The sequence below is a fragment of the Dysidea avara genome, chromosome 3 (assembly GCF_963678975.1).
Source record: "Dysidea avara chromosome 3, odDysAvar1.4, whole genome shotgun sequence".
NCBI lineage: Eukaryota > Metazoa > Porifera > Demospongiae > Dictyoceratida > Dysideidae > Dysidea > Dysidea avara.
Genome location: NC_089274.1, coordinates 48,130,043 through 48,266,364, shown reverse-complemented (window position 1 = coordinate 48,266,364; position 136,322 = coordinate 48,130,043). Strand labels below are relative to the sequence as shown.

Below are 136,322 nucleotides of genomic sequence, written 5' to 3'. Positions count from 1 at the left end.
AAGCTAGAAGCTGTTCAAAGGCGCGCAGCAAGATTTGTAATTGGAGATTTTTGCTCCACCAGCAGTGTAACACAAATGCTCACTACCTTGAAATGGGACAGTTTAAATTATCGTCAAAATATGTTAAGACTCCAAATGATGTACAAAATTATTCATCATATTGTGGACCTTACTCTGCCAGAATGTATCACTTTAAATAGAGGAATTACCCGGGGTCATGAGTACAAACTTACCTTGCCATTCACTAGAATTGACTCGTATAAATTCAGCTTCTTTCCTTCCACTGCTATACTATGGAACAACTTGCAACCAGAGACTGTTGAAGCTTCATCTATCACCGTGTTTAACAACCTTCTTATAAATGAACTGTAAAATTGTAATTAGTTAGCTGTAGCTATATATTTGATTTGTATATTGCATTTATACTCGCTGTGCGCGGTCTTGCAATTATAATAATAATAATAATAATAATCCTTCTTTACCATGGCCATCAGCTAAGGTTCTACCGCTGAGTATTAATAGACTACAATATGGCTTCCATCTCCCTATACATATCATTAGTGAGATCTAAATTGCTATATACTGCTCCACATTGTGGAGACCTTATTTGTTGAAAGACATAGAATTAATTGAGAAGGTACAAAGGCGTGCTGCTAAATTCATACTCTCTGATTACACTTCAGACTACAGGACTAGATTGACCCAACTTGGTATGTTGCCATTGATGAAATATCTGACATCCTCTTTTTCATCAAATCACTTAAAACTCCTACAGATAAGTTCAATATCCTGAACTATGTCAGCTTCAATACTGGTTCTACTAGATCTTCTGGAATCAAACTACACCACAAGACAGCCCATACCAATGCAGCTATGAACTCCTATTTTTTTCGCCTACCTAGACTATGGAACTCTTTGCCAATAATTGATCATACACAATCACTAACTGTAATAAAACAGAAATTGAAGCCTGTTCCTGTTGTTCCAAGAATCCTGCATCTAACAATTTTGACCACTTGTAACTAAGTATGTAGATGTTAGTGTATAGTTATTTTTTAATATATGTTAGGCTATCAGTGTAGGTCACTGGTAGACCCTCAGAATTATTATTCTGTAAAGCATTATTATTATTATTATTATTACCAGTGTATATTGCATCAAACTAGCTATTCAAATACACGTGGTTGTCGGTTGCACTAACCTATTTGAATACACGCATATGTGAGTTGCTGTTGATATTGATCAGTGAGAACAACTCGTGGCGAACTATATAGTAATGTGTAAGTTAATGTAGTTTATTTAGTGGGGTCATCCAGGTCCAGCTTTGCAGACTATTCGGGTCTGACCCCACGTGAATTTAAATGTGGACGTGTTACTACATGTCATAGCGTAGCCCTCCTTCTTTCGTGAGCCACACCCACTTACGTAATTACTGTCTGTAGACATATGGTAGCCACGCCCATTCTGTAGGTATGCACGAATCCACGTCCATTATTGTCTGCAGGCTTATGTAGAGCCACGCCCATCGATCAGTTGCTATTGTATGAGTCACTTACAAAATAACTTCACAAACAAGCACAAGGAATCTGAGGGACAGTTTATAGTGCTGCAATAAAAAGTACTGGAGCAAGCTGGATTGGAGCAGTATGTAATGTCCAAATACTTTAAAACAATAAAAAGTGAATATCGCTACTGTGCTATGGCTACACTCAATGCACAGTAGGGATATTCACTTCTTATTGTCTTACAGTACGTATTTGGACATTACGTACTACTCTGATCCAGCTTGTTTCAGTACTTTCTATTGCAGCACTATACACTGTCCCTACTCTAATTTAAAATTCCTAATTTTTTTTATACTTGTATAGTAAGTCAGTGCACAAAGATATGTGAAAGTGACCGCCTATTTGTTCATCAGTCTGAATCTTTTGAAGGCAGGGGCAGATCCATGGTTTGGCAAGAAGGGGTGAACCACAGTGAACCAGGGTAGTAGGTACATGGAGCAGAGAGGGTCTGGGGGGCACAGGCCCCCCAAAACTAAAGCTATTTCATGTGTTTTAGGACTGAAATTTTTAATGTAGGGTGCATGGTTTTATGTACGAATATTTAAATCATACTTCTAAGTGGACTACATTGATCAAGAGTTTCATAAGGTACATAAGTGATAGTCATGATTAGTTCAGTTAGCTATATAGCTTCAATTGCTACAATTATTATGGACCTACAGAATGGCATTTCATTTCCAATTGTAGAATATACTTAGCAGACTAAGTGTGCTCATGCATAGGATAGTGCTACTGATGCTAGTTTTTTTATACTCAGCAACTGTTATAATTATAATTGTGGTGACCTTTCTACTAGAGTATTTTACTGACTGCTCTATTAGAGTATTTCGATTTTGTATAGCTATTGCTTTGTGTGTGTGTTGTGTGTGCATTGTGTGTGTGTGTTGTGTGTGTAGGGGGATGGGGGGGGACGTGCCCCCTTGGATCCACCACTGGAAGGGTTGTAGACAAGCTGCAAACAAGATGTTTTCTGTGTCCTTGCACCTGCTGCAGCTACCGAGTGATTTAGGTAAAAAATGGTCTGGGCACAAGACCAATACATCTTTAACATCTGTAGCTAATGGCAAAATCTTCCTATCACATGGTGTCTCGCATGGTGTATAGTGCTTTTGGGATCAGTCATAAATCAGTCTTGCTTATTTCACAGGAATTTAACTAGACTTAATCCATTTAAGCTGTTCAATGTAAATGCTATGTCATGATGAGGCTCAGAAGGTAATATGTATGGGCGCATATATCATGCTAGTTTTTATTCTAAGATTTCTCCTTTGGGGTTGAATCAGGTGTGACCAGGTGAAAATAGTTGTCCAAGTTCACAACTATGTAAAACAGTTGAAATAGTTGCCAAACTATTTAGTCATTTGAGGCTGTGTCATGAGTGTTGATTTTAATTTTGTGATCGGATTCTAGAGCTTGATACACATGAATATTGTAATGATGACAGTAATATTTGGAACAACCATACATGTGTACCTCACTATCATGTGCAATATTAGTAGTACATTTTTGTAGCTATATATCTGTTGGATAAATAATTTCTGTTAAAACTTAGGCTTTTCGAAATTGAATAGCTATTAGGGTATTTTCATGATTATAGCAAGACAAGGAAACTAAAAGCATCATTTCTGAGATTAAATCTGGGGGTATTTTTGCTGGCTACATGTGCATGCCATTTTGAAAGCAAACTAGCTTAAAAATTATTTAAATTGCACTTTCTGAGATTGAATTTAAGGACAATTTTGAGAGTTTAACTATTTTGACAACAACTAAGAAACTGGGCTCTTGATGATCACTATAATATTATGTGAGAACTTTTGTCAGTTGCATATCATGTATAGGAAATTAAACACTCTGAGATTGGCACTTCATTTATAGTTTTGTGTACTGTTTATAAAACAAGCTTAACCTAAGTACAGTGCAGTAGTTACTCGCAATTTTAGGGAGAATATACATAGTAACATAGTATCACAAAAGATAGCTGGTGCTGATGGAAAGCATCATGCACTTTACACAATTTAATGGATCATACACTACATTGTAGCATATAAGTTGCCTCCTACAATCATAAAAGTTGTTGATTGTTTTAAAACTAAAATTACCTTGCTATATTGTAGTAACACATATAGCTAATTATTCACTATGTACTATCTGCCAGTGTGTATAAAGGTATATAGCTAAAAGTGTTTTACTATAAAGATACTATCATCACAAGGTTTAATGCTAAAAAGTTACTACTGCGACGTTGTCAAGCAGGATGTAGCTAACTTAAACTATCACGGAATTTAATAATAAGAGCTCTTTTAAAATTAGTGAAACCATGTGCACTGTATTATACTTGTTCTGTGAAAAAAATCATGTAGGTAAGCTGCTGTATTCATTATTGCATAAACCAAACATGGCGGATTGAAAGAACGTAACTGTACATCAAATTATTGAAGGGTGGCATGCACTGACTGCTAAATTGGTCCTCATATTTACTACAATTGTTTTGGAACTTGATGCAGTGAGTCATTTTGATTTTGGTACCTTGGTACATTCCGTTGATCTTAAGTTTGTGTTTACCATGTCTATCTTGGCACCTTAATTGTCACATTGCGCATGTTGCATTTTCAGAAACATTTAACATACGTTTTACCACAACAAACAAGCAAACTTATTATGCTTTTAAATCTGCAGGTGTGTAATTTCTAGCACTCAATACGATAACACAAACACTGCTTGCCATGTGGCACTTGTCCACGGCTGTCTAGTGATGCATGGTGGTTGTTTTGGTAAGTTGTGCAGGGTTCCATGGTTCTGAAGCCACAGGAATTTCTAACGTCATGCTACCAATCGTAATGAACCCTGCACTATCACGCCTCTGAGTTGGAGGCTACTCATGGAATGGGGGAAATTGGAGCAAAAGTCTACCACATGTGGGTGTATATCCTCCCCCAACCTGATATGTATGGTTTTTAAAAAAAATTAAAAAATTTACTTTTATTTATTATTAATTTAGCTTATGATTTATTTATTATTTTTATTATTTGCACTGCATATATATTCACAATATATACACATATTTTCTCCTAGATCTAGGGGTGGGCTTTGGGTGATGACAAACTTTTTCCAACTTTCCATGTGACCTCCCTACCCCATCTGTGTGCTCTTTTCTGACACATGCATTTGAGAGTTATCCTGATTATAATGTTCACCGTTTCCTGCCTACTTTACATTGTGGAACCCATTTACCCTATTGCATCTACCTGGTCATCAACTACAAGCTGTCAGTAAGTAACGTCATTGCATGCACACATGCAATTACCTCCCAACATTAACCTTGTTTAAACTCCATTTAAATCCATCATTGCAACTAACATATGAATTTACATAAAATATTTACATCTACATGTAAATCCCAAAGCCATATGGGTATACGTGCAGCAGTGATATTTTTGGCCAGAAAACACCAACTGATTATATTTAGTACTATATGGTATTTGTTTTGGGTGTATATTTCTGTATGTACATTGGTCTGGGACCCCTATACACAAAAGGACATCTTAGCTACTGAATCAGTTCAAAGACGGTGTGTGTACAATAATTATTCTTCATATGCAAGTGTCACAAATATGTTGCAAATTTGAATTGGCCACCTTTGGCTCACTGCAGAAACCAGCTGAAAGCGATCACAATGTTTAAGATCATGTACCAATTAATAGATGTACCAACTGATACCATACTCATACTAGCTCCATCTAATTACTCTCTATGAGGTCATCCAATGAGGCTGTTACAGCCAAACACAAGAGTAAACTCATACCTTAACTCATTCTTTCCTTCAAGTATAAAGATCTGGAATAATTTACCCAACGACCTCATCACCTATTCAAATTTAGGACAATTTAAAGCAAGGCTAGCTGAACATCAATTAATAGCATAATTAATTTTGTTGATTCATTATCTGTGCTTGTATATACTCTTTGTAAGAGGTTTTGCACAGTAAACAATAATAATAATAATAATAATAATTGTTTTCAGGGCTCCACTGAAAATCAGCATATTCCCTGCTTAAATATTACAATTACAATGGTACCATATGGATAGCTGAAACTAAAGCTCTTTAAATCTTAAGATCTAAACTACAACTAAAATGCATTGAAGATGGCAACTAAAACTAAAACTTTAACTAAAACTATAAAAGTCTGGCATCTAAAACTATAACTAAAATATATTAACGATGGTAACTAAAACTAAAACTTTAACAAAATTTTTTCTGTTTACAGCTATAATTAAAACTAAAAGTCAAATGCATTACTAAAACAACACTAATGACTAGCTATATACTGCACAGTAAAACTGAACTAGTGAACGTCACTACTAAATGTGATGAAAGTCACTACTAATCTCTGCCACAATACTCACTATTTTTGTGTAGTGACGTTCACTACTAATGCTGTAGTGAATGTCACTACCATGTAGTGATGTTCACAACTATGTAGTAAGGGTCAATACAAAAGAGTAGTGAAAGTAGTGAACATCACTACTTAAATATAGTGAGTACTGGGGCAGAAATTAGTAGTGAAATTCACTATATTCTAATTTTTACAGTGTGAGATATAACTGGCGTATACTACATGCTCACTGTAAAAAATTTGTAGTGAATTTCACTACTAATTTCTGCCACAATACTAACTATTTTTGTGTAGTGACCCTCACTACATGGTAGAACACTGCAAAGTTATTAGTGAACATCACTACACAAAAATAGTGAGTATTGTGGCAGACATTAGTACTGACCTTCTTCACTAGTTTGTTTTTACTGTGCTGGCTTCTTATATACTTACTATACAGTTGTTTGGCACTTTGCATGGCATAGTTGGATCTGAGGGGGGCCCTTTTTTTGCACCCCTTGGACCTACAGGACTATATTGACACCAGAAACTGGAATCATGTATTCACACTGTACGGAAAGCCTTGCAATGGGCAAATAGAAGACAACAGTTATAAATGCACGTTACAGTTATAAACTCTACACTGTGAAGAAAGTGAGGCAGCGAATTTTTGTTCCAAGATCGAGATACTCTAATAGAGCAGTCACTACTCTAATAGAACAGTCGCAATTCTACAATTTATAAATCTTGCAAATTATAACAATACTACTTCATTTTCATTTAGTACACTTTACCATCAAACAGGTTTTATCTTTGCAGAGTATACACTTTATTAGCTCAGTATCAAAAATGTTCCCAAATTCAAACCCAGGAGGTATGTTTTAATTTTTTTTTCAGAAGATATCCAACTAGTGTCTTACAAAGTGTATGTCTTTCATTTATCCAAACAAAATTATGCAAATGAATATAACTTGTGTACTAGAGTTCCATTCTTCTCTTAGTGGAATAAATACTCTTTTACCTTAAAACTTCTCCCCCCCCCCCGACAGTGTCTCCCAGATCTGCCTATGTAAAAATGCATGGCACCAGAAATTTGATACAATACATGATCTGATTTCGAACTTATTAGAACATGTGCATGTAGGATATACAATATATGCATGTATTATGTACAAGCAAGGTCTTTCTTATGAAGTGAAAGAATTGTGAAATCATGCATATAATTATAATGAGAAGAGAAGTCATAAATATCTCCTATAGCATATTAATTTCCTTTGATGAAGTTCAATAGGAGGAGGTAGCTATGGTGCCTCCAGAAGCTTGTGATGTTACTGACATGCATGCAGCTTTTACACTTAGCTAAATTTAATAAAATAGGAAACCGCTAATGTCATACTTATACATACAGTACAAAATTTCTAATACCATTTTTGCATATTAGTATAAGTGGTTCTCTATCCTGGCACTGCTTTGTACATATACCTGAGAACTATAAGTAGCAGAGAGATATGCTGTGTGACTTATGCAGATCAGAATTCTACCAATTTATAGTCCTGAAAAGTCAGAATGCTGCATTTGTTGCAAGCACACAATTAATTGGTTCAATTGCTGAGCTATGTCTTTATTATCCAAAGAACATTCCTACAATGTCACCAAACTTATCTAGATAACTGGCAGGGCCGCCCACAGGGGGGGGCAACTGGGGAATTTTTCCCCGGGCCCCAGCTTGAAAGGGGTCCCAGGAGGCCCCATAAAGGGCCCCTTGAATACCTGTTTAAAAGATTGATATACTCTAGAGATATGTGGTTGGTGAGGGGTAGCTATTGTCATTGTCAGCAGGTCATGACCATTTTTTTTTTTGGTCTTCAACTTACAGCTTGGGTGAAGTTGTCATTCAGAATGGAAACTTCCTTACCTCTGGGGCCCCACTTTAACTCTTTGCCCTGGGCCCCTTAATTTCTCTGGGCGGCCCTGATAACTGATGATGAATTCAGCAGTTCAACTGCTTGCTCATCACTTTGATTGCATGTCTGCATGTATGCAAGACAGATTGATAGTCTGTTCATTCTATTATCGGGGTGCTGATTGCTCTAATAGAGTGTTTACTTTGCATACATGCATGATCTTTAATATTTAAAGCCCAAAGCACTTGATCACTTTCTGGAAGTATTAGAAACCCCTTTAATTTATCACTGTATCCATATTATGGTTGTATCACAACAGTGAGCTTCAGGCTCAAGGTATACGTGGCACAGATTGAAATGGTTTAATGGTCTATATACTACAAATGTCACAAAACAGTGACCAAACGTTGTGCGTACTGAAGGAGTGCCTGCTATATTGTGGTAAAGCTCTATGCAAAGGCTTATCTAAATTCCCATCAACAGTATTGAGGTTTCCTGATTTGGGAACACAGCTAATAAGAGACCTTAAATGTCACATTCTAACAGATTGGCATATTTCATGTATGAATCAGTACATTAACATGATAGTAAAACAGGGGCGGATCCAGGGGGATTTAAAGGGTTCCATGGAACCCCCCTTTTGAAAGAGCCTCTCTTACACGAGATACTCTAATAGAGCAGTCAAATCGAGATACTCTAATGGAGCAGTCACAGTAGTCTTTTGAGGAGTAGTGTAGCAAGCTATGTATACAGTTATAAATAAGGAAATGTAGTTGGTGAGGGCATCTATGGTAAGGGGCAGCTATTGTCAGCAGGTGATGACCTTTTTTTTTTTTTTTTTTTTTTGGTCTTCAACTTACGGTTAGGCTGAAGTTGCAATTCCAAAGTGGTACCCCCCTTTTAAAAATCTGGATCCGCCCCTGTAAAAATAAGTGATATTCCCACATGCAGGAAACAGCAATAGTGAGGTTACATATACTAAGATGATGGACTGACAAAATGGAATGAATTAACTACAGTTAATAAGGGAGGTATATCAATCTATAACTATGGCTATAATAGTTTAAATTCACACTATTTTTTACATGCTATACATTATAATGTTTCAATGTCTGGTCTGAGTATTCAGAAAGCTGAAATTCAAACTTCACATTATTTTCCAACAATTCTTAACTAATACCATGTTTATATGAATGTTTAAGTGACTACTCCACTGAAGTGTCTCAATCTTTTATAAAACTTTCTTCTAAGAAACCTCATGTCCCCTCTAAATCATCCTCTGAGTTATGAATGCCTTATGTTACCACAACAAGTTGATGTGCTGTACAGCATGCCATTAGTAACCACTGTACTTGCTAAATGGTAGATCAAGATACACGGTAGTGTGTCGTGCGGCCCAAGAAGCCGGCGCGCCACACCGTGATCAAGACACACGGTAGCGTGTCGTGCGGCCCAAGAAGCCGGCGCGCCACACCGTGAGTATATTAACAGGAAGAAAGAAAACGCAATTTTCACACCTATGTAGCTCTGTGATCCCTTATCCGATTGGAAACAAATTTGCTGCAGACGTGCCGCCCAGTTATGGGAGTCTACTTACCAAAGTGGAAGAAAATCGCTTCAGCCATTTCCGAGATACGAGCGAACAAAATTTCGTTTTAATTTCTTCGTTTTTTTTCTTCATCTTCATTTCGCACACTTCGCAAAATCCGTCTTAAAACACGAATGCGTACTCCAATAGGGATAAAATTTGGCACACTTGAAGGACTCATTAAGACGGATCTCAGTACCAACTTTGGTAGGAATCCGATGAACATTCACGGAGTTATGACCGAATATGTGTGTAAAATAAGGTCGAAGGTCTGTCACGCCTACAGGGTAAACCCCTTGGAGGAATGAGTTGAAAATTGATATGTAGATGGAGTAACCATCGTAGGAGTGCTTTTTTGTGGTTTGAAAGGAATCGAGATAAAGATCATGGAGATATGACACAAAACCCAACCTGTATCAAAATTATGCAATCGATTTTTATGAATAAAAAAACTATTAGTTTTCACGTCTACCAGGCAAACCGCTTAGAGCAATGAGCTGAAAATCAGTATATAGCTGGAATAAGCATCATAGAAAGTCCTTGCAGTAGTACAGAAGAATCGGATTGCAAACCACTGAGTTATGATTCGAAAGGCAACTACGTGTAGAAAATGCGAGATCAAGATACACTCTAATAGAACAGTCACCCTAATAGAGCATTCAGCTACATTATAGAATTATATTACATTGCAAGATATTCTGTACGGAATTCAGCTACAAACAGTTAATCTGATAGACAATTCAGCTACATGCAAGTCACCCTGTACAGGGGGGGGGGCTATGGGGGCTGAAACCCCCCCCCCCCCCCCCCCCCTTCATATTTAGGCTTTACTTGATCAATATGCTGAGTATTATAATGAAATTTTGTCTTAGCATAATTATATGATCACTAATAATATAAAACCACCTTATAAATATCTTTCCAAGGTATTATCAGTGGATTTATGCTAAAATTTATTCAACAAGGACCCGGATCAGCATTGGAGGTGTACAAGATCGAGATACTCTAATAGAGCAGTCAGCTAACTACTCTAATAAAACATTCACTGGAAGCATATAGTTGGTTCTGTTATGGAATTTTTCCAAATCTGCCTGCACCTATACATACAATGAAATGCACTGGTCTGTTTAAAGGGCTTCATTCATCTACTTGTGTAGTTAATATGTATGGCAATAATTAATTCAGGTACACAATTTCCATTGAAAATGCTCTCAGATTCAATCTTGTATTGTTCAAATTTCAAAATTTTCCACTTTCAACATTATTATTCTAACATGCACCCGGCTATTCAGTGTTGTGCAATTGTGAGAGGGTGCATCATGTACTTGGTTGTCTGTACTGACTCAAACTTTTCTATTAACAAAATGCTTCAGAGAGCCATACCTATAATCTAAAGGCAGTATATATAATATCTACAGGCAGAAAATATTATGAATTTTATGTGGAAATGTCTCCAAATTGCAGTATTTTAGCATCTATTTTTCAAAAACTTCCTGGGGGGGGGGGGGGGGGGGGGGGGGGGGGGGGCATGCCCCCAACCCCCCCTAGTTTTTGCACACTTCTATCCAAGAGATTAATACCTTGAGTTAGCCCCCCCCCCTTTCATAAATCCTAGATCCACCCCTGCTGTAGATAGTTCATCTAGAAACAAGTCACCCTGTAGAGAGATCAGCTAGAAGAAGTCACCTTGTAGAGAGTTCAGCTACAAAGAAACCATCATGTAGAGAGTTCAGCTGCAAACAAATCACCTTGTAGAGAGTTCAGCTATGAACAGATCACCCTGTAGAGAGTTCAGCTACAAACAAATCACCCTGTAGAGAGTTCAGTTACAAACAAATCAGAGTTCAGCTGCAAACAAATCATCCTGTAGAGAGATCAGCTAGAAGAAACCACCTTGTAGAGAGTTCAGCTACAAAGAAACCATCATGTAGAAAGTTCAGCTGCAAAAAAATCACCTGTAGAGAGTTCAGCTAGAAACAAGTCACCCTGTAGAGACATCAGCTAGAAACAAATAATCTGTAGCAAGTTCAGCTAGAAGAAGTCACATTGTAGAGAGTTTCAGGTACAAAGAAACTACCATGTAGAGAGTTCAGCTGCAAACGAATCACCCTGTAGAGAGCTCAGCTACAAACAAATATGCCCCGTAAAAAGATCAGCTAGAAGAAGTTACCTTGTAGAGAGTTCAGCTACAAAGAAACCACCATGTAGATAGTTCAGCTGCAAACAAATCACCCAGTAGAAAGTTCAGCTATGAACAGATCACCCTGTAGAGAGTTCAGTTAGAAACAAGTTATCCTGTAGAGAGATCAGCTAGAAGTATCACCTTGTAGAGAGTTCGGCTACAAACAAATCACCTGTAGAGAGTTCAGCTACAAACAAATCACCTGTAGAGAGTTCAGCTAGAAACAAGTCACCCTGTAGAGAGTTCAGCTAGAAGAAGTCACATTGTAGAGAGCTCAGCTACAAAGAAACTACCATGTAGAGAGTTCAGCTGCAAACAAACTACCATGTAGAGAGTTCAGCTGCAAACAAATCACCCTGTAGAGAACTCAGCTACAAACAAATCACCATGTAGAAAGATCAGCTAGAAGAAGTTACCTTGTAGGGAGTTCAGCTACAAACAAATCACCTGTAGAGAGTTGCAAACAAGTTATATCTGTAGGGAAAAATTAACATGTAATAAATGTATCATTATATATATAATTTGTACATTTACTGATAAAATCAGAATTAGTTAAAGTATTTAAAAACTTCATCTTTCTCTTCTTCCTGTGGTAAAGAAAAAAGATAGGTTAAAAAGGTATGGCCAGCTTTGGGGTAAACAAATACAAAAAGAAGTGAAATCTAATCCAAAACAGCCAAGCTGTAAAAAGAGTGTGGCCCTCAAAAAGGCTTTGGTGAAAAAAGATGTGAAATCCAAGGTGGCGGCCAAGAAATGGCTGTGATGGTAGGTTAATGGTAAAATTTTAATAACGACAATTCAGGTGAATTTTGTGCCAATTGACCAGGTGGCACCAAAATTCACCTGAATTGTCGTTATTAAATTTTTTACCATTAACGTACCATTACAGCCATTTCTTGGCCGCCACCTTGGATTTCACATCTTTTCCACCATAGCCTTTTTGAGGGCCGCACTCTTTTTTACAGCTTGGCTGTTTTGGATTAGATAAAGTTATCAGTTAGGCACTTAATGCTATTATTTTCAGTCGTGTATATATTGACAACAGCTAAGTGATATCTATGCACGTAGAGTGGGGGAATACCTTAGTACCCCCTGGGGGAATACCTTAGTGTAGACAGTGTTCCAATCTAAGGGCATACTCTCCCAGAAAAAAATTAAATTAGACCCTCTGTAATGGATTTCACCGGTTTAACAGAATACTATTGTTTGGTTGACTTCAAATAAGAGTGGCTGCTCTATTAGGGTATCTCAATCTTGCTGTAACATTTCCCCAAGAGGTCATAATTCCTCACTATTTCTATTTTGAACTCTTATTTTCACTAATTATAATTGTGACCGGATTTGTGAAAAGGGGTCTTCCACACACATCCAATTCTATGAACTCGGAAGACTATAACTTAGTGATACTCAAGAAACACATTAACCTCCATCCATTAAGCTATGTTAGTGCTCACTACTGACTAAATTTAAAGTCAATACCCTTTTCCAATCTAAAGTTATGAGTCATAAACGTTGGTAAATTGGATGTGTGTGGAAGACCCCTTTTCGCAAATCCAGTCACAATTGATGCTGTGTCTTGGGCAATTGGGTTCTTTCTACGCCATGTACTAATTGTTTTGAGGAATGATGGTGAATGATATATCATCAGCATGTATGTCATGAAATAATTAGAATAATGCCTCTTCTAGCATTACTGGTTGGCAATTTCACTGTATACATAAGATAACAGCAATTGGTACTTTTTAAAATTGCAATTGGTGATTATTAATTGCTCCTCAGTATTAGTGCAGTGAACAATAGTACCTTTTGTTGCAATTTCTGGTGAGCATATACAGTGGAACCTAACCCCTTGGGACCAGGGGTGGTCCATAAGTCCCTTAAAGAATATTTTGAAAAATTCAATATAATCACTACTCTAATAGAGCAGTCATTTCTGTAGTTCGGTTAACTGAGAATCTGGATAAGTGGGGTCCAGATAACTGAAGTTCCTGTACATCTAATGTCCTATTGAAACACAAGAAGTCATACTGTTGATTGCAGAGGAAGCTCTGCATGGATCCCAGGCTGTGTGACTCCTCAGCTGGCACTTTCCTAGATTACAATCTGTCTGTGGATCAAGTCACTACCTGGCCTAATAGCGCATTCAACTTGTGACATATTTTACTATCATATTTCAGCCTATCATAATTCAGAACAAAAATTATGCCATCTTGTGTACCCATGCATTAGAACAATGCACTGTGAAACAATAAGGCCACCTTCCTAAACTGCAGTGGTTATTGTAATCCCCAAATGTGCCATTTGTGTACAAAGTGCATGTAGCTTACTGACCCAACTTAAATTAAATGGCAGGAAATTTTGACCCAAAGAGACTAGAATAGGTTTTACTACACTGTGGTGATCACACCATTATCATTACTGTTCAGAGGCTAAGTGGCATATCATGTTGTAGTGCATGACTGAATGCATGTACAGGAATTTGTTTCACAATTGTATATTATGCAGTGAATATGCAGCTTAAATATCACCAATGGAAAGAGATAAATTCCCCATAATATAACTCATGAATAATAACCATTGCCCTATATAGTGTCTATATATATATTTCACCTTATTTGTAGATGTGAACATGGATATACAACTCTTAATAGGGATTGGAAACGGCGTCATGCGCCCAGTATACTACCTGTACAATTGACATCACTGGTTAGATACAAGGTGCGCTTCGTTTGTTACCGCTTTGAAGAGCACTACATTTCTCTTTACTGTAGACTATCAGTGTAGGTTTGGTATAACATGAAAGTTCTCTAACGTTGAGTGATACAAGTTACCTTGGTGGAAGCGAGTTGTACTCTAACTGAATTTGAATGCATTTTCTGACTATATTTTATGGACATAGTGATATTGTATTTATACTCAAAATTTTGTGAGTTTTACAATTATAAATTTAATATATATATAAAGCTGTCACGGTCACTTAGTGCTGACATTTCCTGTATCTGATCAATCTTCAGGGTTCCCTGTCTTAAGTGCTCTACGGTGCAACTGATTTCTCTTATGTCTTGCAATAGTGATATCTTAGAGCACATAAATGATTACTGCAGAACATGTACAGTTGTCAACCATTCCTGTACACGGTGACTTCAAGTTGCAGACGTACATGGCCAGACCATACTCTCTGTAGTCTGGCAGTGTCTGCCCTTTACAAAAGTACTTTTGCGAAGGGACACACGCCACCAGACTATACTCCCTAATTGATAAGCGTCACGGAGAGTAGGGTCTGGCCACTCGAGACTATTACACTCAGTGTAGCAGACCTTTAAATTGAACAAGGAATAATAGATTATTAGCACATACGCATGAGAACAAGTTTACAATACAGCATTTCAAATCAATAATAGAAAAGTCTTAACGCTCAAATTGTGGGCACTAATAAATGTGCACATGGTCCCCAAGAACCCAGGGTCTCAACACATAGAGGGGAGAAGTAAAAAGATGGAATTAAAGAAAAATACATCCTGATTTGCTGACTGCAGAGTTTGACACTACTTGCGGAAGTAGAGGCTAGGACTAAGGGTGTCTGAACAGGTAAAGTCCCAGAGCAAGGGTAAGCCCCGCGACCAAGGAATCAATGACACGCCATCCGGCCTTTTACCATCATCACGACACACACAGGCAGGCTCCAAAACAACAGGTACACCTCCAGACACCAGAGGTAGTGATGATGTGGTAAAAGGTAGTCTGGCGCGGCCCGCCACTTCGCAAAAAGTAAGTTACTTTTTGTGAAGGGGCGGGCGGCGCCTGTCATTGATTCCTTGGTCGCGGGGCTTCAGTGTAGGACTTTAAATAGTGTAGCTGTCTACACTATGCCCTACACTGATCTAGCTTATAGCTACACTTTGCTGCATTATCACGTGATGATCATGCACTAAACTAGGTAAGTAGCTTCATTTCCGTTTTCGGTATGCACACTTTATTGCTCGAACGAAAAATGATCAATTAAGCGTAGACGGCAAGAAGTGTATGGCAAGCGAGATGGCCTCTCCTTAGCTCGAGTGGTGAGTTATTGCTCGAGCCGCATTTGCTTCCCATGCTTTTGTATGGGACTTCCGCTTTTAAGTTACCGTCGAGTTTTGCGCCGTCTACGCTTAATTGATCATTTTTCGTTCGAGTAATAAAGTGTGCATATCGTCTATTGGTGTACAGTATAGAAGCCATTGATTGAATTCACGTATCCGGTCATACCGGGCCTGTGTGCCAAAGTTCTAGCTCGAAACTACTGATATGTGTCGCACCTACCAAATTGGAGATTTTGTATGATTTGTAGACAAGCTAGCTAGCTACATGTCGCCAATATATTTATAAATAAGCAACTGCAGGTGATGCTGAAAACATCTGTTTTCAACCGCCATGATCGCCATTTATGTATCGATAATTTATACGTTGCTGTGGTCTGCAAGATCAGCTGAGTATAGCGAGACCAGACGAATGAAATTACGAGTACTTGGGTTGTTCTCTTATCGAGGATCAGACTGGGATGGAGAATATGTCATACCAGCTGCGAGGTTGGCTAGAGACGAGATAAACAGAAATGATAGTATTTTACCTGGATATGTGTTGGAGTTGATAGAAGCTAACTCAGGTTGTGATCGTGATCGTGGAGTCCACGAGTTCGTGAGGAATGCCCTGCACAGTGAATATCAACCAGTGGCCATTATAGGAGCTGGTTGTTCTAGCTCTACCATCCCCATCGCCTCCATTGCTGGGAGAGAGGAAGTCCTCATTCCACAAGTGTCCTTTGCATCAACCTCTCCTTTTTTGTCACTCACGGATTCGTTTCCTTACTTCTACCGGACAATACCAACTGATGAATTTATTGAAGGAGCTAGAATAAGTCTCATGAAGAAGTTCAACTGGAAACGTTATGGTATACACAACACTGAAATAGGTGGTGATAATGAAGTGTGGATAGACCACAGCATCACTGCATTACGAGCTGGTATTGAACAGCACATTATGGGAGCAGAAGAGGTGTACACTGGAGAGCCTTACCAACGAATCATCAGAAATAAAGGATTTGAGAAGGCACAGTTTGTAGATGAAATTCGTACAAGTGGCATGCGAGTTGGTATGATATATGGATTACAGGAGTCTCTGATAAGTGATTTGTTGTGTATTTTATACCATAACAACCTTGTTTATCCACAAATATTTTGGATGACTATTGACATAGGAACCTTCGATCAGCTATATAGTCATAACTGTACAACTGAGGAAATGAGACAAGCCACAGAAGGTATTATCTATTTGGGCCACCAATATAACTCTACTAGTGATGGTGTTTTTGATGTTACTAACAAAACATTTGAACAATATTACAAATCTTATGTTGAAGAATCCAAGAAGTACGCTGATGACAAGGGACATGAAGTTTATAGTGTGAACAATTATTGGTCTACATTTACCTATGATGCCATGTGGGCATTGGGTCTGGCTCTGCACAAAGCTGAGGAAAAGTTATCCAAGCTCAATTCTAGTTTAGCTAACTTCACATTAGGAAATTCTAATATTTCTGGAGCAATAATAAATGAATTAGCTGGAATCAACTTTGCTGGTGCGTCTGGGATTGTTTCATTTGATAAAACTCACAAACGAGAATTTCTTGCAATAGCAATTCAACAAGTACAAAATGGAGCACTCAAGAGAATTGGTCTCTACTCTCCCTCAAATGATAGTTCACAACTGGGTAATTTGTCTCTTAATGAAAGTGCCCTTCTTTGGTCAGTAGAAAATCCTCCATTAGATATCTTCCCAATAGAAATATTGTTGGCTGAAATGTGGGTTGTTGTATTGATGTATGTACTATTGGCAGTAGGGCTTCTTTGGAATAATTTTTCCTTGCTGGTAAACTTTCGTTATCAAAACTTTCACTCAATCAAGTCATCGAGTGCTCGACTAAATCACTTGATGTTTGCTGGAAATAACTTGTTACTGTTAGGTGGAATTACAGTGGTCATCAAGGTGACAGATGAATATGAAGCAGTTGTGTTTGGTACACTATGCCAGTCCACATGGTGGTTATTTGATATTGGACTGTTACTAGTTCTTATCATCACATTACTGAAAAGTTGGAGGATCTATAGAATATTCAACAGCTTTAAACCAGGAAAGTTTCTCAGTGACAACACATTTATTGTCATTACAACTGGTTGTATTATCATCAAAACAATTTATCACTCAGTATTTGTTATGGTTAACAATACAAACTTTGTAAGAGTAAAGATTTTACCGTCAGAAGGTTTTGTACGACAGAAGGTCATGTACTGTCAGCCATCCAACTGGTGGGGTATCTTTTATCTACCACATGTCGTCATGATCATAATACTGTGTGTGCTTGCATTTGCCATCCGCAAAGTGCGTAATAAACAATTCAATGATGCAAAGAATATTGCAACATTTTTCTACATCACAGCTCTAGTGGTCCCAATCTGTGCTGGTGTATCATATGCAGTGTCACCAGCAAATGATATATATGATAAGATATCTGTATCACTATTATTGAACTGTACTGCTATTTTATGTATTGTGTTTACATGTCAGTTGACTTTGTTTGTACCCAAAATGATACCACTTTTTAAACATAAAATTTTAATTTTGTACTGTCACAACTAATATTATTGTACCAAATTTTTACAGAATATTTTAACACATGATTTTTATATACAATAACTTCGTAGGATTGCTGCTTACTGTGAGGGTAGAGGTGGCATAGGTACACAAAATACATGGTAAGACACTCACAAAATATTTAAGGCACATGTCACACAACCATGCAATGTGTACATAGATGAAACTGTCAGGGTACGTAGGTGGTGCATGTGAATATAAATACAAGGTTTATTGCTTTTGTGGGTTGCTCATAATCTGTGCTTGTGTATCTTGTGGATATGGGTTGTTGTTTCATACACTTCAATATGGAATATGTTTGGCAGCTGAGTATGTAGAGTTAAGCCATGACCAGTCAATCAGTGATGAAAATTTTTTCAAAGATGTCTGATTACCCAAAACTACTGTAGGAAGCTGTAACAACCATAAAAAGTTATTGAAAGTATGTTTATAAATGTATAGTGGGACTTTACAGAATTGTTGAGGTTTCTTTCCTGATCATGAGTTCCTACATAACATTATGGCTTTATATAACTTCATGCTAATTTGATCTGTGCTAAAAGGTATTGTTGCTTTACATCATTATGAATTGTTGATTATCAATGATAATCAAATCACATAGCTACGCAGCAGCAATCATGCAACGTACAACTCAGGCCTATAGCAAAACTTACAATTGGTTTATATGTGTCTAAATCATGAACATGAGCCAGATATTATTTGTAGTCAGAATCTTTACCTTAAAATTCTGCTTTAAAAAACTCCAAGATCCAGTGCATGGTGACTTGTTTCTCTCAGGCTGGCAACATATCTATAGGCATGCAATTACAGGAGCCACAACACATTTATCCTTCTCACTGGTCCCTAGTGTATGCGATATATAACACTTGACATGAAACCCTTTCCATGTTGGTTTGTCACCACTAGATCGCCTATCATGTTTAGTAAAGGTTCCAGTACTGGTCTGTACTTTGTTGGTGGAAGTCATGTAATATGAGAAGTCATGTAATATTATGTTGTTTATAAGTTCAGGTTGAACACAGAGGAAATACAGACAGCATGTTTGTATGCATGAAAAGGATATTGTATTACCTTAGCCTTGTATTTTCTGAACTGTTACATGAGAAGGAAGAATGGTCATATGCGTGTTATTTTATATAGCCAGGTGTTTATATTTGATTTAAATGACAAAAGACATTGCTGGTAATATTATCCTGCCCCCCCCCCCCCCCAAGGGTGTTGTTAGTTTAAGTTACAATTTATTTCTCATCTATATGCATCATGTCTACCCTAATAAGAAATTCAGAGATGGTTTACTTCACTGTGAAACATTTTTGAGACTGATCTTAACACTCAAGTAAGCGTGATAGCTTTGTTGAGCTGAACAGACCATATAGTAGTTAGACTGCATGGTAGCTATAGTTATATTCAGTAAAGATGATAGCTACCATCCACACTACTTCTCACAGCACAGCAAGTAAACAATGTATTTTGTTGGTATATTAATGGTGTTGTATAGTTATAGAGAGGGGGTTTCAGTAAACCCTACTTTGTCTCTATAGTTTTCAGCAGGAACTTATAACTATCACACCAATAAGTTTGACGGCACAAAACTAAAGTGAGTGAGTCCTTCAGTGTAAAATCCTGACTACGTACGCCTCTGTGTATATCCTTCTCTGAGAGATGAATGCAAGTGATATGTTGGTATAAATTGTTGTACATGTTGTTACTTGGGGGGTAATGGTTTCAACAGCAACACTAGGTTACCAGCAGCAGGGTTCTCAGGATCGACTTTGATTTTTTTAATAGTCCAAAACAAAACCCAACAGATTACTATATTTCATGGATGAATTATTGTGACAGTTAATTATATTCCCCTGGGACAGAGCGTCTACACATACATATGTGAATCCATTGGCAAAAATGGAATGACTTAAAAATAATCAAATCTAACATATTTTGATTTACAACTACAATTTTATAAGTGTGTCTTAATTGTATATCTATTCCCATGACTGCAGACTACAGCAGTATAAGCTCATACTTAGTGTTGCATCACCCATATAATGCTCATAGACAATAATAATATTCTTTCATCAGTCTGAAATTTAACACTTCACATCATTTCCAACAATAAAGTTTCTTATCACATTAATAAATCTGTTAATGTATGGACACAATAATAATGGTTGCTCTGTTAGTCTAAGAATATCTTGGTCTTTTGAAAACAAAAGAGCTCACTTCCCATCTGTAGAATTGTTTCCTGAAAAATGAATATAAGTTTTATGTTGCTAAAAATTGAACATTAATTGTGCTGTACTGTACTGACTGACTTTTGTGCTGCCAAACTTAGGAACCTTTTGAATCTAAATTTCAATGGGGGTTTCTGGAAACCTTTAAAAACCCTTGACTGCTTCCTTGCTACAGAGGAGACATAAGCTTATTGAAATTTTGAGATTGATACTCTAATTGTGCAGTCAGAGTAACCAAATATGTCAACTACACTCTAATGGAGTATTTATCATACAGTACAACAGCACTATACAGCTATTAGGGTTTTGGACTTTTTCTTGCCCTTCAAAATCACCCGAAAAACAGCCTCAGTTTCCTTCAAAATAGCTTAGCATGCAGTATAATATTGGTTAGGCATAGCCGAACCAAAAAATCCCTTCAGAGTGACCCCAAATCTTTCCAACAAGTTTCTGTGGAATTAAAAAAAATCTTATTTAACTGAATATTATACATACTAACTGATTCCTTCAATTCTGCCAAGCATAACTTTACAATGCATAAGGTCATGGGCTTGATTTGTTCACTGTTTGATGTCGTTTCGTCCTGAGATGTGCCTTTTCACCAAATTTGTATCATGCACAAGACACATTCTTGTATGTTTAATGTAGTTAGAAATGTTTTGATTGGCTATAACTCATTCTGCTTTTGTCAGTGGGTTCGTATCCATGTGCAGCCCCATGTTCTAGCTAGCTGTTTCCAATGGAGTATACTTTTGTTATAACTGATTAACCATCCATTAATAATGTTTCATGCATGAAATATTGCAATCTGTAGAGATCTGAAGACCTGATAATAATATGATTGATGATTAACAGTAGTATAATTTGGTAAAAATAGTCTAATCTTCTGTTGTAGCCCCCAGCCTGGTCAGTAGTACTAAGTCCCTCAGTCAAAGCTATCCTTCACTATTCACTGAACTATTAGACTGACTGATTTCTCTCTAGGAGATCCTTTTATTTTACTTGTTGACCTGTCACATGACATCATTCTAGAATGTTCTGAAGTAATTTTGTAAGGTATCAAAAAGCTTGTTTATAATTTAATGCTTGATGTACGTAGCTAGAGTTTTTGAACCATTGGTGTTGCCATTGCAAACACCCGTTAAAATTTCTGGTTACACCCTGCATAAAACTATGTTTCTTTGCAAGTGGTCAGTACTCAAATGCCACTGCTAAAAACCACTACTAGCACATATACCATACACATATACCATGCCATACACATTATATGTAACCATTTGGTGAGTATATAAGCAAATGTGAGATTGTTTAATGCTTGCATGTGTACACCTTTTACTACAATGGACAAGCTTGAGTATCACAAACACCTCAGTTTAGTTATCAACACCAATTGCTAAATAGTGGATCAGTGATGAACAGTTTACACATTGTGTTTACATCAAGTTGTACATGGCAGCTGGCCATCAGTATAGTTATGATCACCTGATACTCAAGGAAATATTGAAAGAAAGTGATCATTATCATTGTCTAGTAATTAGGCACCAGCCTATTATGCTGGCATAATTTTGAGCATAATAGGTGCCTGAAAGCATCAAGCATAATGCTAGCATAACAGGCAAAATAATTATGTCATATTGTAAGCAAAAATGCACGCCACTGAAAAAGGTGGACAGAACAGTTGATGCCACAGTGGAGCATAGTTATTTGACATGACTATTGTTATAGTTTACAATGCAGCCAAATTCTTAATGCACAATGAGCATTAACTTTTACATTTAACCAGTTGTTCATAAACCAAAGTTTATCATTATTCATTGCAAAGTAACAAAACATGGGAACTGCAGAAAATTTTGAGCACAATTATGAGCATAATAGGCAAAAATTTTGAGCACTGCAGCATAGCATAACAGGCTGGTGCCTACTAGTAATGGTATAAAGCTGCCATACAGCAGGGACAGCATAAAATTAATGTTACATTGTGATTAGATGGCCAGCAATATCAATGTACGCCACAGGTAAAAAATTCCCAATTTGGTTAGAATTACGTATAGCAAAGAACTTCTCATTTTATTCTACAGCATCTTCTCAGCTTTGTTAGTTTAATCTGTTAGTTGTCTATGCTGACTTTGTAAATGTATGCAGTTGTACCCTCAGCTGATTATTTAATTAGAGTAGATGCTAAACTCTTTGCGGTCACATATCCAATATAGATGCCTGCAGAAGGGATATGCACAGGTGGTTACATGTTGTTTAAAATTTTTAAAAAGAGGCATACAGTGTGTGCGGAGATCTTACAAAAAACAGAATCAGGACTGTGCCTTCCTATGCTGTATAACTTAAAGAATTAAGGTTCTAGTTGCTAAAGCTGGGACATATTTTTAAGCTATACAAGCACCAAATTTGTATATAGCTAAATCTGAAAACACCCACTAGCTATATAAATATATATATTTAGTCAAAAGAATGACACCATTTTCGAAATCCTTTTAACATGGAGTTGTTGGTTTGGTTCATTAAAGCAACTAGTACATGACAGGATATTTGGGACAATAGTGAGGTATAACAGTGTGAGAGGTTCAATTTCAGCTCAAACACTGATCTTTTATCATATCAAGTGTTCTGTTGCAGTAGTTGACTGTTCTGTTAGAGTATATTTCAACATAGTAGCTTTACTTTTATCCTTACTTTTGAAATATGATTGATTTTTAGACCCTTTGACTCTATCTTTGTGTTTCACTCTTCGGCTGATATTAATAGTGAAACTGATTTCCGTAAATGTTGTGTTGGAACAATCATTAACAGCCTAACCTTTAACTATATCCTTTATTTGGTCTGACCAGTTCAATACTGTGACTGTAATTGGACAGATCACAGTATATGACAATTGAATTAACAACATCCATTCACTCGTGCATGACATACAGGTTTGACTGAATTAATTGTTCCATTGGCTGTTTCGTGTAATGCAATTTCAATGTCTATTGTCATCATATGAATGTGTTCTTTACCTGCTTTGATATGAAGTAACTTGTAAACAAATACATAGTAATTATTAAATATTGAGTACATAAGTTACTAAATTAATTACATGATAATTTACTATATTTGAAATTATGATTTATTAAATGGATTAATAATACTGATATTATGTAAATCATTAACCATAACATAGTTGTAGCGGATGGGGGGGGGGGGGGGTTCAAAGGGTTCCATGGAACCCCCCTTTTGAAAGAACCTCTCTTACTTGAGATACTCTAATAATACAGCAGCCGCAGTATTCTTAAGGGAGAAGGGAGCAGTGTAGCAGGCTATGTACTATATACTGGACTGATACATAATGCAATTAATGAAATATAATTCAGTCCAGTCCAGTAGTCTAGTCCACAATAAATACTGTGTATTTTGTTTACAAGTTGCTTCATATCAAAGCATGCAGGTAAGGAATCATTGAGCAAGTTGACACACATTCATATGATCACAATACACATTGAAATTGCATTACACATAACAGCCAATGGAACAATGTTCAAACCGGTATGTTACAAGTTCAATTATGAATGGCTGTTGTTAATTTAATTTTTTGCTGCAATATGTACAATATTTGCATTGACAGTATTACAACAGATAGCTAAGACCAAATAAAGTTGTGACATGATATACTTAAAGGTTAGTTGCTGATTGTTCCAATATGACATTAATTTAGAGTGATCATACTACAATTTCACTATTAGTATCAAGGGTGGAACATATATAAGTTAAGATAGAGTCAAAGGTTATATAGTCTCTTCCAGAAATCAATGAGAAGCTTATATTTTAAAAGTAAGGATAAAAGTGAAGCTGCTATGTTGAACGTTGAAATACTCTAACAGAACAGTCAGCCACATTTGATACGATTTCATTAAAATTCTTCCAAACTATAATAAAAAAATCAGTGTGTGAGCTGAATTGAACCACTTCATCACTGCTACCTCACTATTGTCCTGCCATGTACTACCGGTATTTATAGTGAACCACAAACTCTTTATTTAAAAGATTTGAAAACAACATTTTTTTTGGCTAAATGTATATATAGCCAGTGGATATTTTCCAAGGGGTAGCCAGCGCCCACGCAAAAACCCAACACGGTGTACAAGAGTCCCATGCAATATTTAAGTATTTCAAAACGTGTTTCTGTATTATTTCAATAAATATTTCATGTATTTATAATTGGATTTCTCAGATAGGTGTACGAGAGTCCCAAGACGTTAGCTACCCCTTGGTATTTTCAGACTTGATGCTTGCATGGCTTAACAATGCCACCTTTAGCAACAAGAACATTAATTCTAGTAATACTTTTAAGCTATACACATATATACAATATTGGAGAGCACAGTCCTAATTTTATTCTTTGTAAGGGCTCTGTACACGCTGTATACCTTAAAAACTTTAAACAACATGTAACCACTTGTGTATATCCTTTCTGCCAGCTCATTGGATATGTGACTGCAAAGAATTTACCCAAATTAAATAGTCAGTGTATTTTAGGGTACAACTGTACTGATACATTTACAAAGTCAACATAAACCAGTGCTGTAGCTACCATTGAGGCAACCGAGACAGCTGCCTCGGTAAAAATTCTCAACAACAGGCTGAACAGGCCTGAGTTTTGGCACCCCGGATTTTCTACTCAAACGTTGCTAGACAGCATTACTGTACTACACATATTAAATGGCTGTAGTACTAAACAGGGCTGGAGCCCATGGTGACACGGGACTGGACCACTGTTCAGTTATTTGAATTTGTAAAAAGGTCGAGATACTCTAATAGAGCAGTCATCGTAATATACTCTAATAAAGCATTCAGTACAGATTATAGCCACTGTTCTCATTACACTTTTTTTTCCAAATAGTGACTTGAATACAGATAGTGCCCCATCTGCTCATTACACTGCTTGGTCTAAATCATTTACATTTATGTCAATTGGCTTGACACTATACTTTTCAAAAGTTCCAATAAGTCAACTGCATGGCATTGCATTGAACTAATTGATCATGCAACATCATGCATCCGCAGTTACAATCAAAAAAGCTTCCACATGCTATTTCGAAGCATATAATTATTTTCAAAATTTTCCTTGAGGGAGCATGCCCCCCAGATTCCCTAGCTTGACATGCTTAGCGCATGCAGTTGAGCATCACATGAAAGAGACAATCTCTGACTTAAACATCAGATCAATAAAAAGTATAGTGTGCATGACTATGACCTCCGTTGCAGTCCATGGATGGCCTGACCATTCAAAATATCTCTGAAGTAAGTTGTGTTGAATGCATGCAATCTAATAATCGAAGCGTGGTATACTGTAGCATTATCTAAGCTGGAGCATTACTTGTGATATGTAGAAAAATGCTCAGAGTATTCTGAAACACTTTCTTCCATCCAACCAAATAGTCAACCTGCAAATGCTGTACCACTAGTATTTGTGAATCAGTTGACTGAGTCAGAAGCAGACCCTCTCAATTAGGTCAATATAATATATTATAGACTTTGCCTCGGTAAAAAAATTTTCCTAGCTACGCCACTGTATACAACTAACCAAACTAATAAAATTGAAGGGAAGATGCTGACACAGTTTGAATGATAAGTTCTTTACCTCCTCTATAAAGCAAGGGAAATAGGAAACCCCCCATTGAAATTTAGATTCCAAAGCTTTTTTTATTTATTTATTTATTAAGGCTTTACAGCACAAGTGCTGTAGGTCTGTAGGACACCTGGTCCTACAGCCTGTTTAAAGGTGTTACTTTTAGCACACCAAGTTTGGCTGCACAAAATTGAGTGAGTAACAGCATACAGTACAACACAAAACTTACATATATTTCTCAGGGAATGATCTACAGAGCCCTCTGTTTTAAAAAAAAAATGATGTAGTATAGCGGCACAACCAAAAAATCGTGCACTTTTTCATAAAACTATGAAACTTTCCACATAAATAGTAGTCCTCAATACATGTACACTGTATTTTTAGATATAGTGCCATCACTGAATTGACCTTTGCTGACCTTTACAGCTATTTTTGTACAGAAAATTGATCATTTATGTCTTTAACTCCCTGAGGCAGTAATTAACTTCTTAAAACATGGTACCAAACAAAGGTCTTGCTGATAGAAACAACTTGGTTTTTATTTGAAGTCAATAGGTGATTTCATTCTTAAGTTATGAGTATTTTTATTAGCTGCAAAATCTGATAAATTTATGCATAATAATTATTATCTGCCCACAGGTAATTCACACCTCGAGGGCAGGTAAATTTATCAGATTTTGCAGTTAGTAAAAATGATATAATGAAATCACCAATTGACCTCAAATAAAAACCAAGTTGTTTCTATCAGCAAGATATTTTGTTTGGTACCATTTTTAAACAAGTTAATTACTGCCTCAGGGAGTTAAAGACAAAAATGATCTATTTTCTGTACAAAAATGACCATAAAGGTCACCAAAGGTAAACTCAGTGATGGCACTATATCTAAAAATGCATGTCATGAAGAGTATTATTTATGTGGAAAGTTTCATGGTTTTATGAAAAAGTGCACAATATTGCCAATTTTGGGGGCTACGCCACTATACTAATAGAGCAGTCACCTATATACTCTGAACTTATTTTTACATGTGTATCCTATTTGTATATATCCATAACCATTAACAATAATAGTAATAACAAAACAGATCATATGAACAATTTTATTGGTGGTAATGATGTGGAGTGTTAAATTTCAGGGTTTTTCATTGACGATGGAATATTTTTAGACCAGCAATTGTCTATGAGCATTATAAATGTGCACGATTGATGCAAAACTAAGTAGCTATGAGCTAATAGTTACTGTTAGTCTGCAGATTTTGTCATGGAAATATATACCATGCACCTGTATCAATTCTATATCATACCAGGGGCTAACAAAAGGGACTAGTTGTGGCCAAAAAGCTAGTTATAAATGACTTTTGGCTAGTTGTAAATGGTGATTTGGCTAGTTGTAAAAGTCAGCAAGCTGCACCACAGAAAAGAATATAAAGTCAAAGAGTACATACATGTGCTGTGCATGTTTACAGGGATTTCACTAAAAGTACCTCAAGATCCAGTCTTGAGATCACCATTTTCAAAATTTTCCACTTTTTCCGGGTCCACTAAAATTGCAACTTAGAGGTATGGTCATTTTCACAGTCCACTATTGATATAAAACAATTGCCTTAAAAATCAATAATTATTTTGATCTAAAGAATTCGCTTGTATGTCACTGTAAGTTTGTTTGCTATTTCCTAGTTCCAGGTCATCTCAAATTGCTTCCAGATTGAATCTTGCCACAATTGTGTTTCAACTAGGTAAATATGCCCTCTGAAATCCCTTCAATCATTTCCTTCACTGACAATATATATAGAACACAAAATACAAGCAATTCAAACACAAAGAAATTTTGTTTATAATACTGCTACTCCCCCCCGTCTCAGGTTTGGGCTAGTTGTAAAAAATAGTTTTTCTAGCCACTGGATAATACACTGCTGCACAAGACAAAACACTTAGAAATAAATTTTTTTTCTATAAGTCATTTCATTTTTGTCAGTGGATTCATGTCTATGTGTAGGCCCAGCTGTGTTCCAGGGGACTATACAAATATGATCAACTGTCAAAATAATCCATCCATGAAATATAGTAATTTGTTGGGTTATGGACCATTAAGTAAAGTCCCCCAGATCCCTACTGCTGGTAACTTAGTGTTGCTGTTGGAAACCACCTTGAAAAATCCCTTACACCTCCTATGTATATCCTTCTCTGAGAGATGAATGTAAGTGTTATGGTACTTGTTGTGTTGTAGTAAATGTTATTACTCACTCTCTTTTGTGCTGCCAAACTTGTTGATGTGATAGCTAGGTTCCTGCTGAAAACCAGGACAAAGTAGGGTTTACTGAAACCCTTAGGAAACCCCCCCCCCTCCTTATGCCTTGTTATGACTACACTTAATTTAACAACACCATTAATATTCTACATAATACATAATGGGGCCCTCCCCATTATATACTCTTGATAATACCTTGTTTACTTGCTGTGCTGCAAGATAGTGCATGTGGGTGGTAGTTATTACCTTTACTGAAAGTAACCATTATGTATAAGGTCATGATCTGCTCAGCTCAACAAAGCCACTTGAGTGCTGAGATCTCAAAAATGCTTCACAGTGGCTCTAAACTACTAAGTACAGACCAATACTGGACCTTTCCTAGATTGGTGATCTAGTGGTGATGATAGAAAGGGTGCTATATATCACATACACTGGGAAGGATAATGTGTTGTGGCTCCTGTAATACATGCCTATAAATGTGTTGCCAGCCTGAAAGCCACCACTGGATCATGCATGGAGTTTTTTATTAAGCAGAATTTTAAGGTAAAGATTATGACTGCATGATAATAGTTATCTGGCTCATGTGATTTAGATAGTTTTATACACACAAACCTGTGAGTTGTACGTTGTATGATTGCTGCTATGTAGGTGATTTGATAATCATCAACAATTCATAATGATGTAAAGCACCAATGAGGATACCTTCTGGCATAGATCAAATCAACATGAAAATAAAGCCATAACATTATGTGGGAACTCAGGAAAGAAACCTCAACAATCCTCATACTTTCAAGCTTTTTAAACTTCTTATGGTTGTTTTGGCTTCTTATAGTAGATCTGGGTAATCACACAGCTTCGACAAAATTTTCATCATTGATTGTCTGGTTTAAACTCCACATACTCAGCCGCCAAACACCATTAACTATTTCATATTGAAGTGTATGAAACAACAAACCATATCTACAAGATACACAAGCACAGATTACAAACAACCTACAAAAGCAAGAAACCTTGTATTTATATCACATGTACCTCCAATATACCCTGACAGTTTTGTTTGTGTACACACTGCAGCTATGACATGTGCCTTTGTGAGGGTCTTACCAATACGTATTTTGTGTGCACCTATATCACCCTCTACCCGGCAGAAGGGGTGGCACAGCAGTAAGCAGCAGAAGTTAAATGCAAGTTTAAAAATGTGTTAAAAGATGCCGTAAAAATTCTGTACAATAATGTTATCTGTGACCATACAAATGTTTAAAAAGTGGTATCATTTTGGGTGCAAACAAAGTCAACTGACACGTAAACACAATACATAAAATAGCAGTACAGTTCAATAATAGTGATACAGATATCTTATCATATATATCATTTGCTGGTGACACTGCATATGATACACCAGCACAGATTGGGACCACTAGAGCTGTGACGTAGAAAAATGCTGCAATGTTCTTTGCATCATTGAATTGTTTATTGTGCACTTTGCGGATGGCAAATGCAAGCACACACAGTATTATGATCATGACAAGATGTGGAAGATAAAGGATACCCCACCAGTTGGATGGCTGACAGTACATGATCTTCTGTCGTACAAAACTTTCTGATGATAAGATCTTTACTCTTACAAAGTTTGTATTGTTAACCATAACAAATACCGAGCGATAAATTGTATTGATGATAATACAACCAGTTGTAATGGCAATAAATGTGTTGTCACTGAGAAAATTTCCTGGCTCAAAGCTGTTGAATATTCTATAGATCCTCCAACTTTTCAGTAATGTGATGATAAGAACTAGTAACAGTCCAAGATCAAATAACCACCATGTGGACTGGCATAGTGTACCAAACACAACTGCTTCATATTCATCTGTCACCTTGATGACCACCATAATTCCACCTAACAGTAACAAGTTATTTCCAGCAAACATCAAGTGATTTAGTCGAGCACTTGATGATTTGATTGAATAAAAGTTTTGGTAATGAAAGTTGATCAGTAAGAAGAAATTATTCCATAGAATACCCACTGTTAGTAGTAGGTACATCAGTACCACAACCCAAGTTTCAGCTAACAATGTTTTGATAGGGAAGCTATCTGCTGGAGGATTTTCTACAGACCATAGAAAGGTGCTTTCATTCAGAAGAGACAAATTACCCAGTTGTGAACTATTATTTGAAGGAGAGTAGAGACCAATTTTTTTGAGTGTTCCGTTTTGTACTTGTTGAATTGCTATTGCAAGAAATTCTCGTTTGTGAGTTTTATCAAATGAAACATTCCCTGAAGCACCAGCAAAGTTAATTCCAGCTAATTCTTCTATTATTGCTTCAGAAATATTAGAATTTCCTAATGTGAAGTCGGCTAAACCGGAATTGTTGTTATGTAATTTTTCCTCAGCTTTGTGCAGAGCCAGACCTAATGCCCACATGGCGTCGTAAGTAAACGTAGACCAAATGTTTCCAATATTACTATCATTATGTTCCCTTTCAATAGCATACTTCCTAGACTCACTAATATAAGATTTGTAATATTGTTCAAATGTTTTGTTAGTAACATCAAAAACACCATCGCTAGTAGAGTTATATTGGTGGCCCAAATAGATAATACCTTCTGTGGCTTGTCTCATTTCCTCAGTTGCACAGTCAGGACTAGATAACTGATCATATGTTCCTAAGTCAATCAGCATCCAAATGATTTGTGGATAAACAAGGTTATGACGGTATAAAATACACAACAAGTCACTTATCAGAGACTCCTGTAATCCATATATCATACCAACTCGCATGCCACTTGTATAAATATCATTCACTAACTGAGCATTCTCCAATGCACTGTTTCCAGTGGTACGTGAGTCCTGCTGGTAAGGCTCTCCAGTGTACACCTCTTCTGCTCCCGTAATGTGCTGTTCAATACCAGCTCGTAATGCAGTGATGCTGTGGTCTATCCAAACTACATTATCACCACCAAATGCAGTGTTGTGTATACCATAACGTTTCCAGTTAAACTTCCGCATGAGACTTATTCTAGCTCCTTCAATATATTCATCAGTTGGTACTGTCCTGTAGAAGTATGGAAACGAATCTGTGAATGATAAAAAAGGAGATGCTGCTCCGTAGGATATTTGAGGAAGCGCAATATCTCCTCTTCCAGCAACAGAAGCAATGGGGATGGTAGAACTAGAACAGCCGGTGCCTATTATGGCCACTGGTTGATGTGTGCTGTGCAGGGCATTCCTCACGAACTCGCGGACTCCACGATCACGATCACAACCTGAGTTAGCTTCTATCAACTCCAACACATATTCAGGTAAAATACTGTCATTTCTGTTTATCTCGTCTCTAGCCAACCTCGCAGCAGGTATGACATATTCTCCATCCCAGTCTGATCCTCGATAGGAGAACAATCCCAGTACTCGTAATATCGCGGGCCCTTTACTCTCGTTATGCTCTCCTGTACTTGAGCCTGTAGACCACAACAATGCAATGATTCCTGTAACTACTTGGTAGTTGTACGCGGATTTTATGCTAAGCATTCTGTTGCCACCTACCATCGATATTATTGGGTGGGGTCTATTCTACGGAACGGAACGGAACGGAACGATGGACTAAACTGCGGAACGGAATGCTTTCTCAGATTGAAGCTTGCAGCTTACCATTGCTGTACAAGTTATCAGTGGCACTTCCAGCAGGTAATCAATGAATCATTGAGGTAACATTAATGAATCATTGATGTTAGCTACCTAACCTAACATCAATGATTCATTAACAGAGTAATGGACTATTGTCAGATATCTCAGCCTGAGTACTGAGTTGAATTCCGGATGGGGTCTATTTTACAGAATGGAATGCTTTCTGAATCAACTTGCAGCTTGGCTAGCTGCTATCATTGCTGAAATTGCATTTTATCAGTGGAACCTACAGGAAAATGGAATAGGATAATTATAAAACATTAATTAAGTGATTGTTTAGGTAATCATGACTTTATTCAGCCTTTATATTTTCTCAATTTTGAGCCTGTATACAAATAATTGAATTTTCCTTGTCAATAGAAATCCTAGAATAAGATGGGAGAGAAACTTATCTTTGTTTACCTATACTGTACAACCAAGAGTTCGTAATACTGATTTGTATGGGGGAGAGTGTCTAACTCTCAGTATGGCCTGTGCAAACACCCTGCGTAAAGTTCACCTTTCATCAAATCAACACCTTTACTGGGGGATAGAAAACTGTTGATTAGTGTTGCTGAAGAAGGTAAAGCCTTTGTTCTGAAATAAGGCCGAGGTGTTACTTTAAACAGGATGTTTGGTGAATGCATTCAAGTTAGACACTCTCCACCTTATTATGAACTCTTGATACAACTTCAAAGGAAAATGAAGAAAACATACAGATGAATCAATAAAATCACTACAGTAAGGTGAATTACAGACTAGTGAGATCTTGGTTGATTAATGACAGTGGTTGGAGATTAAGTGTGGTAGCTTCTTGTTCTTGAATATGTTGCAAAGTGGAAGTACAAATTAAAATGGGATATCAATTTCATTATGAAAAATTTGTATACATAAATAATCTAGCATTACTATTTCATTTGTCCTCCACTTAAATTTCAACTCTAGAGTAGATCCAACACAGGACAGCCCGCACTGTAACAAATACATGTGATCCCATTGTAATTTCATGGACCAGCTGGACTGGGAATCACTTGAAAATAGACGAACAAATTTAACCTGTTTTGTTTGAAGTGAAGCATGTGAAATGTTACACTTAAGAAATCCTAGGATTCTTAGGTGGTATGTAATTAATGTGAGTGTTCCATTTCAGGTCTGACTAGGTACATTGAAATTACACACACATCCTGGTCCAAATCACGTTTGCCTGGTGGCTACGGGCATGGTTTCACATGCGGCTTATAATAGAGATTTGGCTGATCTTGGAGTTTTGGCATTTAGCCTGATTCTAGGCTAACAGTCAGACACATCCTTGAATTGTGCAACAGATAATATCAGCTCACTATTGAATATGGCATTAGTCCACTGCACCAGCTGTTAATATATAAATAACTCCATGCATACACTTCAGTGATGTTTGCAGAATATACCCTCCTTGCGGTCTGCCAAAATATTTGCTCCTCACACACTGCACAAAATTCTTCAAGTTTTAATTCAGCTGGTTCTTTCCTGTTACCAGTATCTTCCTGCTTGCTTTATTTATACACTGACTTATGACTTGAAAGACCAGCCCAGACTGTTTTCTAAAGTCTAAATAAGAAAAACAGCTCACATAAAGTTTCCTTCCGTATGGATGAACATCACTGATACAGCTCATCCCACAATAATACTTCGTTACTAATGACAACCAACAAAAACCCACAATCGATCCGTTAATTCTTTTTTATCTTATGTTTAACCAAGAGTTCATAATATAAAGTAGTAAGAGAGAGTGTCCAACAGGAGTACATTCCAACACATACACTGGGTAAGATAGAATATCAACACCTTGGTTTGTACAAAGGTTTCACCATCTCAACACATATCAACACTTGCCTTCCACCAGTAAACGTGTCAATTGGATCAAAACTTTCAAAAGTCTAATTTTACCCAGTGTGTTTATACAGGCTATATTGGCAGTTTGACACTCTTCCTTAATACTGTATATTATAAACTCTTGGTTTAACCACCCACTGGAGATGCCACTGCTAACTTATAAGGGAAGTTTCAGCAATGGTATGTTGCAAGCTTCAATTTGAGAAAGCGTTCCGTTCTGTGGTTTAGTCCATCGTTCCGTTCCGTTCCGTTCCGTAGAATAGTCCCCACCACTGAGTACTTGGGTTGTTCTCTTATCGAGGATCAGACTGGGATGGAGAATATGTCATACCAGCTGCGAGGTTGGCCAGAGACGAGATAAACAGAAATGATAGTATTTTACCTGGATATGCGTTGGAGTTGGTAGAAGCTAACTCAGGTTGTGACCGTGATCGTGGAGTCCACGAGTTCGTGAGGAATGCCCTGCACAGTGAACATCAACCAGTGACCATTCTAGGAGCTGGTTGTTCTAGCTCTACCATCCCCATCGCCTCCACTGCTGGGAGAGAGGAAGTCCTCACTCCACAAGTGTCCTTTGCATCAACTTCTCCTTTTTTGTCATTCACGGATTCGTTTCCTTACTTCTATCGGACAATACCAACTGATGAATTTATTGAAGGAGCTAGAATAAGTCTAATGCAGAAGTTTAACTGGAAACGTTATGGTATACACAACACTGAAATAGGTGGTGATGATGAAGTGTGGATAGACCACAGCATCACTACATTACGGACTGGCATACAGCAACACATTATTGGAGCAGAAGAGGTGTACACTGGAGAGCCTTACCAACAAATCATCAGAAATAAAGGATTTGAGAAGGCACAGCTTGTAGATGAAATTCGTACAAGTGGCATGCGAGTTGGCATGATATATGGATTACAGGAGTCTCTGATAAGTGACTTGTTGTGTATTTTATACCATCATAACCTTGTTTATCCACAAATCATTTGGATGCTGATTGACTTAGGAACATATGATCAGTTATCTAGCCCTAACTGTACAACTGAGGAAATGAGACAAGCCACAGAAGGTATTATTTATTTGGGCCACCAATGTAACTCTACTAGTGATGGTGTTTTTGATGTTACTAACAAAACATTTGAACAATATTACAAATCTTATGTTGAGGAATCCAAGAAGTACGCTGATGACAAGGGACATGAAGTTTATAGTGTGAACAATTATTGGTCTACATTTACCTATGATGCCATGTGGGCATTGGGTCTGGCTCTGCACAAAGCTGAGGAAAAATTACATAACAACAATTCCAGTTTAGCTGACTTCACATTAGGAAATTCTAATATTTCTGGAACAATAATAAAAGAATTAGCTGGAATCAACTTTGCTGGTGCTTCAGGGAATGTTTCATTTGATAAAACTCGCAAACGAGAATTTCTTGCAATAGCAATTCAACAAGTACAAAACGGAACACTCAAGAGAATTGGTCTCTACTCTCCCTCAAATGATAGTTCACAACTGGGTATTTTGTCTCTTAATGAAAGTGCCCTTCTTTGGTCAGTAGAAAATCCTCCATTAGATATCTTCCCAATGAAAGCACTGTTGGCTGAAATGTGGGTTGTTGTATTGATATCTAATCAAAAACAGCCAAGCTGTAAAAAAGGTGCGGCCCCCAAAAAGGCCATGGTGAAAAAAGATGTGAAATCCAAGGTGGCGGCCAATAAATGGCTGTGATGGTAGGTTAATGGTTACATTTAATAACAACAATTCAGGTGAATTTGGTGCCAAGACCAAGCGGCACAAAATTCACCTGAATTGTCGTTATTAAAATGTAACCATTAACCTACCATCACAGCCATTTATTGGCCGCCACCTTGGATTTCACATCTTTTTTCACCATGGCCTTTTTGGGGGCCGCACCTTTTTTTACAGCTTGGCTGTTTTTGATTAGATATCACTTCTTTTTGTATTTGTATACTGCAAAGCCGGCCTATGGCTGGCTTTGGGGCTTTTTTAACCCATGTGTTTTTTTTCCTTTACTACTGGAAGAAGAAAAGAACTTAAAGAAGAATTTTAGTACTTCAATTATTTTTGATTTTATTAGTAATTATACAAATTATATACATATATTTATTACATGCCCATTATTCCCCACAGGATATTTTTTTGCAGCTGATCTCTCTACTGGGTGACTTGAAATGTAGCTGAACTATATACAGGATGGTTTCTTTGTAGCTGAACTCTCTACAAGGTAACCTCTTCTAGCTGGTCTCTCTACAGGGTATTTTGTTTCTAGCTGAACTCTCTACAGGTGATTTGTTTGCAGCTAAACTCTCTACATGGTGGTGTCTTTGTAGCCGAACTCTCTACATGATGGTTTCTTTGTAGCTGAACTCTCTATAAGGTGACTTCGTCTAGCTGAACTCTCTACAGGGTGATTTTTTTGTAGCTGAACTCTCTGCAGGGTGATTTGTTTGCAGCTGAACTCTCTACATGATGGTTTCTTTGTAGCTGAACTCTCTACAAGGTGACTTCGTCCAGCTGATCTCTCTACGGGGTGATTTGTTTCTAGCTGAACTCTCTACAGGTGATTTGTTTGCAGCTAAACTCTCTACATGGTGGTTTCTTTGTAGCTGAACTCCCTACATGATGGTTTCTTTGTAGCTGAACTCTCTACAAGGTAACTTCTTCTCTACAGGGTGATTTGTTGTAGTTGAATTCTCTACAAGGTTGTTTGTATGAGGCTGAACTCTCTACATGGCGGTTTCTTTGTAGCTGAACTCTCTACAGAGTGATTTGTTTGCAGCTGAACTCTCTACATGATGGTTTCTTTGTAACTGAACACTCTACAAGGTGACTTCTTCTAGCTGATCTTTCTACAGGGTGAATTGTTGTAGCTGAACTATCTACAAGGTAACTTCTTCTAGCTGATCTCTATACAGGGTAATTTGTTTGTAGTTGAATTCTGTGCAGGTGGTTTCTTTGTAGCTGAACTCTGTACATGATGGTTTCTTTGTAGCTGAACTCTTTACAAGGTGACTTCTTCTAGCTGAACTCTCTACGGGGTAATTTCTTTGTAGCTGAACTCTCTATATGATGGTTTCTTTGTAACTGAACTCTCTACAAGGTAACTTCTTCTAGCTGATCTTTCTACTGGGTGATTTGTTTGCAGCTGAACTCTCTACATGGTGGTTTCTTTGTTGCTGAACTCTCTACAAGGTGAATTCTTCTACCTGATCTCTCTACAGGGTGATTTGTTTGTAACTGAACTCTGTACAAGTGCGTTTTTGTGGGTGATCTCACTGCAGGTTGATTTGTTTGTAGCTGAACTCACTAAAGGGTGATTTGCTTGTAGCTGAACTCCTTACATTGTGTCTAGTTTCTAGCTGATCTCTCTACAGGGTGATTTGTTTGTAGCTGAACTCTCTATAAGGTGATTTGTTTGCAGCTGAACTCTCTACATGGTGGTTTCTTTGTTGCTGAACTCTCTACAGGGTGTTTTGCTTGTAGCTACTCTCTACAGGGTGATTTGTTTCTAGCTTATCTCTCTACAGGTTGATTTGTGTGTAACTGATCTCTCTACAAGCTGATTTGTTTGTAGCTGAATTCTCTGCAAAGTGTTTTGTTTGTAGCTGACCTCTCTTCAGGGTGATTTGTTTCTAGCTGATCTCTCTACAGGGTGATTTTTTTGTAGTTGACCTCTCTTCAGGGTGATTTGTTTCTAGCTGATATCTCTACAGGGTGATTTTTTGTAGCTGACCTCTCTTCAGGGTGATTTGTTTCTAGCTGATCGCTCTACAGGTTGGTTTGTTTGTAGCTGAACTCTCTACACGGTGATTTGCTTGTAGCTGAACTCCTTACTTTGTGTCTAGTTTCTAGCTGATCTCTCTACAGGGTGATTTGTTTGTAGCTGATCTCTCTACAAGTTGAATTGTGTGTAGCTGATCTCTCTGCAGGTTGATTTGTTTGTAGCCGATCTCTCTGCAAGGTAATTTATTTGTAGCTGAACTGTCTAAAAGGTGATTTGTTTGTAGCTGATCTCTCTGCAGGTTGATTTGTTTTAGCTGAACTCTCTACAGGGTGATTTATTTGTAGCTGAACTCCTTACATTGTGTGTAGTTTCTAGCTGATCTCTCTACAGGGTGATTTGTTTGTAGTTGATCTCTCTACAAGTTGATTTGTGTGTAGCTGATCTCTCTGCAGGTTGATTTGTTTGTAGCTGATCTCTCTATAGGGTAATTTGTTTGTAGCTGAACTCTCTATAAGGTGATTTGTTTGTAGTTGATCTCTCTGCAGGTTGATTTGTTTTAGCTGAACTCTCTACAAGCTGATTTTTTTGTAGCTGATCTCTCTACAGGGTAATTTGTCTGTAGCTGAACTCTCTACATGGTGGTTTCTTTGTTGCTGAACTCTCTACAGGGTGTTTTGCTTGTAGCTGATCTCTCTACAGGGCAATTTGTTTGTAGCTGATCTCTCTACAGGGTGATTTTTTTTGTAGCTGACCTCTCTTCAGGGTGATTTGTTTCTAGCTGATCTCTCTACAGGGTGATTTTTTTGTAGCTGACCTCTCTTCAGGGTGATTTGTTTCTGGCTGATTGCTCTATAGATTGATTTGTTTGTAGATGAACTCTCTACAGGGTAATTTACTTGTAGCAGAACTCCTTACTTTGTGTCTAGTTTGTAGCTGATCTCTCTACAGGGTGATTTGTTTGTAGCTGAACTCCTTACATTGTGTGTAGTTTCTAGCTGATCTCTCTACAGGGTGATCTGTTTGTAGCTGATCTCTCTACAAGTTGATTTGTGTGTAGCTGATCTCTCTGCAGGTTGATTTGTTTGTAGCCAATCTCTCTACAGGTAATCTGTTTGTAGCTGAACTCTCTATAAGGTGATTTGTTTGTAGCTGATCTCTCTACAGGTAATCTGTTTGTAGTTGAACTCTCTATAAGGTGATTTGTTTGTAGCTGATCTCTCTGCAGGTTGATTTGTTTTAGCTGAACTCTCTACAGGGTGATTGCTTGTAGCTGAACTCCTTACATTGTGTCTAGTTTCTAGCTGATGTCTCTACAGGGTGATTTTTTGTAGCTGAACTCTCTTCAGGGTGATTTGTTTCTAGCTGATCTCTCTACAGGTAGATTTGTGTTGATTTGTTCATTGCTGATCGCTCTAAAGGTTGATTTGTTGCAGCTGAACACCCTGCAAAGTGTTTTGTTTGTAGCTGATCACTCTAAAGGGTAATTTGTTTGTAGCTGAACTCTCTCCACAGTGACTTGTGTGTAGCTGAATTCTGTGTAACTGAATTCTCTAGAGAGTGACTTAATTGTAGCTGAATTCTCTACACAGTGCATGACTTGTTTATAGCTGAACTTTCTTCAGTGTGACTTGTAATGTTCTGAATCTCTATAGTGATATATTTGCTTAACTCTCCACATTGTGACTGTCTTCTTGCTGAATAGTCTATAAGATTAACTGTTTGCAGCTGAACTCCCTACAGAATAACTTGTGATGTAATAAAATTCTATAATGGAGTAAATAAATTAGCCGAATGCTCTATTAGGGTGACTGTTCTATTAGAGTATCTCGATCTCGCATTTGCTACACGGAGTTGGCTTTCGAATCATAACTCAGTGGTTTGTAATCCGATTCTTCTGTACTACTGCAAGGACTTTCTATGAAGATTATTCCAGCTATACACCGATTTTCAGCTCATTGCTCTAAACGGTTTGCCTTGTAGGCGTGAAAACTAATACTTTTTTATTCATAAAAATCGATCGCGTAATTGTGACACAGGTTGGGTTTTGTGTCATATCTCCGTGGTCTTTATCTCGATTCCTTTCAAACCACCAAAAGGCACTCCTACGATGGTTACTCCATCTACATAGCAATTTTCAACTCATTCCATGAAGCGGTTTACCCTGTAGGCGTGACAACAAATCGATCTTGTTTTACGCGAATAATCGGTCATAACTCCTGAACCATTCATCGGATTTGTACCAAATTTAATGCTAGGATTCGCCTTTGGATTCCCTTTCTGTGTGCCAAATTTTAAGGCGATCGGAGTACGCGTTTGCTTGTTATAGCAATTTTTGCAAGTGTGCGAAAAGACGAAGAAGAAAAAAAAACGAAGAAAAAAAAAACGAAACTTTGGCAGCTCGTATCTCGGAAATGGCTGGAGCGATTTCCTTCAAATTTGGAATGTAGACTCCCTTGGCTGGCGGGCAACTGTGTAGCAAATTTGGTTCCAATCAGATAAGTGATCACCGAGATACAAAGGTGTGAAAATGACGTTTTCGTTCTTCCTGTCAATATACTCACGGTGTGGCGCGCCGGCTTCTTGGGCCGCACGACACACTATCGTGTGTCTTGATATGTACTATTGGCAGTAGGGTTTCTTTGGAACAATTTTTCCTTGCTGGTAAACTTCGTTATCAAAACTTTTACTCAATAAAATCATCAAGTGCTCGGCTAAATCACTTGATGTTTGCTGGAAATAACTTGTTACTGTTAGGTGGAATTATGGTAGTCATCAAGGTGACAGATGAATATGAAGCAGTTGTGTTTGGTACACTATGCCAGTCCACATGGTGGTTATTTGATATTGGACTGTTACTAGTTCTTATCATCACATTACTGAAAAGTTGGAGGATCTATAGAATATTCAACGGCTTTAAACCAGGAAAGTTTCTCAGTGACAACACATTTATTGCCATTACAACTGGTTGGATTATCATCAATACAATTTATCACTCAGTATTTGTTATGGTTAACAATACAAACTTTGTGAGAGTAAAGATCTTACCATCGGAAGGTTTTGTACGACAGAAGATCATGTACTGTCAGCCATCCAACTGGTGGGGTATCCTTTATCTTCCACATCTTGTCATGATCATAATACTGTGTGTGCTTGCATTTGCCATCCACAAAGTGCGCAATAAACAATTCAAAGATGCAAAGAACATTGCAACATTTTTCTACATCACAGCTCTAGTGGTCCCAATCTGTGCTGGTGTATCATATGCAGTGTCACCAGCAAATGATATATATGATAAGATATCTGTATCACTATTATTGAACTGTACTGCTATTTTATGTATTGTGTTTACATGTCAGTTGACTTTGTTTGCACCCAAAATGATGCCACTTTTTAAACATTAATTTTGTACTGTCACAACTAATATTATTGTACCAAATTTTTACAGAATGTTTTAACACATGATTTTTATACACAAAACTTTGTAGGATTGCTGCTTACCGTGAGGGTAGGGGTGGCATAGGTACACAAAATTAATACGTATTGGTAAGACACTCATAAAATATTTAAGGAACATATCACACGACCATGCAATGTGTACATAGATAAAGCTGTCAGGGTATACAGTAGGAGGTGCATGTGAATATAAATACAAGGTTTATTGCTTTTGTGGGTTGCTTGTAATCTGTGCTTGTGTATCTTGTGGATATGGGTTATTGTTTCATACACTTCAGTATGGAATATGTTTGGTAGTTGAGTATGTAGAGTTAAGCCATGGCCATGACCAGTCAATCAGTGATGAAAAGTTTTTCAAAGATGTATGTTTACCCAGAACTACTATAGGAAGCCATAACAACCATAAAAAGTTATTGGAAGTATGTTTATAAATATATGGTGGGACTTTACAGAATTGTTGAGGTTTCTTTCCTGATCATGAGTTTCTACATAACATTATGGCTTTATCTTCATGCTAATTTGATCTATGCCAAAAGGTATTGATTATCAATGATTATCAAATTACATAGCTACACAGCAGCAATCATGCAATGTACAACTCAGGCCTACAGCAAAACATACAACTGGTCTATATGTGTATGAAAATATCTGAATCATGAACATGAGCCAGATATTATTTGTAGTCAGAATCTCTACCTTAAAATTCTGCTTTAAAAAACTCCAAGATCCAGTGCATGGTGACTTGTTTCTCTCAGGCTGGCAACATATCTATAGGCATGCAATTACAGGAGCCACAACACATTTATCCTTCTCACTGGCCCCTAGTGTATGTGATATATAACATTATATGAAACCCTTTCCATGTTGGTTCGTCACCACTAGATCATCAATCATGTTTAGTAAAGGTTCCAGTACTGGTCTGTACTTTGTTGGTGGAAGTCATGCAATATTATGTTGTTTATAAGTTCAGGTTGAACACAGAGGAAATGCAGACAGCATGTTTGTATGCATGGAAAGGATATTGTATTACCTTGGCCTTGTACTTTCTGAACTGTTACATGAGAAGGAAGAATGATCATACGCGTGTTATTTTATATAGCCAGGTGTTTATATTTGATTTAAATGACAAAAGACATTGCTGGTAATATTATCCTGGCCCCCCCCAAGGGTGTTGTTAGTTTAAGTTACAGTTTATTTCTCACCTGTATGTATCATGTCTACCCTCATAAGAAATTCAGAGATGGTTTACTTCACTGTGAAACATTTTTGAGACTGATCTCAACACTCAAGTAAGAGTGATAGCTTTGTTGAGCTGAACAGACCATATAGTAGTTAGACTGCATGGTAGCTATAGTTATATTCAGTAATGATAATAGCTACCACCCACACTATAGGCTTAAACTTCTCACAGCACAGCAAGTAAACAATGTATTTTGTTGGTATATTAACGGTGCTGTATAGTTACAGGGAGGGGGTTTCAGTAAACCCTACTTTGTCCCTATAGTTTTCAGCAGGAACTTATAGCTATCACACCAATAAATTTGACAGCACAAAACTAAAGTGAGTGAGTCCTTGTAAAATCCTGACTACTCCTCTGTGTATATCCTTCTCTGAGAGATGAATGTAAGTGATATGTTGCTATAAATTGTTGTACATGTTGTTACTGGGGGGTAACGGTTCAACAGCAACGCTAGGTTACCAACAGCAGGGTTCTTGTGATCGACTTTGATTATTTTAATAGTCCAAAACCCAACACATTACTATATTTCATGGATGAATTAGAGAAGCATGCCATGAAATGTCTATGATTTTTTCATGAAATGCTAAATCGCCCCTATAAAATGTACCATGAAAGTCAATTCATGGTATACCATAGGTTGTTTCACGGGCCATGAAATGCGTCTCCAGATCAGATTATCATGGTATTTCATGGCGATGAAGAGATTTCATGGGTGCAGTACCCATGAAACATTAAAATTCATGGAATAAACCATAGGTATTTTCATGGGTATTTCATGCACTGTATCCGGTAGTGATTATTGTGACAGTTAATCATATTTGTATAGTCCCCTAGGACAACTACAGCGTCTACTCATTGGCGAAAATGGATTTTGGAATGACTTGAAAACAATCAAATCTGACATTATTTTGATTTCCAACTACAATTATAAGTGTGTTGAGGATGTATCTTAATCGTATTATCTATTCCCATGACTGCAGACTACAGCAGTATAAGCTTAACTTAGTTTTGCATCACCCATATAATGCTCATAGACAATAAAAATATTCCTTCCTCAATCTGAAATTTAACACTCTACATCATTTCCAACAATAAAGTTTCTTATCACATTAATAAATCTGTTAATGTATGGACACAATAATAATGGTTGCTCTGTTAGTCTAAGAGTATCTTGATTTTTAAAAAAACAAAAGGGCTCACTTCAGAATCCTTTCCTAAAATATGAATAGAAGTTTTATGTCAATAAATATTGAACATTGTGCTGTACTAACTCACTTTTGTACTGCCAAACTTACAAGCCCTTTTGAATGTAAATTTCAATGGGGGTTTCCTGAAACCTTTAAAAACCGTTCACTGCTTCTTTACTACAGAGGAGACATAAGCTTATTGAAATTTTGAGACTGATACTCTAATTGTGCAGTCAGAGTAGCCAAATATGTCAACCATACTCTAATGGAGTATTCATCATACAGTACAACAGTACTGTACCCTTCAAAATCACCCAAAAAACAGCCTCAGTTTCCTTCAAAATGGCTTGGTATGTAGTATATTGGTTAGGCATAACCAAGCCCAAAAATCCTGGCCTTCAGAGTGACCCCAAATCTTTCCAACAAGTTTCTATGGAATGTTTAAAACAAATCTTGAATATTCTATGTACTAACTGATTCCTTCAATTCTGCCAAGCATGGCTTGATTTGTTCACTGTTTGACATCGCTTTGTCCCAAGTTGTACCTTTTCACCAAATTTATATCATATGCACAAGACACATCCTTGTACGTTTAATGTAGTTCAAAATGTTTTGATTGGCTATAGCTCATTCCATTTTTGTCAGTGGGTTCATATCCATGTGCAGCCCCATGTTTTAGCTAGCTGTTTCCAATGGGGTATACTTATAACATTAATGATGTTTCATGCATGAAATATTGCAATCTGTAGAGTTCTAAGACCCGTTGAATGGATAAAATGATTGATGATTATTGACAGTAATACAATTTGGCAGTAAATATAAAAAAATAGTCAGTTTAGTCCAATCTTCTGTTGTAGCCCCCAGCCTGGCTATAGTAGCACTGAGTCCCTCAGTCAAAGCTATCCTTCACTGTTCATTGAACCATTAGACTGTCTGATTTCTCTCTAGGAGGTTCTTTTTATTTTACTTGTTGACCTGTCACATGACATCATTCTAGAATGTTCTGAGGTCATTTTGTAAGTTATCAAACACTTGTTTATAATTTAATGCTTCATGTACGTAGCTAGAGTTTTTGAACCATTAGTGTTGCCATTGCAAACACCCTTTTAAAATTTCTGGTTACACCCTGCATAAAACTATGTTTCTCTGCAAGTGGTCAGTACTCAAATGCCACTGCTAAAAACATATATGTATCCATTTGGTGAGTATATAAGCAATTGTGAGATTGTTTAATCCTTGCATGTGTACACCTTTTACTACAATGAGCAAGCTTGAGTATCAACACCTCAGTTTAGTGTAAAGATTATCAACACCAATTGTTAATTACTGGATCAATGATGAACAGTTTACAAACTGTGTTTACATCAAGTTGTACATGGAAGCTGGCCATCAGTATAGTTATGATCACCTGATACTCAAGGCAACATTGAAAGAAAGTGATCATTATTATTGTCTAGTAATGGTATATAGCTGCCATACAGCAGGGACAGCATAAAATTAATGTTACATTGTCATTAGGTGGCCAGCAATATCAATGTACGTCACAGGTGAAAAATTCCCAATTTAGTTAGAATTACGTATAGCAAAGAATTTCTCATTTTATTCTACAGCATCTTCTCAGCCTTGTTAGCTTAATCCGTTAGTTGTTTATGCTGACTTTGTAAATGTATGTAGTTGTACCCTCTGCAGATGCATCTGATTATTTGATTAGAGTAGATGTTAAATTCTTTGCAGTCACATATCCAATATATATGCCTGCAGAAGGGATATACACAGGTGGTCACATGTTGTTTAAAGTTGTCAAAAAGAGGTATACAGTGTGTGTGTGTGTGTGTGTGTGGAGATCTTACAAAAAAATAGAATCAGGGCTGTGCCCAGGATAAAAGTGAAGCTACTATGTTGAAATATACTCTAACAGAACAGTCAACTATTGCAACAGAACACTTAATTGATATGATCTCATTAAAAATATCAGTCTTTGAGCTGAAATTGACCTCTCACACTGCTGTATCTCACTATTGTCCCAAATATCCTGTCATGTACTAATTGCTTTAGTGAACCAAATCAACAACTCCATGTTGAAAGGATTTTGAAATGGCTTCATTCTTTTGACTAAAGGTATATGGCTAGTGGGTATTTTCAGATTTAGCTATATACAAGTTTGGTGCTTGTATGGCTTTAAAATACGTATCAGCTTTAGCAACTACGTAGAACGTAGAACATTAATTCTAGTAACAGTTTAAGTTATACAGCATCGCATACTCTTGAAATATGATTGATTTTTAGACCCTTTGACTCCATCTTTATGTTTCACCCTAGATATTAATAGTGAAACTGGTTTCCCTAAATGTTGTGTTGGAACAATCAATAGTGGCCTAACCTTTATTTGGTCTGATCTACATGTACCAGTTCAACATTGTGACTGTAATTGTACAGATCGCAGTAACAATTGAATTTTAACAACATCCATTCACTCATGCATGATATACAGGCTTTGAATTAATTGTTCCATTGGCTGTTTTGTGTAATGCAATTTCAATGTCTATTGTGATCATATGTTCTTTACCTGCTTTGATATGAAGTAACCTGTAAACAAATACATAGTAATTATTGAATTACCAAATATTGAGCACACAATCAACTCTACTCATAAAATACTCACAGCCCAACTGTTGTTCTGATTGATGGTGTATACATTTCAACATACTCACAATGGCATACTTTTGTTGCACGTAAACATTTTGAGAACAAAAGTGAAATTTGGTCGGACTACTGAACAATTTCAAAGGAGAGATAATTAGCTAGCACTGCTGAATGTTTCACCGAGATGGAGATTTACTGAATCTGTATAGCTATTTGCGAAAGTTATGTATGTAGTATGCAAAAGTTTGCAAACGTTTTCTAGAGCTGTTTTCCAATATTTTTAAAGTAGATACTGAAGTAGAAAGTGTACATGTTGTATTTTTATTGCAGCAATGATGTGATGATTAAGTTGAATTTCATCATGGAATATTCTTCATGTGCCAGGAACTTGCAACTATTGCATCAGTATCATAGGCGGTGGAGACGGGGGGGCCCAGGGGGGCCATGGCCCTCCCATTTTTATTAGACACTGTTTGCAAGAAAAGATCGAGATACTCTAATAGAACAGTCAGGATCTAGATACTCTAATAGAGCAGTCACAGTATTCAGAGAAGCAGTGTAACAAGCTACTTAGCTACGTACGTGTAGTTATAAATAAGGAGATATAATTGGTGGGGATCTAGAGTAGCTATTGTCAACAGGTAGTCACCTTTTTTTTTTTTTTTTTTTTTTTTTTTGTTTGTTTGTTTTTTGGTCTTCAGCTTGCTTACAGCTGGCCCCTTCACTCTTTGTCCTGTTCCACCGCCCCTGATCTGTATGATAAATAAGTGAACTAAGTGGAGAAACCATATTAAAGATTTAAGCTTTAAACTTCTGTAGGTGTGGAAAGGGCTTCAGTATAGGTCCTCAGGAAACTGTTCAGTTTGTTATCTTGTTATTTACATCATTTACAGTGATAAACATGTATTATGGGATTGGCAGGAAATACATGACCTAGAAATTAATTCTCATGTAGTTTATCTCCCCCACTTGTATAGTATTTCAAAATCGTAAATTTTTTATCATCAACTATGTAAAAACACTTGTATTGCTGTTGTATAGTTTGTTCATATAGTGCAAAATAAAGGAGGCTGAAGGTCTCACTGTGTACTGAGAAGAGTCAGGGGCGGATCCAGGAGCTGACAAGGGGAGGGGCACAAACAGACTAAGTTGTAGGTGGTTGGGGAGAGCCAGATGCTGCATTTTTGAAGCAGCAAATAATCACCTCTTTATAGTGTCTCACTGTTGAATTTTGCCATTTTGGCCTTTGCAGATGGTTGTGAAGTCTTAAAAACTATTCAAAAGGCTTCGAATGCCTTAAACAACATCAACACGATAATTATTATTAGAGGCGCTTAGTACGCATGAAGGTGCTGGGTAACAATTTCACAACTAGTTTGACTGGTTTGCTTTGATTTCAGGTGAAATTGCAATAAATGCTACTGAAATGTGCATAATTTTATGAGTTTCATAGCAAAACTGATCTTGGCCTGACAAAGTTTAGTATTTTAATCAGAAGTAGCTATGGCTAGCTCCTCCACAAGGTGAGGGGGGGGGGGGGGGGGGGGGGGTTTGCCCCAAATGCCCCATCCTGGATCCGCCATTGAGAGTTCATCACCAAACAGATATTGTAGTCAAAATTAATGTTGCATTAAAAGCACATAATGATACTGAATAATAGTGTATTAATGTATGTACGCATGTAGTTACACTTTTTCTTTCTTTGCCATGCCCACAACTGACTACTGTGTAGACCAGATCTGTGGTCGCATGTTAGTCCAAGGATTCACATGCCTGTCTCTTTTTTGTTGTACACATTCATCATAATCATGATGGTCTTCTCCCCTTAGCTATATCGGTAATGTGAATTTTCCAATTTATGGGCCTATTGAACAATCTATAAAAGCACATTGCATGGTTATTGTGACAGTTTTCAAAGACACCTGCTGCTATAATACTATATAGCTAGCTGTATCAACATATATACAATAATTGAAGTATTTCTATACAGTATAGCTGCATAATTATTCTGAGAGGGTATTCCATAGGGAAGAAGAAGTGTGAATAAGAACTATGTTGTGACCATGCATGTTGTGACCATGTCATGACCATGCTAGACTTAGTATGCAGGCAGTCCATATGCATGTACTCGTGATGGGGCCTATCTGTGAATGCTATCTCACTGGCTATAGGGACCTGTGAGAAGGTTTATGACATGAAACTAGGGTCAGGAACTGAAATTGACACTGTAACGTTGTGAAACATAAGTAGCTATATATGCGTAATATTGCAGTTTTTTCTCAATTCTGTAAAGCCAACATTGATGTAACCAGCACTTCAGTGATGATCTTCTAAAGTCATGAGTAGCTACCTACCAGGTTGAGTGACAATATGCCATTCCTTGGAATTGCTATCCCACGAGGGGCTCACAATTAACGCAGCCATCCACCCTACTATTGGGTTTTAAAAACTTATTCTATAATGCATATTAATAATGCATAAATAAATGGTGGGTGGGGCTCCATAGTGCTGATCCACTCAGCCGAATACTACATTTCTACTACCTTTGGTTGTTATTTGTGTCACAATGTTGAATCATAACCTGCTAGTACTTTTTCTACAAAGTCACAGGTATAATGAAAGATCCTATGCATCAAAAGTTTTTTTTTGCAATACTATATTATCACGTTATATTATATGGCATCTACAGTCATTTATCAGTCTTACGATTCAGTCAATAAGTTTGCTTTTTTGATGTGCAGGGCCTTTCATTGTACTTTTTTTTGTGGCTAATAAATAAAGCAAATAAAAGGCAGCGTACAATTTGTTATTGTGACACAATTTGTAGTCAAAGATTGTCAAAAATTTGGTATTTGACAGTGTCATAGCTAAATAATAAAATTTTAAGTTGTCTTTTATTTGCTTTATTTATTAGCCACAAGTACAATGAAAGGCCCTACACATGCATCGATACCGATAATGACTGAATTTAGATGCCATATAATATAACATGATAAAGCGTAATTATTGCAAAAAAATTTTATAATGCATAGAATAAAGAAAGAAATATGTAAATAATGAATGAATGAATGAATAAATAAATAAATAAATAAATTGTATTGTGACAGTGAAATTGAAATAACATCAGCATGTTTCTCAAGGCAGTCATCGCTTAGTGGTTAGACTTAACGCACCCCTTTTCTCGAACGCTGCCTGATATCTACCATGAAATTCTGTAAGTATCTCTATAGTATGCCGCCGGCATTGCATCATATTGTGTGCTGATTATACACTGTATCGCAGTATAGCTAGGTCACTTATTTTTTCTTAAATCTTGCTGGTGAGAAGTCAATGATTAAGTAGAGGTTGAATTCGGAGAAGATCTCGGATCCCGGCTGTTGTGGCTCCTCTGGCGCATGCCTAGACTGCATGTTGCGGGGGATCAAGTCACCACTGGATCTGGGATTTTTTTCTGCATAGTCATAATCAAATCAACAAAAAATTTAGCTATAAAAAAATCAAATCAAATCAAAACAATGCGGGTGGGCGGGCGATTCAAACCATCACAGCTGAATGCACTTAGAGTATCTCGATCTTTTGTTGATCACCATAATGATCATAACTTATTGAAAAATGCTGGAAAGGGTTTAGTCGAGTCGACTGTCCCTTCTCCTGAAGTTAGATTCATCCCATCTAACCTTCCTTTCTTATGTAAACAAACTAACTTCTTTACATATTAAGTGCCACCAAAACTGTTGCAAGCCATAAAACGTGTAGTTTACATGCTTGTTGTCTCAACTTTTGTTTGCTAGTGATGTTCTACCTGTCTGAGGCGAATATAAGCTTTGGTTATACCAAAATTACATTGTATCTCTGCTACACAGTCAGGGGCGTAGGCAGGATTTTCAAAAGGGGGGTTCTGCCCTAAGTATAGAATCTCCACAGCCATGTGTTACAACTTACTAGAATCTGGCCTTCTAGATTCTGCATGGATTCTTTTCGAAAAAAACTTTAGAATGCCACCTGAGGTAGCACTTCAGGGGCGGATCCAGAGTTTGGAAAGAGGGGGGGGCACCTTTCTGAAGACCAAAAAAACTTACTGAAAACCAGTTGAAGACCAAAAAAAAAAAAAAAAAGGTCACGACAATAATAGCTAGTTATCCTTACCAACTATATCACGTCTGTTATGTAAAATAAAATCCTATTTATAGCTTCATAGGTAAGCTACACTGCCTCATGAACATTGTGACTGCTTTATTAGAGTAATTGACTGCTCTATTAGAGTATCTCGATCTTGTATGCAGTTTCTTGAAGGAGGGGGGGGGGGGGGGGGGCATTTGCCCCAAATGCCCCATCCTGGATCCGCCACTGCACTTTTACGCTTCATTTATTTCGTAGGTGTGCACATGTAAACACGTGTACACGTGTAAACATGTGTATTCTTATAAATTCATTCGCAATAGCGAGTAGAGGTACTTGAATTCCTCTGCCTGAAGACCTGTAACTACCCATTTCAGTGGATTTGTGTAAGTTAATTCAGTTCTAGTTAACCAGTATCACGATTTAAAAAAACTTAACTCTGAAAAGGGGGTTCGCCCGAACCCTTTGAACCCCCCCTGGCTACGCCCCTGACAGTGATACTTCTGCTTGTCTGTGGGTGCTGTCACTTTTGGTGCTATCGCAAAACTGAATGGAAAATGTAGCTACTCAATATCTTAAGAAATAGTTGAGCCTTTCGTGCTACCCATGAAATTTTATACTACCAGGGATGTGTTTTCCTAGTGTCTCACAAGTATCTAGATGGGCAAAACTGATCCTCTTACCTTTATAAATGTCACTTCCGGTAAACAACTCTAAAAACTGGGATTGCATTTGCATTTAGGAGATTTCTAGCTATATACTTGCAGACAAACATTTCTGATTACTCCATCGTATCAGAATCCCAAACCCAGTTGATATCCCTTCCAATGGCCCACCATCTTTACTTGTAGTCATAAGTATCAAGAGATTATATCTAAGGTTGGGCGTATGGGAGTTGAGTGTTATTATGGCACAATCAAATTGTGTGTATTAGGCCACTATTTACCATCGTCAATAATACTGTATTCAAAGTGAAAAGGGCTTGACTAAATCAAATTGTAGGTAAATATTTGACTCAACTGCTGCAGTTTCCATATCTTCACATCAAGGAGAACATTCTTAACAAGAAATTACCCAGAATCGTCAGAGGATGCTAAAACATATTTAATTGTAAGAATTTTTCTTATTTTTAATGGTAGTGTGAGACATAGCACATCTGAAAAATAAAATTAACAATAAGTGGCATTATTTCCATACAGCTCTCATGCACTGCATCATTATTCTCCAGATGAAACACACCCAGTTGCTTTGATGCAGTATTTTGAGGGTGTCTATAGGTAAAGATCTAGATACGGTAATATAGAGCAGTCATGTATCCTAATAGAACAGTCAGTGGATATGGACAAGTCATCTACTGACTGCTCTATTAGAATATATTTTGATTTGTTTCTGCAAAGACTGTCAAAGCACATTTTTTTCTGCATTTAGGTGTCCTTAATCTGGTGAGTGAGGGCCATACCCATAGTACAGGTTTAACTGTGAGTTTTGCACATTGCCATGTACTATGGATAGGTAAATAATTGAGTAACACACCTAGATACCATTTCTTGCAAACTAGCTAGCAGTCTGCTAAACATGTTATAGGTTGGTGATAGTGGCTAGTTAGCTCGAGCCTGTAGCCAGCCAGGCCAATTGTTACTGCAATTTCCCGAATTGGTGAAAACTACATCACCAACCTCCAAATGATGCACTGGGGGTAATTTACACTAAACTTAATATAATGTGTTTATGCTATATATATATAACTTTTAATCATGTGAGTACTGGATTCATGCAACAGGTCACGTAATTGGCTTAATGAGTCTATATTTAAAGCAAGATGGCACAATGTGTAAACATTCTATAGCAATACTTTAGCACATTTGCAGGTGCTTACATACAAGAGGGGCTGCAGTCTCTGTTGAGATTTTGAAGAAAATACCGTGGAATCACACAATGATTGTCTAGTCAGCAATCATCATCTTCTGCACACAGGTACTTGGCATAGAGGTGACCACTCCAGTAAATGTTGAAGAAGTTTTTGCAATTGTGCTGTGCTCCAGGTCAAGAAACGGTTTCATGCTGTTTCATACTGCTGTGAAGCTAACTACTGTAATAGTAGGAGTATGCAAAGCCTACAACAATGGCTAACCCAGCTAGTTTACTGACTTACCTTTTTACATGTAAGTCAGTATTCCATGCCTTGCTGGTGACTTGAGACTATTGTTTGTCAGTAAAGAAAGTTGTCATGCACAAAAAGGTTCATAATTTTGTAATCTTTGATGCTGTCTTCTCTGTATATTGCTTCTGACATGACTGAATTCCTGAGAAATAGAACATTGCATGGTATATATTAAGGAGTTGGGATAACGTATCAGAATATTTCTGGTGATTTCCTTTTCCTGATGATGGTAAAATCTAGCAACATAGGCAATTTTCCCACATCAGATCAACTTCTGGAGTTTTTACAGTATAGTTGTATACTAACAACAATCAACAGACCTAACCCTTCACCAAAATTATAATGACTATAAGTCTGCTTCAGAAGAATTGCCTCTGATAAATTCTATTGAAGTTTCATGTCAAATACTGATCAGTTTGTAAACAAAAGAGATGATGTTCATGAATTTCTCTGAGATTTTACTCAAGCTATTATATGGCTATCATTATGTACTTGGGTACACTAGCTACTATACTTAGTAACTGAAGTTATTCTGAAACCCAAACTCTACCTAATGAATTGTTTAGAATTTCTTTTCCTGGATATGTCCTATTACCCCTGACTAGTAGTTTGTGTAGCTGCTCAATTGCAGTGTATGCATGTGGGTATCACTCCAAACAGTTATGATCAATATTTCTTGAATGATCAATTACTTATCGGTATAACATCTATCTGCAGACACATATTCTAGTACAAATGAGCTCTGTGAGTTACATAGTATGCATGTTGCTGGGGATCAAGTCACCACTGGGTCTGGGATTTTTCTACATTCTTCACGTTTTAGTTACACATTTCTGACTCCCTGTATTCACAGGCTTTAAGCTTTCTCCCAGGTACCTAGTGGGATAGTATTTACTGAATAAATCACCCTAATTATGATTGTGGCTGTGTCCCTAACTCTCCTACTATAGTACGCTTGAGCCAATTATGCCTTGAAAGAAGCCTGTCTCAAAAATCAAGCCTATTGTGGTCAACATTCAAAATCAAGATTATCCTCAAGGGATGATTGTTTTATTAGAGTATATCAGTATTTCCTGAGAGTAGGTGATTGTTCTATTAGAGTATCTTGATCTTATTTTGTCAAGTGTGAATAATCAACCAAGAAGCAGAAAATATATAATATTGGTAGTTTTATACTAAATGCAGTTTAGTGTTGTTTATTAATTGTTGTCAATTTGGCTAACGTGCTTTGTTCATTTTAATTGGCTAACATAATGAGTGATGCTTTTGCTAACTGGTTATGCTCAAAATAATGCTGTCACAGTCCTGTCCCCTGCTGTGTAATGTGGTGTTCACATTATTAGCTACTAGAATAACTCTTCCCTTTTAAAGTATAAAAAATACAACAATGGACACCATTAAAAGTTGCGTGACAGTGATGTAAAGTGAAGTTGACATGGTACAATTTCAACAGTATGGGACACTCTACTTGCCAATTTTTTGCTACAGGGCCATGTCACAGGATGGCGTTCCATGTTGAAATGTCTCCAATGCTGCTGCCATCAATAACATTTATGTTGTATGTATTGTAGACACATTGCTGTGCTAATTGTTTTAAATGATAATGTCATATCGTAAAAAAGTATATTAGCTGTTGGCTGCAACTATCATAGTCCATCTTTTCCCCTAGCAGTGGCGTAGCCAGAAAAAAAATTTTATCGAGGCAAAGTTTATACATTGATGTAATTGAGAGGTGACTCAATTGATTCACAAACACTTTCAAGCATGGGTGGTACAGCATTTGCAGGTTGATTCTCTGGTTGGATGGAAGAAACTGTTTCAGAAGACTCTGAGCATTTTTCTACATGTCATGCTCCAGCTTAGTTAATGCAACAGTATACCATGCTTCAATTATTAGACTAGTTTAATTGTAAAAAAAACTGACTTACTCAGGAGATGTTTTGAATGGTCAGGCCATCCATGGACTGCAACGGAAGTCATAGTCATGCACACTATACTTTTTATTGATCTGATGTGATATCTAAGTCAGAGATATCTCTTTCATGAAATACTCAACTGCATGTGCTAAGTATGTCAAGCTAGGGAGTCGAGGGCATGCTCCCTCAAGGAAAATATATGCTTTGAAATGGCATGTGGAGGCTATTTTCATGATATACATGGTCAATGGGTTCAATGCAATGCCATGCAGTTGATTCATTGGAACATGTACACTTGAAAAGTAATTTAAAGACAATTAACAATGTAAATGATTTAGACCAAGCAGTGTAAGAGAGTACTGGCTATAATTTACACTAAATGCTCTATTAGAGTATATTACTATGACTGTTCTATTAGAGTATCTCGATTTTTTCCGCATCATACAAATTCAAGTAGCTGAAAAGTGGTCCAGGACTGTGTCACCATGGGATCCAGTCTGCTTAGTACTGCAGCCGTAGATTCTATTATGTATGGTACAGTAATGCTGTATAGTAACGTTAGAGTAAAATATTCGGGGGGGGGGGGCAAAACTCATGCCTTATTTTTTTACCGAGGCAGCTGCCTCGGTTGCCTCAATGGTAGCTACACCACTGCCTAGTACAAATTTACTTTTAGATTGGCTGCAACTGCAGCACATTTTCCTGTTGTGGAGAACCTTAGTGTTAATCAGTGCAACTTGACATCAAGTCCTCCAACACTGATGGATTTTATTGACATCACAGAAGATTTATTCCTAAACCAGCTCATTTCAGAGCCCACCAGGTGCAGAGAAGATCATATAATCACAACATGCTAGACTTAGTTTTCTCAAATGAGGAAGAAAGCATGGTGAACGATGTGTTTTATCTCCAAGGTTTTAGTTCTTGTGACCAGATTTGGATTTAAATTGTTTCTGTCATATTAAGTGAAAATAAGAGAACTATCAAGTACTACAGATTGGTAACAAGCCATTGATCCATTGTATAAAAGACTGCTGATAACTGCTCTTGATAGTGAATGCCATTGATGCTTGCATACTTACCTTTTGCAGAAAGAACGTCTATATGGCAAGATATTTTCCACTAAAATGTGAAAAGTTATTGTGGCATTAGTATTGAAAACTTGCAATCCTTTGGAAACAGCCTCACACGTTGCAACAAAGGCTTTCAGTAATCAAATTTGTAAGAATTCTAAGAGTTTCTGGAAGTACAAAAGTACTTGATTAAAAAAAAACTAAAATTGAAAATATTTATGAGTCCAATGTAGCTCCTCTGATAGTCTCAAAGCTCTTTTGCTTTTGAAGATACTACATCTTTTTATCATTTACTCCTCACTAATATTTTAGATATTAATATATTTCTGCAGTCTGTATTTGGTAAACAGTAAATAACTCAAGATCTTCAAATCTTTAGGTTTTGATGGTTGGCAACATGTTGCTCAAGTGAATATATATGTATACCCTTAGTCGTAATATCTAGTAGATCTCTGGACTAGTTTGTGTGGGTGTCATGTGGTACCTATACATGAGCCAGGTAGCCAATTTTGTATAACACACACACATACGCATATATACATTACCATGCAAGTCCAACACTTGAGACAATTACCTCCTTGTCTCCTTCCATTTTAAGTTACAGCTTTGTACTTTAAGTGCTATGAGTGTGTGATAAGAAACATGGCATGTATAGCGAGCTGTTTATGCTGGCTATTTATGCATCATTAAGACAGGGTACAAGGCTCCCTGTCCATTTGCATCTTGGCTTGTGTTGCTCTTCTCCTTGCCAGTTCCTGGATCTGCCCCTAACTTCTGCTAGTGATATACGTAGGACTGGTACTTAGCAGGAGGATCATATGCCTCACAGATGGTATGGATACAAGTACTTTGTTTATAAAGTGAGTAATGGATAGCTATGATTTTCTTCCCTATATATCACACCATGCAAGTGAACACTATAGAGTATCGTAGTATGTTTTCTATAATACTCAAAATCCAGTCAGTGACTAGTTTACTGCTTTGTTGTTTGCTTGGATCAAGACACACGGTAGTGTGTCGTGCGGCCCAAGAAGCCGGCGCGCTACACCGTGAGTATATTGACAGGAAGAACGAAAACGTCATTTTCACACATTTGTATCTCGGTGATCTGTAACGAAAATTTTGGTCCGGGGCAAAAATCGGTCCGGCCGGACCATTTTCAGTCGACCAAATTTAGTCCGCCCGGACCATCTTTAGCATCCGAAATTGGTCCGACCTGACCAAAATTGGTCCGGCCCAAACCTAGTTGGCCACATGCACTCCTGACCACTCGGACCAATATTGGTCGACCAAAATGGGTCCGGGTGGACCACTAACGCATGCAGCCAATGATGCATGCATAGCTATAAGTTGTTTGTGACGGAACACTGTAGCCGACTTAGCTATAGCTATTCTCATTTATCAATCTCGAATAATGAGCATTGCAGGCATTATCACTGCATGGATTTGTGCTTAAAAGGTTATCCAACAAGGGCACGGATCATTGCATGCACGGGATCAGCTAGCCGCATTGGAGGTGCTTAAGATCGAGATACTCTAATAGAGCAGTCACCTATAACATTCATCACCAGGCACTGATTCAGAAATAAATGAAGGTAGGTGGCTACCCAGCCTAGCCCAGATTTTAAGTTGAGAGTCCTAAATGTCTTAATATTTATATATACATCAGGAAAAGCTGACGCTGTTATTGTTTGGCTTGTACAGTGAAGTGCATGCACAGTAGCATGTGTATACTGTGCTCTTATGCACATATAATGTCTGACCATGAGTTAACACTAATGGTTAGAACAATACATCTGTAACACCTGCATGTGTACATACTGCACATTCCTCTCTTGTATGTGATATGTAGGAGATGATAGCTTAGGTTTGCTCCATTAAATAACTAAATGTGAACTATCATCTCCTACTGATCACATGTTCCTATATACTGGTATATATATATACTAGTATAAACATTTCCTTAAAAGTTATAGCTATATAATATTCCCTGTATGCTTTTCACTACTTAACCAACTTTTAAAATTTTACTAATTTTCACCTGTGCACATATACCAGTAGGAGATGCAAGCACTGATCCAGAAATAAACCAAGGTGGGTGGTTGGCCCAGATTTTAAGATGAGAGTCTTGCATGTCTTGGTAGTTAAATCAGGGAAGAAGGGCTGAAATATTATCATCTAGCTTGTAGCACATAGCTATAGTAGCATGCCCTTGTGAACATAATAAGGCCGAACAAAGTTGATTAATTGATTCTCATCCCCACCCACATCCCTTTTTACCCCACCGCCTCTAATTTCATTATTGCTGTTATCAATCACGTGCACACGTATTTTGATGTTAGGAAGGCTGGTTATCATTTTACAGCACAGCAAATGTCACTTGCACCTCAGAAACGGTGGTAGCTAATAAGTAAGTAATAGTTCTTAAAAGGTTTTATAGTTAACCTTTATAACAGACTTGCCTGATTTGGAGTATTTTCTTTACTAATGAATAATGAAAAATGACCTCCCACCTGCATGGAAGTCTGAATTTTTGTGGATGAGAAACTAGTAATCAAGTTTCCTGGCCTAATGTATTTTGTAATCCCAGTATACAAGCTGATCATGAGTTAACACCAGTGGTTAAAACAAACTGTAATACACCTGTAACACCTGTGCACATATTGCACATTCCTCTCTGTCATATGTGATTATATGTAGGAGATGATAGTTTAGGTTTACTCCATTGAATAACTAAATGTGAACTATCATCTCCTACTAATGACATGCCCCACAGGAAGAAACATCACCTTATAAAGGTTATAGCTATAATATTCTCAGTATGTTTTTTACTACTTAGCCAACTTAAAATTTTGAGGCATGCTGTCGCATTATTCTACAGCCTTAGGGTGAGTTGTTGCAGACATAAAAGTAAAATCGACTCAATCCTAAAGCAGACCCCATATCTTCCTTCAAGTAGTTCTCTGCCTGGTAATAGTTAATATACTGCCCATGATCATAGATAAATTCATGTATACTGCTACCATCTACTGTAAGGTTATAGCCAGCTAGCATTGGAATCTGATGCAATGTAGGGATTTAGTTCATATTGATATAACAAAAGAGTGTTCATGATCAGTAATATTCATTATTAAATAATGCATGTCTGAGTGGCTGCAAGGCCATGCATGGTGGGTGGCTAGCCACCTCATCCACCCCTCTGGATCAGTCCCTGAAATAATATGTGTATCTGTTTATGACAATGCGTGCATGCATGGGTATTCCCAGATTAATAAAAAACTGACCAAGGGTCAGAATTAACAAATTAAATTCTGAGCTATATAATTATGCAGAAGTTGAAGATAAGACATGTTTTAATGGTAGATTTTATATATTGTCTACCATCCTCAAGTATAAGTGATCCAGCATAGGCTGGTGATTTCCATCATGTTGCTATAGTTGTTTGTCATAATCAACACAAACAGGCTGGATGAAAGATTCAACCAAACACTGCAGAGCTGATGATGCTTGTGAAGTTTATTGAACATTTAAAAAAAAAAATTTAATTGGTAATTTATATCAATAATACAAGAAAAGATTTTCACATTCAAACATGGTTGAACATATAAAAACGTACTTGGGAAGAATATTGTGTTACCTGTGTTTTTGTGTGCAACATTGACCACCATGCATGAATCCAGGATTGACCATGCATTTGAGTTGATGTATGCCGGAAGAAAACCTCTACTTCCCAGCTAGCTATTGACATGGAGAAGAAGAATACAGGACTTTTATCATACCACACTGCTATAAATTAAAACAACATTAATTTTGCGACTGTGTTCATCGCTGCATATATAGATCATCGAATTTAGTTTCTAGCTACTATATGCATTTTCCGTAAATCACAGAACTCGGGAAATTAAACTACGCTACTCATTTATATAGTTTCCAGGCTAAGTCGGCTGCAGTGATCCATCACAATATACTTAGCACGGACCGACCTGTCCACACAATGCCGGGTACACCCGCGGACCAACCAAAATTGGTCCAAGTGGTCAGCTAGGGGGTGCATGTGGCCAACAAAGTTTGGGCCGGACCGGGCCAATTTTAGTCAGGCCGGACCAATTTTGGATGCCAAAAATGGTCCGGCCGGACTAAACTTGGTCAACCAAATTTGGTCCGGCCGGACCAGTTTTGGTATCCAAATCGGTCCGGCCGGACCGATTTTACCCGGACCGATATTTCCGTGACAGATCACTTATCTGATTGGAACCAAATTTGCTACACAGTTGCCCGCCGGCCAAGGGAGTCTACATTCCAAATTTGAAGGAAATCGCTCCAGCCATTTCCGAGATACGAGCTGCCAAAGTTTCGTTTTTTTTTTCTTCGTTTTTTTCTTCTTCGTCTTTTCGCACACTTGCAAAAATTGCTATAACAAGCAAACGCGTGCTCCGATCGCCTTGAAATTTGGCACACAGAAAGGGAGTCCAAAGGCGAATCCTAGCATCAAATTTGGTACAAATCCGATGAATGGTTCAGGAGTTATGACCGATTATTCGCGTAAAACAAGATCGATTTGTTGTCACGCCTACAGGGTAAACCGCTTCATGGAATGAGTTGAAAATTGCTATGTAGATGGAGTAACCATCGTAGGAGTGCCTTTTGGTAGTTTGAAAGGAATCGAGATAAAGTCCACGGAGATATGACACAAAACCCAACCTGTGTCACAATTACGCGATCGATTTTTATGAATAAATAAGTATTAGTTTTCACGCCTACTAGGCAAACCGCTTAGAGCAATGAGCTGAAAATCAGTGTATAGCTGGAATAATCTTCATAGAAAGTCCTTGCAGTAGTACAGAAGAATCGGATTACAAACCACTGAGTTATGATTCGAAAGCCAACTCCGTGTAGCAAATGCGAGATCGAGATACTCTAATGGAACAGTCACCCTAATAGAGCATTCGGCTAATTTATTTACTCCATTATAGAATTTTATTACATCACAAGTTATTCTGTAGGGAGTTCAGCTGCAAACAGTTAATCTTATAGACAGTTCAGCAAGAAGACAGTCACCATGTGGAGAGTTAAGCAAATATACCACTATAGAGATTCAGAACATTACAAGTCACACTGAAGAAAGTTCAGCTATAAACAAGTCATGCACCCTGTAGAGAATTCAGCTACAATTAAGTCACTCTCTAGAGAATTCAGTTACACAGAATTCTGCTACACACAAGTCACTGTGGAGAGAGTTCAGCTACAAACAAATTACCCTTTAGAGTGATCAGCTACAAACAAAACACTTTGCAGGGTGTTCAACTGCAACAAATCAATTACCTTTAGAGCGATCAGCAATGAACAAATCAACACAAATCTACCTGTAGAGAGATCAGCTAGAAACAAACCACCCTGAAGAGAGTTCAGCTACAAAAAATCACTCTGTAGAGACATCAACTAGAAACTAGACACAATGTAAGGAGTTCAGCTACAAGCAATCACCCTGTAGAGAGTTCAGCTAAAACAAATTAACCTGCAGAGAGATCAGCTACAAACAAATCACCTTATAGAGAGTTCAGCTACAAACAGATTACCTGTAGAGAGATCGGCTACAAACAAATCAACCTGCAGAGAGATCAGCTATATGCACACAAATCAACTTGTAGAGAGATCAGCTACAAACAAATCACCTTGTAGAGAGATCAGCTAGAAACTACACACAATGTAAGAAGTTCAGCTACAAACAAATCACCCTGTAGAGAGATCAGCTACAAACTAGACACAAAGTAAGGAGTTCAGCTACAAGCAAATTACCCTGTAGAGAGTTCATCTACAAACAAATCAACCTGTAGAGCAATCAGCTAGAAACAAATCACCCTGAAGAGAGGTCAGCTACAAAAAATCACCCTGTAGAGAGATCAGCTAGAAACAAATCACCCTGAAGAGAGGTCAGCTACAAAAAAATCACCCTGTAGAGAGATCAGCTACAAACAAATTGCCCTGTAGAGAGATCGGCTACAAACAAATCAACCTGCAGAGAGATCAGCTACACAAAAATCAACTTGTAGAGAGTTCAGCTACAAACAAATTACCCTGTAGAGAGATCGGCTACAAACAAATCAGCCTCTAGAGAGTTTAGCTAAAACAAATCAACCTGCAGAGAGATCAACTACAAACAAATCACCTTATAGAGAGTTCAGCTACAAACAAATTACCCTATAGAGAGATCGGCTACAAGCAAATCAACCTGCAGAGAGATCAACTACACACAAATCAACTTGTAGAGAGATCATTTACAAACAAATCACCCTGTAGAGAGATCAGCTAGAAACTACACACAATGTAAGGAGTTCAGCTACAAATAAATCACCTTATAGAGAGTTCAGCTACAAACAAATCACTCTGTAGAGAGATCAACTAGAAACTGGACACAATGTAAGGAGTTCAGCTACAAGCAAATCACCCTTTAGTGAGTTCAGCTACAAACAAATCAACCTGCAGTGAGATCACCTACAAAAAAGCACCTTGTACAGAGTTCAGCTACAAACAAATTACCCTGTAGAGAGATCGGCTACAAACAAATCAACCAGTAGAAAGATCAGCTACACACAAATCAACTTGTAGAGAGATCAGCTACAAACAAATCACCCTGTAGAGAGATCAGCTAGAAACTAGTCACAATGTAAGGAGTTCAGCTACAAGTAAATCACCCTGTAGAGAGTTCAGCTAAAACAAATCAACCTGCAGAGAGATCAGCTACAAATAAATCACTTTATAGACAGTTCAGCTACAAACAAATTACCTTGTAGAGAGATCGGCTGCAAATTAATCAACCTGCAGAGAGATCAGCTACACACAAATCAACTTGTAGAGAGATCAGTTACAGACAAATCACCCTGTAGAGAGATCAGCTAGAAACTAGATACAATGTAAGGAGTTCAGCTACAAGCAAATCACCCTTTAGTGAGTTCAGCTACAAACAAATCAACCTGCAGTGAGATCACCTACAAAAAAGCACCTTGTATAGAGTTCAGCTACAAACAAATTACCCTGTATAGAGTTCAGCTACAGACAAATCAACTTGTAGAGAGATCAGGTACAAACAAATCACCCTGTAGAGAGATCAGCTAGAAACTAGTCACAATGTAAGGAGTTCAACTACAAGTAAATCACCCTGTAGAGAGTTCAGCTAAAACAAATCAACCTGCAGAGAGATCAGCTACAAATAAATCACTTTATAGACAGTTCAGCTACAAACAAATTACCTTGTAGAGAGATCGGCTGCAAATTAATCAACCTGCAGAGAGATCAGCTACACACAAATCAACTTGTAGAGAGATCAGCTACAAACAAATCACCCTGTAGAGAGATCAGCTAGAAACTAGATACAATGCAAGGAGTTCAGCTACAAGCAAAATCACCCTTTAGTGGTATTCAGCTACAAACAAATCAACCTGCAGTGAGATCACCCACAAAACGCACTTGTACAGAGTTCAGTTACAAACAAATCACCCTGTAGAGAGATCAGGTAGAAGAATTCACCTTGTAGAGAGTTCATTTACAAAGAAACCATCATATAGAGAGTTCAGCTACAAAGAAAATTACCCCGTAGAGAGTTCAGCTAGAAGAAGTCACCTTGTAAAGAGTTTAGCTACAAAGAAACCATCATGTACAGAGTTCAGCTACAAAGAAACCACCTGTACAGAATTCAACTACAAACAAATCACCCTGTATAGAGATCAACTAGAAGAAGTTACCTTGTAGATAGTTCAGCTACAACAATTCACCCTGTAGAAAGATCATGCTAGAAGAAGTCACCTTGTAGAGTGTTCAGTTACAAAGAAACCATCATGTAGAGAGTTCAGCTGCAAACAAATCACTCTGTAGAGTTCAGCTACAAAGAAACCGCCATGTAGAGAGTTCAGCCTCATACAAACCACCTAGTAGAGAATTCAACTACAACAAATCACCCTGTAGAGAAGAAGTTACCTTGTAGAGAGTTCAGCTACAAAGAAACCACCATGTAGAGAGTTTAGCTGCAAACAATTCACCTGTAGAGAGTTCAGCTAGAAACAAATCACCCCGTAGAGAGATCAACTGGACAAAGTCACCTTGTAGAGAGTTCAGCTACAAAGAAACCATCATGTAGAGAGTTCAGCTGCAAACAAATCACCCTGCAGAGAGTTCAGCTACAAAAAAATCACCCTGTAGAGAGTTCAGCTAGACGAAGTCACCTTATAGAGAGTTCAGCTACAAAGAAACCATCATGTAGAGAGTTCGGCTATAAAGACACCACCATGTAGAGAGTTTAGCTGCAAACAAATCACCTGTTACAGAGAGTTCAGCTACAAAGAAACCATCCTGTATATAGTTCAGCTACATTTCAAGTCACCCAGTAGAGAGATCAGCTGCAAAAAAATCCTGTGGGGAATAATGAGCATGTAATAAATATATGTATATAATTTGTATAATTACTAATAAAATCAAAAATAATTGAAGTACTAAAATTCTTCTTTAAGTTCTTTTCTTCTTCCTGTGGTAAAGAAAAAAACACATGGGTTAAAAAAAGCGCCAAAGCCAGCCATAGGCCGGCTTTGCAGTATACAAATACAAAAAGAAGTGATATCTAATCAAAAACAGCCAAGCTGTAAAAAAAGGCGCGGCCCCCATATAGGCCATGGTGAAAAAAGATGTGAAATCCAAGGTGGCGGCCAAGAAATGGCTGTGATGGTAGGTTAATGGTTACATTTTAATAACGGCAATTCAGGTGAATTTTGTGCCGCTTGGTCTTGGCACCAAATTCACCTGAATTGTTGTTATTAAAATGTAACCATTAACCTACCATCACAGCCATTTCTTGGCCGCCACCTTGGATTTCACATCTTTTTTCACCATGGCCTTTATGGGGGCCGTGCCTTTTTTTACAGCTTGGCTGTTTTTGATTAGATTATCATAACATGAAGAATTTAAACTACAGTATATGCTTATTATTGGTGTTTATTTTTCTTTACAGTTGTTATCAGAAGTGCAACTATTTACACAATGTTGATATCTGGTGAGCATATAACTACATGCTAGGCAAAGGTGATGTGTTGTACATTACAGCAGTCAGTGGTCAAGTGTGTACAGCTCCTGACACTGTTGGGTCACTGAATCATAGTGAGAGGATTATTTCTGCAGATCACACATACATACTAACTGGATATACAGTTCAGTGTAAAGGAATTGTGACTACCTGGGAGTTCTGTTATCAGATACTAGGTGTATCATCAGTGACATTTTATCCTGGTATTTGGGAGAGGACTGGAATTGATGGTAGGAACACTAATTATTCACTCATCCAATCAAACACAGTCACATTCAATCCTAGTGTTGGTAGTATATTTTCATGTCAAAACTACACCCTCCCAGTAACAGAACAGTTCACTGCACCATCAGGATCAGTTGTGGGATTGTATTCTAATATTAATGTACTGTTATTACGTAGTGGTACTAACAAACAACAAATAGTAACTTATCAAGTTACTGGCAATGAAAGCAGTGTTGCTGACAGAGGTGGTGGTGATGTTTACTACAATATTGCTATTAGAGTACTTCTTGGTAAGTTCTCTAGCCTTGTGGTTAAACCACACACACATGTATAATAAAATTATGTGTTAAACATGTAGCCATTGACCATGTGATGTGTCATGCTGTAGTGATAATCATGATGTGACAACTATTCTGTATCAGAGTATCATCAAATGGCTTATATCTTTTTATATCAGTCAGTTCATTAGTATATAAAAGGGACATTCTATGTAGAAGTCCTTGTGTACTCTTGCAATGCTACAGATACGTACGTATGTTAAGTTGCCATTTCAATATGCCTATTACAATAGTTTTGGAAAACTTCGTCAATTTTGGAAAGTATCAATTTTGCCAGTTGGGAACAAAGTCTTGCCATTGTTGCATTAATTATGGAATTTTTTAGCCAGAAATCTTGCCAATTTTGGAAAAAAATTCCAGTTTTGGAACCTTACAAAACAAAATTAATGTTGTTTAAAATTAAACAACATCAAGCTAATTGTGTAGTACATTGTCCTGTCAAGAGTCAGTTTCTATCACCAGATCACCAAAACAGCTGTATCCTACTTGCAAGTGGAGTGATGTGTTTTACTTGTTAGTGTGCATTCTATTAGATTAATTTTTATTTCTTAATGGACCAGACTTCACAGAAGATTGATTATTATGAATCCACAGTCTACATACACACGTACAGTTTTACAATTTAAGGGGGAAATAACTGAGAGGTAGTGAAATGTCATGTAGTGTTATATTGGTGTGACTATTTGAGATGTATGCTTATAATTATATAACCAGTGTACAGGTGTATGCATAATTAGGTAATATTACAGATCTTAGTATAATAGTGAAGGCCAGTTGACCACCTGTTAACTCATATGCATAAATAACCTGACTAGCTCATATAGCAGTTTGAACTTGTCTTTTTACAGAATCCTAACCATTTACACAATACTGTATACATCATCAGTTGCATAATTGGCAGGAATCATTAATTTTGGTGATTTCGTTACATGATAATATTTAGTAACATTAGCACTTAGGAATCAGAATCAGTCTTACTTTTGATGAACACACCTAATTTCATATATAAATCAATTCTATCATCAAATTCAAGCTGTCCATGACGTCATCACCCTAAAAATTTGAAAAAGTCCTTAATATATTAACAGAAGCCCCAAATGATTTAGACCATGGCTTCATAAGAGGTTACATGCTATGCATTATCACCCAAATCCTCATGACTGTTCTGACAATTTTACATACCAGCTGCAGCATACTGGCTGAAGGCAATCCCACAACCATCTTTAGGCTTGGCCTTTTCTCTACATGACTTTGTCATTGCCCTTCGCTTGTGGTAGGGTGTCCCTCTGTTTCCTTTGTCACAATAAATATCCCCAGGATGAGAATGGTCAGAAGAGGTGATACCTTGCTCCCAGAGAACACCAGGGTGGTCTTGGAGTAGAGCATGATGTAATACAGTAACTAGAGCATCGTGACATTGGATATGCATTGGGCCATGTGAACAACCAAGGAGATGGTCACCAAACTGATCAATGGTAAATAAGCAAATGCAAAGTGGTCACCCAGATTTCTCTCTAGGTCATCCAGCTTACTTTGGTCTCTCTGTCAGATGTACCATTCAGCTTTAGCTTTCCTCCGCTGCTTCTAAGGCTGGGGTGGCTGCTGTTGCTGGTGAGGATACACTATTTAGAAACCGTGAGCAATCTTTTATTCCCAATTTGTGAGTCATTTGGTGTTTGGTCACCTTTTGCCTTATCCACTCTATTCACTATATCACTGTTAAAATGACTTGTTTTGAAAGTTAGCTAGGAAACAATTGCTGCAATGCATATCTGTTACTGTTTGGAAATATAGTGCCAGAATGATTCTAAGGCACTATGCTTTGTGTCCAGAGGATGGTATAGACTTTGGTTAAGTATTTTAGTTACTGCCTGTAAGTAGCAAAGTTACTTTTAGTTGCTTGTAAGTAGTTTAGTTCTTGTATGTAGGTTGATTTTATTTGTAACATGTATCAAAACAGTACAAGTATTATAGCATTATAGTGTGCAAATTTTACATACATGATGAAAACGTAATAAATAACAGTACAAGTGTTGTAAAATGAGACATTGTTCTTTATACAGTAATTGAGTACGCTAGTCTCTTCCTATAGAATATACATACAATCACAATATACCAAAGTCAGTGTAATTGTATCAGCTTACCAATAATAATTCATCGATAACTTCTGCAAGCTTCAAGTATCACGATCGGTTTGTTACTGACATGCACAACTGTAAGACAATGGAAATAATTTAAATAACAGCACAATTGATAAAATGATATGGATTGGTGATCACTAACAACAATCGCTTAGCAACTGTTGCCATGACCGTTACTAAGAAAATATTTCCAGGTCACAATAATTTTCAGGGTTGAAACTGGGTCAGGTCATATTTTGTTGGGGCGAACCAGGTCTGACCCACTTATATGGATTAATTGGTTTGATACTGTGGAAGTGTACGTATGTGTTGACTTGCCAGCCATGCCCACTTATTGGGATTGTGTTTTATCATCTGTAGTAGGCATACGTGGAACTACATCTATTTATCAGTAAGGTGTGTTGGTATGCACAAGGCCATTTCCGTTGCTGCCTGTATGCTTACGTGGAGCCACACTCACTAATCCATTGATAAAATGTATTTATGCGTCATACTCTAATCCACCCTTGCTGCAGTCCAGTTTCATACTTAACCATGCCTACTTATAGGGAATGCATGGGAATGTCTGTAGATATACCACACTCATTTTCAGAAAGGTCTGTTGAAGTCTGCAGGCATGCACTAAGCCACACTTACTTATGTTTTATCATCTGTAGACTTACGTGACCACTAACCAATCGTGAATTAACATACCTACCCTAGCTAGTGGAGCACCCAAACTATTGCTCTTGACGTACACCTTGGTTTAAAACCGGATAAGATCTGGGTCAGTTCAGATCAGTGGGCCGTCCAGGTCAGCAGTAGTGACCCAGTTTCAACTCTGATACAGCTGTATGTATATACACACTTACTATGATACAACCTAAATAGGTAGCTAAACAGATTATCAAAATATACGCTGCTGACTAAAAACCACTCTTACAAACTCTCCAAATTAAGGACACAATAGAAAAATAGACCAGTCTTTCCTCTACAGTTTTATCCCAAAATTCTGGGTACCAAAGTGTCCACAATAGAAACATTCCACTGTAGCTATGTAGTAAAAGGAGGCATATAAATTACTAGTTGGTTAGCCAATCCATATCATTGATATGATGTACACCTACTGCAAACAGACATTCAAAATGTCATGTTCACTTTATGCTCAAAAATTATTGTGACACAATACACCTTACAAAATGTGGGGGACTCACCGCTACTGTTGTTTCTTTGAGCAAGAATTTCACTACCATTGCTATAGCCACTCACAGCACCCAGCTAAACCGGGTATAAATTGTACCAGAACATAGCTGGGGGAAAAAGCAGTCATTCACTGGATGATGCTGTCTTACCTAAATAAATAAAATAAAGTAGTATTAAAAATTACTGCACAGAAATGTATTTACAAGTGTCTAAACATTAACAGAGATAGAAAATGCAGTGGACACAGTGGGAAAACATTTAAAAGTTTAGTTCACAAAGCACGTATGTAAGTCCAGATCATATCATGTATGAATGGCTTTTAACACATTTTATAATCCAGTCAGTGGTGAAAAATATGACAATTGGACACATAACTCAATGTAAATGTGTGTAGGGTTCTATCCACACTACACATGCATGGGAGCCAAGTGTTTGAACAGAACAAAACATTGGATGTCAACTACGTACACTGAGTCGATCAACATTTTTAGTTCTAACACGCACACACACACACACATACACACACACACATTGTCTCATATGTACGACAGCCACCTTAGATGATGGTTATGAAACAATGGATGCTTCTGAAACATCAGAGTATACTGGTTGTTGTTTGACAGGTATGCAGTACAAATAGCACACACACACGCACGCACGCATGCACGCACGCACACACACACACACACACACACGCACATACACACACGCGTACATACACACACACTGCAATTCTTTACAGAAGTACATATGTGTGTTTACAAAATAGTTTTGTTCAACTGCAATTCAATACTATAGATTGTATGTATATACTACAGCATATTTTACAATGTCTGTAATGGTAATTGTGCTGTCTACTCCCTTTTACAGTTGCTAAGCAGTTGCTACAGACACTGTCAGACAAGCAATGTAGTGTATGTGTCTACACATATAAACATGACCCTGCTCCCCAGCAAACACTGTACAGAAGGAAACTTTGGCAGGGAAAAACTTTGGTGTATTTGGTGATTTGCTACAGCGCTTAACCTGCAAATTATTCGTAGCACCTCAGATTAGCATCTTTATAGCTAAACATGTTGAGCTTAAATTCACCAAACTTTATTTTGCTAAATGTAATTTAGCTTGCTATTTGCCTGAGTTTACCCCTGCCAAAGTTTTCCTCTATACAGTATATGACTCATCAAGGTGTACAACACATCACATGCATGTAACTATTGACATAACTCACATAAGAATTTTGGTGCTTGACGCAATCATAGATCCATCATGTTCAATGCATGGTAGCAGTTGTTTCTACGTGACAAATCATTGCATAATACAAAATGGATAAAACTAAATTAGACGGAGTTCAAACTTACATAGCTAGCACCTCTGACACGCCTACTCAAAATAGGGACAAAACTCCTGACTTTTTATTAATCGGGTGGCTATGTTAGGAAAGTAGCTTTTTAATATTGAAACATACACAGTAGGAATTATACAATTGGCCAACAGTTATACACACTGACATACGTTCTATAGCTATTATAATATCTAATAACAGAAACACTGATTTGCACAGTCATACTTACAGGGACCGCAAGGCACAAACATTTATATGTGCACACTGATTCGGTTGAAACACTGCTTTGCTCCTTGGGGTGCTTATGGGCTTCTGGTACTTGCTAAGTACCGTCGCATAGCTGCATCTGTTAATACATTTTTAAGATAGTACACACCCATACAATTATCCAAACACACACTAAAGCCACAATCATAATCTTAAGCCAGTACTCCTTGCATTGTCACAGTAAGTACACCATAGTGTCGCCTGGTTTTTATATCACACACGCATGTACACACACACACACACACACACACACACACACACACACACACACACACACACACACACACACACACGCACGCACACACACTGCCATACATATTACTACAACTACATTCGTACATGTACAATGTATATAATACAATTAGAGAAAAATTATGGCAAACTCCAATTATACCACATGACACAGTCTCTGTTAGGTATCATAAAAACAAATAACACTTATGAAAGAAGTATTACGGTCAGACCAACCTGCGTACATAAACTTCAATCTAGTCAATATGTCTACAGGAATGTTGTAGACTCAGAATTCAAAATACCTAGAAATTTTGATTCATTTAATGACCTCAAACAAATGTTGAATCACATTTTGAACTAATTGAACATTGACACCTCCTCTATCGTACATCCATACCAGTGTGTCCCAGGGCCCTTATGGGTCTTCTCACATTGCTTTCCTATCTGTTACACAAGGTTTAACACATGGAAAAACGTTTGGTTATGTAATCGAATGCCATGGTGACCAACCTCTTCTGGATGCTTCCTCAGTTGACACCATGCAGCCCCCCACTTAAAGGTGACAATGTGAGAACAGTTTCTTGCACAACAACAACAACTGGGTATTAATGCTGGAGAAACATTGTCTCACTATTACCAGGCTGGTGCTTTTGGCATGTACAAGCTGTATTAATTACGTAGTTACAGGGACATGCACTATCCAGTGTGGTGACCTGTGTATACTCAATGAGTCACTGTAGGCAATCTTCCTGTGGTGGTACCAGCACTGCTTATCTCAGAGGTGAAGATGTTGGCATTCAAAGTCCCACCTGACTCTACCACTTAAGACCTGCAATACACTTGCTAAATGGATGGATGTGCACTACAGACATCATTACGTACACAAAGACAACACTTCAGGTTGCAGATGCCCATGCTACTACTATATTTGAACCCAGAATACAACCATGGTGTGTGCACTGACACATGAAATAACTTACTTCCAATCAACTGTCTGATGATCAGGAAAGCAGCCCTTGACATAGACTCATGGGAACAAACGTCTGAAAGCAGAGGTAGCCCCACAATATTAAAAAGAGTAACCTGTATATCTATGGATGAAGGCCACACGTGATAATCAGCCCTACAACTAACCTCTGTGCAATTTCAACCCACACCATGGTCATAGAAATACGCTCTGCTTCAAAGTAGAGAGAGTAAGGTAAGTAAGGGGGTTTCCGGACAGCTGGGTATTCCGGACACTTCGTTTTTAATCCGCTACTGAAGGATGGAATGGAAACCAATCAGGCTATGGTTTGAGTGCCTAAGTACCCCACTTGTGTGCTATAAAATACCAAAGTTTTATCTCGATAGCTTCAAGGATTAGTGAGATTCGTCACGATTTGCTTGCGCATGTAGAATATTTTTGTGTAAAAAACTTTCTATACGCGTGTTAACAGTAGATTGAGGGCATCGTTCGTAATTCTGAGCGACCATCTGCACCAAAAATTGTCAATCACACTATACACTGAACGGATATATGGTTTAGAGATAGTACAACTGGATTCCAAGCCCATTATCTGCGTCGTGTCAACTTGAATGCGCAATCAACACAACCAGCAGCCCGGAGAAGCCTGCAGCAAGGATCCGCTGGGCCAGTATGCTGTTTCTGTGTTCAGGTAAGGGCTGGTACAGATTTCCAGGCAGTAGATCAAATGTCGCATCTTTGAAAGCGTTGCAAGACAACTGCAAGATCCGAAGCAGCATAACACAATTCTGCTGCAAAAAATCGCTGCCATAAACAAAGTAACCAGCCAAACAGAACGCTATCAGTCTCTGCTGGGCCATGGCACTCAGTGGAGTGCAGCAATTCCCATAGTAATGCCAGGTACGGCTACTTTTACTGGTGTCCGGAAACCCCAGCCACATAAATTTTTAGCATTTTCTCAAATTGCAAGTTTAGACCGTTCTTTCTCCTAGTACCCTACACTTTACCACTCACAATTTATACCACTGATAGCCTATTTCATTGGCTACAATTCGGCACCAAGCATGTTAGAATCCGTTCTTCCGTTGAGGAGAAATAAATAATTTTCTAATACATGTACAAACTTTGTCCGGAAACGCCCGCCCTTACCTTAACGCCCCCGAGTGCCCTCAAAGCTCACCTCGACGAAACCCTAGAGGAAGAAACCTAGACTCGCCTGGTCTAGTAAAACCTCGTAACCTACCATGTGAGTAACATAGACCGTATTGGTCAAGATAACGTAATGTGACTATATACCATAATGGTCTATTTAGTAACGATATCAAGTTGCAACCTGGCCCAGGCGGTTCGCACGTTATTACCAGATACGGAAGTGGAAGTTATTATTGTTATTATTGTTATTATCAGATTCTATCTGCATCACATGGGAAGCGTGATACAGTCTATTTCAGGTTGGTTGTCCACGTAAGCCAAATGCAAAAATATCACGTGAATAGAAATAACCAATGAAATTTCACGCTAGGCGGACGACGCTAGTTTAAACTGAAGGCTACTGATCTCATTGGCTACTTTCAAGCACGTGACTTTAACACTTCGTTTCTCTAGTCAACCAACCGGAAATAGACTGTATATCTGAAATACAATACTACTGTAAATAGTCGTGCGAGTACATATGGATTATTTTTAGTATGGTAGCGATTCCGGGAGAATTTTAAAATTAATGGAAATAGTTTTTATTTAGCATAGCCTTGTGCAGTAGCTACTCCCTAAGGATCTCATAAACACTTAGTTTTTAAAAATCCGTCATAGAATGGTGGAGTTATAAGCAATTTTGTCCTTTAAAATAGGCAAAATTTTCTCCATATCTTTCCATTGAAAAAGGTCCCAAAAATGGCACAATTGAACAAATGCTTATAGCTGAGCTTTGCTATTACATTTTGAACTTCTGTTTTCTGTTATAAATACCTTAATACATGGGCCACAGTGTAACCGTACTTGTAAGACCCTCTGAATAAAGGTCACCTCCATAGAAAGCCATTAAATAGTTGTATGCATTTAGCATCTTGTGGATGTCAATACAGCATACGCATGGTGTAGTGCAACCACTCTGTACCAGTCACCTCCACTCAATAATACCATGTGCATACAAAGCAATGAATTGTACTGTTGATTTATAGCTGCTTATATGATTATTTTTTCTCTTAATGTGCAGCTCCTTGACAGCTACCAAAATGGTGCATCAAAGAGATGAGCTATTTGTGGTGCAAATTTGCTGACTTTTAGCATAGTAATATTGAAAACTACATGGACAAAAATGTTCACCTTGGTGTAACTAACATGTGCTGGGTTGTTTCTTGCAAAGAGAACATAACATTGTGGTGGCTATATTGCAAAATAATATTATAATTGGCATAAAACTCCGCACAAACATATTTGTAGCAGAAAACTAACTGCACCATCATATTCCTTGCCCCCAGAAACCCTAAAAACGATCCAATTGTTTGATCAATCACTCGTATGGCAGCCAATTGATTGTGCCAACTCTCCAATGGAAGATTCACGGAGAAAATTTTATGCAAAATTTACGGAATTCCGGAATCGCTAAGTATGGTAATGGGGGTAGTAGATAGACTAGCCTGGCACTAAGCAGACACTCGCTGGTGGCCCGAAAGTTGCTTGGGAGTGATGGCACTGTCTGGTTAGTTGTGGCTGTTACAGTTGTTGCTGTTGTACTTGTACAGTAGATGTTTTAAACCTAGAGGAGTTAAATTGTGAGGTAGATCAGTGCGGGCCAGTACATTCGGGACTGCAATGAACAGTGGCGATTCTAGTTAAACGTCACTTACCTACAGGGGAGGCCAACCCAGCCAAGTAGGGAACAACATGACTATTGTTGTTTGGCTGTAATATAAAATAGAATTTCAGGGTGGTCTGGGGTGCAACCCCCAAAAGCTGCAGAATTCATTTTTGCAATTTGAAGGCTTGAAAACAGCCTAACTAAAATTAAAAAAAACAATGCCAATCTATACTGCAATTTTTCCCCAAAGATTTAAAAAAAAAAATCATTTTTCAGCAGGGTGGCCATGGCCCACTTTGTTCCCCCACCCCCTCCCCTTAGGATCACCTATGAACTGCAAGACTGCATGGCCCTACATATACCCTGTGAAAGGCTAGACCACTTTTAGTGTACGTATTATGCTGGAAGCTTCCCCTTGGCTTTTACCACTGGTGACCAGGTTAATCTGCAACTACGGTCAAACTCAAGGTCAAGATAAACTGTCACAGGTCAATTGGTAAAGATTTTAAGCCACAGGTCACAATAAAACGTCATTCGCTCAAGACTTCGACCATACTCACTGATTCACACTGTGTGTGCCTACGACAACCCCATACTAAAACTGTAAATAGTCTAATGTTCCTCACCAGGGTTGGGTAAAGTAAAGATCTGTAAAACCTGTGTATTATATGGGTATAACAGGATCTACATATATACACTGATTGTGAAGGTGTCTTGATTTTTAGGGTCACATACTGTATGATACTTTGGGACCATTAAGACAGTCCAGTGTTGTAGGCTGGGTGTCCTCATTTTCAAGTGGGGTCAACTTCGCACAACTAAAAATCCTGGATCAATGCATGCCTGTAAATTATCTAGGCAATCATTTCTCTGACTTCGTATGATAAATATCCTTACTGTATACAATTGATGTCAATACCTAAGTGTGAAACGGTAGTCTGGGACCAGTCTAGGGAGAGTGTTTTTCTCAAGCATGTCATGTGAACACTTGGCATCAAAGTTATTGTGCTGGCTGTATTATTGGACCAGCTATTGGCAGAAGAGGTTCCAGGTTTTAAATTTTAGTTTTACTGTGTTTGTACTTTACACTATATAAATTTTGTGAAGAAAAACCAAACCTTTAATTTGTAAAGAACGAAATAGTGACATGCGGCAGTCACCACACCATGCACCTTGCTGCTGACAGTCCTTGTAACCATACGTACGTATAATTGTGGATATTCCTGCAGAGAGGTAGAAGAATCAATTTCTATAGAATATACATTTAGTAGCACTAAAGACCTTATGCAATTCATTCACCAGTTATGTGGGCTCATTCTACATGGTTCACCTACACCTCCTCATTATTGAGTGGCTGTGTCTGCCCTGTGAATAATTAAATAAAGCTACTAGTATTTCACCACTGATACTCTGATTCACATTACTTCACCCATTTTAATGTGTGTATATATACAGTATGTGAAACATTCCAGTGCGTACGTGTATGCGTGCTGTGTACATGACACCCTTTTTTCTCTGTTGTGTGCTTGTGTGTTGTGGTAGTGTCACAGTATGTATCGTTTGTGTGGTGGGTGTATATGTGAAATATAGCTAATTAAAAGGCTACACATAATAGCTAGCTGCAATACTGTTATAGTTTCTGTAACTTCATCTGATATGCTGTGCTAATAGGGATTTGGTGATACCATTGATGATCTTAAGGGCATCACCAAGTACTACATGGAAGTTACTTTCCAAGGTGGGTATAATACATGGTCTGTAGCTTTAGTAATTGCTGTATGTTGATGATGGACATGTAGTCTGATATCGTCCTTGCTTTATACACTGGCAATGGTGGTATGTACATATATATAAGGGAAGATTCAGACTATCATACTGTACGGTGTGGTTCAGTAATTATTGGCTGAACTTTTACTGGAGCATTTGTATGAACTAAATAAAATTCACATTTGCACTTTATTGAAACTCTCAATATTGAATTCTATGACTGCTAATACTTATACATGTCTGCATTCACTGGTTCGATACAATTATGCTTGTTTGCTTAACTTTGCATAACATTGGCACATTCTAAACAATGGCTATTTTTATGACGAATATCATGTTTCAATCATGTTTCATATCAGAATGTGCACAGTTATTGATTAATGTGACCACAGATATTTATGTCCAGTCTGAGGATACTTGCATACGTCTTCATAATGTGTAAACTTTTAGTAGTGCAGGATATCACATTATGTAGTGTAATAAATATGACTTTCGAGCAAGAATCCATAACAGCAAGGCTCTATTACCCAGTGCAATTACTATTAGTTGTTATAGAATAAGCAGTTTGTTCTCAGCAAGGAGCTTTAATCTAATATGGAGCAAACTTTGGTACCTATTGTGTCAAGCATGTATGTGCATGTGCTTGTATATGAAATATATTTTGTCTGTACAGTTATTTGTTATAAAATGTAATGACTACATTTTGTAGCTGAGGCAAACAACTATGATAGAAAATGATACTCATGGAGTGAATAAGTGAGTCCCATATGTACTCAATACACACTAATTTCACACCTTTGGGGTGCATCTAAAGGGTCATGCTTGCATAATGTAACTATATAAGTTGGTTATGTAGACTGCTAACTGCAGCAGCAAATACTGTATAGCTTTTATGAATGCACTATACTGTACATGTATAGGCTTTAAAAGTTTAACCTTCTCCGCATACCCTCCAAACTACGTACATACTGTTAAAGGCATTCTAGTAAGTGCATGGACATACAGCTATAGCATACGTACACTAACTTATACGTACACACACTGTTAAGCTTTACGTACACACACTGTACACTAACTTATACGTACACACACTGTTAAGCTTTTCTCAATATAATTATGTGCTTTTTCATCTTATGTGCAATTGAATTGGGATTTTTTTGAGCCACTGTCCTCTTAAAGCCCTGTACCTTAATGTATTGCACACCATCCCCCTGAGGCATATGTGGGGCTATTGTTGAGGATTCGACATACCCAAAAGTTGAATGCCCCATAATAGGATTGCCATTACTTTCAAAAAGACTTACCCATTAATGCCGCTGCATTACAATTATATATTACTTCACTTTAAAGGCAACTAGTATTATGTTATAATACATATTAACAAGAGTTCATAATATATGTATATATATACTGAGGAGAGTATCCTACTCTCATATACCCCTGTAGAAGGGCGTATCATGAAGTTATGACATAACACTTCTGAGTTTGCCCTTTTTTCTTTGTATAATAAATGATGTCATTAGTTTAACATGATATCGATTGAACGCGTGCCTGGCCTGACAACATTGATAGCAACCAAATTAACTCCAACTCCAAGCGTTTCTCACCGAACTACAATCGTTGCTTCATGGGTTAAGACTGCTTCATAGGCGTTTCTTGCTAGGTCATTCATGAATATTGCTATCCTGAGTGTTGTGAGTGTGAAATGGTGCTTACGATTCTTGCACTTTTACGGCTACTCATACATCACAAACCACAACATTCTGTCATTACATCATAACTTCGCGATACAGCCTTCTACAGGGGGTATAAGAGAGTAGGATACTCTCCTCAGTATATATATATATATATATATATATATATTATGAACACTTGATATTAAACAATGTATAAAGGTACTTCATTACATAATAATATGTGACCCGGTCTGCGAAAAGGGCTCTTATAGCCTTTCCAATTATCCATGTTTGGCTAATCATAACTCCTAATCTACTAAAGCTATCATCATGTAATTACACCCACAACTACTGCCAGGTTAGGGTTGTTGAGTGACCAAATTGTAGGCTTGTACCATATTCACCAGTCAAGTTATGGGTTACCATATATATGCAATTGGAAAGGCTATAAGAGCCCTTTTCGTAGACCGGGTCACATATTACAATAACACCTTAGTTTGTTAGTGGTTCATTACAATATTATTACAGTAACATGCCAGTTAAATAACATATTAGTACTTCGTTAGGTAATAATAATTGTTACAGTATCGAGTTGTAATGCCCTAACTTCAGTAACACACATTACATATAACTATCCGTTAGCCTAAAATATCTCTTTAAAAATGTAGCACACTGTATTACTTTGTTACTGCATTAATGCAATGCATTACACCTAACACTGAATAGGGTAAACCTAGCCCACCCAGTTGCAACACAAGGATTTGACACAAAAATATATATTTTGGCATTTAATAAACAGTTATAAAATGCCTCATGTTGGGGCAACCATTTTGTGCCAGTTCCCATGTAAAGCCCCACTTATTCCCAAGGAGAAGTAAGTGAGGCAATAAATCATAGTGACTTGTGCATTGGGCATGGGATAATTTATGTTACAGTATGGTACAATCTTTAGGTGGATTGGAGCAGAATTCAGCATTACCAAGTCATATGTGTATACAAGTAAGTCCTGTCTTAATTAGTTTTTAAGATATCTGGTGATCTTCATTTTGTTCAGCCTGGCACTATTTTTCTTAGACTGCATGACCTTTTCTAACTATCACAATCTATCTGCTACCTCTCAGATTGCATAGATATGTAAAAGGGAAACAAGCAAATATATTTTTACATCTCTTCACAAAAATGTGAGTGGCCATATTTGCATGTATCTAGGCAACAGTAGGAACAGTTACCAGACATTATCATGAAGAGACTGCAACTTCAAAAGATCCTGGTTGTACAGAATTTAATGTGTGCATAAACCGTTTAGCAATTAATTTGTATATACAGAAAATTTGGCAAGGAATTATTTCTCTTATATCATCAATTTGCTAAATAGCTGGTGTAGCTTGTAAACCCAATTTCAGGAGTGGCACTTACTTTGTAGCATGCATTTCAGTCAGTGGCAGAATACATTGTTCTTGGAAGTACTTGAAGAAAAATAAAGAATAATGGGTTACCACCTGGCAAACCTGAGGAGAATTAAGTTGGAAATGACATCAGAAATGTGGGGAAACCAAGGGAAGATCTGTAGTAGTTTATTTTGACAAAGATGGAGTTAATATTGAAAGCTATTATGTTGCTGAGGATAGTCCCACAGACATTTTTTAGTGAAAAATGTTAGGAGTTTTTGTTCCAGCAGCATTTGCAAGGTGCTTCACACAATTTCTTATACTGATGCATCACATGTATCTGTCTGGGGTTGTAGCGTGGTTCGAAGGGTCCGCGACGTCGGAGCACCGGACTAGAGACTCGCCTCGTGGCACCACATACACGCCATATTGAATTATTGCATCAACCTACACGCATGCGCATGACAAAACCTAAATACACACAAAGTAGCCTAAATAATATCCTAAATACAATTATGCTATAGTGTCTAGTTCTCGACATCCTCTGGGGGGCAGCCTAATCTAGCTGTCCATTCCAACGGACGGGTTCTTGCCTTCCTTGCTGCTACTCGTTGTGGGCGATCTCTTACTGTATCTTGACTATTTTGGGTTATTGGTTCTGTTGGACTGCTGTGTTTTGATTGATCATCAGGAGGGAGCGAGACTTCCAGAGGATATAGTCTGCTGATTGGTCTGGATGTTACACGGTTACTAGTTCGTACGTTCACTGCTCGAACCAAACCATCATTTCCTTGTATGAAGCTGTCTATAATGCCGAGTCTCCAGTGTAGTCTAGGTCCATCATCATGAATCAAAACTACTTCTCCAACTTTCACATTCTGCATGTTCAGGCCTGATGCCTTGTGGAACTCTCTTAAACTAGTAAGATATTCCTTCTTCCACCTTGTCTGGAAATGTTGTAGCAATCTGGCATGATTGGTTAGCCGTTTCCTCACTCGTGACTCTGATACAACATAGTCTGGGTCCTCTAGATCATCCTCATATGAATGGGGCAAAGATGTCATACGTTTGCCATACAACAAGTGCGCTGGGGTTAGAGGCTCAACATTGGTAACATCTGAGGACACATAAGTTAAGGGGCGATCATTAAGGGTGGCCTCTACTTCCACAACAATGGTTTCAAGAATCTGCAAGGTGACAAAGCTTCTGCCCAAGGTCTTCTTAAGTGCCTGTTTGGTTAATCCCACTAATCATTCCCAAAATCCACCATGCCAGGGTGCTCTTTTAGGAATAAACTGCCAGGTAACACCGTGGCCTTCTAAAGCTTGCTTGAGAGAGGTGGAATTGAGAAGCTGTTCCAACTTGTCAGCTGCTGCCAAGTATGTCGAGGCGTTGTCAGACATCATAGTTCTAGGTAATGATCTTCTACCCACAAACTTCCGAAAGGCCAACATAAAGCTCTCCACTGTCATATCCAGTACCACTTCAAGATGTACTGCTCTCGTGGTGGCGCATGTAAAGAGGCAAATATACACTTTCCTCTCACCCTCTCCTTCACGAACGTACATGGCTCCAGTGAAGTCTACACCACAAACAGAGAACGGGGTCGGATCTTCTATTCGAGTCTTCGGAAGTGGTGGTGGATCAGGTAGCCTGTAGGGTTTCCCTGTCAATCTTGCACATGTTACACATCTCCTCAATAACTTCCTCACATAATTATACTCTAATGGCTGGAATCCAGTACAATTGACGGATTGCTGTTACTGTACTGCTAACTCCTGAATGATGAATTCTCTCATGAGTGGCATACACAATAAGCTTAGTGATGTGGTGTCTGGGCGACAGCAAATAGGGGAACTTTGCCAGCTCACTAACAGGCGCATTATGGATCCTCCCCCCACAGTGTAGATATCCTCTGCTATCCAAAAACAATCTGAGTTGCCGTACAAGTAGAGTACGCTTGCGAGAATTTGATGTCAGATTGGTGATCTCTTCAAAGTATTCCAGTTCTTGGGAGGTTTTGATCCAAATCATGGTGGCATCTGAAAGTTCTTTAGCAGTTATGGGACCAGTCAGCTTATCTTGGGAATTCTTTAGATTGTGACCAAAACGAAGGACAAGTACAGTAACAGATAGCAATTTCGTAAGTCGGCTGTAACGGGAGGCATCAATCACTAGATGAATTCCACAAGTCTCAGCAGGGTTAGTAGGTTTGTTGTTAACTTCTTGAGTGTCATCCATATCAATGTTCTGTAAGTGAAGCACATTGACTGGTGACCATGTGGGCCACTGATCTGCAGAGGTTAACCAGGAAGGGCCGTGAAGCCAGAGTTGAGATGACTTCAACTGCTTTGTTGAAATACCCCTTGTCAAGAGATCCACTGGATTGTCATCGGTGGGTACATAGGTCCAAACAGAAGCAGGGAACGACTGTGTGATCTCTGCTACACGGTTAGCAATAAATGGCTTGGTTGTGGATGTCTCTTTGATGTCATAGATCCAGTGTAGAGTGATCTGGCTATCACTCCACAAATGTACAGTGGTATCAGGTGCCAGGTATAGAGACTGAATGAGGAACTGGGTTAGTCGGGTGGCAATGACAGCTGCCATTAATTCCAGTTTAGGGAGTGTAATAGACCTTACTGGTGCAACTCGGGATCTGGACATCACCAATGCAGCTTGGTCATTGTGCTGGAGGTAGGCCACTGCACCATATGCACATAAACTAGCATCTGCAAAAACATGGATTTGCTTGGAAGAAACAGGGTAGATGTGTTGTGTGAAATAACATCTTGGATACACACTAGTTGTTACCTCTTGAATGTCAGTGGCTATGTGCTGCCATTTGTCATGAGTTCCTTGATCAACCGGTTCATCCCAGTCCACTTTCTTTTTCCATAGTGCTTGTAGTAACAGTTTGGCCTTGACTGTGATCGGAGTGATAAGACCCAGTGGATCATAAATCTGGGCTGAATCACGTAGTATCTGTCTTTTGGTTACTAGTGGTGAGGATGTGAGTGAAGAGAATGACTTAGTTATAAATCCGATTGTATCATGTAATGTGTTCCAACGTAAGCCTAGTAGACTAACACATGTGTTGGAGTCGTTGGTTTTCTCACTTTCAGTTGTAGCTCTGAGTTTGTGGCTGTTTGATGACCATGAGCGTAGGTTGAAGTTTGCCTGGTTCATTATAGATCTAGATTGGGCATAGTAGTCCATGAGTTGGTGTTCTGAATCACATCCTGAAATGAGGTTATCAACGTAGAGATTGGATTACATATCCTTAGCCACTGATGAGGAGAACTTCCTCAGATGTAAGTCAAGCGTAGCGTTCAACATAAACGGTGAGCTGGACGTTCCGAATGGCACTACCTTGAAACGGTAGGTAGTCAGAGTCCCAAATGAATTACTGATATCTGAAACCCACAGAAAACGGGTTGAATCTCTGTCTGAATCGTGGAGTCGGACATGTAAGAATGCCTTCTCTATATCAGTGGCAAGGGCAAATTTGTGATGACGGAATCTTATTATGATGGAACACAGATCATTAAGGAATGGTGGACCTACCAGTAAACAATCGTTCAGACTTGCATGTTCCTTACTCTGACGAGAGCTACAGTCGTAGACTATCCTTATTGGTGTGGTCGTCGACTCTTTCTTAACTGGGTGGTGTGGGAGATAGTGAACATTAGCTGGTTGGTCAGTGGATTGCACCTTCTCTATGAAACCACGTGCTTCCTGTTCAGTGATGATACTGTGGTACAGTTGTAGGAGAGATGGAGTCTGTGTTAGACGAGATATTAACTGCCTGGTTCTTCTCTCACAGGTTGTAAAATTGGAGGGAAGCGGTTGATGAACTTATTTCCATGGAAACTGAGCTGTGTAAGTGCCATCAGTTGCTTGGATGATACAAGTGGTCTGATAACGGTGAATAAAGGTGGTGTCTATCTGTTCAGATTTAGTTGGAGTAGTGCCAGCTTCTTCTATAGACCAAAATCTTTCAAGGTTAGGTTCTTCACAGGTGGCTACGTGCAGGGTGGCAACATTTAATTGTAAGGTTGGGGAAGACATGGGACCAGAAAGGAGGTATCCCAGTTTGGACTGTTGGGCGGTAGGGCCATTACCTCGAATGATCTTATCTTCCACAAATGTCCAATAGTAGTCCGCTCCTATCAAAATCGATATCTGAAAGTTGTGCTCATTAGTGATGGGATGTGCCAGCCTTAATCCACGCAAGTGAGGAAAGTTCTCAACAGATTGCCGTAGAGAGTTCTTCAATGGTGCAGCGATAAATGGTACTATTAGCACAGATACCGGCACTCTGTCTCCTGTGTTGGTTTCAATAAGGACTTGTCCCACTGATATTGGTTGGGGTAGGGAGTATTCAGCACCAAAGGGTGCTATGGCAATATTCTTAGTCTTAACTCGTGTTAATTTGAGTTGGGCTGCTGTCTTCTCAGTGATAAAAGAGCGTTGTGAGCCCTCATCAAAGAGAATGTTACGATGTATCCGTATTCCTTTGCCAACAACAGGGGCAATAGCCGTCTTCAGCAGACTAACAGTCACAAGGGAAGAGGAAGAATTGCTCTTGTTACTATGAGCGTCATGAAGAATTGAAGCGGCATTAGCAGCTACTTGTGAAGACTGAGTAGTTGGTGCAACCTGTGAAGATTGACTAGCTGGTTGTACTTGTGTAAGAGTGCCTTGAGTACTAGGTTTGGGGGAGTCACTGTCAATTGGTTTACACAAACTGGTATGGTGTTTGTGTCTGCAATGTTTGCATCGAAACTTGGAGTTACACTGTGATATTTTGTGATTCCCCAAACAGTTGAAGCATAGGTTGGACTTACGAACTATTTCTAGTCGTTTCTGGTGGTCGGTAACTTCTGAGCAGATAGTAGGTGAATGTTCACCTTTGCAATACACACATTGTGCCTTCTTCTTGGCAGCACCAATTGGTTGGCGTCCTCCCTTAATAACAGCATGGAAAGATGCTGTAGCATGTGTTCTAGCTGTCGATAGACTGGGTGGGGTGTCAGTGGAATATAATCCACACTCTAATACTCTGATCTCCTTCAGCATGGCAGCCTGTAAATCATCAAGTGTCCATCTAGTTTGATCATGGTCCCTTGCTAAATTTTTCCATACAGGTACAGGAAGTTTTCCAAGGATTATTGGAACCAGTAGAGTGCTGTATGATTCCTTGGATACCCCAAGTGATGCAAGACCTCTGATGTGGTTTTCTGTGATGTCGTGGAACAGTTGTAAACTCGACAGGTCATTAGTTGGTCCAGGTAATTCTATAAGTGAATGGGTGTGAGCATTAATAAGTTTCTCCGGCTGACCAAAACGCTGTTTCAGGAGAGTTATTGACTGTGTATAATTCAGCTCGGTCAAAGGAAGGCCAGATATCTCTCGTGCTGCATCACCTTGTAGCTGAGCTTTGAGGTAATTGAACTTGTGTATGGGGCTCAAGGTTGGATTGGAGTTAACTGCAGCCTCAAAGGAGTCCCAAAATGACTGCCAGTTAAGAGGGTCTCCTGAAAACGTTGGTAACTCTAGCTTGGGGAGACGACTGGAGTTGTATAGTTGAGGACTCACTGTTGGTGTGGTAGTATGTGTGGTGACTGTCGTAGATTCTGTCACACTAGAAATCGTTGTAGTGTCATGTGATTAGGGATGAGCCTATTTTGCTTTTTTTTTCACCTATTTTTCTTTCTGGCAATTCTTTTTTTTCCGACCTATTTTGCTCGATATTTTGCTCAAAATTTATCTATTTTGCTCAATGGTAATTAAAACATATAGCTACATAGTTTACACACAACATATATGAGTAGTTCATACAAGCATAACTAGAAATTGTTTAATCCTACATGTCCTGTTAGTTATGGTTAAATCTTAACATTACAGATGCCTCAATATAATCTCTAAGAGCATTATCTTGCAGATCTCCGAATCCTGTATTCAGCAATGAAAAACTCTCTCTGCTGCAGCTGAGGAAGGCTGTATTGCTAAGACTTTTTTAACTCCATGTGACCAAGACGGCAAATCCATTGAATTTAGTTTCCACCATTCAAGTGCACTGAGGTCAGAGCTAATTCCATCAGCTTTTGCTATGTAAGTAGGGAGCTCAGCTTTCAACCTTTCCAATTCACTGTCTTCAAATGCAGGGATAACTCGCAATGAATTGACATGTGAGACATCTGGTTTAAGTGTGGCAAGCTTGTGTGGATTAAAAATTTGAACTGCTTTGAATGCAGACATTGGAACCTGTAATGAGGACTCTAGCTGATGCTGAAAATACTCGAAGGCTTTTTGCACACAGTTTTTAGCATAAATGCGCAGTCTCTGCTGTACAGAAGTTTGTGTTGAAATAGTTCGTATAATAGCTTCAGTATTAGGTGTGTGTGCAACCCTAATTGCTGCAACAACCCTTTGCACTTCCTCGTAACATGTAAAAGCCAATGGGCCATCTCCCTCAAGATTATAGGTAGCCTTGACAAAAACCTCTCCCCAATCAATCACAGAAGCAAGTTCCAGCTTCAGATGTTTCAGCTTTTCTGGATTTGTTAAAATGCTAGCAACCTTGGCCGGGAAGAAGGTCCCAGATCAGTGTTGTGGTTCAGAAAGGGTTCAATTTCACCAAACTGGACCATCATTTGTTTCATAAGCTCCCACTTACTCCACCACCTAGTAGCACTGTATGATGCCATTGTTTGTCCCGTTCGCTGCTTCCAAAGGAACTTAGCCTTAATACTGTGGGAAAAAAGTGTCAGCCAATTTGTAACAAACTCTGTAAGGTTTGGAATGTTGAAATGTTCCCCGACTCGATCAATTGTGTGGCTAAAGCAACCATCATCAAATATTTTAGGATACACAATTTTGACTGTTCTCATTGCTACGCCATTTACTGAAGCTCTGTCCCGCATTGCAGCAATGAGGTGATCCGTGGAAATGCTGTAATTGATTGATAGCACTTGTATTAACTCATGCGCAATTTCCTCTCCAGTAAGGGACTTTGATAGCAATCTGATACAGAGTAGCTGCTGCTGGACATTCCATGAATCATCGATATAACGGGCCAAAATAGCTAGTGCCTCTCCACAGTGTGATGTACCATCAAAAATAACACTTAACCATTTTCCTTGTATTGACAGCTTGATATTCTGCTTTTCTTCCTCCAAAATAAATGGAATTAAGTCAAACAAATGCCTCCTGTCTGTAAGACGATGCCTGGTCTCTTCCAAAAGCTCACGAAAATGCCTTACTTTACTGAGGAGTACACCAGCTTGTAGAAATGTTTTCACTACTTTAACACAAAAGACTTGTTGTTGCTCTGGAAGTGTCTCACCTCTTGCATGCACTTCTTCATTGTACTTTCTAAGAGATTCTGTGATGTCTTGATCTTTCACTTTCCGTTGCTCTAGCCTTTTCTTTCCATCACTGTGTTTGGTTGACTTGATATGGTAGCTAATGCTACTTTTCTTCAGTGGCAATTCTTCCCTACACCCCTGGCAAAAAAGCTTACTGGATGATACAATGAATGGTTCTGTCGGATATTCTTTAACCCTTTGCTGAGGCTTGATACCTTTTGGATTACTTGGACAGCTAGAGCGTGCTCTTGTCTTGCCAGTTGGTGGGTTCTTCGTAACTTTTTGCTTACGAGACAGCTCTGACATGTTTGGGGCTTTAAGAACACTTAGCAAGGAAACAGAAGAATTTCCACTACGCATAGAAGAATCAGATTCGATGCTTACAGCTTGGCTAGAGATATTTGTCACCTGATCAGATTCGTTTTCGCTATGGCCACCATCTTCTACTGCGACTCGATCTTCCATCGCATTTCCATCACTGTCGCTACTAGATTCAGAGTCCAACTGATTTAAAACGTTCATGGCGGGGCTGGAATAGCAATAGCTAGAACGATTCTCACAATTAATTTAGCCTCGTGATTAACACCAACAAAGAAATTACCAACCTCGTTAACAGCTCGTGTTAGACAGTGTATTGTCAAATTTGATTGCGGGTTATGCACCAAGGCACTATGATTCAGTCATAATATTATAAAGAGGAAACTCGTTGTATGGTATGTGTTTATGTACTCATACTGCAGTAATATCACTCGTTTTGCCGTTAGACTATATAACATAGTTAATTTTGCTGAAATTTCCTCCTATTTTTCCAGCATTTTGCTCTTTGCTTTTATGTTCCTATTATTCTAAATATTTTGTGGGCAAAATCGGCGCATCCCTACATGTGATAGAGGTTCAACCGCAGTTGTGGATTCCTTACTAGCTGATGTAGGAGGTCGTGGGTCAACTGGTGGGGGTGAGGAGACTACTCCACTAGATTGAATTGTGGAAGGAGGTGCCGATGAGGAAGCTGCTACTGAGCTTTGGGGGTGAGGTCTTGAATGTATGTTTATAAATGTGTCTATAAGGTTCACCTTTTCTAAAATTCTGTCCTGTGTGTCTTCTGTCTCTAGGATTGCCTCTTCAAGAGCATCTGCATCTTGTATGTTCAGTGATTTGTGTGTCCAGCTGGTGAATGGTCTCTCGTTTTTGATTAGAAGTTCTTGAGTGGTCTTTAAGGAGGAGAGCAGAAACTCATCAACAGTTTCACTGGCCATTAATTCCTCCACTTTCTTAAGCTGGCGAGTTACATGGCTCTTGTAGGCGTTTCTGGACTTTTGTAGACGAGTGATTTGCTCCATTGACTGAGTGGTTCCGGTGATTTCAATTGACGCGCACTGTGTACGAAAGGAAGACAGCAACAACAGTTCTACACGGTAAGAATGCTTGCCTTATCGGGTACCGTTATTAGGAATGCCACGGTACCACGACGTTTGCGTTTAGGAGTAGAGGGGCTATCTCAGATCGGTAGACAGGTCGTACACACGTAATCTGCTGGTTGCGGAATGCTTGTCGAGTCACAGCACCATTAATGTCTGGGGTTGTAGCATGGTTCGAAGGGTCCGCGACGTCGGAGCACCGGACTAGAGACTCGCCTCGTGGCACCACATACACGCCATATTGAATTATTGCATCAACCTACACGCATGTGCATGACAAAACCTAAATACACACAAAGTAGCCTAAATAATATCCTAAATACAATTATGCTATAGTGTCTAGTTCTCGACAGTATCTGCTTTGTGTTTGTAGTCATGGTAACAGTGTGTATAGTCATGGTAATGATGTGTATTTGTAGTCATGGTAATGGTGTGTGTTTGTAGTCATGGTAATGGTATGTGTTTGTAGTCATGGTAATGTTTGAATGCAGCTATAATATGAAGGTATCATTTGAGCTGCCATAACTATGACTTTAGCATTGACGTCACGGAAATTCTATAAAGAACCTATGGTATACAATAGCTAGTTAAAAGGTTGAATGTGGTGCATATGCAGTTACCAGTGAACAGGAGTGTCCAGGAATTTAATATTTATCAACGTAGGCATATTGGTCAATTTGCCCAATATATTGTCAATTTTTCATGCTATTTCAGTATGATACAGTGTAGTAACTAATTAATGCACTCTGTATGAAAATACTTACACGTCTGCTGTATGTTCTTGTTCCATGTAGGTATGTGCTTGTGATGAGCTGCAAAAAAAACTATTGAGGTAGAATATTTCATGACGAAAGACGTATCACTTGTATATAACAGACGATGCATCCAACATTGTATAATGTGTACAGCAATGTATTTACTTTTTAAGTATAACTTTACATAATGATGACAAACCCATTGTTTAAAATGTATGGACGTAAGTGGTAAACTATGGACCATGCATACAGTTTAGCCTGAAGCAACGTCTATAGCTTGCTCAGATGCAGTCTGATTTATGGGTGATCACATGCTGTATAGCTACAATAATTGTTTATATGAATGTGTACTATATGTATAACAAAATCAAAGCATCAATGATTTATGAATTTGCAGGCTATATGGGCACTAATTTTGGTACTACTTATTAGAATTTAATTTATTGTGGAGTAATTTATAAGATTTAAACTAAACATGACTTTCACTGCAATCTTATACTGTGTTTTCACAATTACATCTTCTGGAGAGGGCTAGTTCTAGGTTGATCAGTTCCTGTGGTAGATATAAGTCACATACTACTGTTCATCACAAGAGCAAAACGTCCTGCAACACTGCATGCAGTACTTTCCATTCCTTTCTTGATTTCCAGCATTTGGTGATGCCTTAATATTACATGTGGCAAATTTGCTTGTGGTGAAGGTTTTGTCTTCGCATGCCCCCCAGATAGGCAAAAGAAGTACGTAGTTTCTCTCAGGGTATTCCAGCAAGTGCATGGACATGCAGCTGTAATATACAGTAATTTTTATACGTAGTAACTTTCCTATCTACTTCAATATAATTATATGCTTGTATGTCTTATGTTGATATGCAATTGAATTAGGAATATTGAATTTTTATCTGCAGTCCTGTACCTTTACATGTGCTTACAGAATTAACTTACATCATGTTATAGTACAATTGTTAGGTAAGTTGGTGCAGAATTTGGGATAGCTGAGTCAGTCAAAGTCACATGTATACACCAGTAAGCACTGTCTTATTTAGCTTAAAGATATCTGGTTTACCTTTAATTTTCTCATCGATTTTTCTTAGACTGTATGACATTTGAAAAAGTCTGAAACTGTCAATTGTAAAATCTGACATTTTATCTGCTAATAATCCCTCTCAAACTAGCTAGATATTATGTAAATTGGGAAACAAGATATTGGTGAATTTTCCTAAGCATGTCTGTATACTTCTCTGTTGCAAAAGTGTGAACAACCACAATTGTGGAGTGGGCTGGGGTTGCTAAGCAATGGTGCTAAGGAATTACAGACCAGGCATAATAAGGGGTTGGAAAATTAGAAAAATTACGGTATTGGTTGTGGACCACTCTGAATATTAATTTGATCTATGTATTGCTATTTTCATTATATATGTGACATGTCTACACAGTCAATATACTCTGCATAAAGATGCTTCCATGTCTGGTGTGTGTACCTATGTTCTTGTTCCATATGCATGTATAGTTGAGGTTTTGTGATAAAGATGCAGAGTGTTTGAGACTGTGTCATCTTTCATGTCAAAGAGAATACGACCATAGTATCTCTTACTTGCAGAATGTACCCAACATATGATATTGATATTTTGTATTACAGTAAATTTTTTACAGTTGATTACAAAATTCATTGCTTTAGTACAATTTATTATCATCAACCTCTTGTACTTTTGTGTACACGTATTGTTATAATGTAATAGAAGTTAGAGGGCAAACAAAATAATTGTATATGTATAGCTATATAGTGTCTCCACTGTACACATTAACAGAACCCCGGGGTGCTTTCATTGTCTGCTTGTTATTTCCTAGGGCAGGTCCCACAAATGTATCCTCAAAATTTGTATATATATGTACATGTATATAGGGAGACATGCAGTACACAGTACACACAGCTAATTTGGGAAAACTATCACTATTGCTTAGTGTAGTATGAAGGTGATACATTGATCTAGTGAAACTTGGAAGGATATAAAACTCCCAACCGCCTTTTGCACATCCGGTCACAATATATTCTCAATAGAATTGTCCACACAACCTTATATCAAGCCAAGACAAGTGGTCCTGAAATGTACATTTCTCAGTCAGTATATTATTATGGAAGGCTGCTATAATAATTATAATGTCATACATGTACAGGTGAATGCACAATTAGATTGTATTATTGGTATTACAAGCATGATATCATAAACCCTAATATTGCAATGCAGCAATTATGATTGTACGTAGCTATAGCGCATGCCAGTTTCTCATCTTCAATATTTAGTCATAGCACATACTATAACCTCAGAGTCTCACATTATATATGCCTGTACTCAGTGTTGGGCAAGTTACTTTGTAAAAGTAACTAGTTACATATTACATATTACTTGCAACTGAACTATTTAGTTACAGTTACATATTACCCATAAAATAAAGTAACTGTAATAATATTACATATTATATTACTTTGTGTCCACAGCCTTAGGCTGTTACATGTGAAACTACCACCTTGTCACGTGACATGATTGCGTTGTTGGACAATGTACAAATCGTAAGAAGCTAGTGAATAAGCTTCGTTCAGTAGGCCTCGTTACTTCGTTGTGGTTAGGCGTTACTCAGAGGATTACTAACGAGATTAGTAATTTTGTTACTTGTAGTAATAATATTATGTAATATTAGACTCGTTACAGTAACTATATTACTTATGTAACGCGTTAAATTTGTAAGTGAAGTAACTTGCGTTATATTACCTGTTTTCATAGCGTATTTCGTTATATTACTTTGTTAGCACAAAAGTAATAATATTACGTAACGCGTTATAATAATATTACGTAACGCGTTACTCCCAACACTGCCTGTACTTAGCTATGTGTATAGTATATACGGTATGGGATTAACTCTCTTGTTTTGATCGTGAGCTTCATATAATTGTATAATATGGGGATCAAAGCTGCTCACCAGCAAGCATATTTTATTGAGTTGGAATAGTATAAGTGACCGTATGTCCTACATAACTATATAATTTATGTAAGTGTAATATGGTGTACAGTATATGAATCCTACTTTCTATTATCTGGGCACCTCCTTTGTCTGGACAGCCCAGCTTAAATGTGGCTTGTAGTGTATTGACTATGATGAAGTTTGGGTTAGATTAACGTATACAAGGAGAGAGTTGCTGTTTACTTGTTTGGTGGCTTGTTTATTCTACTAATAATATATAACTACCACTAGCTAGTGATAATGTTTTTACAGCCCAGGGGACCAGAGTGACCACGAATGCTATGTAGTGACTTCACCTCTACCCACTAAACTGCATAGTACTTAAGTAACTTAACATTACTTGCATTTAAAATAGTCACTTTAGCATAATAGCATTTTATTCTTGGTTGCGGACATTTCTGAGATACAGATCTAGATGATAGCTAGCCTGGATAAGAAAGGTTCCACTGTATACTGAACAGATCTTGGAACTACAATACAGAACTGTAATATAACCTAACAATACATACGACTATGCCTAGTATGCATGAGCAATAATTCGTACTATATATGCTGAAATTTCTGGACCACTTGCTGTCTTCTTGAAATTTCATTCTGTATGGATCTGTGAGAAGGCTAAGTCAGTAAATAGAGGAGGAAGTCAGAAACATATGCATGTAGCTAAAACTGTGTGGAATGTAAAATCCCAGACCCCTTGATCCCTAGCGACATGCAATCTAAGCATGTTTAAAAGAAGCCAAAACAGATATTGATAGTGACAGGTCTCTTTATAAGATTGTGTGGATTGCTCTGTTGTGGATGTATATAACCCAGCAGTTCCACATCTAAACAGGCTATATAATGTTGTTTCAGAATTACGCATGCTGATCGTCTGTAAGATCCATACTATTATAAGTACAGAACTCTACTCCCCTACTTGCCTTAGCTCTTGGTATTATTTACCACAACACTTCTTATATCCAGACTTTTTAAACAACAAGAATGTCATCAGTATGTGAAAACCACACTTAACAGTAAGTACATTGCCATACAAACTATTACACAATGTTGGATGCATTGTCTCTTCTACTTCTTTCACTATGAAATAAGTTAAGCTTCATCACAGGCACATACCTACACATGGAGCAAGAGCATAAGTACACATATTATAGCAGATGTGAAAGTATATTCATACAGAGTACTTACTATAGTGTATTATACTGTAATGGCAGAAATTTGATGGGTTATGTATTTTGGAAAATTGACCAATATGCCTATCAATTTTGAATTCATGGAACCTCTTGTACGCAGGTGTTTTCACTAACTGCATACACTAGCTACTGTATACCATAGGAATTTCTGTGGTGTGAAAGCTCAAGTGATAGTCATGGCAGCTCAAGTGATAGTCATGGCAACTCAAGTGATATCTACATCCAACCGTTACCATGACTACAAACACACTGTTACCATGACTACAAAATACAGTAGATATATATTATGGGATGCATCAGTAGAAGAATTTGCAAAGCACCTTGAAAATACTGTTGGCATAAAAATCCTAACATATTACACTACTGGCTGCAGTATGGGACCATCCTCTATAGCATATCTTGTAATATTAATTCCATCTTTGTCAGAATAGATACAGGTCTCCCCTGGCCCTTGAATTTCTCCACATATCTGGTGTCAAACTTAATTTTCCTTAGGTTTGCTGATTCAATATGCTAGCAGTAAATTGTTCAGCAATCCAAAATTTAGATGGCAACCTATAATATTCTCTGTTTTTCTTTAAGTACTTCCAAGAACAATGCATTCTGCCACTGACAGAAATACATGCTAACGTCACTCCTGAAATTGGGTTTAATACACCAGCTATTTGGCAGATTTAAAATTTGATGATATAAGAGAAAATATCAATATTAATTCCTAACCAAATTTTCCATGTAACTATACTAAATTAATTACTAAACGGCTTTATACACACATTAAAATCTATACAGCCAGAAGTTGCAGTCCCTTCATGATAATGTCTGGCAACTGTTGCCTAGATCAAGACTCAGTGAGTCGCGAGGCCAAGAAGCACAAAGCGCGCGCCCACAAAATTAATAAACACGCGACCACTACTGTGAGTCATTTTTATTTACATGAGGGATCTATTACGCAATCTTTTAAAATCCACATGGCGAAATCTCAGGCTTACTAAAAGATTCTACCTCGAAACCAGGGGCATGTAACCTTTGTATAATGAGTAACTACCACACGAAAAGTCAGGCGAATTGTTGGAGTAGTTTGTTCCATTGCCCACCCATTTACCATGCGTTAATTAAATTATTTATTCAAATGTGCATCCTTCTTTTTTTCATTTTCTTCGTCATCGCATCCCATTGGAGCGATTTTTTTTCAACCATGAAGTCGTATTGTAAAAAGGCTGCGGCTATTAGGGGCTTTTTACACAATGTATCTGTACATTTAGTTTCGCTAAAAGTTGTTTGCTAGTTTATGAGATCGCTTTTGTGCTCTTTGAAGATTCAAACTTGCCGCCATGACGTCGAGGTGTGGGCGCCCGCCTCATTTCCCAAACCGAAACGGTGTGGAAAGTGGGTAAGGTCATTAGCCATAGCGAGCTGGCCGATTTGATGAGAACTGGATTTGATAGACACTGTGCTGTCAACTCTTGGTTTAATTGTGAGCAGTCACTGATTTGTTTTAATTTCGCCACGGTATGCCTCCACTGACTCGTCGGCGTGACCTGACTCCGGCCCATGCAGGGCCGTACATAGCTAGCTATAGCCAGCTGTTTCATACCCGCTGTAGTGATACAGTTGAAGTAATTTACTGCTACATTACCCGTGCACGTCTCTAATTCCGCCCCAGCCCTTCAGTGCCTGACAAACTTCAGTGTTGACTTAAAAAGCCATGCAGCACCAGCGTATCACCTTTCAGTCACAGCACTTCGTAGACCCTCATGCAACCACCCACAATTATAGAAACTCTTTAATGATAGCATGATATATTGTAAATTTGTAATAGTAAACATTTACATTATGATAATCCCATTAAAAAAAGAAAAAAAAAGACTACAATTGAGCACAAGAAGCCATGCAGATACACTAGTGTTTGGCTATGAAGTACCACCAAGAGTTCATAATATAGTAGTGGGGTCTTGGTACCACTTATTATTTTTTCTTCACCATTTGCGTGATTTGTCCATTGACCATAAACTCACCTGCCAACAGTCACAACATCAGTATCCACCCTGCATATACAGAAAGGGATACAGTATGGTAAGGCACAGCTAACTAAAAACGTGTAATCATAGTCAGACTAACATGTCAACAAACACTTACTTCCACTATTATGATTATTGTTAAAGTGAGCATCCAACATAGTCATTCCCAAGATGTATTCAGCATACTGCAGCAATTGATGACCAATTTTGGAGTATATTACTTGTGGTTCTCACCTACATTGTTGACATAATAATATTTGTTGCTAGGAGACATATAAACTAGGAGGGACTAATGGTTATAGCATAATGGTAAACAAGTTACAACAGCAAAGGAAATTTTAATAAACTAGCAGTGATTGGATAGTTGATAGATAAAAGTAGAAGACAATTTGTAGTTTTTCCAGTCCTGATAAGCACATTAGCTGAAAAAAGCAAGACAGACTAAATTTCAACACAAGGTTTATGCCCATTATGCACCTACCAATGTGTTACCCTACCACTCCCCTTGGATGTAAGTGGGGCTTTACAAGGCGAATTGACATGAAACTGCAGCTGCTTCACTATGGGGCATTTGACAATCATTCATTAAGCACCCAAGTATTTTTTTCTACGCTGTCAAACCCCCCACGTTGCAACTGGAGCCAATGGTGGGGATTTAACACAATAGGTTTGTCCTACCATGGGGCATTTAACATTCGGTTGTGCCCACTATAGCCCTATATATGCCCAAAGGGGTGGGGGGAGGGTGGGGGATTAGTAGGGAAATATGTTGATATGTGCATTATATATAACATGGTGCATCTACTGGGGTAAGTAGACTAAGCCTGTACCTTGCGGGCCTAAGCATGTTCCTCTCCTGTTTTGAAAAATAATCTTTTATTGCCTGCCCCTAACTGGAGTTTGCCTAACACCTTCAACATCACAAAAAGCTATCTAAAATGGTTAATTTAGCTTTGACCATTGGCAAACTACAACACTCAATTATATCAGAGTATACATAACTCTATATATCTGCCCAGTTACTATATAGTAGGGTCCATGGTTGTCTCAGATCTGCACATATTATCATCACATCATCAATCGATTGATGCATAGTAATTATGGTATACTGTATGTACGCAATGAGCTGAGCGCTCAAAAATATTAACTTATTAGTTTTGTAGTATTGACTTACTTGCTAATCATTCAAATGCCTGACACATTATTTATAGCCAAAGATTTCATCATACATTAGAGGAAGCCATAAAAGTATATAGTCTTATTGCCATTCCTCAACTGTTGATGGAAGCATTTGTCTGCTCTTGACAACGGTTGGTTGAAATGTTGAGAAAAAATCTTTCACTTTTAGCTGTTTTCTCACTAGGGTTCAGCTCAACTTGTGTCTGACCCACACAGCTGCTAGAACAAGCCAGCTACAAGGATCTGGCCTACAAAAGCATATACATATAATCTCAGGAAGCTACTATGGCGTGGCCCATGGGGGATTCCTGTCTAAAATTACGACGGTAGTTATATATCCGTTTACAATAACTTATACACGAACTTACTCGGAAATTCACTGGGAGAATAATAGTGTGATGCATTCAGCGCCTTCATGTCGAGTCCATTCTGAGGCATACATTCAGCTAGTCTCGCCATTCAGCAACAACTCGCAGCCGATTCGCCTCCACTTGTTACGTACACAGACTATAGTTATATCACCAATCCACCGCTTCAGGAAGAAACATTAAGATGGTAGCCTCAACTTTGTCACTATCCCTCACACTACCCCCGGTTCTTATTTTTACGTGAACATCACGCAAAATATCACATGAGTCCTTGAGGGAAATTTGAACGGTTTGAACGAGTTTTCTCTTAGCAAGTCACTTTTAGTAGTGCTTCTAAACACTGAACTTGAAGCTTTAACTAGCTAATCTCATACTGAAGCTGTTATTATGCATGCATGCATGCGGTGTCTCCTATGTAATATAATAGCAAATCTTCAGTAACTGTATGTTCTCCATTCAACAAAAAGTAGTGATATCCTGTGCCAAAAACAACCCAGCTGTAAAAAAAGGCGAGGCCAAGAATGCACAAGTACATGTTCATGGAGTAACTACAACCAAAAGACATGATATCAAAATCTGGCCAAGAAAGCATTCACAGTATAGGCACTTTTGTGCATTCATTTTCTATATGCTTCACATTATCACATCCAGCTAGCTGTACATGTGTGCTTGCAATATAAACAATACTACTGAGATGATAAAAGATATTACACTGCATTGTTACCAAAATTAATTTAACTAAAAATTTACACAATTGGTTTCTACTTGGCCATCTTTTCATTTTAATATGCAGTGCAAAAAGATGGCCAAGTAGAAACCAATTGTAAATTTTTAGTTAAATTAATTTTGGTAACAATGCAGTGTAATATCTTTTATCATCTCAGTAGTATTGTTTATATTGCAAGCACACATGTACAGCTAGCTGGATGTGATAATGTGAAGCATACAGAAAACGAATGCACAAAAGTGCCTATACTGTGAATGCTTTCTTGGCCAGATTTTGATATCATGTCTTTTGGTTGTAGTTACTCCATGAACATGTACTTGTGCATTCTTGGCCTCGCCTTTTTTTACAGCTGGGCTGTTTTTGGCACAGGATACATATCTAGCCATGCAATTATGGCCACTCACATTTTTGTAAAAGGATGTACACAGATATGTGCTATAGAAACATTAGTATAAGGGAGATGACTGGCAGATATTTGACTGTTTTAAATTATTTAGAAAGGTCATGCAGTCTAAGAAAAATAGTGCCCAGTTGAACAAAATTAAAGGTCACCAGATACCTTAAAACAAGACAGGACTTACTTGTGTACATGCGTGACTGTTGATAAAGCCGAATTCTGCTCCAATCTACCTAACAATTGTACCACAACATGATGTAGTGCAAAATTCTGTATAATGTATAATGCAGCAGTCAATATATTGCCCCACCTACTCCCATAGGTGGGGCTTTACAGGGATACTGCATGACACATAATTGTTACCCCACCATGAGGCATTATACAACTATTTATTAAACCATTTAAGCACCCAAATGTTTTTTGCTGCTACAATATGTATGACATCAAATCCCTGTGTTGTAACTGGGGCTTATGGTGGGGATTTGACATGTTAGGTTTGCCAAACTATGACTTTAACGTGAGTCAAATCCCCACCAATAGCCCCATATATCCTCAGGGGGATGGTGAGGCAATACATTAATAGGTGTATAGGTACAGGGCTGATTGAATAGTTTGTGTGGCCAGACAGCTTTTTTCTTTTTGTCATTGGGTTTTATTGAGAAAAAAGGTCTGGAACACCATGCTCATCTTGACATGTCACAAGGTCCTGAATGACTAATAGTTGATTTGATCTATGGTAGACTCCAAGGCAGCTTTAGACATCGATGATTTGTAAATACATGTTTGTAATTTATGGATGCAAATAGCTACTATTTGAAAATGTATCACGTTTGTTTGGTTAACACCACCCAATTATTGAGGTAGAGTCAAGAGTCAAGACAAGTGTGCATGGGATTTGAACCCTATTTTCTCCCTATCCAATGACACAGAAAAAAGAGTGGTCGGGCCATGCAAGACTACTGATTAAAGTAGGAGAGCAGCTAGCACATGAATTGCACATAAGATAAACAAGCACATAATCATATTGAAGAAACTAGGAGAGCTATTGAATATAAAAACTAGTGTATATTATAACTGCATGTCTGTGCACTTGCAGGAAAGTCTTCAGAGAAGTAATATGTATTTCTTACCTGGAGGGCATGTGGAGAAGGCTAAGCCTACCGTACGCAAGGAAATTTTGATGTCAAAATTTTTTGATGAATTTGACGAATCGGTTTAATTTGTCAAATTTAAATTCGTCAATTGTTTATAAACGCCCTTAAAAGTACAGGTTTTGCCTACAATTTCTTGATTTTCGTCAACATTTTATTCATCAAATCTGCTAAAGTCTGAATTTGTCAAAATTTTTTTCTTACGTCAAAATTTCCTTGCGTACAGTATCTGCAATGTCATGGTATAGTACCCATAAATTAAGTGATTAGAAATTAAAATAAATTGCTGCTGCAGTTTTTACCATGTAATCAACTTAACATACATAATAAGCATGACCCTCCTCAAAATGTGAGACTACCGTATGGAGGGAAACTTTTGCGCCAGCAAAAATTAGATAAAATCAGCAAATGACCATAACATTTTTATTCTCCCCATCCAATTTATTTTGCTCACAATGAAAACAGCTACTCTTTGTGGCTTGCTTACTAGCATGTAACCAAGGTTAATTTTAAGTGTGTATACCCTACTGCTGATCTAACCAAGCAGTCCACTCTGCATCACCAGGGCCAAGGACCACTAGGCTATCAAACCAGTGCCATTGATCGCTGAGCTACGTAGTACACACGCGGTATCCTTGAACCTTGGAGTCCAGACAAAGCACAAGTACTACCATATTCAATATTAGAGAATGGGTAGCTACTGTAATTGCTGCATATGTAGTCTTGAATATAGCATACGCCAGACATGGCACACCAGGGAAAATTTGGTGAATGAAGCAAAATATCACAGTTGGCAGAATAAAAATTTGGCAAACTGTTAGCAAAGCCCATGTCCTTTTACAAATTGTACCTCTGCCAAAGTTTCCCTCCATACCATAGTAGTGTGAATTGAAATACATGCATGGGACTCACTTATTCACTCCAACATATTTTCTTTTATAGCAGCCTTTCCTATAAAACATAAAATCACTTTATAACAAGCAACAGGTACAGAATGTATGTATCAACACAATATATTTCACTCTACGTATATGAGGCTATAGCTCCTTGACTCTTATTAAAGGAGGAGGCCACATATAAAGCAAATCGTTCATTGTATAAGTAAGTGGGTATTGTAATATGCAATGCATGTATGATTAATTGAACACATACGTAGTGCATACGTGATTATTTGAACACAAAACTCTAACCAAAAGCCTCTCTGATGTGGATTCTTGCTCTAACCAATGTTCAAAAATTAAGGTACAGCCATATTGATTACACCACATACTCAGGATTTCCTGCGCTACTACAGTTTACACATTATGAAAACATATGCAAGTACAGTACCCTCAAACTGGGTATATATCTATGTATAGTCACATTTCAAGAATCAATAACTGTACACATTCAGATATGAATGTACGAAACATCAATAATAACTTATTTGTCACAAGAATAGCCATTGTTTAGATGCATTATTCACAATAGTATCAAATCAGTAAAATTAATGTAGACATCATGAAAGTAATAAGCAGTCTTAGTATTCGCTATTGAGAGTTTCAATAAAGTGCAAATTATATTTACTTCATGTTCACAAATTTCTTCAGTGACTGTCCAGCCAACAATTATTGTGTCACACGTTTGTCTGAATCTCCTTATACATAATATACCATTGCCAGTCTACAAATGCATGGCTCTATACTCACCTTAACAAGTGTTCGTTGATTTAAGCCTTGATAGTGAAATGTGGCACTTGTCTTGACTTTCAAAAGACATCTATGTGTAACAATAAAATGCATGTGGGCATAATTATCATCAGAGTACAGTGTACATAATTGCACATACCTCCTACAATATACACTGCACGTTAAGTGCAAAATATGCATTGTACATGAAGTTTTACCTCCATGTTTATCCTAATGATCCACATGTCCAGACCACAGTTACTATAATAACAGATCATGTACCACACCCACCTTGGAAATTAATTGCCACTCTCAACTATGTACTTGGAAATGCTCTTAAGATCATCAGTCATTTCACACACTTATCATCAATTTCCTATTATACAGTGTATCAGATTAAGTTTATTGTTAAAAGGAAACTATAACAGTACTGCGGCTAGCTATCATGTGTAGCCTTTTAATTAGCTGTATTTTACACACATATACACACACGCTACAGGTGTGTTACCATTAAAAAATCAATTACAGGCTTAATTTGGATACATATTCAACTGTTTAGCAGTACAAAGCTGTTAGGTAGCTTGCAAGTACAAAAGTATGCTTACAACTCTATGTACATCAGAGGTACATGCTTTCAGAGTGGAACATAGATGCTCAGGTGCTGTTGGGAATTTGAGTGCTGTTGAATAGGGGAAGCAGCAACATACTAATTGGGACTTGGTGTTACCAGGGAATACACTGTAGTCTCATAAATAAGCCACCAAAAGTTTGGCCTCAATATATAATGAGGTGGTCTTATTAATGAGGTCTATTTGGGACCTTCTAAAAATGGCCACTATAACAAGGTGATATTAAAGAGGTGGCTGCTATGTGAGTTTTTTATGCAGGTTTCCTCAATCCCAAGTGGTCAATTTTATTTATTCCAATGATTAGTATTACACCCTCAAATAGCACCAAAGTGCAGTACTGTACTACATGCAAATAACATTACTAAGTGTTGGTGGGTGAATTACTAGTAGCATTATTTAATTATTTCCAGGGCAGGCACAACCAGTCAATAATTAGGCAGTGTAGGACGAGCCCACATAACTGGTGATGTAATTGCATAAGTTCCTTAGCGTTACAATGTACATTCTATAGAAATTGATTTTCTACCTCTCTGTAGGAATATATCCACCGTGGATGTGGTTGTTTAATAAACAAGACTGTTAGCAGTATGTTGGTGACTAACACATGTTGTTATTTTGGAATGCTCAGTTCTATACAACGGTGCTCTTTTCCGTCACAAAAGTTTATGGTACAAACACAGTAAAACTCAAATATCTATCGAACCTTATGGAACCTCTTCATCGATGTTTTATACAATAAATAGTCTCAAGCATCACATATTAAATACATTGCATCAAGTCACGTGGACTAGTACTACTGCCAACAGATGGTTAGACAATTAATTGTTTTTGAGACTTGCTGATTATATGCCAGGAGGTAGGATAGATTCAAGTATTATAGATTTATTGAGTGGCTGTACCTGACCTGGGAAAGATCAATGCTCATCAAATAAAATGTATGTAAGTATTAGCATAGCAAAGTATCAGTCAATTTGTTTCTTCCAAATCTAGGAAATAAGCTAGCTATGTTGTATTGTAACTTTGATATGTTTGTCAGCTGGTGCTTTAATTCATTGCCTTTTGGTTCATTTTTGTATCGTGGTACCTGACCATTAGTATACAAGGTGGTGGCACACAGGCGGTTGATCTGGGACCTTGATCAAACTCTTGGTCAACAGTTTTTACCGCTGTTAAGGACAAAAATTGAAACCCTTAATTGAATTTTGTCATGATCGACTTCAGCACTGCAAGTTACAGGTAAGATAACATTTAAAGACTTTAATGGCACATTTCGCAGATTCACCAATGTACAGTGTTTGCCTTTGACACCAACTGACTATACCAAAGAGTCTAATACTCTTTGTCTTTAGAGAGAGGTCCAAACATCTAACTGTGAACACTGGGTATCAGCTATTGTGCTGGCCACGCCAGTAGCTGGTCCAATAATACAGCCAACACAATAACTTTGATACCAAGTGTTCACATAACATGCTTGAGAAAAACACTCTCCGTACTCACTAGAGTGGTCCTGGACTACCATTTCACTATCAAGCATTGACATCAATTGATTCTCACAATTATACAGCTAGTAAGGAGTTTTTATCATACGAAGTCAGAGAAATAATTGCCTAGGTAATTTACAGGATAAATCATTGATCCTGGATTTTTAGTTGGTGACTCCTGAGGCAAATAATAGGGAGAATTTTGTAGTGTAAATTGACCCCACTTAAAATAGGACACCACTGCATGGACTGTCTTAATGGTCTAAAAGTATCATACAGTGACCCTAAAAATCAAGACACCATCACAATCAGTATATTATGTAGATCCTGTCATACCCATATAATACACAGGTTTACAAATCTTCACTTTACCCAACCCTGGTGGGGAAAATTAGACTATTTACAGTTTTAGTATGGGATTTTTTGGCACAGTGTGAAACTGTGAAAACGTGAGTGCGGTTGAAGTCTTGAGCGAATAACGTTTTATTGTGACCTGTGGTTACCAATAATTGATCTGTGACAGTGTACTTTTGACCATCAGCTTTGCTGCAGTTGCAGGGTCATTCTATCCCTAGCATGCCAGCGAGCATGCCAGTGGGTATTACAATAAAGTTATGCAAAGTGGAAAAGTGGTCTGGCCATATCACAGGACGTGAGGGCTGATAAAAATTAATCATCAGGGCTATTCATCTATGAAAGACCTCAACAATAATTCAAAGACAAAGCTGTTCAGGGCATCCTTGCAGTCCCGAGTGTAGGCCCACACTATAATCCACCTTTACAGCTAGTTGAGATGTGTCGGTGATGCATAGCTCAGGGGGCTTGCATTGCTATATTCTAGCTTATGATTTGGGGTCTATCATAGCTGGCTACCTGCATGGTATATAGCTATATACAACTGATTTCAGTATTGCATGCTTGACCCACTTTTAGATTAGTGACATATACTTATATAGGTACCGGGTAGCTTTATAAGTGGCAAACCTTCACTACTTCGATGCTGCAGTCTATCTTTCTACCCAACTCCTCGATGGCTTTGCTGTTTTTGGCACAGACGCTAGTTAATCCTCCATCAAAAGCAGCTTGTAGTTCCGCCCTTTGCTCGGGTGTAAACTGAGTTCTTTTCTTATGAGTAGACATAGCAAGTAGTTCAGTATACTTCAACTTGACGACTAAACATACGGTTGCCAAGCGTATCCCCTTAGCTATTTAGTGACTTTCGTTCAACTTGTCAGTAATTGTAAGTATTGTGAAATACGCTTCCCATGTGATGCAGATAGAATCTGATAATAACAGTAATAACTACCAGTTACGTATCTGAATAATAATGTGCGAACCGGGTGTCTGGCCACGTGACTAATGTGCATGCACTTCACTGTACAAGCCAAACAATAACAGTGTCAGCTCTTCCTGATGTAAATATTAAGACATTCAGACTCTCAACTTAAAATCTGGGCTATACAAATCAGTAGTCTCGCGGCGCCCTAAAAAGCCTCTTTTTGGGGTCGAGCGCCGGGAGACTATGCTCAACCCGAAATATTTCCCCCCTCGAAATATTTAGGCTATACGGTGTGAAACACCGGTGCTCCTTGCCGGTGCTGATTGCTTAGAGTGTAGCTACAGTATAAGCGCCCTTTTCGATCACTTCCGATGTGATGGAACCCTGTGAGTTATCGCCATATTGTGTGCTGGTAAATTAATTATGTGATTACCGTCTTGGTGTGAGGTTAACTGTAAGACTTATGCACCTATCAATGTTAAGCCCCACTACCCTCCTCCCGGGCTTACTAGGGGATTAGTGGGGGATTTTGACCTGATTTGATCTGAAACTCTGCCCCACTAGTGGGGCATTTGATCGCTCGAAATTTTAGGCGTTTGTTTTAACTTGCAAGCTAAAGGAATTGACCTGTTTCCTAAAGTGCCTAACAGCCATACTACATGGAGATTTGACCACTAGTCGCTCCCCCATGGGTGGAGAATTTGATTTTTCAAAAAGTCAAATCCCCACCATTTCCCCCAATACGCCCGGGAGGGGGTAGGTGGAGGATAACATTGATAGGTGCATTATCGTTTCGTTTGTAATGAAAACCAAGGCCACTCCTATAAATTCTTTAATTCCCGTCCACCGCCTGCCAGTGGCGTAGCCAGACTTTTCGCCATGCCTGTAAGCGATTCGTCTGGTTCCTTATTGTCAACTTCACCCGTCACAACCCTTGCCGTCGTTATCACCACTTGACACGAGGTGAACTCACGTGCGACCAACTTATTCTTATTATAGCACTACTATTACATCACACTCCCCCCAAGTTGACCCATGGTCAACTTAGAAGGTACATAAGTGGTCCTAATGCACCTATCAATGTCAAGCCCCACCCCCCCCAGTACGGGCTATGTGGGGCGTTAGGAGGGGATTTGAACTTAAATTTTGCCCCCAGGGGTGGGGAATTTGAACAAGCGCTCTATAGTAGCATAGATCCTTTACAGTAGTTTTATAAGTGAAGCGCGAGAGAACACTGCGTGATAAAACTGCAGCACCTCGTGTACTTTATCACTGTGCCTTCTGTTTTTACAACACGTTGGTTGTCAAATCCCCTTCCTATCCCCACCTCATAGGGTGGGACTATGTGGGGATTTGACCTGATAATTCACCCCCAGGTAGGGGAATTTGACTTTCCACTTGATCAAATCCCCACTATATCCCCACCCTCCCCGTACTGGGGGGGGTGGGGCTTAACATTGATAGGTGCATAATTACAACATACATATGTTACATGTACATATATGTTAACATAATACCAGGTTAACTAGAGTCAGTCATCCACTTCAGTACTTGTTGTCTGGCTCTCTGAGCTGCTACTCTGACAGGTTTTTTACATCTGTCTTAGGATACTGATGCGTCTGTATTCTCTTGATGAGCCATCTTAATAGGCATCTGATCCTCTGAGCACATCTGCGGAGCAATCTCAAGCGGATAAAGGCATGTAACAGGTCTTCTCAGTGTCGACAGTCGATCATTAGTGTTGACCTTCAGTACTACACCCCTTATCTGATCATCAGAACTCTTCAGTACTTCACTGACTCTGCCCAGTCTCCATTGTGTATGTGGACGATCCTCATCATGTATCACAACCACTTCGCCAGGTATAGGTGATCGTATTATGCCAACCTCATCAGTAGTAGAGTATCGTTCTCTAAGCTGAAGAAGATATTCTTCACGCCATCTACTCCAAAACTGATTCAGTGCTTTGGTAAGGTTCTGTGCTCTATCCCTGAGATCTTGAAAGGTTATGTCAAAGTCCTCATCAACTCGGTTTACATCTGTACCATCTGGTAGACACAGTAATCGACGACCACTCAACAAATGACTAGGTGTCAATGGCTCTTCAAGATCCTCACTAGATACATAAGATATCGGCCTTGAATTAAGAATGGCTTCAACTTGAACTAGCACAGTTGTCAACTCATCAAGTGATAGTTGTGACTTGCCAATGGTCTTTCTTAGACATCGTTTCATCGATTGGACCATTTGTTCAAAAAAGCTGCCTTGCCATGGTGCTTTCTCTAAATTAAATCCCCACTGGACTTTCAAGCCTGCCATATACTGCTGCACCTCTGGGTCACTTAACATCTTATCAAGGGTTAGTGCAGCAGAAACAAAGGTTTTGGCATTGTCCGAAATAACTTGAAGCGGAATCCCCCTTCTAGCTGTGAATCGCTTGAAAGACCTCAGAAATGTCTGTGCGGTCATATCAGGGACTAACTCAAGGTGCACAGCACGGGTAACACAACATGTATACAGAGCAATCCACACCTTGCTGCTCTCTGATCTATCTTCCACCTTAATGTAGAGAGGTCCAGCGAAGTCAACTCCACAATATGCAAATGGAGGTGCTTCCTTCACGCGGAATTCTGGTAACGGCGGAGGAGGTGCTGCTCTGTAGTGCTGGCCTTCTAGCTTACGACATACGACACATTGATAGATGATCTTACGAATGAACTGCCTTCCCTTGACAAGCCAGTACTTAGACCGGACTTCTGTTAAAGTATCCTTGACACTGCTGTGCAAGGTTCGCTCATGTGCATATTGCACAATCAAGGTAGTCAATGGATGGTGTTTGAGGAGCAAAATCGAATACTTTTGTCCATACAGTATGTTAGCCTTCTTCAGTCTGCCACCACATCTCCAAATATTGTGTTTATCAACAAATAAGTCCAATTGGTGTTTCCATAGTTCAAAATTGGTTTCACTGGTCAGTTGGTTTTGGGAATCTGTAATCCAATCCAGTTCTGCTCTTTCTAGGTCTGAAGCAGTGATCGTCCAGTCAACCAAGGCAACATCACCAACCATCTTGAACCTTGCTGCAAACTTCCGCACAAGTGCAGTCACCCTTAACAGCTTCTGTAATTTTCTGTAGTGTGCACAGTTAATCAGTTTCCCGATACCAGGATTCTCTGTTGCTATCAATAAAGTATGACTGCTGGGGTTGTTCACCTTCATTTCTGAGATGCAATCTTCTGGCATGGATCCCTCATCAGAACAGTCAGCAGGTAAAAACTTGGGTAGCAAATCTGGACCATGTCTCCACATCAAGCTCTTCTCCAAGTCCTTGGTCGAAACACCACGGGAAGGCAAGTCGGCTGGGTTGTCTTTCCCGGCACAATGTTCCCAGTGTTGTACTGGCACTAACTGTCTGATTGCTGTGACTCTGTTATGAACAAACTGCTTCCACTGTTTGCCTTCACCTTGTATCCAAAAGAGAGCTACCTTGGAGTCTGTAAAGCATGAGCCTATCTTCACATCAATCACTGTATTAAGTGCTTCAAACACATGACACATAAGTTTGGCAAGTAGGAGACAAGATAGCAACTCCAATCGGGGAATAGTCTGTTGGCTGAGTGGCGCTACGCGCGTCTTGGATGCTACAAAATAAGCAGACTGTGAGCCAACGCAGAGGTACACAACTGCGGCGTAAGCAGCAGCGGAGGCATCACAAAAACCATACAGGATGCTTAGTGACTGTTTGTCTATGAATTGAAAATAACATCTAGGAAGCGTGATAACAGTACCTTGAAATCTGGAGAGCAAGCCTTTCCATTTAGTCAACATTTCTCTAGATAATTGCTCATCCCAATCCAACTTAACCTTGCACAGCTCCTGAAAGAACATCTTTAACATTATTATTGCTGGGGCTAGAAAACCCAGAGGGTCATAAAATCGGGAAGCAAAGCCAACAATAGTTCGCTTTGTTGGCTCTAAAGTGTGCAAAGAATTGGCTATATCCCTTATATCAAACAACAACACATCACGTACTGGGTCCCAACTTACGCCCAGAACCTTATGTTCCCCGGTACCAAGGTGTCTGCGTTTGTGGTTAAAGATTTCTGCTACTGACTGTCTTGCCGTTGTACACCAGTGCGTGTCCGGCTCGAAGGACCATGTAAGCGATTCGTCTGGTTCCTTATTGTCGACTTCACCCGTCACAACCCTTGCCGTCGTTATCACCACTTGACACGAGGTGAACTCACGTGTGACCAACTTATTCTTATTATAGCTCTACAATTACATCACAATGCCTGGGCAATGGATGGGCAAGCCATTTCCTATGTAACACACGTACACATGCCCTTCTTCATATGGACATCAATATAACATTTTTAAAATGCATTATGTATCATCCTACACTACTGTATGCAAGATGACTAATATCAACCTAATAGAAGCGAACGCCTAGCTAGCTATTGGCCTTCTAACATATTACATACATCTAGCTACATGTGTCTTAATACCAGACTACAAAGATTCTTGAATTAAAGGACGAGGCGCTCTATCACGTGATGATTATGCTCTGCCACTACAGTTGTTAGCCTAGAAAAGTGGAAACAAAAAGAAAAGAATTGCTGACTGAACAAGTACTCCATACCGTTTGAACTGAGCAGTATCCACACGGATAGATGGGTGCTAATTTCACAAATACCTCTAGACTGCTTTGCCTCCCGAGTTTTGACCACACCAATAGCTACCGTGATCACTTAATCCAAATGTAAACCGTCCAGCCCACTATAGTGAAACCAATTCTTTGTCCTTCACTCCTTGCCACAATGCTGCGCGGTTTTTTGTAATCACGTGATCTTGCTTCTATTTATTGCCTCCTCTATTTGTACACAATCAAGTTACTTGTAGGGAAAATCCCTTGGATAACCCCATCTCTGTTTAGCCAAAAAGAAGGAAACCATCGGCAAAAATGGCACGGTGAGTGTTGTATAAGTTGTGCTATACTTATTCTTGTACAGTGACTAGTTACGTAACTTTAGCAAAATCTCGAGCTATCCAGCCCACATCTTTATAATTACTCTAGGAGCTGATGGTGGGGCAAAGAAGTCTGATGCCCGGGCAATGTCCTGGCTTTCCCGGGTTTGGCTACACCACTGCCGCTCGCATCTATTCAGTTACTGTCAGCACTAAAAGATCATAGTTATTCCATTTTTTTCAGTACACGGCTCAGGTACAATAGGGTGTCAGCTCTCGTGCCAGTGTGCTATTAAGTCAGCATAAATTCACCTCGGTGGTATTGCTAGATGAAGGCACAATTTAGCATACTTTTGTACCGTATGCAGTTTACTATAATAATGGCTTGAAAATCTGCCGATCACATACTTATAATTGTATGGACCACCTGAGGTTGATTGTATCACCTTTCAGCAGTAGTAGTATTAGAAAACCTTACAAATAGTGGGGATTTAACAAGCTTTGGGGAGGTTGCCACTGGAATTTATCAAATCTCATGTATTACTCCATATGACCGAGGGGACTGAGGCATAACAATGATAGGCATAAATGACGTTAATGCGCATATATTTAAGTTCTCAAGCACATGTGACCATCAGTATGATCCTAAAAGGATCTGAGTGTGCATGGCAATGGTAAATGAAACAATTTACAATGAACAATTAACTAGCTATAACATATTGGCTGAATCCAGCCACTTCTTGCCAATACTGTCCCCTCTGAGGCTAAGATACTCTGGTACGAACCTTCAGAATTGTACATCCTTTGTTTCTGTGTATGTAAAGCAATATTGATTGTTTGGTACATTCTTTTGCAGTAACACTAGTTTGACCCACTGCTTTTAGAGAGCAGGGGCGGATCCAAGAGCTGGCAAGGGTAGGGGCGCTATGGTAGGCCATTTGTTTCAAAATGATTTTTTGGTATGTGCAATGAATTATTTGGTATGTGCAATGAATTATTTGACATGTGCAATGAATTCTTTGGTATGTGCAATGAATTATTTGGTATTTGCAATGAATTATTTAATATGTTCAATGAATTATTTGTTATGTTCAATGAATTATTTGTTATGTTCAATGAATTATTTGGTATGTTCAATGAATTATTAATAAATCATTGGCATATTCAAGTGTTTTATTTTGTGAACTATATTTTTGCAAATTATATATTTTGCATTGGTGTTGGGTATCATTATCATAATCGGGTTGTTGTTAGTATCGGTGTAGAGCTATGCAGGGGGCGTGGTAATTATTACTAAGCGCCTAGCGCTCACAATGTAAGACACGACACTGCCATTTGTAGGGGGTACTGTATCAGTTTACAACAGCAACAAGGAATAGTCACTTCCATACCACCAACTGATATGCTTGTGACCGGCATCAAGAAGTTTAGTTACTCGATACCTTGATAAATTGAAGCTGATTTGTTGCGATCAGAAGATCCTAATACTGAAACGCTAGCTATTGAGTGCATGGGCATGAATGTCCAGATGTGATGTATGGAGATGTATAAACTACTTCAAACTGACACCCAGTCTTTATACACACGAGCAACTAAAATCTTATAAAAAGTCTAGAGCCCAGTAGAGGATTTCAATCATGTTGTAAATGGATGGGTGAGTGATAGTGTTTGCACTGTCAGTAGATCCAGTTTTTTTTTCATAACATTTTTTTAATTTTCTTGTTTTAATACAGCACTTGTAAAACATTCTCAAAGTCTTTCCTTACCCTGAATGTATGGGGTTTCAGTTAAGACCATCATTATTAAATTCCTTGTTTCCCGTCACCGCCTGCATCAATTTTTAGGGCAGCCGCACCAAATTTTAATTATTTTATTATAGATCACGTGAATGCTCTATTTCATGATAAAAGGAGGCACAGAGTGAGCATATAAACATAGCAGAAGGGTGGAAGACCCTCCACTCTTGTTCAGCTAGGTGCATGGGTGTGCAGTCCTGTATGCAGCATGGCAGCCTTCAAGATCGAGATACTCAAATAGAGCAGTCAGAGACTGAGATAACAAGAGTCCAGTGTATAATCAATTAATCACCTCCCACATCAGTTTTTGTTCCATTGGGTGATGGCAAACAAGCAATATAATTATGATGGCCTACACAGAGTGGCACTTTTCGAAGTGTCCCCTTTTCTGAAATCAGCAAAATAGATTTCACCACACCAAAGCATAAGCGCAAACAAGCTGTCACTGAAGGTTGTAGAGAGCCCACCATAGGTGGCGGAAAGGGGGGGCTAGGGGGCTTAGCCTTCCTCAGAATGATATCACACTGAAGTTATCCTTCTTGGAGTTGGGCTGAAAACCGTGATAGAGATCGAGATACTCTAATAGAGCAGTCACTGTAATAGAGCAGTCACAGTATTAGAGCAGTGTGTAAGGATTTTTATATAGTTTATCAGCTATAAATATGTAGCTGGTGAGGTGGGCAGCTATTGTCAGCTGACTGTGACCTTTTTTGTTTGTTTTTGGTCTCACCTTACGAAACCAGAGACAATGTAGTGCCTCAGTTCATTTTGACCTGCCCTGGTCAGCCCCCCCCCCCCCCCCCCCTATATCAACTACTTCCTCCGCCACTGGAGCCCACTATACAAAAGTAAGAAGTTTAATTCCTAGGTCTACTGATTCTGATTTAGCCACTTTTCATAATGAAATGTCTCAAGGGCTGGAAAAGCAGTTGTGCTGTGATTGATGGCAGAATATAATGACTCGTATGTCCCACAAACAGAATCTGGGGTTTTATCTAAACCTTTAACAGACCTGCATGATCCAAGAGCAATGGAATTGACTTAAAATGACCTTTTTACAAAATATGAGCATATTTATGGGTCTGTATCTTTCACATTAACCAAGCAGTCATGGTGGAGGAGCATACAAGAGATCAGAGTAAATATCATGCTTGGTTTGACCAATGTGCGGGCAAGATAACAGTACCCAAGTTGCATGAAACCTTGCACACTAGCAACCATCTGTTTCTCTGATCAAATTTACATGCTATCCGGAGTTTACATCCTCTGCATGCCACTATGAGTGCAAGCATGAAGATATTGCCAGAGTAGCATATACAGAAAAAATGCAAGCTTGTCATGAAAAATATTATTTATGGTGATCCAATGTGGTCTTATTTTGGATCCAGAATTTCCATTCAAGTGCCTCAGTCTATTGTGTCATGTTTTAGAAATCAAGTGTCCTTTCTCTTGCAAAAATAAGGCATTCTCCCTGAGGCCATTCTTGATAATTCTTCCTTTTCCTTGGAACATGACAGTATCACTTTAAGAAGATTACATGCATGTACTATGTTCAACTGCAAATGAAACTATGTCATGTACAATACTGTGATTGTGTAGCTTGGAGGGAAGATGAAATAATTTTACCAGAAGGTAGAGCTGGATTCTGATTTTATTGACTCTGCTATACGTGATGTCGAGCCATTTATTAAATTAGCCATATTGTCTCAATTAGTGGATAAGTGGTTTAGAAAGGAATCAATAATGCCACTACAGGCATCAAGCAGTACAGCTATTAGTGATGTAGATGGTACAAGCTCAATTGTTGTATAAGCGAAGTAGATTCTACTAATTCTCAGGTTGGTTGGTGAGGTGGATGCCACTGCTATAGCTTTAGGAGCAATGATGTCTATGCTTCTTCAAGCTTTTCTAATGACCAGCAAGGGTATATTGTTATTATGGTAAAGGGGAAAGATTATGATGACATGATTTGCTGTGATAGCAGGGACTGTGTGATAAAATGGTTTCATTTTGGTACTTACAAATAACTAGAAAAGATGGCCAAAAGGAAAACATTGTTGTCCAGACTGCCACAAGCTAAGGAGATCAAGGAATTCAAAGAAGGCAAAATATCAGTAATTATTTTACATGTACATTTCAATAACATAAATATCAACAATGCACATTATATTAAAAATAGTTAAAATGGTACTACCAATCACAACAATTACATAGTGCATCTATTTTATCAATAGGAGATATGCTCTCCTTCATCACCTTTAAGCACATTAATAGAAAGAGTTGATCGCAATATCGAAAACATTTGCCTCACCAGCCCAATGACTCTTTCAACATCCTAACTTGAGACAGCTGGCAAGCAGTGTCAATTTACCTAGTAAAAGGATGTATCTTGACTTCTGCACAGTGCAGCCTGATCAATTGTGAAGCCACAATCTGCTAAGATGACATCTCCAGGCAACAGTGTTGAAAGCAGAGCACAGTTTTCAGTCAAATGCAGCCTTTTGAGTGATGCCTATTAAAAGTATGCATGTGTTATGCTTCTTATAAGTTTGAGCTCTTGTCATTCCAAATCTTGATGTGGAATATTTAAGCATTACTTCATCAAAATAATTAAGAGCTGATCAAACATGGCACAGTCAGAAAAATGGCATTCAGGTATATAGCTTGCAAACTGCAAAAGATGGCAGCCCGGTATAAAGCTTCACCTGCTTATTGTTGTCTTCTAAACTCAGTCTGTCGGCTGATTGTAACCAATTGACCTTTGTGTTCAGTTAGGCTTCCCTTGTTCTCAGGAGTTCAAGTTCTTCCATGGCCTTATACTTCTGGAGTAGTTCTTCATTATTTCTTGTGTAGTTCATCATAGTCTAATTTAAATATTTCTTAAGCTCGTTGTAATCTGTTCAGTTCATCCAACCTCAACATTTTCTTACTCTAGCTCGTTCACCTTCTCTTGTTTCTTCTTCTATTAACTGTGACAATCTCTCCCTCTCATTTTCTTCACATCTTTTCCTCTCCTCCTCTAATCTTTGCCGGCTGTTCTTTCTTCTTCCAGTTTTCTTGTTCCTTCTGCTGGACTCTGCATTCCTTTGCTTTTACCTTTTGCTATTCAGTTATCAGAGAGTTCTCGGTCTGTTCCACGTATCCCGGGAAGCCGTTCTTTGAAAATCCGCGACTAGCCGGCCGGACTTCCATTTTTGTCTCATCGGACTGTCAACACGTTTGAGATAGAAGGGATGTACTTTGATGTAAACTGGTTGTTAGCCACTCTTTTTCTCCATTAATGACTACATGTTTACCGGCTATATCACTGTATGCTTCACTGGGTAGCTATAGATTCTTTCTGTTGACATGTAGCTAGCACTGCAATCCATTTTATTTCTTCAATCCAGATATTTTGGAAAGTATAAAAACTCAATCCACTTCCTTTCGCACATAGATTAGAACAATTCACAGCACAACCGACCTAGTTTGGCATCTTTCATCCCCTATGGCAAATGGCGGAGCAGTGCTAACGTGTGTCTTAAATTAGTGAGAGCTAGGCACTTAGAAATAATTACCACGCTCTCTGATAAGCTCTGTAGCGATACTAACAACAACCCGATTATGATAACGATACTTAACACAACCAACGCAAAATGTATAATTTGCAAAAATATAGTCCACAAAATAAAACACTCAAATCATTGAATATACCAAATGATTTATTGAATATACCAAATACTTCATTGAACATATCAAATAATTCATTGAATATACCAAATAATTCATTGAACATATCAAATGATTCATTGAATATACCAAATAATCCATTGCACATACCAAATAATTCATTGAACATATCAAATAATTCATTGAATATACCAAATAATTCATTGCACATACCAAATAATTCACTGAACATACCAAATAATTCATTGAACATATCAAATAATCATTTTGAAACAAATGGCCTACCATAGGGCGCAAACAAGTTCAGATCCACACCATTAATAAGGGGAAGCCACCTTGGAAGCCATTCTGAGCAGCTATATAGCTAGCTATGTTTACAACACATAGAAGCAAATGAACACCATTCCTCTCAGTGTAGTGTTTTACTGTTGAATTTTACCATTTAGGCCCCACATTAGAATGGAAGGAATGGTACTAGACTTATTGTTTTTATCGGAAATCATGCCTCAACTATCAATTACTGAATTAGCAAAGTGGCACAACCCCACTGAGAAATATGATTGGGAAAGGGATAAGGGTGTATGTATGGTGTATGATATAGGGAGCTGAAAATGAAGCGTAATGGCCACACCATAGCGGTTGGCTAACAATAATAATTTTAAATGAACTACAGAGCACACACACATCGCATCAAATACTATCGACACAAAATACATGAGAAAGCTTGGATAGCAGAGTGGGGGCTAGCAAAATAATAATAATCTTAACAAAGAGCTGCTCAGACCAAACAGCCCTGGGAATAATCTGGTGGCTGCATACATTTTTAAATCACCAGGGAAAACCCTAACTTGCTCCACTCTGCTGTGTATGCAAGATTAAGTTCAAATGTACAATTTACATCTACTTTTTAACTCCAATCTTCTAAGGAAAACTTGGGAGGGTGGGCGGGAGCCAACCTGTATCATACATGTGGCATAGATTGAATTAAAGCACCCTTATATACCCAGCATCACCTGAGGATGTGACACAACCATATACTGTATTCAAGTGGGAACTTATTTTCTGTCTAATTCACTGTGTTCAACCGTCAGTCCGTTACACAGTGTTACAAAAGAAGAACACTAGGAGAAGGGCCTCTGCAATCAATCCAGTCACAATGGAATACTCGGACGATTCCTGTCAAATGTAGGGAATCCATTACGTGTTGCTGCCGTGAATCGACACCTTGCGCTGTCAGCAAAGCTAAATGGGACACAAAGGAGGACACAGGTAAGTCCATGAGGCATGCATTGTATGTACTGTGGTATGCCAAAAGGCACCTGTTGGCTGAAGCAACGTTGAACAGTGAAAAAATCAAGCCAGTAGTTTTAGCTTCTATCAAGTTACGCTTTTCTGAAGGAGTCAGTCAGTCATTCAGTCAGTCAGTCATTCAGTCAGTCAGGCAGTAGAAAAAACTTATAATTAAATATATTATACTAATTAATTATATTTATACTAATACTAATTATATTAATTATATTTTTGTTTTCTGAGGGTCTGCACATTGGGGCAGGTATGCCAGCCTATTGTCAGGCAGAGGTAACTCCAGTACATTCATTAACTTTGATATGTTGGATGGTTTTGTGCCTCACATTATGAACTTCAGGTGCTGCTGCACCCTCTGGCATTGATGCTCATGGTTGAAAGTATAATGAGGGTTGCACTCCTTTCTGTACTAGGTAAACTGTGTTCTGCCATAGCATTATTGGCTTGTTGATTGAATGTGCATCACTTTTGTTGACCCTATAATTATTCCCCCTGATGGCTTTTGCTGACTGATAGCTTTGGACAAGAGATCAAGTGTGTTGTGAAACATTTTGATTTCCAAAGTCATTTTATGTGTAATTGTAATGGACATTCTGCTCACTGCTGGCTTTATACAGTTGTGTGCTGGCCAACCCTTAGGGAGTGAGGGGCTGCTGTCCATGCAATGAACTGAGGGTATATGTTACTAATAGATATTGGTATTGCTTTCATTTTCTCTTAAAGGAGCTGTGGTCTTATTCAGGACTTGTGTCCATCTCTGATGAATACTCACCAGCACCAGTATGTCTTTAGATTGATGCATGGGGATGTTTGTACTGAGAGGCAGGGCTACTGAAGGTGGCTATTTTGCAATGCCATTTTGCCACTGTACCTTTAATTTGAAAATTGACTGTTTGTGTCATTCAGTTGTGGTATGCAGTTGATGTTCCAGTGTTTGGCAAGATTTCTGCTTTTAGAACATGGTGGAACCATGCAAGTATCTTTAATGAGTCCTGGCTTTGGTTGCTTTCCAAATGTAAGCAAAACTTGTGTTGCTGTAATGTTACATCTGATGTAGATCACACTTTAGTCACTGCATGATGTGAAAGGTTTTGCTATTGATAAAATTGATAGCTGGATTTCTGATTTATGTTCTTGATGTTATTGTATACTTGCAGGCTACATGTGGTAACTTCCCTTTGTTGAGGAGGGGTAGGTATAAACAGTGGACCCTGGGACCCAAGGCCCCAGGGATCCATTGTGGAATTTTATATACTTCACAGTATGTATACAGTCTATACTTGTACTAGATACCATTGTGAGTCACAGTGGCTAGTCTCGCATTGCCAGACCACTCTTTCTCTGTCACAGTGATCGCGGTGCCTCGTACAATGCCTAGAAATTATAAGCGCCCACTACCCTGAGGGGTTAGCTGAAGGGTCTGGACCAGCGTTGAAACCGGGTCGGGTCATCCGGGTCAACCGGGTCACATTTGCTCCGGGTCATCCGGGTATGAGCCAGATTGGATCACGTGAGAAACGAAATTGTTTGTTTGACGATGTGGAAACTTATAAACACTATAGAGTAGCTCTTTCATGAGCCACGCCCACTTATCGCGTTACAAACATACGCTCAGCCATGCCCATTTATTAGTAAATGCAGTATGTAGCACGAAACTGAGGGTATCTATGGTGAGGGGTAGCTATTGTCAGTAGGTGATGACCTTTTTTTTTTGGTCTTTGTTGCAATTATAAAGTGGAACCCTTTTTAAAAGTCTGGATCCGCCCCTGTTTACTCAACATGAATTGAATGCTCAAAACGTAATCTCGCTCGCTCGAGACTAGCCGAAACATAGGTCTTATCGCACGCCTTGCCTTTGATTAATCTGGGTCACATCCGGGTCTGCCGGATTGCTATCCGGGTCAGTGGCAGTGGGTCATCCGGGTCAGCAGTAGTGACCCGGTTTCAACGCTGGTCTGGACTGCTTAGCATTGGCCCTCAGCTCAAGCAACTGCATGGGATTAACAGCAAGCCTTCACCTTCATGCACCCATGGTGCACCACATGATGCTCGACATGATGCACTAAGTGTAAAGTCTTGTCTTGGCTATTGAGCTGATGATGTAATTTGCAGTGATTGCTTCATTTTACCTGGAATACTTGTTTGCACAATGTTTCTGAACTGTAGTAGCTAGGCATTATAATAGACTAGTATGCTCATTGTGCAGCTAGCTGCAGATCCGTTTTCAGAGGCGCTTATAATTTCTAATTAATATAAACATCGTGTGAGACACAGTGACGGAGAAAGGGTGGATTGGCCATGAAACACGACACACTTTGACTATCTAGTACAGGTATGGAATGTATAAAACTGTGAAGTACGTATATAAAATGCCACGAAAAGTTGGGTCCCTGCGAGTCTCCTGGTCCTTGGTCCCCTGGTCCACTGTTTATACCTACCTGTTGAGGAGCCATAGTTCTTTTGATTGAAATGCTAAACCTTGTCAGGTCAAAATCAGTTTATAATTATAAGATGCATAATAATTATTACTACCATTTATTGCAAACTAACCTGAAACTAAGTCAAAGTAGCTGTCAAACTGTCACCCAGCACTTTTGTGTGCATTAAGACTTCATAACCCCAGAATGGCAAAAATCAACAGTAAGATGCTACTAAGAGGTGAATTTTGCTGCTTCAGCAATTATTACTAGAATATGCTCTCTCCATCCATCTAAAACCTAGCCTGTTTGTGCCCTTCCCCCTGAGAAACAAATATGTTACTAAAGCATTTGCAGTCATCAGAGACTAGAGCTTGTTTTAAAGATGTTTAGAAAATCATGGTGTTATCTCATCTCCTACATTACCTACATTTAAACTTAACAGCTGGTAAACTACTCCTGTGATTGATACCTGAATGTCTGTAATGCTAGAATGTGAAGTACCAGTCAAACATGGGATGTGGCTTGTACCGTTTTAGTAATGATTTCATCATCCTCTTTCTACAATAGTTCCAGATTGCTACAGTAATCATGACACTGGCATTTTATAGGACTTAATCACTTGTTAGCATGTGTCAGGATTTGAAACATAATCATCATGAGCTTTATGGCACTTGCTCTGCGTATACTTCTTACTGTTGTGGCATTTTATCCAGTCATCCTTGGAGGTTGTGCACAGTTGTACAGTTTCTTCTTTTTCTACATGTACATTAAGTATGATGTGTCACTGATATAGTATATGGCATGGCATGCAGTTAAAACTAGTAGTTGGAATTCATCCCACTTAGCTTTTATAGGAGATGTCACTGCCATGGTGTATCTATTAATTTAAGAAGGTTGAGCCAAATGAGGTAGTCTTTGCTGATAACAGATGGCAATTTGCTTAATCCAAAGGAACATTTTTCTTTTAATAGAATAGGGGTGGGGTGTTCTACCACATCTTTATGCATACAAAGATTAAAAGCAGCCTTGAGGCTTTTGTTTATGGGAAAATTACACCAGCAAATATGATACACAACCTCTAAAATGGTTGAGAAGATACTGTTGTTGTATATTATTTGTGGTTTCAAACAATTTGTTCAACCTTAGCATGGTTACAGAATAATTAGTGAATTACAAAGTCCGTATCTGCTTCACAAACTATCTCTATCCTCCTTGCAGGTCCCTTGTGGGCAACACAAAATTACTATAACTAGTTGATTGAGGTGTGGTATGTAGTGTTACAAAATAGCTAACATAGTAGCTATGTAAATGGACCACATTTTCTACTTGGTTGATTAATTTCTTATATGGGATTTTAAAGGGTTTTTAAACTTTAATGAACATATTTTATTATGTATAGCTAATAAATAAATTTGAGGAAGTCTGGAGACACTTCCCCAAAAATATAGCTCTGGGATTGGATTTTAGGCTGCAATTTTTGATGCAGGGAAAAGGGAAAAAGTTAATAAATCCACAATTTATCAACTCTGACAAATTAAGTGTTGAGAACCACAGATCTAAACACTCACTATTGATGGTGCTTATTGATTTTGACAAATCCAGTTTGTCAACTTTTATTTCTGTCAAAATTTATTGTCATACAGTACTTTTAGTTTATAATTATAGCAAGAAACCAAGAGTGTCGAACGGATGTATTACCCTGTGATTATTGATTGCATGAAGTAACATGGATATTTCAGTAATTGATCGTTTATATTGCTATTAACGGTTGCTGTATTTAGCCCAATTCAGCCACTAAACCAAGTGAAAACATGATAGCGTTAAAGGGAAATGGCTAATGTTATGTACCTGAAGGGATGGGAGGGGGGGGGGGGGGGGGGCAAATGTACTGTATTGCTGTGATTCATATTGATTCCCAGGGTACACCCAGACTCTAATTCCTTCGCTAACACGTGGAATATAAATATAACAAGTTTACAGCTAACTGTTTGCTAGTTGTTGTTGCATAGCTATAGTCAGTACATGTTCACCTCCTGGGAAAATACATGTATATGTGCATGTTTGCTTTGTTTCCAAATGAGGACCTGATGAGCCGGGTTACGTGATGCACAAGTTATGTTGGTATTAACCATGATGTGATATCTAAGGGTTAGCTAAATGTAGCTGTCTTTTGGCACACGGGAGTGATGATAGAACTGCTGGAGGTTTCTAATACATTTATATTAGCAGTCAATTGTTAGTGCAGTGGATCCTCACTAATCCAAACAGCTCTGTTCTCAAGTCAAAAGTCTGTTCATATTAGTGAATTTGTTAGGATTAGTGAACCTATTGATTATATACAGAGCCCAGTTCAAATATTCTAATAGAAAATACACTTATTCCCAAAATGCCCTAATAGAACAGTCATTTCTACTATTCGAATTAGCAAGTGTTCGGATTACTGGAGTTCAGATTAGTGAGGATCCACTGTATGATAACTATGATAGGTATGGAAGATTTTGACTTAGCATCGTATCACCAAACCTTCTTTTTTGGGTAAGAGTACTAAATCCTTACAATCATTATAATATTAGCTTGTAAGGATTTAGTAATTATATTATAAGGTCAGATTCTTCTGGTTGAATATTGTGACCTAGCAACCAAGCAGCTATAATTACTATGAGCACTAATTGTCATAGAGGTGAGCTAAATAGTTGTGTCTGAAGACTCTGAACAAGGTTTACTATGGCCAGAGGCACTTAGCTGTAAAATAGCAGTAGAGTGTGTCAGGACTGGTGATGATGGCCATAGGTGGTGGAAAGGGGGGGGGGGCGGTCTAGGGGGCTGAAGCCCTCCTCAGAATGATATCACACTGAAATGATCCTTCTTGGAGTGAAGCTGAAAACCGTGATAAAGACTGAGATAATCTAATAGAGCAGTCACTCTAATAAAGCAGTCACAGTATTAGAGCAGTGTGTAGTGAGCTATGTAAGGATTTTTATGTACTTTATCAACTATAAATGCGTAGCTGGTGAGGTGGGCAGCTATTGTAAGCTGGCTGTGACCTTTGTTTTTTTTTGGTCTCACCTTACCAAACCAGAGACAATGTAGTGCCTCATTTCCATAAATCTCGGTCAGCTCAGCCCCCCCTCATATCAACTACTTCCTCCGCCCCTGATGATGGAAGTTTGGATACTTGATATGGAACTAACGATCACAACCAAGAAGTCTAAGGCTTCAGGTACAGTAAACAGGGGAAAATTAAATAACGTGATTACCTATTGACTGACTGCATGTTACTTGCTGCGCATATGTTGTTACTCCAAATTATGCTCTTTTTCTAGATAATGCTGTCCTTCAGCTAACAGGTGTGTGTGGTGTTTGCTCCCACCATCATCTATGTTTAAAAGTACTCATTTAAAAGTACTTATTTGCTACCAACACAATCAAACACCAATTATTTGGGTACTTGTGGAATCACTTTGCTAACAATTTTGATTCTGATGGAACCTGCACATGTCACATTCTGTGGGCCCATTCTACTGCTGTTCCAGTGAACCATTCCCACTAATTTTAATAATTTCTAGTGATGTGACTGTAATTAATTACCTCTGGATGCCAGCTCCAGTTGCTGGCATGTCTTCAGCATGCATACCATTTGACTGTGATTTACAAACAGATGCTGTAAAGCTAATAAATAAACAAGTACAAATATTCTAGCTGAAATCAAGGGAGCACTTAAGTGAAGTGCAAGTACATTTCACTGTACCAATTTTTTACTATTATTTGTAAAAAACTACAAGTCTAATTCATCCAGTTTTAATCCATGGAACTGTTATGGTACGTAACATTAGTTACTTGTTTAAAATTTTCATCTGTTATATACAACCCTGTTATTATGTTATCTCATTTACTACATTTACAACTATTGTTATAAAAGTTATGTGCTTATTTTAATAGCAACTACTTGTATCAGGATTGTAGCTATTTACATAGTGTTAATGTCTGGTAAGTATTATAGCTACTACAAGTTGGGTAACGTTGATTACTGTTGTGGTGTACATTACAGCAACAGTGAGTGGTCAAGTGTGTACAGCTCCTGATACTGTTGGATCAGTGTTTCAGACTGGGGCAGCTGTTATTGATCAAGGTCAAACATACATACTAACTGGATATACAGTTCAGTGTGAAGGAATTGTGACTACCTGGGAGTTCTGTTATCAGGTACTAGGTGTACCATCAGTGACATTTAATCCTGGTATTTGGGAGAGGACTGGAAGTAGTGGTGGTGACCCTATTTATTCACTCATTCAATCAAACACAGTCACATTCAATCCTAGTGTTGGTAGTGCATTTTCATGTCAGAACTATACCCTCCCAGTAACAGAACAGTTCACTGCACCATCAGGATCAGTTGTGGGATTGTATTCTAGCATTAATGTACTGTTATTACATACTACTGATAACAATCAAATAACAACTTATCAAGTTACTGGTAATCAAAACAGTGTTGTTGGTAGAAGTACTAATGATGTTAACTACAACATTGCTATTAGAGTACACCTTGGTAAATTACTTGACCTTGTTGTTAAATCCTGTGTGTATATTTTACGTACTTATATGTATTATACCGTATGTCCCTGGTTAAATGCTGCTCTTTCAATAGTAACTGCAATTGAGTAGTGTCACATCAGTTTGAAAAACATTGTTTGAAAGTTATCTGTAAATAGTTGCTCCTAACCGACAAATAGAAATTGAAATCTTAATTCTAGCTGAATGTGCTTTCCATGCTACCTGCATGTTTTCTGTGCATGAAGATGAATTCACATACCAAGCTTGAAGCTGATCCGATGTATGCTTATAATGTAATGTAAGATTGTTTACATAAAAAGCTTAATTTTCTGTCAAGGCTACAGAGCAAACTGCTTATGGGAACCGTCTTACGTTGTGCAGTACTTTTGTGGTTTAAAACAAGTGAAACAGGTAAGATTATGGAGCTGAGATACCATAAGACCATGGCAAAATAAGTGCATCAAAAAAAGCTATCAAGGGTTCAAACCAGGGACCTCCACACCTAACATCAAACCTTTCACCACTGAGCTGTTTGCCTCACTTAATTTCCACCTTAAAATTGGAGGTTCTAGATTTAATCTATCTAATACTTCATAGATCTACCAATGGATATCTATGTGCATTGCATTAAAAGCCCTCTAAAATGTGTGTTATATTAGAGTAATATAAGGCCGTGCAAATTTATATGGTTCTGGTCTTACAAATTCCCCAAAATTATCCAAGTGACCAGGTTTTGTTTTTTTTTTTTGCAACTTTTTGATGTGGTACACTACATTTGACAAAGAAGTACATGGAATTATAGAGTTAGGTAAGAAGTTAGTGCATCTTTATAAGAAAAGAGTGCGTACAAGCCATGAAAACTTTTGCAGATAAAATTTCTATGGGACCATTTTACGGATAACTTCAACTCTGATCAATCCTGTTCATTTCATCTCTTATGTGTCCATGCTACCGATGCTCAAGACAACCAGTCTCTACCAATTTTTTCCCGCTTTAATTATTGACACTGATCTGCAAACTAGTATTAAGTACATAGTTACTCTACATAGTTAAGTAAAAAGTAATTGTAATGTAGTTAATTAATGTATAGCTGTACATTTCTGGCTGTGGGCACAGGTTGCCCACAGGCCTTTGATGTAGGTTCTCCTGCATCAAAAAGCATTATAAATTAATAAATAAATAAATTCATTCAGCAAAAAAAAAATATAATATAATTAATTTCTCATGGCCTATTATCTATATATAAAGCTAAAATGTCGTCTGTCCATCTGATCATCCTGGAATCCAACAATCTTTCGCCACCCAATGCACGTATTGAAGTGAGGTTTGTGCCAAACAGAGTGCTCATCATCTAAGAATTATATCATTTTTAAATGAAGCTTCTAACTGTAGTCATTCGTCGTTTACAGCATGTTAGTAGAGCAAACTTGCATGCAGTAAACACAAGCGTGTATAGCACATTTGATAGGTATAGGACAGGCACGGTCAAGCCAATTGGATACATGTTGGTTTATCTGTCCTGTGTGCTCTTTTAGAATAAGTGCCTTCTCAATCATACAAACTATACATAACAAAAAGTTAACCTAGCTAGGTGCCAGAAAGCATGCACATGTGTGTTATTTTATTTTACTCAAGCCATGCAGTGCTTGCAGTAATGCTTCTGCAAATAGTGACGGCCTTAGCCAATTAATATACAAATTTATTTCTTTTTACTATCAGAAACTGAAGCCACACATATTACATGTGCCTGCATGGTAGAACAAGTAGTACTATAGCACCATAGAGTTTGTACATGTTTACCTTACATGCAGTTAGTTAACCCACCATATTCACATCAGTGCAGGAAAAGTTACATATCACATAGCTTTAGGGCTGATATTAAATGCTTCATTTCCCTAATCCATTGAATTATGTTATTGTGGTTGGTATGGAATCTAAAATTGTCCTGCATGTAGGACAGGTACCAATTCTAGTTAACAATAAGATATGCAATTGTAACTTTTGTTTTCGATAGCCATCATCGTGTCCGTAGATGAAACGAAATGTGGGTCCCAAAGCTGGCCTATGGCTGGCTTTGGAGCCATATAAACTACAAAAGGAAATGAAATCCAACTAAACTGTGAAAAGGATGTGGCCTTCAAAGCACTTGGGTTAATGTGGTCAAAAGTGGTTTCATTGATGTATCTTTGATTTTACAGCTTTTTTAAAATATAGTACGTTCGCGATGTAGCAATCGTAAGTTATTAATCGTTTTTGAGGGTTCAGCTCAACGCGAACGTACTATAGTGAAGGCACACCTTTCCCCACATATTGGCTGTTTTTGTGATATACAGAATCCACTAATTTCTAGGCCTAAACATGCAACAAACTTTGTGTAAACAATGTCAGAGTATTTTCCGTGCTATTACAATAGCACTGGTGTAGCAACAGAATGTGACTGTGTGCTTTGACTTTACTGTCCACTTAGTGAGGTCTATTGCCTACACTTCAATTTGGTAGCAATTTTGACTGAATATTTTGAAAAGGTACGTATCTTTGAGTACACAACTGCTCTATTAGATTAGCTGATGCTGTATTAGAGAAACTCAATCTTATAAAGTGGAGGGATAAGCCCCCTTTCAAAAGGATTGTAGCCCTCATAGCTTCTCTGTTGCTACACCTATGGATCTATAGTATTACACTAATTACCATACAAAAGAGCCTGTAGATACAGCTATGAAGAGCTGATGTACAAAATAGTATTGTTTGCTTTAGTGTAGCTCTCCAAATGTGTTGTTGATAACTGCATTTTGAAAATCCTTCAAATGGTAATTTGTCAGGTAACTGCTCTTGAGTTTTTTCTGACAACTCCTTTTCAATTCATTTGCGGCTACCATTTATGTATCTTTACGAACAAAATTTATAACGAAATAGGGGTCATTACACTGGAATGAAGGGAGTTAATCCCAACTTTAGCCACATTAGTTTTTCACTGTGAATAAGGAATTAAAAGCCTAATATATTATTGATGATTTCTTGTTTCAGTACTTTGTTTAAAATAATTTTAAACCAGGTTATAAAAGTTCAATTTCCTTATTTATACACAGATACTCCTTGTATCATCTATGTACCATCCTAATAGGTACATGTATTGACTCCATAGTTTTCTACATATAGACTATGTGTACAGTACCCTATATGGTATTAACATGCATGGATGTAGTAGTGATAAATACCATGAAAATTGTAAGTTTCCATTAAAACACTCATCATGTACATATGACAAATTTCACTGCAGCTCATGCTATTTCCTGTACAAATGTAGATTATCTGAAGTATGTGTATATGTAAAAATCAGTGATGATTTGTTGTCACTGTGTAATCATGCACTCTCTTAGTTCCATCTTTCAGTTCAACTCCGGCTATGACTACCACTTTGTCAACAACAATGTCTACCATTTTGACACCAATTATGTCTACCACTTCAACACCAGTTATGGCTACCACTTCAACACCAGTTATGGCTACCACTTCGACACCAGTTATGTCTAACACTACAACACCAGTTATGGCTACCACTTCAACACCAGTTATGGCTACCACTTCAACACCAGTTATGGCTACCACTTCAACACCAGTTATGGCTACCACTTCTACACCAGTTATGGCTACCACTTCTACACCAGTTATGGCTACCACTTCAACACCAGTTATGGCTACCACTTCGACACCAGTTATGTCTAACACTACAACACCAGTTATGGCTACCACTTCAACACCATTTGTGGCTACCACTTCTACACCAGTTATGGCTACCACTTCAACACCAGTTATGGCTACCACTTCAACACCAGTTATGGCTACCACTTCAATACCAGTTATGGTTAGCACTTCAACACCAGTTATGGCTACCACTTTGTCATCAGTTATGGTTAGCACTTCAACACCAGGTGGTGCTGTTTCTCAATCAAATTCATGTAAGACACTGTCACGTTGGTTTTATTACAACTGTAAACACCTTATGAACAAGTTAAGCTTTAGATGGACTAAAGGCTTATAAACTTGCTCCATTAATGGTTCATCATGTGTTACAATAGTCTAAGTAACATTGTGGTATTATCTGACAGATGTGCATGTTCTTGTCTCTATAGTGTGATGGTGGAACATATGTTACATTTAGAAATACGTTGCAAAAGCTGTGACTAGATTTGGAAAATCAGTCTTAATGTCATGTGTACAAATCTACACTTTGCTAAGCACATATGTACCTGTAAACTATTTCACGGAATTGGTTGTGTAATTCAGGATACTGACTAATGTTTCTAATCACTGTAAGGCTGATTGGTAGCTTTATTTTCATCATAAATATTTGAGTTGGAAAGTGTAGCATTAAGGCTGATTTTCCAAAATCCAGTCACAATTTCTCTTAACAACTCTGTGGATTAGAGACTCACTTCACCTAAATAAGGATAAGGATTTTGGTACCAACAAAACCTGATAAAATACATTTTCAGGAAAATCTCTGTATTGCAGTACAAAATAATATAAAGAATTTCATCAATTAGCTAATTTTCTTTTTTTAAATCAATTGTCTCAGGCTAGCACAGTATAATTTATTGCATTCTTGACTATCATTTACTTAACTATGTGATATATATTCCCTTAATTGACAGAAAAAATTGGAATTTTCAACTAGAGTAGGGACCATAGCACATCGATAAAAAGTACTGAAACAAGCTGGAGTAGTGCACGATATTAAATCACAGTAAAACAATAAGAAGTGTATATCCCTACTGTGCTCAAGTAGGGATATAATACTTCTTATTGTTTTACTGTGATTTAATATCGTGCACTACTCCAGTTTGTTTCAGTACTTTTTATCGATGTGCTATGGTCCCTACTCTAGTTGAAAATTCCAAATTTTTCTGTGTACTTGTTTGTTAACTTTTTTGTAAATAATTATTATGACTGGTGAACCCACACATACCGCGTCTGAAATGGTGCTGCGCCCCATCTATATCAATTATTGTTTGAAGCCGTTATTGAGTTACACTTGTCTGAAGGCATCAGTCAGTCAGTAGAAAATTCTGTTAAATAAATTATTTTTAAAATTCTGTTGCAACTTGTTGAAAGCGTTTCGGGTCGATCTGAAAGCTTGTTTGGGCTTAGCTCTACCTAACTATTACTGCCTCATCGTCATTGGGGAAAATTGAGGCTGGTTTTTGGGTGATGTTATTTCGTGGACCATGCCTACTCCTTTGTGGTCCCTACTATACAGTACTATTGTACTGTGTGATACCTAACCAATGCTGCCTCATCTTCATCGGGGAAAATTGAGGCTGGTTTTTGGGTGATGTCATTTCGTGGGCCAAGCCTACTCCTTTGTGGTCCCTACTATGCAATACGATTTACAGTACTATCGTACTGTATGATATCAAAAATTCATTTGCAATCTTATCAATTATCTGAAAGCTTAGGAATTTGTATATATGTAGTTGCTTTAGATGGTACGTAGAACTTGCTTTGATGTATGGAGGTCTCTTATTTATGAAGAGACCTGATAGCAGGTGTCTTATTGGTAAGACAGCTGGGCTTGATAGGACACCTTATTTACAACCACCTTAAGATCCATAGTACTGCAATTAGCCTCTTGTGGAAAATTAATAATAATTATTTAACACATCAGTAAACACAAGCGAAGTGATGCATTTGTAATGAAGAAATTGATTTCAGGTAATTCTTTACACCTGTTTCCTGTAGCTCTTTAAGGAATATAACCATCGTAGTAGCTGAAGGAGCATATTTGTCGCTTTTGCTCTGCAGACCTAGACAGCCACGTTGACATTGGCTCTACAAATTTGCTGCAATTATTACACATCTGTGAAGCCTGGAATACATACTAATCAAGATTACTAACTGTTATCGTGCTTCTCATGACCTCTCTAATCTTTGAAGAAGGGTCTTGCTGAAATACCCTTTGTAGTTACCATAAGAGCTTTCTGTACTAACTCACTACTTCTACACCATTGTTGAAGACACTTAGACACTCGTAATATGGCATCTTCAAGGATTTAAAAACCTGAAGTGATGTCAATAATTATGTTGGCTGTACCTTGTTAATTTTTTATGTCACCTCAGCCTTTAAAGACATCTACTACAAGTGTATAAGTGCTTTACATGTTCTAAAGTAGCATGTCATTTATAAAGCGATTTTCTTGAATGCTTTGAAGCCTTTTAGAGTAACATCTAATTTTAAAACAGCTTCACATGTGTGTTGTATACCCTATAGAAATACTATACTAATGCAGCAGCGAGTTACTAGTTGGTCACGATTGTACAGTTTGTCAGTAACAGAATTCTTGACTTATAGTCAGCAAATGATATGCATTGTGATTTTTGTCCTAACGTCACATACCATATGTATAACACATTTTGAGATGGAAAAAATTCCTAGATCACCTTTCAGCTACAAATAATTAGCTATGGTAACTGCCTAGCTACAAAAATTTTCTTCTGAATCTTTCCACAGTTGCTCATCTACAAATGTTTTCTGCCTCAAAACTTTTTACATGTATGGTATATTTTAGTACAATGAGGTTAAAAACTATTCTATTAAATTTGACCTACCATTGTTACTGTGTTGTGCCAATAATTGGCTTTTAGGCTTTGTTGTTTGCCCTTGTGTAGCTAAATGAATTGTAATGTTGTTTTTTTGTATTTGTACAGCCTCAAGTACTGGACTGATCATTGGAATTGCAGTCCTGGCTACTCTACTATTGATAGTCACTCTTATACTACTAATAGTAGTTGTGTTGTATTGTAGAAAGAAATCAGCTACTTATAGTACAACTAGAGGCAGTATAGCTACTAGTACTAAAGCAGTGACTGGTGGAGTTGCAATCAATCCTAACCCAGCTTATGATGTAACTGATCAGTCAAACAGAAACACATTAAACATGCATGATGACCTCAAGTATGAGGTTGTAGTTGATCGTAATCCATCATATGGAACAACCCCAGAGATAAAGAAAAAGAAAGAAGATTATGATTATGTTTTGTGTACAGAGGAGATGATTACAACAGACACTAATCCATCATATGTACCAATATCAGTAGGGGATAATGTATTGGTTGATAATCCTTCTTACCAAATTGTGTAGTTGAATGATGTAAACTTTGTACACTTGTAAATGCTGTAACTTCTTTTATGTATTTGTATTTTTGTATGACTCAGTTTGTTGAGAGTCTTTGTCACACACGTGCAAAACATATTACACATAGTTTTTATTACATATCCCAATTAATTTATTGCTAATTCAAATTAAATAAAAACCAGCAGGCACTGTGGCTCCAGATACACATGTAAAATTGCCGGAATGTGTATAATAGTTAAGACAGTGTTCACATGATCACAAGGAGTATACTATCTGTTTTAAAGTGTCACAAACTGTAAAATGCAACGTTACTAATGAGAGTTTTTCCCTGCATTTCGATGTTTGTTTCTAATTTCCAACCAGTAGAAACTGGTTATTCAAAGGTGTATATACCCATTTCCACAATCCTACTTTTATTGAACAATACTGACTGATGAATATATTGGAGGAGTTAGCTAGAATAAGTCTCATGCAGAAGTTTAACTGGAAACGTTATGGTATACACAACACTGCATTCGGTGGTGTTAATGAAGTGTGGATAAACCACAGCATCACTGCATTATGAGATGGTATCTAACAGCACATTATAGAGCAGAAGAGGTGTACATTGGAGAGCCTCATGTAACACTACAAACAGTATATTTGAGAAGAATGATATTCATTTATAGCTAATTTGTATGCAAATTTTTAATCAAAATTGCCACCAAATTTAATACCAAGAGACTGGGAGGGGAATACCCTCAGACCACCTTAAGAAAGTTCATGCTTTGCAATTCACAGAGTGTCTTGCATAATTGTGTGGTCACTGTTACAAGTGTATTCCTTCCTTACTAGATCTGCCCCTGGACTAGGGCATCCTAAATGAAATATCTTCCTACACCACTGCTGGTGTATATTAATCTCAGGGATGTATCCAGGATTTTTCCAAGGTGATTTATAGCTATGATAGGTGCAGAGGGTTGGAGCCCCAGTAGCTGACAGATATTGAAGATTAAAATGCTTCAAAATTTACTTGATTTTATATATAAACTATTTTCAATACAGGTTTGGTTCTCTTTAAGGCCAAAATATAGTCATTGTGGTATATGACTGGTCAGCAAGTCAGGTACTGTAGTGACCCTAGTACATATTCAAATTCTCCAACTTTCAAGATTATAATTCTCAAACTTTAATAACCATTTTAAAATTATGTTCTGAACCATTCTATTAGTAATAAACTAATGTCCATTTGGTTCCACATGGAGTACTTTGAGATAATAAGTCACTCTCTACAGTTCCTGTGGTAACATATACATGAAATTGACCAGGAGAAACATCCTCACCACCTGGCAGGCTCCTGTAAGCATTCGAGTGTCAACTGGATGGCTGCAGGTTCAAGGCTGCCCAGGTCCAGTCACGGATTTTTCTCCTTTCTCCACCTTTTCAAATATACTTTCTGTAACAACTTTAAAACAGGCTGTAGGACCAGGTGTCCTACAGACCTTCTGCACTTGTGCTGTAAAGCCTAAATGAGTAGTCAGTGGCATAGCCAGGAAAATTTTTTTTACCGAGGCAAAGTTTATACATTGACCTAATTGAGAGGGTCTGCTTCTGACTCAACTGATTCACAAATACTTTCAAGTATGGGTGGTGCAGCATTTGGAGGTTGACTATCTGGTTAGATGGCAGAAAGTGTTTCAGAAGACTTAGCGCTTTTCTACATGTCATAAGTAATGCTCCAACTTACTTAATGCTACAATTATTTTAGAGTAGTTAATTGTACTCAACACAACTTATTCTGGAGATATTTTGAGTGGTCAGGACTGCAACAGAGGTCATAGTCATGCACACTAGTACTATACTTTTTATTGATCTGCAGTGGGGTAGCCAGACTTTTCGCCATGCCTGGGCAATGGGTGGGCAAGCCATTTCCCAAGCAACACACGTACACATGCCCATCTTCATATGGACATCAATATAACATTTTTAAAATGCATTATGTATCATCCTACACTACTGTATGCAAGATGACTAATATCAACCTAATAAAAGCGAACGCCTAGCTAGCTATTGGCCTTCTAACATATTACATACATCTAGCTACATGTGTCTTAATACCAGACTACAAAGATTCTTGAATTAAAGCACGAGGCGCTCTATCACGTGATGACTATGCTCTGCCACTACAGTTGTTAGCCTAGAAAAGTGGAAACAAAAAGAAAAGAATTGCTGACTGAACAAGTACTCCATACCATTTGAACTGAGCAGTATCCACACGGATAGATGGGTGCTAATTTCACAAATACCTCTAGACTGCTTTGCCTCCCGAGTTTTGACCACACCAATAGCTACCGTGATCACTTAATCCAAATGTAAACCGTCCAGCCCACTATAGTGAAACCAATTCTTTGTCCTTCACTCCTTGCCACAATACTGCGCGAATTTTTGTAATCACGTGATCTTGCTTCTATTTATTGCCTCCTCTATTTGTGCACAATCACGTTACTCGTAGGGAAAATCCCTTGGATAACCCCATCTCTGTTTAGCCAAAAAGAAGGAAACCATTGGCGAAAATGGCACGGTGAGTATTGTATAAGTTGTGCAGTGACTATAGTTAAGTAACTTTAGCAAAATCTCGAGCTATCCAGCCCACGTCTTTATAATTACTCTAGGAGCTGATGGTGGAGCAAAGAAGTCTGATGCCCGGGCAATGCCCTGGCTTGCCCGGGTTTGGCTACGCCACTGTTGATCTGATGTGATGTTTAAGTGAAAGATTATCTCTTTCATGTGATGCTCAACTGCATGATCTAAGCATGTCAATCTAGGGAGTCTGGGGGAATGCTCTCTCAAAGAAAGTTTTGAACATAGCTATGCTTTGAAATGGCACGTGGAGGCTAATTTTTTGATTGTAACTGCTATTAATGCATGATGTGTATGATCAATTAGCTCAATGCAATGCCATGCAGTTGACTCATTGGAACTTTTGAAAAGACAATTAACAAGCCGTGTAATGAGAACAGTGGCTATAATCTGTATACTGAATGCTCTATTAGAGTATATTACGATGACTGCTCTATTAGAGTATCTCGATCTTTTTACAACTGAATTCAACTGAAGTGGTCCAGCACCGTGTCACCATGGGTTCTAGCCCTGCTTAGTATTACAGCCATAGATTCTATTATGTGTGGTACAGTAATTCTGCCTAGTATAAACGTTTAAGTATCCGGGCCAGGGGTGCCAAAGCTCAGGCCTGCTCAGCCTGTTGTTGAGCATTTTTACCGAGGCAGCTGCCTCGGTTGTCTCAATGGTAACTACGCCACTGTAGTACCACAGGAAAAGTAACAGAGAAATAGTATGCTGTGTCTTTAAGAATATTCTACTGTGCTATGGAACAATCAGCAAAATAGTACATGATATTTCACTGAGATCAGTGACTATAATAATGCACAAACAATTTCACAGGGTGTTATACAGTACTGAGGAATACAGTGTAAAATATGCTACATGATATTTCTAGTCAAACCATGACAAAAGAATATTGCTACTAATTCCATAATGCATTTTTACTTATAAATAGTGTATTATATTTTACAGAAATTTTTATTGTAGTTCAAATGTTTTGTAGAATTGTATGCCTATATGCATGTGTGCAGTAGTTGTAACATTGCTGCAGTGAAGCATTAAAATGATAATCATACTGGCAGTTCAACAACAAACTTGTATGGACTGTTGCTGTATAGCTTAAGCAACACACATCTAATTCTAGACACAAACCGTCGTGGACTAAGGATTTCATCACCTTCATAAAATGCATCTGATACTTGAAAAAAGGGGATCTGGCAATCCATCGTAGAATTTAAACCATTGTACATAAGCTAAGTCATGTGATTTTGTATGATCAGAACAACTGACATTATCAGTTAATATAATTGATGATTTGAAAAAGAATCGCACAATTCCAAAATAAGGAAGGATAGGGCTCTGAGTCAATAATAGCAAAGTAAGCTTTAACTACACTGCTACGATCTGCCCCATTGAGATCTGAGCTAAGAGTTAAACCATTCACTAAGCAACGCGCATGTTTATCTATGCGTGGAAGGAGACTTATTGAACTTCCTTCATACAAGTGTTCATAGAAGCACAGTAACTTGAGATACAAAATCTCTGGTGATTTGTACATCCAATCTATTAGGGGGTAATTATTCTACTTTCCATTCAAATCCTAACACAGTAATATCTCCTTTATCAATCGACTGTTGTAAATCATACCTGTCCTGTGCATAAGTGGCAAACATAGATTTAGTGCGAAAATTAAGTAGTGAAGGATACACTGCTAGAGATGGCACCTCCCTTTCAACTGGAGAATATCATCCAAATGTGGCAAACTAGTTACTAGTGGATGAGGGGGCAACACAGATCCAATATCAACATCTTTCAGGAATTTGGTCTAGTTCAATAATTATGGTGATTGCTTGCTTTAAGGTATAATGTTTCTTCCAGTGTGGCATGTGATTAGTTGGAGATAGTTCACGTTTACTTATTTAATGGAGCAAACCTAATTAAGCAATAAGTTCTACGTAGCACATACAACAGAGAGGCTGAATGTGCACAGATGTTACAGGATTATATTACATTTATTTATTTGATGTTAACTCATGATCAGCCTGTACTGGGATTACAAAAAACATGATATGTACACAAGAACTATCATGCTATTGTGTGCTTCACTGTACAAGCTTAACAATAACATTGTCAGCTCTTCCCTGATGTAAATATTAAGGCATTCGGGACTCTCAACTTAAAATCTGGGCCAGCCTGGATCAGTCAGTGCTTGTCCAGGCATGCTATTGTGTACTCCTAAGACTAGCTATACTGCATGTGGCTCCTCAGGAAGCTGTCTACTCAGCAAGTTGACTGAGGCTATGGATCAAGTCACTGCATTGTTTGATACGTTGATTTGGTATAACAGCTGTTCTTTAATGCTGATATGACACTTATATGAGCAATACTCCTGGACCAGCCACCCGGTACCCCCTTTGATAGTTTCTGGATCAGTGCCTGAAAACGTTTCTTCCTGCTTTAGAAAGGTGGCAAAATGTAAGCATATAAGCTTTTAGAAGGCCTTGATAATCCTTGTAGTGACAGATAATCTGCTGTTAGTGTGATTGTGGGTGCTTCCTTCTATCTATATATCTACCAGTATAAATACACCCCCACCATTTTCTAAATCAATTAGAGACCACCCACTTAGATCTTTGTAGCTTTAAATAGTCACCAAGATTCTCATGGTAGGTCAACTAATATGGTTTCAATTAAAGTGTGATAACACACGGAGCATCTACTAATTCACTAAACTTACTAGACCTCAAAGAATTACAATACCAGTGTGTAAGGTCAGTTAACTATTAGATGAAGACATGCTGTAGTGTGCTGTGCAGCCAAGAAAACCAGCACACCACACTACACCAAGGGAATATTAACAGTAACTGCTTTGTACATGCGTAGCACAATGGTCCCTTTTCAAAAGCACACATTTTATGCATTATAACTACTAGCCACCTTCGGCACCTCGCATTCCATATTTCAGCAGTATCACTATATAAGTTAGTAAAATACAAGCAATCAAATTAATTTCTTTTTCTCAGGGGCCTCACTGTTTGACAGCACTTCATACCGAGATGTGCCTTTTTGCCAACTGCTACATGCAATACATACACCGTGGACTTGCCTTTGTCCTCCTTTGTGTTCCAGTTCTTTTTGCTGACAACGCAAGGTGTCGATTTACGATAGCTGGATGTGGCGTCTGTGCTTATTTGTGTATTTAGGATCTTGGTACCAACTAACTTGATACAATACATTTTCAGGAATGTTAGAAAGGATTTTCTTCTTTGAATCAATTATCTCAGGTTAATGCAGGCTGCTGCATGTTGTGTTGGCCTTTCAAATTTGCACTAGTTAATATATGTGCATTGCTGGTCAGGGTACATGCCTCCAGAAAATTTTGAGATTTCAGAAGTTCTGAGATTGGATTTTAGGCTAATTTTATTGAAAAATCCAATGCTTTTAAACTGTCAAATAATAAATACAACCAAGTATTAAGAATAAGAAAAATAAAATGAGGTTAAAATGAATAAATAAGTAAATAATGCAATGTTTTCAAAAACTACGAGGCTTACACAAATGTACTAAACTGATTGATTTGCCTATGAACAAAGGGACAAACATATAATAATTATGCCTACTTGTGCTGATGACTTAAATGGATGTGTAATTCTATATAACACCCAGTACAAAGCAGGTAATTAACAACTACACCCATGCTGTAATTTCAGACCGCACGAAGGAGAAGATTAGTGACCGTCCGTGGAGTGATTGCAGGAGAGCCAGAGGCCACTGTACACATAAAAAAACAAGATTACAAGTGTGATATGTTGCAACTTGATTCCAGGAGCTTTCAACCTTCTTGCTGGTAAGTGAGGTTACAAAATAGACTGAAGGTGCTGCACAGGGATCTTAGTTGGTTATCTGAATTAGAGACTGATAGGCTGTTGGCTGCTTCTAAGTAGAGAGAAAGTACAAGCTGGGAACTAATCTGGTTAGCTCCAGTTGCGAAAGAGTGCATCAAAAGATATAGACTTACAATTTTAGATTACAGAGATACATACGCATAAGAAGTCTACCAATGCTAAAAGACAAAAAATAACATGTTTCAATTCAACCAGCATAAGTTTTACAGATCTTTCACTCAATTGGCTCTGAATGCCCCCTTAAGATGAGACTGTTCAGTTGTGGGTTGTCTTGTGGGGCATACCATGTCATTATAACAAGGATGCTTCTTTGCTCCAGACTGTGGAAACCAAGGTTCACAGTTGTGAGTTGACTATTGCTACAATTATCATACAAGTGAGATGTTTCATAATGTGGTGGGAAAAATACCAAATTGGTCCTGTGGGGTCCATGGTTATTGGCTGAAATACTTACATCTGAAATTGCTG

The 136,322-nt window shown here is 38.1% G+C and overlaps 4 protein-coding genes and 4 long non-coding RNA genes across 21 annotated transcripts; 4 read left to right on the top strand and 4 right to left on the bottom strand.

Moving 5' to 3' along the window:
* The first annotated feature begins 15,797 nt into the window (after nt 1-15,797).
* Nucleotides 15,798-18,444, top strand: LOC136251384 (gamma-aminobutyric acid type B receptor subunit 2-like). Its single transcript, XM_066043827.1, has one exon. It carries the CDS (start codon nt 16,023-16,025, stop codon nt 18,282-18,284), a length of 2,262 nt encoding a protein of 753 aa, XP_065899899.1. The 5' UTR covers nt 15,798-16,022; the 3' UTR covers nt 18,285-18,444.
* Nucleotides 18,445-20,365: 1,921 nt separating this feature from the next.
* On the bottom strand, nt 20,366-23,357 carry LOC136248615 (uncharacterized). Its single transcript, XR_010697780.1, has 3 exons — nt 23,216-23,357; nt 20,612-20,699; nt 20,366-20,541 (listed from the first exon to the last, which is right to left on the bottom strand). It is a non-coding gene; the product is annotated as an uncharacterized lncRNA (long non-coding RNA).
* A 6,139-nt stretch (nt 23,358-29,496) lies between these two features.
* LOC136248614 (gamma-aminobutyric acid type B receptor subunit 2-like) lies at nt 29,497-31,939 on the bottom strand. The gene has a single exon (XM_066040375.1). The coding sequence runs from the start codon at nt 31,935-31,937 to the stop codon at nt 29,628-29,630; it is 2,310 nt and encodes a 769-aa protein (XP_065896447.1). The 5' UTR covers nt 31,938-31,939; the 3' UTR covers nt 29,497-29,627.
* Nucleotides 31,940-34,205: 2,266 nt separating this feature from the next.
* Nucleotides 34,206-65,166, top strand: LOC136248577 (gamma-aminobutyric acid type B receptor subunit 2-like; the record flags this gene model as incomplete). The annotated part of the gene is made up of 4 exons (XM_066040345.1): nt 34,206-35,589; nt 40,432-41,028; nt 64,530-65,051; nt 65,120-65,166. Coding segments are annotated over 4 exons (2,550 nt in total), but the record flags the coding sequence as incomplete, so codon positions are not given.
* Nucleotides 65,167-67,015: 1,849 nt separating this feature from the next.
* On the bottom strand, nt 67,016-71,747 carry LOC136251382 (uncharacterized). 11 transcript variants are annotated; one of them, XR_010699072.1, is made up of 8 exons: nt 71,400-71,747; nt 71,246-71,348; nt 70,500-70,567; nt 69,994-70,110; nt 69,651-69,715; nt 68,434-68,571; nt 67,244-67,312; nt 67,016-67,185 (listed from the first exon to the last, which is right to left on the bottom strand). It is a non-coding gene; the product is annotated as an uncharacterized lncRNA (long non-coding RNA). The 11 variants fall into 11 exon arrangements; XR_010699070.1 differs by lacking the exon at nt 70,500-70,567 and having other exon boundaries at nt 71,400-71,745; XR_010699071.1 differs by having other exon boundaries at nt 71,246-71,462.
* Nucleotides 71,748-73,833: 2,086 nt separating this feature from the next.
* Nucleotides 73,834-88,657, top strand: LOC136251378 (uncharacterized). The gene is made up of 5 exons (XR_010699060.1): nt 73,834-73,930; nt 75,701-75,767; nt 76,506-76,552; nt 78,425-78,471; nt 88,446-88,657. It is a non-coding gene; the product is annotated as an uncharacterized lncRNA (long non-coding RNA).
* Nucleotides 88,658-92,367: 3,710 nt separating this feature from the next.
* LOC136251374 (uncharacterized) lies at nt 92,368-103,431 on the bottom strand. 4 transcript variants are annotated; one of them, XR_010699057.1, is made up of 6 exons: nt 103,212-103,431; nt 100,409-100,493; nt 100,139-100,208; nt 99,363-99,401; nt 97,484-97,532; nt 92,368-92,533 (listed from the first exon to the last, which is right to left on the bottom strand). It is a non-coding gene; the product is annotated as an uncharacterized lncRNA (long non-coding RNA). The 4 variants fall into 4 exon arrangements; XR_010699056.1 differs by lacking the exons at nt 92,368-92,533; nt 103,212-103,431 and adding exons at nt 94,458-94,655; nt 94,747-94,862 and having other exon boundaries at nt 100,409-101,531; XR_010699058.1 differs by lacking the exon at nt 103,212-103,431 and having other exon boundaries at nt 100,336-101,531.
* A 317-nt stretch (nt 103,432-103,748) lies between these two features.
* LOC136251373 (mucin-5AC-like) lies at nt 103,749-129,509 on the top strand. The gene is made up of 5 exons (XM_066043820.1): nt 103,749-103,892; nt 121,604-121,651; nt 121,713-122,138; nt 125,593-126,171; nt 128,921-129,509. Exons 1-5 carry the CDS (start codon nt 103,883-103,885, stop codon nt 129,352-129,354), a joined length of 1,497 nt encoding a protein of 498 aa, XP_065899892.1. The 5' UTR covers nt 103,749-103,882; the 3' UTR covers nt 129,355-129,509.
* The last annotated feature ends 6,813 nt before the right edge of the window (nt 129,510-136,322 follow it).

Bases quoted from the DNA above. Each gene is read 5' to 3' on its own strand.
- LOC136251384 (XM_066043827.1), top strand. From the start codon at position 16,023: ATGATCGCCATTTATGTATCGATAATTTATACGTTGCTGTGGTCTGCA.
- LOC136248614 (XM_066040375.1), bottom strand. From the start codon at position 31,937: ATGGTAGGTGGCAACAGAATGCTTAGCATAAAATCCGCGTACAACTAC.
- LOC136251373 (XM_066043820.1), top strand. The intron at 121,652-121,712 runs GTAAGTATTATA...TGTACATTACAG, and splicing joins TTACATAGTGTTAATGTCTG to CAACAGTGAGTGGTCAAGTG. The intron at 126,172-128,920 runs GTAAGACACTGT...GTATTTGTACAG, and splicing joins TGTTTCTCAATCAAATTCAT to CCTCAAGTACTGGACTGATC.